At 38.3% G+C, this 117,380-nt stretch overlaps 2 protein-coding genes across 3 annotated transcripts in view; both read right to left on the reverse strand.

The window, feature by feature from the left end:
• Window positions 1-49,382: 49,382 nt before the first annotated feature.
• Window positions 49,383-108,048, reverse strand: CPE (carboxypeptidase E). The gene is made up of 9 exons (XM_074822877.1): window positions 107,702-108,048; window positions 68,258-68,454; window positions 66,256-66,423; window positions 65,195-65,312; window positions 64,009-64,191; window positions 57,373-57,512; window positions 54,977-55,076; window positions 52,539-52,657; window positions 49,383-52,129 (listed from the first exon to the last, which is right to left on the reverse strand). The coding sequence occupies exons 1-9, from the start codon at window positions 108,000-108,002 to the stop codon at window positions 52,031-52,033; spliced, it is 1,425 nt and encodes a 474-aa protein (XP_074678978.1). The 5' UTR covers window positions 108,003-108,048; the 3' UTR covers window positions 49,383-52,030.
• Window positions 108,049-116,177: 8,129 nt separating this feature from the next.
• Window positions 116,178-117,380, reverse strand: part of MSMO1 (methylsterol monooxygenase 1) — a 9,057-nt gene continuing 7,854 nt past the window's right edge. For both annotated transcript variants that reach the window (XM_074822879.1, XM_074822880.1), the window contains exon 6: window positions 116,178-117,159. In XM_074822879.1, the coding sequence (XP_074678980.1) occupies window positions 116,952-117,159 (208 nt within the window). In that variant the 3' untranslated portion in view covers window positions 116,178-116,951. The remainder of the gene's footprint in view (window positions 117,160-117,380) is intronic.

Consider the following 117,380-nt stretch of genomic DNA (forward strand, 5'->3'; position numbering starts at 1 on the left):
GTAGTCAATCATCTGATTTACAACCCCCACAATCTTGTTAGGGGATTTTGTTGTGGTTTTTGTTTTGTTTTTTGTGTTATCTCCTGCTACACTGTTGCTCTCCCAATCTGCCTACCTAGCTCTTAAGAAAAAATGGTAAAATCTGAGAGCAAACAGCTTCATTTAAAATGTCTTTTCTTTGACTATCCTTCCTGCCAAGAGCATTTAAAAATACAAAACAGAATATCTACAAAAATCTCTTTCTCATTTAAAAAAATACATGGCATGATGTTAGCTGAAAACTGGCCAGAATAAATACTTGATCCTGTGATGGTTATGTTTTCTGTTCATAACATGCAAACTAAATAAAAATCTGAAAATAATCCTTTTGCTGATAACATACAAATAATAAAACTCAGCTCCTATTAAAAAATTACTGTACATTTTGGTGGGAAAAATTTCTGATTCTTAACAAGGAACAATCCAGTTTTCTATTTTTTATATAACTATCTGGTGAGTTTCACTCTGAAAGATATTCTGAAAAGTTAAACTTAAGGAATTTCCATCATCCTCTGGTGAAGACAGCATCATTAACAAAAGCTGTGAGTGAATACTGTTATGCATATTCAGATGGATTCACTATACAGTCAGAAAAAATACAAAAAGAGTAAGAAAAAACCCTGCATGTTTAAAGATTTGCATATGCGCATAAAATCACTTATCAATACTGTTGGTTTTCAGCTAACTTCAGGATGCTGAGTTTGGGGTAAACATCCATTTTGAGAATAAGATGAGAGTGTCACCCCCGTATGAGATCTACAGTATCTCTGACAGCCCCCCAGACTTTTCAATGCAATTCTGTAACTTAGCATCACATTATCAAGGCCTGACTTCAGATGAGATCTCAGAAAGTGTATAATAAGTACAGTATGTATCTCAGCTTTTCATAGGCAAAAGTTTAAAGATGTTATAAACAAGCAAACTCAAACTGTTTATAGCCTGCAGTCTTATGAATTTAATAATTTTTTTAAAACCATTTATTATCATCAGTAGACACAACCTCTTGAGTTTTGACTGCTGTACAGATAGTTTCCTCCTAAATGGGAGAGGTCAGGCTGTCCTCAACTACAACTGCCACAGTTACCCCACAGACTTTTCAACTTCTCATCTGGAGATCAGTCTGCCTTCATTTCTGGTAGACCTTAAAGCAGTGTCACCCTCAGGCCTTATTCTGAGCTATGAAGCACTGTCAGAAATACCATCTTAAGCACTACACCATGACAGCCCTGATTCTTTCCATGACTGCCCATTTATCTCCACTGCTCTACAGTGGTTAACTGTAATTAACTGCAACTCAGACATGCCAACCAAGCAGGTCTGAGATTGCACCATGAACCAGATGAGTAACCTGAAAACAGAATTTATTAAATAATGCCTATTAAATCCTGCTTATGTTTTTTCACCCTGAGGTGTTTCACTACACAACTCTACAAAAAATTGTGTTGGCACTGCTGAAGAGATAGCAAGGCAGTGAGGGTTGTGGATAGTGATGAGGTAACAGATATTGCCCAAGCTAGTATTGCATCTAATGTTTCTGATCAACAAATGATGAGCTCTCTGGAGAAATAAGTGGATAGATAAGTAATGGAAGAATCACAGAATCATCTAGGTTGGAAGGGACCTTGAAGATCATCTAGGTTGGAAGGGACCTTGAAGATCATCTAGTCCAACCATTAAGAGAAGAAGATGAAGTCAAATCTCTGAGGAGGAGGACATAAAGGCAAGGACATTTGCAAAGAAAAAATAGTTGAGGGAAGAAGAAATGAGAAGCATAAGTTTAAATCCTTTCCCCTTTTGTGCCAAAAGCACATCCCTTAGTACATGTGTGTTGTCCTAATACATAAGAAATTATAATAGCATCAATAGATCTACAGAATTAAAGTGAGATGCATGCTTAAGAACCCTCTTGAAAGAAAGTCACAGTTAGCACCTATGTTTAGAAAATGCAACATAATGCTACTCCCCTTTTTCTTCCTAAACTACTTCCTCTGGAAATTACACAGGCATTTTACATTAAATGTGTTTACTTCTTAAAGAATAAATGCTTGAAGCTACTATATAAAAATCACAGTTCCTGCTTTGAGGAGTACTTTTCTTAGAAAAAGCAGCAGACACAAAGCATGCACCCGTTTTTCTGTAATAAAGGTAGATTCCTCCATTAGCCTTTTCTCTGTGCTGTAATGTATTATTAAACACTTAAAGGTATTGCTGATGGAATGTACTACAATAATAGCATAGCTGGAAGAGTTCTACTTCTTTTTCAGGATAATTTATTCCATATTGGGCCAACTGGAAAGCTTTTCAAAGTCTGTCAGCACCATTAGCTCTTTTTTGTTGAGGCAAAAACAAGAGTATTGGATGTATATTGATTTGATGTTATTCTGAGACTGTATAAGAGAGAATTAGATATGTGGGTATATCAGGAAAAAAAAGAACCAATACAGAAAGCTTATCCAGGCTCTGAAAGCAATTTGATCTGAGATTTCTTATCAGGACTTTGATTTCATTCTTTATATTATTTATATATCTGGATGAAAGTCCATTGATGCTTTAAAAAAAAAAAAAACAGAAAACAAATGAATGAGAACCTAATATAATTTATATTTTATTCATCTTTATTTGATATGTGGTCTTTTGTATATTTAGAGGTCTTCGGTTTATATCACAGAGGTAATCAATGTTACAATTTACTTGCAAAGAATATTCTTGAAGGCCTTCTCCAATATAGATTTTGGCTGTGGTTGTCTCATACACGTTATGATCCTAAAGTGTTTAATAACTAATATGTCTAAGTTCAGTTAAGAGGCTGTGGGGCACATGTGTTAATCTCCTGTAGATGTATATATGAAGTATTTTTGACAGTCTATAGATGACCAATTACAAGTCTCAGAGGATGGGGTACTTTGCACTGAAACATACACACTTTATGAAGGAACTATACTGTTGAATAATAATACCTTGAGGAGTTTACTCTTATCCTAAATAATTTTGTGGATCTATTTTATAACATAACCGCACAAGCAGCTGTAACCATAACTGAGACAACAGCAAAGTGAAAGCTCTGTCTGAATGGTTCTGGTAATCAACCAAAGCCTTGCACATCAGTTTTTCCTTGAAAGAGAAGATACTCTCAGCCACTGACAGGAAGATGAGGCCTTCCTTCCAGTCATGGAGTCATCTGCAAGCTAGTCAAATACAGAGCATGAAGACTGGTCTGCAGACATGACGTTTACATGCGAAGGAAGGGGAGGCTCTTTGTAATTTAGTGGGAGGTATATTGAAACTTACCACTGAAAATTTAGAGATAAATAGGAAGGAAAACCTGGACCTGAATGGAATCCCTGGAGGGCTCCAAGAAAGAATTTGGCTATTAAAAAAAAGTACATTTCACAGGGAGTGGGATGCTTCTGTGAAAGACAGAGTGAGAGAGAATCCCAACCCCAAAGAGCGACAAACACATCTAGCAGAGAGCTAAACCGCATGAGACCTCTTTTTGGTTTGATCTGTCACTAAGTAGATTGTAATGGTGGGGTTTCCTTTCACTTCATTAGCTATCTGAATAAAATTTTAAAATTATATTGTTTAGTGTATGAAACGATAACATATTTTTATCTCTATTGTATCTTATAGTGCAGTGGTTCTCAACCTGTGGTCTGTGGACCCCTGGGGGGCCGCAATGTCATCACAGTGCATCCACAGAGGCTTAAAGCAGGGGTGGGGAACATCCAGCCTGGAAAACATTTGGTCTGTCCTGCGGCAAACACTGCGCCTCCTTTTCCCACAGCCCCCTCCCCTCAATGCTCCTCTCATACACAAGCCCCACCACCCCCCCCACTCCACCCTGCCCCGCCTGTCTTGACATGCTAGTATATTCAGTGTTAGTAGAGTTGGCGGGACCCACTTTAACTAGGTGGTTTTTCTCTTAAAGACATTTTCTTAACCCAACAGCCCTCCTTAGGGCCACAACGGGCTGAAGTCTGTTCCTCCAAGTGGTAGCCCTGGACCTGTACACAAAAATATATGGCGACTGAACACAGACAAACAAGGGGGGAGGTGAAAAGAATTGTAAACACTTTTCATCAAATTTTAATGTAAAAATTGGCATCAAATTCAGAATTAGCAGGTTAAAATACCATAAAATGGGCCTTTTGAGCAAGAAGAGTGTTGATGATATTATTTTAAATTCATATGGAATCATTGCAATAAAGATATTATAATAGGAGTGTGTGCATTAACAGGTTAACTTATTTTTCCTCTCCAAATTTGAAGACCCTTCATAAGAAAATTCAAATAAATATTTGATGCAGTCTAGTGCTTTAAATCTTGAATTAAGTCTTGGTGGTCCATGGCCACAAAAGGTATTTAAAGGGGGTCTGTGGTGAAGGAAAGGTTGAGAACCCCTGTTATAGTGGATTATCATAATTTCCAAGCAAGTAGTTACCATCAAGATATTCCTCACCGAGGATGGAGTGAGTCTACAAAGGTAGGTTTCCAAATACCTTGAGATGTTCCCTGCTCCCCAGAATATTCCTTTTCTGCCATCATAGAGGCAGTACAGACCTGTTTGAGACCAGGTTTTTCCAAGACAGGAAATGGAGAAGTTTAACAAGAGAGAGGCATACTTAATTTCCCAAAATCTCAAGGGAGTTTGCAATAGACTAGGTCCTTATTTAGAGAAATAACTCTGATTCATGTGACTATTGATACCGTGTTAGAAAACCCAAGTTATTATAATAAATATTCATCAGTAGTTCTATCACAATTTTATCTTTTAAAAGAAACATCATTGTCATCACATGCTTTTATTTGATCATTAGTGCAGAATCTGGCCTGTATTAGGAAAATAAATTTTCTTACTGGCAGACGAGCTGTCAGGAAATTCTCAGATGTCGTAAATGACATCTTGATTTGTTCGCCTTTAAAGTTAAGCAAGAAGTTCAGAGTAGATGAAAGACAGCATGCTCAGCACTTCACATTAAGAACCTAACATGCAAGAGAAACATTAAAAATTAAGCCTGAAATAGAACATGAATTTCACAAAAGTATTCCTGGTACATTTCTTCCCAAACATCAAGGGTATCAGATTTTGAAAACCAGTCAAAACTAAATGTTTATGATTGTTCTGTTTACTTAAATTTCAGGAGTGCTTACTAAGTATATCCTATAGAGTTGAATTTACTTCTTTACCTGCTTTCTTAAAAGGTCAGTTTTCTTTCTTAAGTCAGATTTTACTTTTCTGTTCGTTTTACAGTAAATGGCCTTGACTGCTGCTATGCAAATCAATAAATAAATTCATACATAGATTTTTAGATGGGTTTCAAAACTGTCAGACAATATTGTGCAGCTTTAGCCAATTTAAGCTTTTTGCTGAAACACACAGAACGGAGCTCTGCATCTTTCATGTCACTTCCATGAGGGCTTTAGAGACTTAAAGACTGCATAAGTGAGAAAGTCAGAGCTGGATAGTAACCACGCAGGGTGAAATATTTCTAACCTGATTGTCCATTAAACCTACATATTCATCTATTTTATATATCTCAGCCCCTCTAGGCATGAGACAGGGTGTGACCCAAAGCCCACTGACCTCAACAGGTACATTTCATTCACTGAAATGGTTTTGGACAAGACTCAGAATGACCACTTATTCACTCTTTTACTGATGTTGTAGATTCAAATGTAGAACACCAAATTAGATTACCAGTTTTGAAAAGATGGTCCTGTAGGACTATAGTTTTCAAATAGGTATTTGTTAAGCACCTATTTTATACTGTAAGCTTACATTTCCATAGTTCACAAGCAAGACCTATGTGAGATTACTACCTATACAATGTCCTACATGAACATGGGAGCTGAAACACAAATATAAGGGTAACTGAGTATGGATTTATTGACATCAAAGGGAGCTGTGACATTGACGTAAACAATTTCACCATGATTCCTACCTTTAATCTAAAGTTAGACCAGAAGCATAACAAAAGAATGAGAGCATATATCATTGGACGCCAAAGGTAAGGAAACAGAAGGACTATTCTTTGGGATAAACTTGCTGGAGAGAATAGTACTGTACCACTACAAATCTACAGCAATTTTTGTTAATTACTAAATTTACAATCTTATTGATGGTTCATATCCATATGTTAAAATATGCATTGATAGTATTATATTTTGGTATCACAGTCTTAAACCCCATGCTCTAATAAACAAGATGTTTTGAAAATATAATCCAGTTCTATTATTCATATAAATTACAGAATGCAAACATGCTGAGTATTTTTTTTATATTGCCTCAGAATTTAAACTACAATCAATCAATGGAATCCATTTTATACATTTAATAATGTGTGATTTGGGTCCCTGCTACTTTGATAGAATTGCACTGGATCAGATATATGTTCTCCCACCATAAAAAAAGAATACTTAGATAAATATGATTATAGAAACTATGGCAACATCAGCCAGTGGCATTGCAAAAACCAAAAACCTGTGAGTACTTCAGTCGTCCAAATGGTTCTTCCCTAAAGCAAGTGGACTTACATATATTTAATAAATTATTTGCTTCATAACACTGCGAATAATAATGTATTCCCATTTATAGAAATAGGCTATTACATGTATGTTACAAAATGCTCCAACTTTTCTACCTAAGCAAAGATGTATTGAAAAAATAAGTGAAACAATGACTTATTAAAATAGTATTGTTAAATTATTAGATAAATCCCTATGAGGAGACAGGTAGAACTAAATACCAGTAAGAAATAGAAAGGAAACTCCCTACGACTGGGAAACTGGATGGATGTCAATATTGGTGCATGAGTTGGCAAGCTGTCTTGAACAACTGAACAAATTTCAGTAGTTCTGGTAGTTCTGTAAACAATTAAACAATTAGCTACACATATCTGAAAAAAATGTATTTTTCAAATTTAAAGATCACATGGATGAGTTGGCTTTCTGACAGCAGATTACTAGCAACCAGCAAAACTAATATCTGATATATGCTTAAATTTCTGGTATATGCTCATGTTTATTCATCCTGTAAACTTTAAAAAAAAAAAAAAATCAAAGCACAAAATAACTTTGTACTTCATGGAGCCATTTTTCTGACCACTTATGAGCAAATGAAGTCATTATGCAAACTCACGATGACATGTTTGGCACAAGAAACTTACTGGGGCAGAAATATTCATTTCATTAGCTTATCACATTGTGCAATTTGTTTTCCAATGCATGCTTCTGCTTATTATTAATAATAAATAAATCAAAAGTTCTGTTTTGTGAAAGTTTCACAGCTGGCCCTTCATAAATCTAAAATGTCAATAGTTATCAAGTATTGCAGATACGCCTTAGTGAGAACATTCCAACTGTTTTGGTCATACTGTAATTTTTGTTTCAGAAATATGGTTTTAATAGGGTTTTACTAGGAAAAACTTTGAGTGGTAATGCTTGAATTTTAAACTCAGACTTCAAATTGCAAAGCGAATGTGGGAAAATAGGTGGAATTTGTGCTGCTAAACACTCCCCATAAAGTTCACACCCTTGAGAATATTTCTAGTACCACAAAAATATTCTCACAAGTGAAATAATGTTTCTTTGTTCCATGTTAATCAAAAGTCTCCAAGAGAGCCGTTTTTATAGATGAAGGGGGGAAAAAAGAAATCTTTGAAAAACATCAGCCAGTCCATAAATCAAAAGACACTGTGGCATTACAGAGAGGAAGAATCACCCTAATTGCTAGCATATTACAGAAAAGGAGATAGAGGTCTTCTATAGGTTGCATGGGCCCATCTTTAAATTTTCTTGTATCTTGTCAAACAAACTTCACATGTGCCTATTTTCAAAACGCGATTCTCAGCTCTTCAGAACACTCTCCATGTCCAAAATCTCAGTGAGCAGCAGGACTGAAATATAAAGCTATCTTTTTGCTCTGGAGTCTTTTCTTCTGATCATAAAATCTTAAAACATAAAGTTGGAAGGGAAATAAAAAGTTCATTCATTAAGATCTCTATCTCCACCAAGCAGGATCAAATGGCATGTCAGCTATTCCTGACAGGTATTTCTCTAACTTCATTGTCAAAGCCCTTAGTAATGAAACCCTTTTGCAAGAATCTATCCCAATACTTATTTAACCTTATGATTAGCCATCACATTGTGCTAAAATCTAACTGAAACCTTTCATGCTGCAGTTAATTCATTGTTTCTTGCTTTATCCATAGCAGACAGCTTTAGAAGAAACATTTTACATATTTGAAGACTTAATCTGCTTCTTTCTTGTCTCCTCTAGATTCAACAAAGGTTTTATTCAGCCCAGTTCTTTCCCAGTTTCATAGGTTCTCATCTTTTTGGCTGCTCACCCGGTGACCGTCTCCAAAAGACCATCCCTCCAGAAAGAGTGGTGCCCCAAGGCTGACATTGCAAACCAGATCCAAGGCTCTTGCATCTCTGAGTGGAAGCAATTGCATACCCTGTCACACCTGCAGCACTCCCCACTGACACATTTTAGTATATATTAGCTGTAAACCAGGCTCATTTGTGATCAGTATCAGCCAAACCGAACTCTTTAGAAAGATGGTGGTCCTGCCCTGTGCCCTGGGGAAGAGATGCAATACCAGGATGGTCCCAATGCTAATGTTTATCTCAAAGTCCAAGGCTTGCTTGAAAGCGCTTGCTGACTCTCCCAGGAGGATGACATCTACAGAGATGATAAGAACACTCTCTAAGCTACTATTCAGGCAGCTGATTAAGAGTTGACAGTGAACCACAGAAAATTATTAAGTATAGCCTTTGAGTCTGAATTCATCTTCTAATGATTCATCTTGCATCTAGACTGTATTTCCTTTGCTTATGAAAATATCCACGGCTCTACTTATGTAACAATATTTAATACCTTTTCTCTACTGATAAGGGGTATCAGCCAGTCCCGGGTGGAAATCAAACGGATTTAATATATTTTTGACAGGCCTGTGTTGACTACAACTTATCTTCTTTCGTTACTCTGCTTTTTAAAAATACTTACAAATTCTTGGCTTGATTTTTAGTTCCAGTATTTTTCCGTGCATTGAAGCAAAGATGACTCATCGATAATAATTCTTTTTCAGTCCCTTTAAAGACAGACACTAACTTTATCATTTTGTGCCCTTCTGGAGTAATATCCAATGTCCCTGATGTCAAAAAAATGTATTCAGTTTTTCTGCTAGGCAAACTGTAAGTACTAACAAACTCTCTGCCTGATCGTGTTAGATCATGCCAATTAACAGGTTAGATCACGTCAAAAAAAAAATTATTTAATTTTTCACTTAAATCAGAATTAGACCTGTGGGCATAATTCTATATATTCTACATAGCTACACATAACATTAATAAATTATTTTAAAATACAGATTAAAAGATAAAACAATAATAGTGGTATTTTAAGAGTTCACAGGTAAGAGGAAAACAATTAGTATTGGAAAAAAGGGATAAGTATGCAGATAGAAGAAGAATAGGAGGGAAAAAAGAGCTAAAACTGACAGGAGAAAGAATCAAAAATAAAACAGAGGGTGTAAACAAGTACTAAATTCTATAAAAATGCATTTAGGCAACAGAAAACAGAAATAGCCTCAGTCACATTATTACAGCAGAAAAAAAACATCAACAAGAGAAGAGAGTAAGTACAACAAATGAAATATTATCAAATCTGGATTTAAAGTGGCTTTTAAAGTGTAACCATATTCAATATTTATTCTTTAGGGTAAAACTACTAAGAAAAATGTTCAGAACTGTATTTAAAATAATTTGAACTTCAAAAGTACTTAATTTTTGTTTTGCAGCTTCAGCTAGTATATTATTTCTCATTTGGGTCACAATAAGATGAATTCCCCAAATTAGCACAGCTTCACCAGAACAGAGAAGAAAAGAAAGAAACAGATTAAAAGATACCAAGGTCACTCTTCCTTATGTTCTTTGGCCACACACTGCTTCTGAATCCCTTACACCAGCAGAACTGGCAGAAATATTCTGCTTAGCTTCTCATTAAGCAAAGCAGTACTATTGGTTTACAAAGCCTTTTTCTACTGGAAAACCAAGCCCTATGTTTGTCCTTAATTTTTTCTTTACTGCAGCCATATTTAAAATATAGGGAATTCTTATCTGGAATGAAGGAAGTGGTCCAATTTACACTTAATATATGATACTCAACTGAAAGTTGACATATGCGTGTATAAATAATTATGCACAGAAAACCCTGACTCATATATTCCAGGCATCAGATGTTGTAGCTTCACCTTATACTCTTTCTGTAGAGAGCTTCCCACAAATTTCTGTGATCCTCATATATCCACAAATCATTACTAAAATATTTAACTTACAACCTGCAATATTTTTCAGTTTGGTGGTTTTTTTCACATCTGCCTGTGTTTCATGGAAATTTCCAGTAGTCCTGAAATAGCGTTTTGTACTAATCATTGTACTTGGCAGATCTTTAATGACATTGCTGTTGGCATTTTGAAGATCATCCAGTGACTTTTGCAGAGTGTCACTATATCCGAGAGAAAACAGGATACAGCATCCCTCTCTGAGGGTGGCACTGGACCATCCTCACTCCCTGATACAGCAACACCAACCAGAGCAGAGTCTTACACCAGATTCTTTTTATGTTAGTTTTACTTTTTCTGATAAATAAACAAGAAAGTACAGAATCCAAAGTGTGTGGAGAGGCAGCTCTTTAAAAGATCAGTTAAGGAAACATAAAACAATAATTGGAAAGTAGAGATTATGAAGATAAACTGAAGTTCTCTTAGATCACATTTGCCAATCTGATAAAACAACATGGTTCCATCCCTGCCACCAACAAATGTGAAAGTATTGTTTGTAGAGTACAATTGGTCTGCTGTGATGAGAAAACTGATCACAAGCTCCCAGTAAGATTAAGAACACAAGTGAGATTTTTTCAAGAAAGTAATAAATAAGGCAATAGGGAGAATATGAAGTTGCTAACACTGAATTTTTGCATCCAGCAGTCCTTTTGGTTGAGCCAAAAAGCTATTTGCAGACAAATAATAAATGCATAAAGCCAAGTAATAAGTGTCATGTCATGATGTTGTTACATTGCTTTTTTGTATGAAACAAAATCCTTTGCAAATTTTAATTACACTTCAGTAATCCTTTATGAAAAATTTATTTTTAAACAAACTTTAGAGAGGGAAGAATAATATCACACAGAATTGAAACAATACAAGGTCACACAGCAAGCCAGAGAAGCGCCTCGTTGCTCAGTCAGTTCCCCTCATCCTCAATTACACAATGATTCCCCCAAGATACCTGAGTGATATGAACAGGAGTATCACAGAGGAGAAAAAATTAAAAGCACACTCTCAGTCCTCAGTTCCATGAGATGGGATGGTTGCTAATTACCACCAAGCTTCTTCACTGGCATTGTGCAGAGGACTTTGGCAATGCTCCTTTTCCAGGTTCTTACATATTCACATTTCCCCTTCGCTATATTCCATCTGTACCAGCTTCACTGTTCAGATTCAATACTGAGGGTTCAACAGGGGTGGGAGGGGGAGGGAATCTTCAGGGCTATCGCTAGCAGCTTTTCAGATGAATATTAACATATTCAGTACTTGGGGAAGTACTTGCAAAACTGAATGTGATGGAGATAACCTAAGAAAGAAACACTGAAATTATTTTAACTGAAAAAAAAAAAAAGTCACATTTGCTAACAGAAGTTCTTTCTCACATTGTCCTACTCATTAAGGCAAATGTATGATTGGATATTCTGAAAGTGCAATAGCTTGCTGATAAAATAGGGGAATTATGACACTGGTCATCGTGGAAGCCGTTTCCATAGCAGCAGTTGCCATGTCACTTGAACACAGAGCACCGGCATGGTTTGGGAAGAGCATGCTGTGTGTTGCATAGTACTTACTGACTTGCTCAAAGTTTGATATCTTATTTTTACATACTTGCGAAAAGAAAGATGCTTTAAGTGGATTAGGAGATGTGCACCAGCCTGCCAGACTAAACCCCAAGTAATTACAGAGAATAGAAAACTGCTGCAGAGTATGTGCTCATTTACATGAATACATGATTCAGTGTATATACAGGGTATCTATACATTGGCTAGTACGGAGGATCTGCCATTGGTGCTATATGGGTTTCAGGGTGCTTATGCTGCACAAGCAATGTAGTCTAACTCGTGCACTCCCAAATACAAACCCAAATGCAGTGAAAGGAGAGGATCACCAGAAGATTCACTTTGAAAAGATATGTTTGATCCAAACAAAAAGGATAATGAAGACACATCATTACCTCCAGTGAGATGGAGATCAAATTGCGTTAAAATCATGTGAAAGCCCCTTTTACTAGTGTATTGGAAATGTGAAGAAATCTCAAAACTCTACAATGGCAACATTTCACAATCAATTTAAAGTAATAGAAACTGTGGTGACTTTGTGCAGTAAGCATACCGAGGCAAGTGTTTGAGGGCTGCCAGATGCACTTTCTACTCCAATTCTCTAATTTCAGATTCTCTTGAGCATTTGGTTGGGAGCCTAAGGGAGACAAATTATTTTGCTGCTACAAACTTTTGATGAAACTTTGTTCCTCTACTCCAAATTAACTAACAGGATACACAGCCTGTGATTACAAATCTTCTTACTGGAATTACTCACACCACAGTTCCTCAAAGCTTATTATCTCCACAGTCTGTGTCAAAGAGTTGGATGAAAATAGAATGACTTTTCTGTATTCCTTTAAACATAATTGTTTGGTTTTTAAGGATCAGTGTAAACTTGGGTGTGTCTGAAAATTTAGTTCTGGAAGAGGAAGATCAAGATAGGAAGATAGAAACAAATTACTCCTGCACACAAATGCTGTGATACAAAATCTGTGTCAGTTCCTTCACCAGAACTATTTCACTGCAGACAGACACTGTACAGCATTAAAAATTATCTAATTACGCTAGTTATGGAAAATCACTAGAAGCTAACCATCGGTTGGAGTAGGTGGAGCCTCCTACATCTGAACTGCATTAAGTAGAATGAGATGAACCTCCACAATCTGCTTTCCAAGTCTAGTCCTTGGGAACTCTCTTCTATCCCCTTTTATAGGAGCTAAAAATTGATGGACCAATTTCCCAGGAGAGATAAGCAGGGAAATAGTTCTCTACTTCTATCAAGTTTTTAACAAATGAATGTCTGTCCCATTTTAAAGAAAAAAAAAAAACACTAATCACCACATTTAGATTAGAAAACATTGTAATGAATGTTTATAGTTTATTAAACTGTTAAAAGGACATAACATGTTATTTATAAAGTGTCAGATTTGTACAAATCCAGAAGTTTGGCAGTCATCACGAGCAATCATTTCCCTTTTCTTCCCATTTCTGGCCCTGACACTCTGAGGTGCTGAATGCTCAGGCATCTTGTGGAAAGCTTGGACAAACTTTCATAGTTAGATCCTTCCAGAATCATTCTGAATGGTAGTTGCGTAATCCTCCTATCCATCCTCCTAAGCTACTGTGAAGCTGCAATGCTGCTCCACAGAGCCTACTTGAACCCAGCAGCAGCACACTAGATTCCTCCTACCATGACTTACAGTGTATCTTTGGGCTTTGCAAATGCCTCCTGCCCATTTCACCCTGCTGATCTGAGAGACTGGAGAACCAGGAACACATCTCCACAACCAGACATCTAGAGTCATCTTCTTCTTCTCTGTACGGTGGGAAGAAACAGTTTACATTGCTCCACTGGATACCTCAATAGCTGCTGAGGTAGGGCTTCAAATCCCTCCCACTGGAGGTAAGGAGAGAGAGGATCTTTAAATGGGCATTAATATATAAATAAATAAATCGACTCACTAATGCGCTGCAGAAAGCCTGCTGCTTTGGTCTCTTTAAAGCCTACTTTTAAATTGAGTGGTGGGAGGGGGGTTCAGGCTTTATTATTCCCTGCCTCAAAAGCACCGGCGTGTGGAAAACAGCTTTCCTGTCAGAAAAGAAGCAAAACTGTGTGGGACAGAGCAGACAATGGAAAAAATATACCATACATAAATATGTGTTATGTTTCCTATAATCCCTAGGAAACTGAAAAAGACAGTATCAAGTCAGATAAGGGACTTCTATTTATGAGGTAGCACCCTTTTATATCAAGGGGCAGGAGTGTCTGCTTTGAGGTGGGGTTGAGGCGGGGAGGCAGAGTCTGTTGTGTAAGGGGAAAAGTATCATCCTGCCTTCTTCAAAACTTACTGAGCTTTTTTATCAACAGACAACTTTCTAAAAACAATGCATCAAGTAGGATCACCATCAGAGAAAGGTAGAAAATAACTCTGACATTAGTATATCCTGCTCAGAAAGTCATTCCTAGATGCGCTAAATTTATTGTGTCATTGGACACTGTGAGGTCTTCTAACTAATCAGTAAAACATTGAGAATGTGAAAAATTGAATATAAGTGGGGCTTGTATTTGCCAGTTTTCATTCCATATGGACAAATGCTTCTGTCTGTAGAAGAGTCAAAAATCTGTAATTATTAACAACTTGTTTGGCTTCATGTTGAGGTTCCTGGGTTGTTTTGGTTTGGTTTTGGGTTTTTTTTTCCATATATCTGACATTTTGAAATAAAATTAAGTCGAAAAGATAAGGAAAGAAAGATCTGAAGCAAAGAGTAGTACTTTGCTTCTTGGGTGCTGATATTTTTATAGCTATAACATATTTACTGATGACCTGACATTTTTGGTGTAAAGCTACATAACTTCAGATTCAATCCGTTTCAGTTGGAGTTTGCAATACGTGTATTAACAAATCCATGGTAGGCAGACAACTACACAGACGTGATTGTGGGAATGGGAGATGAACCCAGACAAATCAGCTACCAAAACACAGGAGATTATCTGGGCTATATGCGATTCTAGTGCAGCTAGTTACAGACCTCTCAAACACTGCCTTCACTGAAGTTATGTTTCGCAGCCTGCTTTGCATTAAAATACATTTATTTATTTATTTATTTATGGAGTTGTAAATGCAACCATTATGGCAACTTGCTATGAAATGATTCTTGGATTTCAGAAGGTAAGGCTGATCATTCGATTAAATGGGTTGAGAAATGAAAGGGTATTATACCAGCTTTACTTGAAAGCAGCAATTAATGATAGTGTAGGTTCTCAGACTGGGTATTTAGATTGAATCTAAAGGGGAAGGAGCTCACAGTACAGTATTAAAATGATTTTTTGATGCTACTTTTGTCAGGATTTTTTTTCTTTTGTATCTTAAAGATTAGACTCACAGTTGGTTTTTTTGTTTTTCTCTTTTTGCAGGGGGGGGCATAGGTTTAAACAATACTGCTTTCTAGGTGAAAAACAGCCCTGTAATATGCTTTAGGCTAAAATATGATTTGCTTTGTATCACTAAGTTATAGCTGCAACAAAGACAGTTTTAAAGGATTGCCCTGAATCTGTGAGATTCTGCCAAAAATCAAAAGACATCTTCGTTGTAATACCCAGTTACTGCTGTGAAGGATCCACAAAACATGCTATGCAGAACTGACATAGATGAAATCTCTCTGAAGAAACATCTATTAGCTCAGCCGATGAGCCCTTCATGTTCCATGAACTTCAAATGGCCTAAATACAGCATTTTCCTTCACTATTTTTGATCTCCAGAGCACTCTCTCTAAGGAGCAGGTTGTGGCAGAGGAGCTAGTTTTTGAAAGAGCCCATTTTTTATCACCTCTCTGATGATTAGCAGTTAGTTTGTTAAAAGATTTGAAAAAAAAAAAAAAAGAAAAAACCAACCAAAAAAACACACACAGAGAAACAACATTTCATTGGAAAAATAATTCCAATGCTGAAAGGCAAATCGCTCATAAATTCAAGTAGAAAATAAATGAGGTCCTGAAAGTAGTTTCCATGGAATCAGTGAAAACTACTGATGTAGAAAATAAAATTCCGTTCCAAAAAGTAAAGTCATTTTTCCAAAGGGGACTGTAGACTTCACTCGTGCCAAAGTGCATCAGGAGGTGATGACCACACCATTCTAGGAAGTCCTGAGTAAGGACACAGTATCAAGTGGTAAGACTGTGGTGAGACAGAAACTTTTAAGATTGTATTGGCTCTTTATTCCCATGAATCACATAAGAGCTGATTTGTTATCAGCAATAACAGCTTTTGTCCCTAAGAGAGGGGGACGATACAGGAAGCATATGCTCCAGTCTATTTATGAGGACATTGCCAGAGACGGGTGTAACATTTTGAACATGGTGACCTGCACCTTTAGAGTATAATTGTATGTGAAGTCATAAACTAGACAGAAAGGACATATAAGAGGGACATAGAAAGGAAATATAATGAAAACTATTAATAAAGTTATAGTTTCCAATCCATTATTTTCTCAGGAAAATAGTAAAACAGCATATTGTAGAGCTCTTGGACTCCACCTTTTAGTTTCTTAATCAGGAACAACTATATGCAGCTCAAATTTCTGTTTTATCTATTGTAATGACAAAAATCTCATCTAGCAGCAGAGTTAATATTTGCTCTAGAGATAGCTACGTATCTTTGGCAATGATTAGGGAACAACTGGGATATAAGAACTGCAGTGCTGGGTTCTGTGTCAACAGGGGCTGCCAGTGCTTACTTTCAGATACCTATGGACTGTTTATCCATTTCTAGTAGCACTCAGAACTAACTTTCGGTGAATTTGTGCCAATTTCTTCATAACTTAGGGAATAAGCTTCATAACATAAGAGAGTAAGCTGAGGTGAGGCAGCTGAAATGCAATAATTTAAGAGTCAACTCACTTTCTCCTCAATCATGTCAGACATACAAAACTATTTTAAGGTAATATTCACTACCATTTTCCTTTGTCTTTGCTCTGATAGTCTCCAGATCTACTTCCTCCCTGGCCCCAAGGGTCACTAGACTTGTGAGTATTCAATGCCTATGACTATAGATTCTCTGGGTTTATTTTCTATATTACCTTTCTATCTATATCTAAACAATATTTTACTAGATTGAGTTTCTAATGACGGATGGGTTTCAACATCCAAACATTAACATTTAGTCCTTGCAGAAAACATTAATTTTTACTTGTCTTGCACATCAGCAGTAAACACTACTTAAAACAGAACAAGAAAAATTTTGGATAGAAAAGTCTTAGAGTCAAATTTATGAAAGAATGAGAAACATTTTAATAAATCTATATATATGTCTGATTTAATTTGTCACAATTAAAGTGCTTGTTAGAGAGACCTGGAATTCTCATTCATTCAATTTTCCATAGGAAATTCTTACCCTACTAAAATTATCTTGACGTACCAGTCAAAAATCCGTGAGCTGTTACACATCAGAGGTGGCTGTGGGTTTTTTCACCAGATTGGATGATCAGCTGGCACTGCTGTCTGATCATATGGACTTCTGCATAGGAAAGCAGTTTTTCTTTGCACAAATACATTAAGCAAGAGTTTCAGACATAAAACCACAAATAGCATTGATGTGGTGTTTAGCAAGGAGGAGTTCTCTGTTAAGACCTTCATTCCAGTTACTTATGGAAGAAACAGATGGAATTCAATTTTTACCCAACTGTTATGAACAATGAATATCTTTTCAGTCAATGCTGAGGGAGTACAAAGATGTAACAAAACATTCTGGAGACCAAAATATAAAATATGATTCAACATACAGAATAAATACATCTCCTCATTTGTTGATTCCACCATGACTTCCTCACAAATAGTAGGCCATCAGCTTGCAAAAATCTAGTTTTAGACATTTGCAGCTATATATGTTCTGGCATAATAATTTCAAGACAATTAAAAGCCCTAATCCAAAGCCACTGAAATCAATCAGCACATCTCCTTTGATGTCAAAGGTTTCATTGGCCCTAAGAAATCTGATCTTCAGGTCTTTGTTTGCCATTCTTGCAGATGGTCTTTGACTTTAACCTCAGTTTTCTTACTTGCCTTTCATTCTATTTTGCCATAGTCATTTTTTCTTCCAAACCTTTCCTCTAATTGAGGATATGAGCTTTTTTGTTTACTTCTAGTGGCTGAAAACCATCCTTTGTAGTAACTGTAATACTTTTCTTTTAGGGGTTATTGTAGCTTCTGGTATTAATGCAGAAATATTTAGTTGCAACACCACTGCATGCTTTCCATATTACCTGTGAGAACCAGTTGCATTAAATGTGGTTTACATTTTCAGTCATTTAAAAGAGAGGAAGGGGGGACACAACACTAAGCTAAAAAATATGTTCACATTCTGTTTTCTCTATGCCGAATCCTTCTCTCTCTGAAGCCACTTGGAGGTTTGCCACTGATTTAAATAGGAGACTGATAGAGCTCTAAATCAAATTTTCTGAGATGTACCCCATTTTTTTTTAAACATCACCCTGATTATTTTCCAACATTTTCTTCTACTATTCAAAAATACAGTATAAATCAGAGAACTTTCTCTTTGTTGTTTGTCACATGTTTTCCTAGAAAATTCATAGTGGGGATTTAAAGGAAGAAGATCAGTGATACATGCAAGATGTGTATACATATTTTTCTTTTGAACTCACATCTAAGGTGGTCTTCAGTGCTCTATGATTTTTCCTATTGTATGTGGAGTGACTCATTTAGACTTTGGCACTGTTCAATATTTTCCTGCTGTTTGGGAAAAAAAAAAAAAAAGTGAGTGTGAAGAGGCCTATGCAGACTGGCTCCATCTGCGCTTCCTCACCGGCTCCCGGGCTGTCAGAAAGTCAAGGACAGCCAACGCTCCACATGTTCCAGCATCACTTGCTCTTAACAGGCCATTGTTTTCCTAAACACTATTATTGTTTCAGGTTGTCACTTAAAGGAGATGTTACATTTACGGTTACTTCAGAAATGCCAGGTCGCTCTGCCCTCAGAAGTGGTGTTTATAACTTTACCTTTTGCAGAGGATGGCTGGCTGACACCACTGCTGGCTGCAGTTAAAGGATAGCTGTAAAAGGCTCCTCTTTTACCTAGTGACTGTTAGTTTTTTTATTTCCCCTTGTGCTCCATGCTAAGCTGTGAGGTTTGCATAGCCACCTCTGTCACTATAAAGACGAATGTTAAGTTCCTTTATAAATTAAAAGACATTTCATAGCTGAGGTTTGGAGGAGCCAGGAGCGGAAATTTCTGTGAAGCTACAGAAAAGCTTCTGTGGGGAGTAGGCAATCAGAGGAAAAAAAATTGTCGAATTCCTGTATAGATCATTAGTTAATTACAGGTCTTAATCATCTGCATATTGCAGAAAACAGCCATGTTGCAAATCAGATCCACTCAGCCAGTTTACAGACCAGCACAAAACTGAGAAGTAAATGTATGGGTAGTTCATAATCATAATCATCTCTAATCTGGTGGCACTGCTGCACATAATGATATTCTGAGAGTGAATCTGATGCATGTGACACAACTTTAATAATACTAGGGAAAACAAAATACAGATGTTCCTAAAGTAAAGGAATTTATAAACAAATGTAACAGAACATTAAAAGTAAGATTAAAAAGAATTTACCATATGCAATAACCTAAAAGAATAATAAATCTGACAACCTAAGCTGAACATTTAAAATGCACGTGTATATTTTCAGAATTGCTGTGCTGTTATGAAGAAAAAAAAATTCTTTCCCAAACTATCCTACATTCATCAACCTCTCTCATTATCCAATGCTCTCACCACACTTGGCTCACAGCTGCCAGACCACAGCACAAGCCAGCAGTTGGAGTCCTTCACCCAAGGACTTTCAGCTGCTGTGGAGGACCCATTATGTCCAATTTAGTTCTTCTGACATTTACATTCATCCTCAGAGGAAAAAAAATACACTAATTCACATGACATGAAATATAATCGAAAACAATGAGATTCAGTTCCTATTCTGGGAGATTCACAGAATACTGAAGTTACGACTTTCTAAACAAGTTTTGGGAATCGTCCATGAACACCCTTATCCAACACTTAGTGGGATCAGGGGGAATTCTTCCACTCATCTGAAAGGATTTCTTTTTAAAATAGGGACAGTCTAGATCAGATTAAATCACTTTCGTGCAAATCTCATGCAGGTCATTATGAACTGCCTTCTACAATTGGTAGATTGTATACAATTGAAGCCTTGATACAATTTCTTTCCCTTTATTTTTATTAAGAAAGTTATTTCTTCTCAGTAGGGTTGTGTAGCCTATTACATGATGCAGATACATGAAACAACTATTAAATAAGGCTAAGAATTGCTTGCTCCCTACCACCGAAGTCTCTGTCACTACCATCTATTAAAAGGGTAACAGAGAATAAGTAGTACCTATGCATCACACTGAGTCAAAAAATCCCCCTTAACACTTAACTTGAATTAACTCATGTCCACAAATTACTAAGAAGTGTGCAGCATACCAGCCTAACCATGCAACTGAGCAATGGAAAACTGTCAGTAAGACAAGTAAAGGCAATGAATCTGAACAAAACTTGTTTCTTAAGTAAACACATAATAAGCTTCTGAAGTTGTACTATTGACTAAAGAATATAAAACTACAGCTGCCAGCCCGGCTAGCTGCTGGGAACACCCATGTAACATCAAGGCTGTATGACAGCAACTGTCTAATCATCACCAAGATGACACCACTTGTCCTTAGAGCAGTTAGAGTCTGCAGCAGACCACTCCATGCTCATTCTGCAAAACAGTCATTTTGCATGAATGCATGAACACGTTCACCAGTGTGTTTTTCCTTAGACCAGGTTTCACAAGCTCAAAAAGAGATGGGTTTATGGTTCTGGAATAGTTAAGGCCCTTCTGTTGAACTCAAATTCAATAAACACAGGAAAACGTGTTGTATAACATAAAGAAGACAGACCACTGGCTTTCCAAAAGGGGGAAGTATTTTGCACTTGCAGCAACTTTCAGGACCCTGTATCACTGGAAATGTAGAAGGCCTGTGCCTGAAAGCTCTCTGTTCTCAGCTGCAGATGTCAAGCTGAGGAGGCGATGCTTTGGTCTATGCAGAAGCTGTCAATTTGCTTTACTGAACTGTCCACTTCCATCTTCCCCCACTTTTACTGCAGCTGAAAGGGTAATCAAGGCATGCATATGTGCCTTGGTTTGTGCATACAAGCCACCTAAGTTGTGCACTCAGTGTCTCTTGCATAGAGTTTCTTTGCATCTCCTGACTGCCATATCTGCTCATTTTTCATCATGTATTTAGATGTTTAGTGTTTTGTGGCAAGAACCATCTGTTTGCTGTGAAGAATAGCTAATGAAATAGGTATCCCATCACTGAGACATCTGGTTGTTACTTCACTACTAATTACAAAGAGGAAATCTTGCTTTTTGTTTTTTAATAGGAAATGTGTTATTGGTTTTCATTGTTTTGTGTTGGTTTTTGTGGGGTTTTGTCTTAAAGATCTCTGAGACAAATAATACACCTTTGCAGAATGGCAATAGAAAAGTCACTGTAAAAGAGGCTTGCTTACCTCCTTCATAAGCACATTTATATTCTCACACCACTGGACATTATGCACACAATATCCAACATGTGACAGGGATCCAGGCTGAAGAACACCAAAAATTAAAATACTTTGTGACCCTTTCCTCTTGCATAAATGTCTTTGTATCATGTCTTGTCATTGAAAGGGTCTGATGAATAATTTTCAGTAATAAAGATGCACTATATTCCTGAGGAACCCAGGGTTTCTTTTCTGAGTAAAGTAACTAGTAGTCTGCAACAGGACAGATACCTGAATAGAAAGTGATTGGAAGACTAGTGGTGAGGGGGGAAATGTGTATTTAATGAAAACGAAATATGTATTCTGGTCCAAATAATGTGTCCCTGCAAATTTACACAGTCTAGATGATGCACTAGAATTAGATTAACACAACATTGCTCATTTCCAAGTGCAAAGGCTGCGTGCAGAAAATGCTTAATGACAATACTATGAGGAAACTTGCTGAAGCAGTAAGACACAGATGGCCAGAATTCAGCACTGAAACACCACAGGAGTCAAGTTGTACAGGGGCTGAGATGAGATTTCCCTGTGCGCTGATCTGCTCTGTAGAGGACAAAGAGTGATTGTGCCTACTCCAGAGAAAAAAGGAAACGTTAGAACAGCTATGTGCAGCAGATTTAAGGATGGAGATGTGCCAGAAAAAGGTTCAAAATTTGTTTCTCTTGCCAATAATGAGCAAGCAGATTGAACATTTTAACATATAGATATCACTCTACATGTAGTTAAAAGAAGAAAGAAAAAAAACCCTTAAAAATCTCTGTATGAAAAGACCCTGGTGACAAGGAACACATCAATAAATTATTTGGTATTGCTGGATTTATACTGTAGATGCTTTGGGCATTCTCTGCAAAATAATAGTATGTCTGTGTCAAGATGCAAAAATTTCTTTTGTTCTCATTTGATATGAACAGGATTTAGGGATTGTTTTAAAATAAAGGATATTGTGAAGGAAGGGTGGGGTTAAGCACGGGGGAAATCAAAAACATCTCATTGGCTTTACTACAAAAAAATTTAGATGACGTTGGGGCAAGTCATTTAGTTTCAGTGGATTGGTTCTTTACTTAATACTGAGATTAGAACAACAGTATTTCCTCCCTTCTGCTTTTGTGAGACTTGGGTATTTCACTGCCTCAAAGATGGTATTTTCAGCAATACTGGCTTCTCCTAGCATAATAGCTCACAAATCTAAGCTGGAGACTTTAGGAATCATAATTCTAACAAGAAGCATGTTTTTAAACCTATCATTTGCTAGTAGATTCATTGGGCAGCAGAAGAAAAATAGCTCAGAGGTGAGCATAAAAATAACACACAGGAACTCATTTTTAACACTTTTATATGAGCACTTATTTCCATAAAGAACTATCTGTGATATCTCTAAATACTACACAGAATGCAGATGTAACGTGTTATCCTCACAACAGGGTGGAATTGCTCAGCTGACATGAGGCACTGCAGGTAATATAAAGCAAAAATGTTTCTGGATTATAGACATTCATACTAAAGATTTAAATAGTCCCCTGAAATCAAAGTTGATGAGCAAGTTTGCCCTGCTATAAATCTTGAATACAAGGTACAATTACCGCCACTTCAGAGCAACAGGTATTGCCCTTTAATGTCATTTTAGGTTATTGGACTCCATTTTTCAACTATGATCAGCAAAATAAGGTCTGAGGCAGGCAAAGGAGAAACAGGGCATTTACTTCGAAATGGAGAAGTAGAGACAACACAAAGTGTTTGAGCAGCACTTTCTAAGTAGTGGTCTGTTACACCTGCCATCAGCACATTTTCAAATGCATTCCTGAACAAGGGAAGATAGTACATAGTCCCGTTATTTACACACAATACGCCAGAAGCACCTTAATAGAGTCATTTTTAAGTGAGTGGCATGCCAGTGTTTGACCTTTTTTGTTTACAACAGAGAGAGAGGAAACTACTTTGGTAGTTACATGTAGACATCTATATCCAAGAGACATTTTAGAAGTTTCAGATGAGACAAACTTTCTGTAGGTTTCTTGTCAGTTTTATCAAGAAGTTATTCAGAAAGCTATGAAATACTTTATGTAAAAAGTGTCCCTCAAAAGCACATAAAACTCACTGCTCTACTACAATCAAGAGACTTCTCTTCCTATCACTAAATTAAAGCCTATATTTGAACACCTATTCTGGGCGCTGCAGATTATTTCATCACAGAAACTTTCATAAGATAAATTCGACAGCCTTACAGAATTAAATTGAAGACAGTCATAATGAAACATGGAATTAAACCTATAATCCATACTTGATTGCATAAATTTAAAACTGTCTTATTCATTATGCTGAGCTTTGCAGTGCTAGACCATAGAATATGCTGGGGACAGTCGGCATTGTAATCAACCATCCAGACACACAATCCCAGATATTGACAATACATATGTGCCTTTATGATCTGTGATTTAGGGCTCATTTAAAGCCCAACAAAGTTCATAATGAGTGTCTTGTGAGTACTGGTATGCACTCAGACAGCTGAAGTCTTTGTCAGCATTAACAAGGTCAAGTGCTTAATAAAGTGACAGAAAAGTAACATTTAAGATTTAAAGATGGATGTATCTACCTACCTAAATTATAAGCCTAAGTAGTTCATGTCTAGTTGTAAACAGAGAAAAGTTCTGAGAAAGCAACAAAATAAGTAAACAGCAAATAAGGTTTTTGTTAATATAAAAATACGTGTCTGGGTTAACAGGTTTGTCCTGTAAAATATTACTCTGATCCAGTGCTTGCTTTCTCACAAACTCAGTGCTGTGCTTGGCTACCGGCAGATCCTCCTGCCCCTAGGAGTCTTCATCTCCTCAGCAAACACAGCTTCAGCAAGCTCCATGTTCAGGATGATATGTGCACTGCCTCTGTTCTTTGCTTTTTATAGTTTTTAAGTCACATAAATACCATAATCTCCCTGTAAGAAAACAGCCTATAAAATCTATATTTAATGTTAGGCACTTTTCACAAAACAAAGAATATATGTGGATGGGCCAGGCAGAGAAGTATATGTAATTAATATACTGTAAAGGTGATGATGACTGGGCACTTTGATTTTCAATACCTCAGCAAAAAAGTACCAGTGTTTCAGATACAGAGAAATAATTGGATTGCAATTATGATAATTAGACAAATGTATACAATCATTGATCCTGAACACATATTAATGCAAAATATGTGCATTTTTGCTATGGTTAATTGTGCAGTGTCCTCACTCCTCAAGCTGGCTCAAGACATTATACTACACTGCAAGTTCTAAGATAGCTAAGAGTTAAATCATAGTTAACACCAAATAATCTCACACTACTCAAAATCCAGGGTTGCCGAAACTGCAACCTTCAAATTATTTTTATGATGTTTACACATGGCTTTTTTAGTTGTGGCAGTCGGCAGCAGAACCGGCTGCTTGCCACAGCTGCTGCAGCCACCAAGTCCCTCCCAGAAATGCCAGAAATTAGGATCTGCGCTAGGATCAGTCCCAGGGCTACCACATCACAGCCATCAGTAGGGGCAGTGAGATCCTGCCAGACAAAGGAGATGCCAGCTGGTAATAGAGATAACAGGTACCCTGGCCTGATGCATGACCTGCAAACCAAAGACAGGCAGACAAAAAAGCCCAGTTACAAGCTCTCTGATACAGAATAGGGAGGCTGGGGCTGCTGGAACTCTGCGGGTCAGCAGCGTTTGGCTGGGACAGCAACAGAGCTTCACAGGGATAGGAAAGTGCTTCCTACATGTATGCAGTCCATGAAACTCTGGGAACTGCCACTCATAATTAAAAATATAGCCAGTAAAAAATTCTTGTTTCCTATTCCCAAGTACTTCCTCAAAAATAATTATAAACAGTTCATAGTGGTGTGACTATGGACAACTGAATTTTAGAAGTAAACTAATCCAAGATTTTTTCTGATCATAGATCACTGCTTCCAGAATCATGCAATCTAATAAAGAAAAGGATATATACCACTGAATGTGGCTATACCACATAATAATAACAGTAAAGACAATACCACTTTCTCCACTATTCATAAAGCCATCCTTTAAGCAGTCCCACCTCTCATCAAGCATCTTGTTTCATAACCCCTTAATCAGAATATTTTTTATTCTACCTTTTTTTGAGATTCTGATTTTTCTACTGAAAACAATAGAGTGATAGTTTAAGTACAAATCAGGCTGGGTTTTTTTTAATCTGTTTTTGAGCTTTCCTCCCTGCTACATAATGTGTATAGATTATTTACAGTCTATAACTTTCAAGTACTCTGACACAGCTTAGAGGCTAAAAATATCTTGAAGGTACAGAATCACAGAATCGTCTAGGTTGGAAAGGACCTTGAAGATCATCTAGTCCAACCGTTAACCTAACACTGACAGTTCCCAACTACACCATATCACTCAGCGCTATGTCAACCCGACTCTTAAACACCTCCAGGGATGGGGACTCCACCACCTCCCTGGGCAGCCCATTCCAACACCTAACAACCCGTTCTGTAAAGAAATGCTTCCTAATATCCAGTCTAAACCTTCCCTGGCACAACTTGAGGCCATTCCCTCTTGTCCTGTCGCTCATTACTTGGTTAAAGAGACTCATCCCCAGCTCTCTGCAACCTCCTTTCAGGTAGTTGTAGAGGGCGATGAGGTCTCCCCTCAGCCTCCTCTTCTCCAGACTGAACAACCCCAGTTCCCTCAGCCGCTCCTTGTACAACATGTGCTCCAGACTCTTCACCAGCTTCATTGCCCTTCTTTGGACACGCTCGAGTAATTCAATGACCTTTTTGTAGTGAGGGGCCCAAAACTGAACACAGTAATCGAGGCGAGGCCTCACCAGTGCCGAGTACAGGGGTAAGATCACTTCCCTGTCCCTGTTGGCCACGCTATTTCTGATACAAGCCAGGATGCCATTGGCCTTCTTGGCCACCTGGGCACACTCCTGGCTCATGTTCAGCCGGCTGTCAATCAACACCCCCAGGTCCCTCTCTGACTGGCAGCTCTCCAGCCACTCCTCCCCAAGCCTGTAGCGCTGCTGGGGGTTGTTGTGGCCCAAGTGCAGCACCCAGCATTTGGCCTTATTGAAGCTCCTACAGTTGACCTTAGCCCATCGCTCCAGCCTGTCCAGGTCTCTCTGCAGAGCCTCCCTACCCTCGAGCAGATCAACACTCCCATCCAACTTGGTGTCATCTGCAAACTTACTGAGGGTACACTTGATCCCCTCGTCTAGATCATCAATAATTCATTCAATAAATCAATAAGTACATTCACTAATACATGGTAAAACCAACAATTTAAGTCCTGCTGCCTGGTGGCTTTGAATAGACTGAGAGAACTCTGGTTTAGCCAGGAAAACTGAAGTCATTCTCCTACTGAAGTAGTGGTAGTATTCAAAATAGATGTCTTGTAGTAAACCCTACCAGTCCTGTCCAGATGTCCTTCAGTCACATTTAAAAGACCATTTAGATAGGGAAGAGAATTGACCAAATTTAAGGACACACAAACAGGCTGAACATACAAAATTAAGAGTGTACGTCTGCCTGACAAGGTTTTCTTCCTTAAGGAAGAATGAGTGACTACTGTCTCACATTCATCTTTCCTAGAAACATCTACACAGGATAACAAAGAGACTTTCTGGATCTTCACAGTCAATCAACAAATAATAGATACACTGCTCCGAGCCATGCTAATTCACGGGAGTTGACATTTGGACATTTATCTAGATAGATGCAGATGGCAGAATGGGAATTCTTTAAACCAGTTCTACTTTTGTTTGAAGTTGTATTAACTTGGTCAATAAAATAGAATAAGATTATTATTAATAAATCACCGTATTCTGTTGGCTGGCTCCTGACAAGCTTGTATTTTTCAGTGTTGCTGTTCTCCAAGTTCCCATCTTTTCATGATTATTTTGCTCCCCTGCAATCTTTCTTACTTTCTTCTGGATACCCTGGGAAATGTCTGGGTTGTGCATGATTAAAGTTAATGGGAGCTTTGCCATCAGCTTCAGTGAACATGGGATCATGCTTTGTGCCAAATTCCATAAACATTCTAGTAAGCCACAACACCTGTTTTCTTTCTCCTCCCATGCCCCATTTCTCTCCACTGCACATTTTTTCTTTGCTCTGACACCTATTAATCCATGCACTCTATCAAATCCATCATATTCATCTTTCTTCACCAGTTATGTTGTCGTAGCTCTATGGCTGGAATTAGTAGGAGAGTGTGAACTCACTTATAAAAGTGCTACATTTCATACTGCCAAAATAATGTCAGTGCATCACAGAACACGAGTCCAAAATGGTATGCAATATCTTTTCATGCATCTTGATCTGATTTTAATTTTACTTCCAGTCCCACTTGGAAAATCACCACCCTATACTTCTATTTCTAAAGTGTTCTTATACCCAAGTGTTAAATCTTTACCATTGTTCAGTTTGTTGAATTCCAGCCTCCTTCTTCTAACAAATGTAATGAACATACTTTATTATTTCTGCCAAAATGTTTCAATATTTAAACTTTAGCAGTTCTTCATTCCTTGTCTAAAACCCTCCTGGAATTTTTGGTTTAAGTCCTCCCAAGTTTAATTAAAGGCATGTCTTCTAAAAACACCTATTGAGACAAGCAGAACAAGTGAAACTTATCTTTGCAAAGCACAGAGCTTCAGCTTTAGATTAATAGTGACTAAGCAGAGTGAAAGCAAAGACAATCATTTGGGAACGATCACTCAGGTCAACAGTCTCAAATACGGATTAATCATGGGGGGGGGGAAGGGAAAAAAAGAAAGCACTTTGGGAACAGTTGGTTCCTTATTGAAGTAAGACCTACTGCTCTGTCTCTTTAGCATATCCTCTCATTTGTTAAGATCTTTCATTAGTTCTGTGAATGTAATCCACTACTTCATCTCTAAAATGCGTGACAGGCCAAGCAGCAGGTGAAGGACATCCTTTATTCAGCTCCTTCTGACTTTGACTTTATTAGAGTGATACATCATTCAGGATTCAAATTAATGTCTATCCCAAGAGACATATTGTATGACTCGATATTTACTCTAAAGTGTTCTTTGAATTTGCTGTCTATAGAAACAAAGTATACTGTCATTATCAGAAAATTTATCTTCCCCTACTGAAGACTGTTCTGTGAAACCCAGGCTTCTACTCCTGGTAGTTTATAAGATGTAATATTTTTCCCCTCCCACATTTTTCTTGGGAAAAATAAAGCCTTGAGCAGCTATAGTACTAAGTAAATAGCAAAATATTGTATGTCCACACAAAATCTAGCTAAACACACAGAGTTCAGAGTACAGCTGCTAAATGTTCATTGTTCACTCACTGCTTTTATAAGTTAAGGCACTGTCTAAGAGAGGGAATGACCTCAAATATTTCATAATAGTACCACTGGAGCTAGTTTTTATTTCTATCACTAATTCCCAAATACAGAATCAAGCATCTTAATCCAATTCAACATCAACACCAGATTGCTGGGGTCCCCGGTAAAATAACCTGAACTGATGTGTCAAAGAAATCACTCTGCAATCTTGTTGCATCCACTGTACCATACTTAATTTTTAATCAGCTGACAAATGACATCTTATCATTATTATTTCTTCTTCTGAAGATGAGGCTCAAGACTAAGAGAAGTAAAGTAGTTCTGAAGCACTTGAATCAGAGCTAACAGTTTAAACAGCAACATCCACACAAACAGAAAACCAGGTAGGTAGATTCTTTTCAATGTTCACCAGGTAGATGTAAGAGCAAAGTACTGAAGCACCACACGCAAATGCAGAAAAGAGAATTTCCTCCTGAGCAGCACAAGTGGACTGGAGACACAAAAAGGATACTAGTGCTACAGCAACCCCCATTACCATTCACTGGCTTCCGGAGCTGCTATTCCTTCCCCATCCTCCAGATCGGGACAGCATTCACTGCAGATGCCCAGATGTGGCTAGATGTGTTATTCTGTGTTGGTTTTATTTTCTTATCTTAACTTCTATTAGCAATTCCTCTTTTCAGCCCTCTGTTAGGCACCTGATTTTTTTCAGTAATCAATATGCTTAAAATTAAGTACTAGTTTAAGCTCTTGGGAAATTTAAAAGTATGTTGGGTAGTATTCAAGTTATTTTACAGGCACGGAGATTGGGAAACATGTTTTTACTGTGATATTTTATCCAAATAAATCCTTTACAGTTAAAGATTATACTTTTAGATATTTTTCCCCCCTATTTCTAAGTTGGAAAAAAAAAAAAAAAACACAAAAAAACCCCCCACAGTACTCCAAATGTTAACTTCCTTGCAATTTTAAAAAATATTTTTCTTTTACAATTGATTGCAAGATTCAGTTTTAGATGTTACTAAACCATGGAGAAAAAGATGTTCTTCAGGGTAAGTTTTATTCTGTGTCACCATGCTGTAAAATAGTACTTCTTGATCTATTTCTCATCTAAGTTTCTTTCTATTTTGAAGGTTTGTTCTGTACAGCGATCAACATCAGTATAATTCATATTCTGTCAACTTCTTAATCCACATTCCCACACACATGCTATAACCCTGTGAGTTTATGGCAGTGCAATTTACTTCAGCATCAAATGAACAGTACAAAACCCCCTTGCACATCAATGGAATCACCCATTGTGGATTGGTTTTGTGTAGACAGGGAGTAAATCACCTGATAATCTAATGAGGATGGATTGTGTAAATAGTTCCACAAAGAGCAAATGTGCATAGATAGGGCAATAAATTGGAATGATTGATGGGACAAGCACCATGGTAAGATCAAAGACATGAGGCTGCAGCAAGCTTTTTAATCACCAGACCTTGTGCTGCCATTTAACCACTTCCCGTAAATGCTCTCTCAGCACTCTGGATTGGAGATTTTCCACATTTTTCTGTCTTACACATTCAAGTTCAGCAGGATACAGCTTCCAGCAGCATCAGAAAACAGGTGAAGTGCAAACAAGATCACTATGAAGATGTGTCTGCTTGAGTTAGGCAGCTCTGCATGCTGTTACACAAGGGCTTTGCCACCCTGGCTTCCCCCTGAGCTTCTCTGCTGCTCATGGTCTTGTCTTTCACAGGAAGAATTATTACCTAAAAATGTGACTGCCCTTTTGGGGGACCAGGGAAACATGTGCTGACACCTCCCCATCCCCAACCCTTCAAAGTTGTACCATGCTTTATTTCACAAACCACCATGGCAATTTTGCTAGTAGAGCTCAGCACATGGAAGGAGTACAGGATACTGCCTGTCTCCCCTCATTATCTTATCATTACTGTGCTTACAGTGCCTGCCACTAATCTTGAGTTTGTTGGTTTGTTTTAAGTGTCCAACTTCCTCTGCATTGAAAAGATGCTCATTCTCCATTTGCTCTTCTCAGTTACTGCCTCTTCCACCCCAAAACCCACTATCTCTGTTATTCCCTTCCCAAATTTCTCCAAACCTTTAACCTTCCCACATTAATACTCCATTGCCAACTTAATTCCAATTTTTCTTTTCTGTATCTTCTCGAGTTTGCAATATCACTGACTTACCACCCACCAGAAACTTCCTCCTAAACCTGAGCTCCCTTCCCAGGTCCTCTCCATTACCTCATCTTCCCCAAACCTTTGTTTCATTCAATAGCAGTCAGCTGCTTCAGCAACTGCCTCTTTCTCATCCATCTAATTATTGCAATGAATCTGTAGAAGATGCCAAAAGAGAGTGCTGAAATGCAATGAGAAATAAGTTTGAAGTACTCGTTGCTCTTCCTCCACCAGATAGAAAGGAGGACAGTTTAATTACCTGGAGCTTTGCAAATGCTCAAGTTATCAAGTTATCTCTTCTGATTCTAAAACTTTTCATAATCCTGAAGATGTTTCAGCTACAAGCAGTCACAAAGTGCAGCTTCTTAGAGAGAAGAGAGAGGGGGGGAAAAAAAAAAAAGAAAAAAATGTTCATTTCACCTACTTCATACATATTAAATCACAATTTTATCAACATTTAATATTTTATTGTTGAGATTTACCATCTCTAATCCTTCATCTTTGCATTTCGATTTCCTTCCACTGAAAGAATTAACAAGCATGCTGACTGTGCCTCTTCAGAAAAAGGCCATCTTACCTTTACGTACCGCATAAATATAACCTTTGTTTAGGGGGAGGGAGAGGGAATTCAGCAAACAACATAGGCAGGACACATTTTTAAATAACTTAATTTTTAAAAAAGAGTCAGTGTTTTAAAGATACCAAAATATTAAAGAAACTTTATACTGAAAAAAAGAGCGCCACATATTCATATACTGAAGAAAAAGGGACATATTTATTTTCATTGTGGGTTTTGGGGGTGGTACTGGTTGGGGGGGGGATTGTTTTGTTCTGTTTTTTTCCTCTCCTCTCCAGTGTTTAGGGCACAAAGAATAAAGATTCTCAATGAGATTTTTTAAGATAAACCTGAATGCCTAATTCACTTTGAGAACATAACCATTACCATCAGCTCAGCAAGTTTTTTCAAAAAATCATTTTAGAAAAATGTTTTGAAAAACCCCATACTTCTTCACAGCCCACATGGTATCCTCAGGCACATTTAACAGCAGTCTGACATCCAGATACCATAGCTCTTAATGAGCTCATTCACAAGGCAGGCTCCCTGAGTAAACTGAGATGTCAAGGCCAACGCAAATGCTTGAAGAAATAATTGCTCAACAAAGGGTTGCAGAATTTTCTCCAAAATATGCAAGTCAAATTACTGGAAATGTAGAGGCAAAAATCATTACTACTTAGATTTTTCAGATTTGACTTTTTTTCAAAGTAATAGTCATGTCACTTTTCCTCTGGGATTTTCAGTCAGTTGCTGTGTCTTCTAAACTTAAGACCTTTGCAGATCACCGTAAGCACTATAGGCATTTCTTAGTAAATTGGCCAAGATTTGCTTTTAACTCCATGGTTAATCTATTTCACCCTGGAAAACAGAAAGTCAGATAGCAAAGCTGTCCAGTCTGAACATTGTAGCTAGCCAGATGCAAAAGATTTGCAGTGGGAATTATTTGTACAACTGGTTTCCTTTTTGGAAATAGAATCCCATAATTAAAGAAAAATCCTTATGGGGAAGGCTTTGAACTTAAAGGAAGGGAACCACATAACCAACCAACCCAAAGACTTGATAGACCAGTATAAATCCAACCTAAACAGAAAACAAATACATGCTACTGCAATCATCACCACAGTTTGACTATATGTCTAACTTACAACAAACCAAAGAAAGAGAAAAATTCACATCAGATTTGTTATGTTTCACGTAACAAACTGTAAATAGCAACAAAATAAAAACAAAAATTTGGGTGGAAATTGCAAAGCAGTAATGGGCTGAGATTCTGTAACTGCCACAGGTACTGAGCTGACGCTTCACTCAAAACAGCTATTTTAGCATTTCAGTCATCCATAACTTATTAGATACTTCTTAATTTTGATTTATGTTGGAGAATTTGTGATCAAAGAGGAACATGTGCAAGTTTTCATTTTTTATCTCAATAAGTCAGTCAGTCTGGAATCAAATCAGTTTACCAGTAAAGCAAATTTTAATTTTTTATTTTCCTCTTGCTTGAGAAAGCCACTCTGCAGAATTTGCTAATAAGAACTGTGAAAATTAAATAAAAGACTTCTGTGTTGCGGCTAAACCAATTACACTGACCTTTCACTCCTTACCTAGTATACATTCTTCATATATTAAAATAAAAAAAAATATGGACTGGCACCTGCTTTTTTCCAACACCTGAAACTGTGCAGTACCTTATAAAGAATGGAAATTACCTGGTATATAATATATAATACTATATATAATATAATATAGACAGAAGTAATAAGACTATAGCCCAAAAATTATAAAGTGAAACAATAGGTCTACCTTGTTTTTCTAAGCTCAAGTGAAGACCGTTCCTCACTTGTGTAAAAAAGTTAATTGTGTAAAATTAATCTCTTCAATATATTAATCTCTTGCTCTATATACAGGTGTGAAGACATCTTTCAACCAAGGCTGCTAACCTTATACCTCAAAGGAATCTCTCACTCAGAAACCAAAAGGACAAACATCTTTCTGTCAAAGTGTCAAATCAAAACATAAATCAAACAACAGATGTTAAAATACATTTTCTAACCAGCTGTCATTAAAGTACAGATATTTTTAATATATATTTAATAGGCTTTAAAAAAATCATATTTTTAACTTGCTGACAATATGACATAATAAAATGTCTTTATAAATGCAAGATGCCCCATGGTATGTGTGGCATTAGGAATGGAGGAATTTATCCTGTGACCCCCTCAGCAATCAAAAGCACCAAAACAATTTCATGGAGGATTTTCAACCGACTTTTATCTAAGGCCTTACTACCGGGTTAGGGAAGGCATTTTCCATAAATTAATGCCTTAATTCAGTTTTCACTTTTGCTTTCTGTTTCACTTTAAAAAGAAAACCCTGAGGCTAGCAATACTGCACGACAATGCAAACCCATGCCGGTTTGCAATAGAGGGCTGTGTTCAAAGGTAGCCCCACTGTTGACCTCAACTGCAAGAGCAAGTCCTTGCTAGAAAAGAGGCTAAGGAAGGAAGCGTAGTGCAGGAGCTTTCATCACATTAGAAGGCAAGAAGGAAGAGGTACAGGCAGGATAAATACATGATACCAATTAGTCATTGAAATGCAATGCTAAGCATTCCTATAGTTTTAATGTGTATGCTTATGTTCAGATACTCTGCTGAGAAAACAAATAATTAATTGATTTTATGACAGGGTCAAAATATGGGTATAAAGAAGCAGTAATATCAAACCAAGCCATGACAAGAGAAAACAAATCTACATATTTCTGTTAATTCCCTGTAAGTCAATGTATAAGTTCCTGTTCCCTGTGAGTATGCTTTATACAGAAGTGAGGCAGAAGGAAGGAACAGGTAGCTAAAAAAAGCAGATGGGTGAACAGGACAGAAATAATAAACAGAAAGAGAGAGAGAGAGAGAGAGACTGCTCTAGTGGGGGAAATACTAGAAGAATGAATTGGGTGATAGAAAATGAAGAACTGAGAAACAAAGTTGAGCAGCTATATGGGATGTAGAAAGATATTTAACAGGGTGGATTCTTGAGGGACATGTGGGATTACTAGTGCCTTGGGTTACAGCAGATCTTCATACCTAGACACCAGAAATACTGAAGAACATCATCTGGAGTGTCCTACTAATGCTTCATTGGCTAAAACCAAAAATGAGAATTCCACTAACTAAGGAGCATTTCATTCCGATTACACAATAAAGCAAGCTGCAAAGGGGATGAATTGAATCAAAACTTAGATTAAATGTTCAACATGGTAAAACTGCAATATTAACTTTTTGGCTTATAATTCAAAAGCTGCAACACAGAAATTTTCCTGTATGATTGTTGATGGCAGCAGCACTACAGAAGAATTAATTAGAACTTCTGCTATGAGCTCAGGACAGCAGATCTCCCTGAAATTTAATTTAAATAGTATGTGAAACAAATAAATAGTAATTAAAAAAAGACCCCAAACAATAGAGGAAAAAACTTCTCAGTGTATTACACAACCTTACTGAACATTCAGATGCATTTTTGTACTGGTTATATTTGAATAAGGCAGTCACCTAAATACATGAAAATGTAGAGTACAGTACAGTGTATGTTAAATCAAATATTATCACAGGTTTATCTACGCCTGGGCTAAATCCAGAAAGCCACAGCAAAGCCTGAGAAAGAGGTGGACCTGAAACATACACGCAACAGAGCTTCCTTGTGTCCCAGAAACATTACTGAGCTATTACACAGGCCTTTGCTCATCGGAAAAAGAGGAAGTGAAAGGGGAACATCTGCAATGTCTGAAGTGTTCTAAAGGGAATATACAGGAAGGATGTTTCAAAGCTATTTGAGCTAATGTCAGATAGGGATAGGAGATGCAAAGCCTAATGAAGGACGTTAAACTACATTCTAACAGATTTTGCCTTATGAAATAATTATTAAGCCATGTGACAAATATATACACAGTTATGAAAACTATTAAACAAATGGGAACAAGCAAGAATCAAACTCAGTGGACCTCTACTGATCTAAACTGGTCCTGTGTTCTTCCCTTGTGTTAGAATATTTGCTCACAACAAAACACTTAAGGTAAAGCTATTGCTTTGAAAGACCTGGTAGTACCTACCTGAAAGCACTTTTTGTTGAATTCAGTGGTAATGTCTTTATGCAGGTATTACATTGCCATCTAGTGTATGCAGTATATATTGTAAACCCCAGGAAACAGACTTGCAGAATTACATCACATAAAGCAGCAGCATTTTCCCTTTAGCTGGCTTTCCTCAATGCATTTTATCTTGCAAAAAGACAGATTTCCTCCAGGCTACTCAATCCCAAGAAACGTACGACTGGTTTTACCAGGTTTTACCTGGTTTACCAAGAAATTCAGTACCATAAAGCACTACTCTAGAAGCAGCCACTCTGCTGAAGCCCAGTCTGTTGCATTTAGCAGGCACATCCACTGAAAGTTTTAGGAATTTCAACTGTTCTTATGCATCAAAAGATGCATAAGATTCAATGGTCCTCCCCTGGATGGAACATGAGCCCTCACCCCTGACAGCAACACAGCCACCCCACTCTGGAGTGACACTGGGTTGAGGAGATGGGGAATGATCCCAGTCTTTCTCATGCCACTTTCTATAACTAATCAAACTGTTATCAAGAAAAGGACAGCGGCTAAGCTGCACCAACAAGTCCCTGGATAATAAGGAGGCACAGTCCACGTTGCACCAGCAGAAGACCAAGCCACTGCCCCAGGCGGCCATCCGGGAGTCTCCCAGTCCCGTTCCAAGAAGGCAGGCTTGGAAAACTGTGGTTTCCCCACCCTGTGTGGACTGTTAGCAGTTATGCATCCCACCCTTGAGTACTACCCTTCCTGGTATTACTTGGTATAAGTCCCTGAATTCACTAGCTGTGAACAGTGCTAGAGGCACAGCAGGCCCAAGGTAAGAACAGGGGACTTTGGACAAAGTGGAGCTTGGCCATTTTGAAGTCTTGCAACACTAAGTGCTGAGCAATACCTCACCATGCATTTAAAGACACAGGCCTCACTCTAGTTTAAGAATTTGAGGCTTTTAAACCAAGACCTCTGAAGCACAGATTTATCCTATCTTTATGGTAAGTTTTATCTTTTCTGGAAGATCTCTTTCAAAACACAAACAGGCCCAGAGCCAACAGGAAAAGGTTAACTTATAGTGAAGACTATAAAGGAACAAGTAAATGGCACTGTATTCGAGAGTCCCTGGCCACCAGGAAGGCCACCCTAGCACTGGGCACTCCCACCTTCCTGCCCAGCCCTTCCCTGGGCTCCAAGCTGCTGCAGTGAATTCTGAGTGAAAAAGGAAAAAATGGTTTCACACTCACCCCATTCTCCAGTTCACCTGAGAGAGAAACAGGCTCTCCACTGGAAAGAAAGAACAGGAAAGAATCCTTACTATGATCAGAAAGGGAATTCGTGTCTTGAAAACATGCCTCTGCTTTCAAAATCCAGCTTCCCTGTTATAGAACTGAAGAAGCTCTTTTTAAGCCCCAACATCAGTTACAAATACCATGTTTTATGAGAACTGGCTACAGCTGTTCTTTTCAGTGGCTCACCCTTTTAACAATTTATCAAGGGCGTAATGTGATGCATAACCAGCAGGTTTTACCCTCCTTTTGCTAGATGTTGGGGTTTAAATTACTGATTCTCCTTGTTAACACATTTACTTACTTTACTGGACTTATCATATGATATATTGCACAGGGTGTTAATAATAAATGTATTTAATAGCCTGTAGCCTTTTGTTTAGCCACCACATTACACACTTGTATTTGTCATTACTACAGTTAATATTCAAAATACATCCTTTATCAAATTCAGTCTTGGTTTGTTATTAACCTCCATATATTACTTACATTGTGCTTCAGAACGCAAACACGCATGTAGTCCATAAACAGCTGAGCTAGGGGAGAAGGCTAGCTAGCACCCTAATTAATTTCAGTCTAAAAGAGTCAACTTAGCAAAAAACAACTGTTTAAACTAACCAATGTCATGTTAAATGAAACATTACACTGACTCTGTCAGCAGATCAGAGAGGCCAGTCCCTTCCAGCAGGGAGGGAGGTGAAGGACAATTAGGGCTGGTAACTTCTCTCATTAGCACAGCTGTTGGGCATTATGCCAAGAGAAAATGTAGCAAGTGTAAATAGAGTTCCATGGTGGTTATAAATCTTTTTTTTTCTAAATATATTGAACACTAATTCAGCAAGATACTGATACCTGTACCTACCACCAATCATGTAAATATTCCCATTCCCTTTAGTAGGACAGCAACTCAGGTACAAAAGTGAAGCAAGTACTTAAGTAGCTTGCTGAATTAAGTCTTCAATGTAATAATTGGCAGATACAAAACTAGTACACCTCTTCCATCCCACCTCATTCTATCACTATCCTTCAACATCTTCCAGCCTTAAATTCACAACTTTTTGTAGACAGATACAGCATCATCTAAGTTAGTTCAGGCATATCTGTAGCCTTTTGGCATGTGGTCAGAAAAAGCTGCTATTGCTGTAGCTAGGGCTTGGTACTTTCCCCATTTGCTAAAATAGAAGCACTTACAAACGATTACCTGATTGCTAGCTTACCACATGATTAGTTAATAGAATAAATGGATGTTTTCTTCAGAGAGTGAGATATCAAAAGAAGGTAACTCTTTCAATAACAAGTGGTAGTATCCACCTTATTTTTGTAAAAGAATAATGAATTTTTGTTAACTAAAGAAAAGACTGTTCCAAACAGAAGAGATTATATATAACTGGATCCTTTTCTAATAGTTTTTAATGGGTTGGAGTTTTTTAATCCAAAGTGGAAATAGCAAGATGTTTAAATTAAAATTCAGAGGAGCAAGAACGCCTCTGGTTAGATGCCTAATAACATCGAGATTTCAACAGCATCCTACTAATGAGCCTCAATTTGTTTGCTAACTCCAGGAAAGTTGTTCAGCATTTAAGTTAGCAGCCAGACATTCATGTGAACTCTACTAGTATGGGAAAGATGTTATTCTAAGGAAGTAGAGGATGGTCAAGAAACTTCTGAAGGCTACTAGAATTCCTAAGCTAGAGCAGAAGATGAGGCTTGTACTAAGAGCACTTCTGTGTGCCAGTTTGATGTCAAGCATCAGTAGACGGCTGATGTCAAACAAGACATTTCTCAAGCTGGTCCACTACAACTTTACAAGAAAGCGCTGATCACACACAATTTTTCACAGTAAAAGTGTATGGAAAAACATTATTTCTAGCCATTCAGCTACAGAACTGTTTCCCAAAGGCCATAGCTTGCTACTGAGCATTCACCACGGTGAAAGGAAAAAGTTACCACTGAATTTAGCTGTGAAGGATGTATGTCCTTACCTGGAAGAAGAGACTTTTACGTTCTTGTCCTAAAAACTGACATATTCCATTTAAGCTTCTGCAGTGTTTTTTGCATGGTTATTATAATATTTCTTCATTAATAAGGAAGCAGTTCATAAAATATTGGAGGCAAAATTATAATATAGAGGGGAAAATCTTAGTGGAATTTCCTATGGCAGTGTGAGGTCTTTATTCACAAACGGGGCAGCCATCTCCAATTTAATAACCAGATGTGTCCAGAACGCAGTGCTTCCAAATATTTCAGGTATGTGAGGTTTCAGAACATGACCCATTATGCCAAAAATGCACACAGGAGAGGAAACAGGTAATTGGGAGGGAAATGCGCAGTAGTAGCACATGCCAAACTGCCCTTGCTCAACATGTGAAAGCTGGGAAAGAGGATCTTTGTGGTGGAAAGAAAAGGGACACAAGGTCATTTTCTGCTCCCAAGGATGGCATTTGTAATCCAGAGTAATTCCACTGAAGTCAATGGTTTTAAATATAGTGTGGAAAATAGACTCTGGCTGTTATCCCTTTTTAAAAACAATGGGAGGTGGAGAGTCAGTTCAACACATCTTTACTAAGTCTCTCCTCCTCTCTAGGGACACCTAGGATAAGGGCCAAACAGGTACCTAAATATCTAGATTTGCTGGCTCACAAGAAGTGCTGGATTAAGGGGTGATACAGAGGATGGTCACCTCATCAGCCAAAATTTCTTTGTCCCATCATTCTGACAGAGGATGCTACCCACCAGAAGGAGTGGTTTGAGTCAAAATGCATTCCCCACTTCACAGAATTTCAAGGTGGAAGCATAATAATGTAGTCTTGGCAGTAATAGGTAGCATAGATGTTCAGATCCTGTTTTAAGTTTTTGCCATCAAGTAATAATTAAAGGGTATTTAGGGCATTTACATAGTTCTTAATTTTATGCTTAGATTTTCCACATACTTAGAATACAAGGGTTTTTTACGGGTTTTTTTTAGCTTTTCAAAGCAATCTTTCCAAATATTAAAGACTTTGGGGAAAAAAAATCTGTAACAGGAAACATTTGCACAACTTGATTTTTATCTTTTGATTATTTTGATCTGCAATTTTCTAAAGGGAAAACATTCTTTGGAAATGTATGACATGGGATTTTTTTTTTTTTCCCCAGTTTAGGCTTCTGAATGCATTCCAGACACAACAAAAGAAAAAAAAAAGAAAGTTTATATTCAATTATCTATTGATTCCTCAGATGAATAACCATATTGTAGCTTTCCTGTCCCAGGATTTTTTTGTCCCAGATTGCTGTTTTGTTCTTTCTAGGTAGAAATCTAGACAGAATATTTGAATAGCTAAAGAAAGAAAACTACAGATTTTACTCTACATGGTCATAGCTGAGTCCTCTCTGTTTATATCTTATTCTGATTCTGCAAGCAGAAAATAATTGAGATGATACACTCCTTGAACTTACAACACAGATGAGAGTTGCAAGATAGTATGGAAAGGCCTGTCATCTCCACACAGCTAGTTCTGTTGTCTCTTCATGTCCCCTCTCTGTAACCTCATTGTAAAAAAAATCACTGTGGGCATATCAAATACGGAGAGGTAGAAAAGACATTGTTGGTATAAGCAAAATGAATATGAGCTATTGCCTCAAAATTATTCCAGCAAGTTACTGCTTGGCTGCAGACAGCACAGATTCACAGCTGGTACATATTGGTACAGCTCTGCTAGCTTCCCTACAGCAATGTCAGTGACAGCTGCTGTGGACCTTCAGCCTAACCTCAGCATCCTAAAGTTTCAATGCATAGTCAAGTTTCCCAACATAGTATCTAGAAGAAATATCTGGAAAGCATTAAAGGAAAATATATGCTGAGATAGACAGAATCTCAGTAATCATAATTGTCACTGACATTAGAGGAACTATTGCTAAGGAGTATTAGTTATTTAGCTGATAACAGGGAAGTGCAGAAGTAAATCAAACAGAATCTACTTTTTAAACTTCTCCTTCCACCCAATAATCTACACGGGTGTGAAAATCCATAGTTCAATTGTGTGATGCCCTGGAGAAGAACCAGTTTAAAATTAAAAGTGTGTTGCAACTTTGTTATTTTCCTTCATTGTGTACATCCCCATAAACACACAGTTTTCAAGTTCTCAGCTTCGGCTGTAGTCAAGATAGAGTTTCACTGGGTGTGGTCCTGGATGTTTGTGATTTTAGCAGCTTGCCTACAGTTAATGAAGTTTATCTTGATATTTCCTCTCATTACTAAGCATGGTTTTGATTCTAAAATAAGACTATCCAGGTCCTAATCCAAGACCATCAAACAATAAAGCAGCAGCTCAAACTATTTTGACAAACATGTTTTTCAAGTATTGAAACTGATGTGATAGGGATTAAGAGTAGGTCAAACAAAGGCATTTCATGGGCCATCCTCTCTTGGAGGAAAAATATGCCTTTGCAAGGCAGAATGAGAAACCGAATATGAATAAAACCATGAGATAGTCCTGAAGTCTGAGTCACCTACAGCTGACCATAATATGCTAAGAAAAGTGCTGGGCCTTGCTTCCCCCACTAGTTTAGAGAAAGAAAAGGCTGTTAATTTATTATTGCCCAACAAATACAGAGGTCTGAGATAACCCATGATGTTGCTGGTTTATGAAAGACTAGGCAAAGAAAACACTTAAAGTGAAGCACTGAAATTCAGGGAAGGTTAAATTTATGTGTGTATTTAAATATATGTAGATGTATATAGATATATAGAGATGTATGTATATGTATGTGTATATGTATGTGTATGTGTATATAAATAAAACATTCATAATCTTTGTTTCCTTTTTGTGAGTGCTTTTGCACAGTTTGCACAATATCCACCTAAGTATCATTTGTCTAAAAGAAAGTGCAAGATGTCATTGAGTAGTTTGCCTTAATATAAGAGACTTAACAGTATGAGAAACTAAGAGTAAAAGCAAGCAGAAAAAGAAATGAACTGCAGTATATGATTGCACCTTTCTAGCCCCATCTTCAAGGAGAAGAATTCCTGAGTGAAGATCTGGCAGGACATGAAGGTAGGTCCTGCTTGACAAACCTGATCTCCTCCTACAACAGGGCCACCTGCTTATTGGATGAGGGCAAGGCTGTGGATGTTGTCTACCTTGACTTTAGTAAGGCCTTTGACACCGTTTCCCACAGCATTCTCCTGGCGAAATTGGCTGCTCGTAGCTTGGATGGGCACACGCTTTGCTGGGTAAAAAACTGGCTGGATGGCCGGGCCCAAAGAGTTGTGGTGAACGGAGTTAAATCCAGTTGGCAGCCGGTCAATCCAGTTGGCAGTGGTGTCCCCCAGGGCTCGGTTTTGGGGCCACTCCTGTTTAACATCTTTATTGATGATCTAGACGAGGGGATCGAATGCACCCTCAGTAAGTTTGCAGATGACACCAAGTTGGGTGGGAGTGTTGATCTGCTCGAGGGTAGGGAGGCTCTACGGAGAGACCTGGACAGGCTGGAGCAATGGGCTAAGGCCAACTGTAGGAGCTCCAATAAGGCCAAATGCCGGGTTCTGCACTTCGGCCACAACAACCCCCAGCAGTGCTACAGGCTTGGGGAGGAGTGGCTGGAGAGCTGCCAGTCAGAGAGGGACCTGGGGGTGTTGATTGACAGCCGGCTGAACAGGAGCCAGCAGTGTGCCCAGGTGGCCAAGAAGGCCAATGGCATCCTGGCTTGTATCAGAAATAGCGTGGCCAGCAGGGACAGAGAAGTGATCTTACCCCTGTACTCGGCACTGGTGAGGCCGCACCTCGATTACTGTGTTCAGTTTTGGGCCCCTCACTACAAAAAGGACATTGAATTACTCGAACGTGTCCAAAGAAGGGCAACGAAGCTGGTGAAGAGTCTGGACCACATGTCGTATGAGGAGCAGCTGAGGGAAGTGGGGTTGTTTAGTCTGGAGAAGAGGAGGCTGAGGGGAGACCTCATCGCCCTCTACAACTGCCTGAAAGGAGGTTGCAGAGAGCTGGGGATGAGTCTCTTTAACCAAGTAATAAGCGACAGGACAAGAGGGAATGGCCTCAAGTTGCACCAGGGAAGGTTTAGACTGGGTATTAGGAAGCATTTCTTTACAGAACGGGTTGTGAGGTGTTGGAATGGGCTGCCCAGGGAGGTGGTGGAGTCCCCATCCCTGGAGGTGTTTAAGAGTCGGGTTGACATAGCGCTTAGGGATATGGTGTAGATGGGAACTGTCAATGTTAGGTTAATGGTTGGACTAGATGATCTTCAAGGTCTTTTCCAACCTAGACGATTCTGTGATTCTGTGAAGTATAAAGACTACTCATTGCCTTCAACGATTTCTATCCAAAGGCCCAGAATAACATGGTTATTCATTAGAAATTATAAAGCAGTGCATGTTCTGTAACTCTATGGCCTTCTATTACCAGCAGCAGCTTAGTTTCACCCTTTTAGATAGTAAATTTCATCATACTGCAATCTCTTTCACATTTACTGACCTGGAAACCAGCACCTTCTGCAGTGCACAGGCCATATCAGGATTTTAGCATGCATCTCGGGGATGTTGGAATGAAAAAAAGGAGGTTGTGGAGAAAGAACAATTGCAAACTGCTGAAGAAGGGGAGAAAAATGTATGGCTTTGACATCCCGTCCCTCCCCATGGAATTTGAGAGGAATGGAGACTTGCAATACAAATAATTTTCTTGGATATTAAGGGAGCTGAAGCTGCTGACATTATAAATGTCAAGCCAGTCTTTAATTAGTAAATTCTAGGAATAGTGTAATTCCAAGAAAACTGAGAAACATCTAAGACTGAGGGAGGAGAGAAAGACCTTTTAAGCATTTTGATTGATCTTAAAATCAAACAGATTCCTACAACATTTCAGCAGGTTCTGTTATATTTAAAAATTCAGCTCAGAATCAAAGCTAAAAAAATCTCACTTGGCTTCATTCAGAGCACAGATAGTAGAGTGAACCAACCCAGAAGCAAACATGGAAAATCAATACCCAGATATTTTTAATGGCATACAGATAATGTCCACAGAATCCAAGCCTGAATTCTCAGAATCCTGTAATTAATGCATAAAAAAATGCTCCAAGACCGATGAAGCAGAAGCTCAAAGGGATGTGTGATTGTCTAAAGCCTCAGAAAACAATTAAATCAGATGGGACAATCAACTGAAAGGGCATACCCATGAAGAATAAAGGATTGGTTCAGCCAAGGAACACAAACAGCATTTAAACAGTCTTTCAAAAGGACAACAGGCTTATTTTAAAAAATTAATGTAATGAAAATTCTACCATACAGCTACATGAACTATTGCAAAGGTGAATCAACCTCACTAAGAAAATACTGAACATTAGTTCTGCTTCTGAATTTGCCTAGTTTCAGTTGCCGACTATTTGATCTTGTTCTGTCTTTCTTTGTTGGACTGTGAGTTCAATTATGTAGCTACATTAATAAAAACTATGAAACCAGTAAAAATACTTTTAAGTGTAAGCATTATACCATAAAATATCAAGTCTGAATTGACATTTTTATAAATTAAAGATTCAAGTGGAAGCAGAATAGTATATTCTTCAAAATTTTGCTGTCTACCTTTAAATAACCCTGTTTTATTTTTCAGCCTACAGTTTTCAAAGGCCCCTAAGGCATCTAAGAAGTTTTATCATAAGTGAATTGTTTTGGTACACAAATATTCACTGCAATCTTTTTACAGTCTTTTAAATTTGTATTTATTGTATTTTTATTTTGGATTTCATGTTTTCTATTTTTATCTTGGCTTTTAATTTTCTTAAATTTAAAATGAGGTTTTTGAGATCAATTAATTTTGAAACAGTCTGTGAACACATCACTGTGTTTAATTGCTTTGCTGAAGCAAAATTCCACCTGGTAAAACTTTCATTCTTCTGTGACACTTGTTCAAGTGTATTATATGTAATTATTATTTTTTCATTTGGACTTTGTTTTCCTGGCAACTGTTTATCTGGGAATTCTTAACATAATGTGCCAGCAACTTATGTAAACCCACAACCACTAGTACTGAATATTTTTCATGTTAATTTGAATTTATCTTGGCATCTTGTAATACCATCCAGTGCATTGGCATCAAATATTGAATGACTTAACTTAGAGTGTCCTCCAAATTTTGTTTCTTTTCAGCGGAAATCCCCTGCAAGCTATGTCTAACTTTTGAGACGTTACAAAAATGATCAGAAGATTTTGCAGATGTTTAACATCTTGCATATTACCACATATGTTAACTGACATCTGATGTTAAGGCCTGTCAGACATATGTGGAACTAGAGAGTTGAAGACAAAATCTATATTTATTTGGAAAAGCATGTATCATATCCTGGTACAACAAAGCTCAGAACCCGTTTCTTTTCATTTAGTCTTTCAGTTTCCTGAGCAAGGCACAAGAAAGCATTCCCTTCAGAAGTTTTTTTTGCAAAAGCCCTACTAAAACAGCTAATAAATAGGATTTTTAGGTCAAAATGCAGTAGAAGATTCAGGTCTACAGACTTCAGCACAGTGCATGAAGGGCATCTGGAGCATCGGACATGATGCAGGGCAGCCTGCACGCCAAGACAGCAGCCACCGTTGTTGTTTTGATGTAGTCACTGGCTACATTAGAACTGTACGCTATAAATTTTTAAATATTTCTGTAAGCAGTAACTGGACCCCAGGCTTCCCTGGCCTCTTTGGTAAGGTGGCTGCCTGGTCCACCCCACTGAGAGGCACCTTCTTTGCCCTTTGGGGTCACCTAGCCCCATGACACAAGGGTCTGCCTCGGATTCACTTGTCTAACATAGGCATATAATTTAGACGTGATTCACAAAACCAGGAGTCTGCATTGCCTTTATGGCAAACAGAATAGGTGCCTCCAAGGATTTCTGAGCCATTAAATGCCTAAAATAGCCTAGAGAGGTGATGTACATTCTTGTCCTACTTCGTTGCTCCCACACACATTTATGTATGTATGCACACAGTGAATACAACAGATAAACTTTGCAGCATCTAAGTCTTTTCTTTGCAGTAAGATCTTTCTGGACTCTAAGTTTTTTTACACTAAACATCTGCAAAAACTGCCTCCCAACAGTTTTTATTGCATCTGTTAAAACCTGGTAACACCAGGACTAGAATGAATGCCCCTCATTTACCACACAGCAATAATAAATGTTATGCAGCACCTGCTCCCAAAGGTGCTTCTGTATTTTATTCAAAACTCCTTTAAATTAAAAGGATTCCAGCCCCCATAGGAATCACAAAGCAGATATGCTGATATATGTGTATACAGGAATAAATATCACTATCACGATAAACCTTCAAATAAATTACCTGAATCTGAAGTGGAAAGAAGGCAGTATTAGGTTTACTGTTATTCCTTCTCAGATTGAGCTTCTAAGACCATGTCTCAGAAACCGTGTCTCAGACCATGTCTAACCTACGAGATGCAGGAGCACTTCCCAGCCTTCAAGCCTTAATGTATGCCTGCCACGCTTTGATGGGGAGTCAGATGCATAGGACAGATCCTTCCTCCTATACCACCAGGGAGGTGTAGCAGCTGTCTTCTACCTCCATTGGAAGAAATCTAAGCACGCAGGCCAAAAGCAAGATACTGGTGGGGTCCCCATTCTGGAGACCTGAAGATTCAGGACACCAGGCTATTCCAGGGGACCCGCCTCACAGTGCAAGTGCAAACTTAGGATCTTTAGACACAAGAAAGCCCTGTAATCCACTCCCTGATGGGTCTTGGCACAAGTGATCCTTGAGCTGCTCAGGCTGGGCTAGTTTTTGACACACCCAGAGAGAGAACTGGAAGCAGCCAAGCAAAGCCACATGAGTGGATATTTAGTGAGCTGAAGGGAGGGAAGTCAAACTGTAATTTTGTACTGCTCTTGGCAGCCAAGTCCCCTCTTGAATCTTGTCCATAGTTTCTGAAATGTGTTTAATTTACCTTTTGTGCAAGAGGTGGTGGAATGAGGAGGAGGGATGTTAGTTCTGCACCCTTGGACACCAGCACATGCACCACAGTAGAGGAGCAGAACAGATGCTCCTCCGAGTCCATGAACTTGATTCTCACATTACTGGATGACATTGCAACACTGTGAACCCCTCTATTGCTGCCATGCTGCAGTCCTGTAAGAAGTTCATCTAGCTCTATATATTATGGCCCTGACAACATCCTCAGTGGGTGAATGTAACAAAAATGGCACCCTAATTTACCCTCCTATCTTCCACTGAGCAGCAGTTCAGAGGCTTAGTGAGCTGTATGTGACCACTGGTCCAGCTAATATCCATTATTTCTACCTTAGGTCTTGCAATGACTCTTAACAAGTTCCACAACCTATTCTGCACTTTGTGAAAGTGGACTTCATTTCTTGTTTATTATTTTGCACCTTTCTCCTGGAAAAGATGAAGAACAATTACTGCTAATGCAAAATAAGCAGCCTTGGCACCAGATAGTCCTGACCACTCAGATTCCAGGCTTGAGGGTCTGATAAAAACCTTAGCGAAACCAACAGGAATCTTTCCAGAGTAGCTTTACCTAAAGTCTGAAGGTACAGACACACTGCGCTCCTAGAATCCCATAGGCACATAATCCTATTCAGCGCTTTACTAAGGAATGATTAGCAAAAGGTCTACGAAATCTACTTATTTCACAATACTAAACTGCTTCCAGTGCATTCCCAGATGTAAAATTCCCCCTACATTCCCAATGCAGGAGCCAAACTCTTCAGCTTCTCTCTTTGACAATTTCCACTGTGCACAGAGGGACACATGATTACAAAAATCTGTGGTGGCTTAACTGAATATGAAAGTAGAACAAAGATAAAATAACATGAAGTATTAACCACTAATTCAGGGAAAATCTAGCACTGCGATAAATGGTGCCTACTCATGAATGTGTTTAAGTCATTGCTAAAATATAATGCCTGGGGCACAGAGAGGCAAAATAAGGAGGGCTGAAAAAAGATCAACACTGCAAGGCCATTTAACTCAATTAATATACTCCCATTATCACAGTTAGCAAAAGTAAACAGCAGTTATTTCTAAATATCTCATTTTTTATACTGCCTATTCCAATACTTGCTATACTGCTCAAAAACTTAGCCCCTGGAGGCATAGGATTACATCAACTTCTCAGTTGTCATTTTCTTCTCCCCCTAAAGCAGGCTTTAAAATTGAAAACTTGAAGCAAGCTCACTCAAAACCCTCACAAGCCAGGAGACAAACAAACCCACTGGGTTTTTTTATGCCATGACTTTCAGAAAATCTCCCGAGTATTTTTGTTTTCTGGATTTAATTATAGGAGTCAGAAATGCTGGAACTGAGGCTGTGTCAATGACCGACCTTATGAGTCAAATTAACAAGCAGTAAATTATTCACAACAGATGTACATAAACAGAAACATACAGGGGAAATAAAATACCTGCAAGAAGACCATCAGAATGAGCTCTTTGCAAGACTCAGGAAGGCAGAAAGCAAGCACTGCAGTGATGTTTCTGGATCCTGCGTTTCCAGTGCTAACTACAACTAGGAAACAAGGCACTCCTCCAGTGGAGCAGGTTTACTGAGAAGCTCTAAACAGCTACTCTAACTTGCAGGAAGGCAGTCATTAATCTGCTGCTATTCTACAGCCTCTGCTGAGTCAAATTAAGCTCAGATATGGGAGAGAATCAGGTTCATGGGAACCGTGCCTTGTAACTTTAAATTCCAGCTCCTCTAAACCTACCTGTCATTCTTCTCTGAATCCTCTCCCTTTCATTGGCTAGTTATTAAGTGTTCCTAACACACCTCTTAGATTTTCTAAAAAACCTCAGAGAAATAAACTTGGTAGCAATTCTTTCTTACGTACCATCTCAGTTTTATTTTACACATTAATGTATGTTATTATCAGCTCAGGAATAGCCAGGACTACATGTGAATTAACATATATCGACATGAACACCACAACCTAGGAAAAAGGAAACGTAATTCAGATGCAGTGATTTTGTTTGACTTACTTTGTTATTATAATCCTGACCACTGTAGTTATAAGGAATGCATAGTACCACAGGTTTGCAAGCACACTGTGGTTTCTAATCCTAAGGACTGATATGGAAAAAGAACAGGTTTGTAAATACTGTGGGACAGACACACAAAAATGTATGCCCTGTCCCACTGACCCTGCACAGATGCGGAGTATCTCATTCTTATTCATGACTTTACTTGAACACCTGCATGGGGAAAGGGCTCAGAAAGATGTATACTCCAAAAGGAAAATGTTCTGTCACAAAGTTAAGGGGCTATGGATGACTCTCAATGGGATGTTGGCACTAATCCCAGTCTCGTTTCTCTGTTCAAACAGCAAATTAATTGGCACACGCACTTCACTGAGGATGTTTATGGCACACTTTGCAGACATGCACAGCCAAAGAGGTCAAGTTTTGAACCTGTAAATTACTCACACATTTTACATTTTAAATAAACCTGTAGATTTATTGTACAATAGTACAGCATGTGCCTTTTTAACCAAAAGCTCAGCATCACACAACACTTTAATCTTCCATTTAAACATACACAGTCCTACAACACAGCTCAGTTCAGCTAGGAAAGCTACATAATGAATTAATTTATTGAGAGTCCTGGCTACACTGTTCTTAAGGAGGTTTACCTACAGCAAGAACAGTGGCAGTGGTTCTGGTGTTGTAACATTTAATTACTTTAACCTGTTCTCAGCACAGTAATAGCAAGCAGTCATCTAGAGCAAAACGAAGAGCTCATTTAAGGGACACCACATTTAATTGCAAATGCATGAAACAGTAGACCAGAGGATCTCACAGACGTAATACAAGTATGGATTAGAAATCTGTTACGAGATCACTTTGATGTAATGTCTGCACTAACTATGCCACACAATCCACCACACAGGAAGACTGGATGCATGACAGGCATCACACCATGTACTAATATCATTTGGATTGAAATTGTTAGGTTTGGAAGGGGCAGAGCAGTGTGTTCTATACAAATACACACTTGCCTTATTACAGAAACACTCCTGTAGCCATTTGCCCACATGCCAGCAGTCTCTTGTTATAATTCATTTTTATAATGTTTGCTTCTATTTCACCTGGTTCAGTTGAAAACAGTACCAATACTTCCAGACACAGAGTGTATTTTGTGCTATGTGTCTTAGCTGTTCAAATTGTCATGAACACCTGATCTGGTGTGTAACTGGGCATCCTTTATGCATACTCTTGTGCACAGCTAGCCACAAGTTGCTATCAAAACATGTTCAGATATGATTTCTTGTTTGATACAGGGGTTCCTCATCACAATGGAGATTCGAAGTTCATCACTGCATAATGACTTACAGCAAGTGAAGTTCCCCTGAAGTTTGGAACTAAATATCTACTACTCCAATGAGCTACAGGTTACATAGCAAAGCCTTGATCAGAGAGAGAAAGCTTATGCCTTTTTATTGCTGTTCCATTTATCAATGTGTCAAACCTTAAGCCTGTTACTTTAAAGGATCAAGAGCTATTTTTACTAAAGAATTTCAGATTCCCAGAAAACACTATTTTTGGTAGATTTTTAAATACCCGAAGGAGGTAAATTTGGATCCTACACTTGAACATGTGATTTTTCATTTACAGTGGGAGTATGGTTAAGTCATGGTGGGTTGGTTCTGAATGGTACTGAACTCCTATAGCATCAACTAAAATAATATGTTAATCAAAACACAGACAGAGATAATAAAGAAACAGAGGAAGGAAATCTATATCAAACATCTGATCTTGAATTAAAATAGACCATCAATAGTGTGTAAGCCTTCAAACAGATGAGATGCTTAGCTGCTATCAAGTAAGCATACCAGCAGTGGTTTCAGAAGAATTATACCAAACTTGCACCCACTATGGTTCATGCGTATTCTCTGACTCTTCAAATTTCACTCATCTTAGACAAAATACTAAAGCAAGTTAATTCAAGTATACTAAAAAAAAACACGAGAAGGAACTTTTTAAATCAAAGGTGCTTTTTCTATCATCCTCAAGTATTTTGGGAAAATTTCACCACACTGAAAAAAATTTCACTTGTCTATCTTGCTTCTAGTTTTAGATAAGACTAACCAGTAGAAGAAACAAAGTTGGAAACAAAACCATTCTTGGCTTGTGAGACTAAATGCATGTCCTCAGTAGACTTCCAGTTTATTGTCTAAACCGTAATGTTTTGGTAGCTTTCAGTGAACATATGAACTTCTGACTGATTATCTAGACACTGCTGACACATGTAGATTGTTGGAAAGGCAGTTTTAAGACAGACATCATCTAAACTGATTTTTTTTTTTCTTGCTGTAAAGCAAACACAAGCAACATATTAACAAGATGCACAAGCCCTTCTTTGCCCATTCAGAACTTTTAATTTGGTTAATAAGTAATATGAAATAATTAAAACCTGATCTTGAAATATCATTAACAGTTTAAGGAATAAAGCTCTGCTATTTCCTGAATTCACTCCATGGCATCTTTAATAAAAGAGCTTACACAGATTCCTTCTGCTTACTAAAATGAAGTCAGCTTATGCTTCTTACATGTTAAATAGCCCAAACACCAGAGACATACTAAATGTTATACTGAATTTTAATCCTTGTAAAATATTATTACACCACACACTGTTATTATAAATCTTTTCAATAACATCCATTATAGAACTCAGTAAAGAGCTCTGTCTACTACTATGCACTGTCAAGTATTTCTGGCAGTATTGGGAATTGACTACAGCATATTTCTGTTTTAAAACCAAGAGTTAACCTACATATTCTGAACTTGCAAATAATACACAACAGATTGTACTTCCATATAGGCTGCAGAGACATTCACTCATTTTTTTCTGATTTGTATATAAGAGTAAATTTTCTATAACAATATGAAAGAAAATTAATAACTTATCTAGCTAGGAGGCTAGTAGTTATTTGTAATCATATTAATCAAAAGATGACTGAAAAATTCAAAGTTAATTGTTGTGAAGTGCACAAAACCTAGAATATAGGGACTTTCCACAGTACATTATACTAAGTCAACATATAATAGATTAAACGCTGTAAAGTCAAAATTTTCATTTAAAAATTTAGTGTTTCTGACATCATCTTCCACCATTCCATCAACTCTTCTTTCTCCTCTTCTTTTCTTTCAGATAATGACTCCAGTTCAAAATCAACCTGAGTAAGAGAAACAATCAAAAACATCAGTAAGACTTGTAGAAAGAGATGAAAACCTCAACATCTCTTTTTATGTCATGCTATTTAAAGATATTCTGTAATCTTCTATCTGATTGGCTATTCACACATCAACCAATAAAAAAAGTTTAAGTATCTCAATGTTACCCTTCCCTGTGTCTTTTCATTTTAAATAAGACTAGCAGGAGATGAAGTGAGTTTACAATGAGATTACTCTCAGAGGCTTGTGCAGCAAGTACTAGAAGAGTAGATTTCCAGACTGTCTTCTAAATTAGCATATTCTGAAATATTCTGAAAAATCACCTCCTGCTTGCATATATATCATGAAGGAAAAAAAGCCTTCCTTTTTATATATAATAGACAATAAACCAACACACATGTGAGTACATACCACAACTGCAGGGCTAAAGGGCACAGCCACTTTTTTAGTTATTGCTAGATAGCCTGGTGCTGAGGCTGTAAGTTTGTAATTTCCAGGCACAAGCAATCTCCAGTAATCACCATCCTTGGCTGTAGAGAAGAAGAAAAAAATCCAAATAAATATCTATAAAACTAATTACACAGCTAAGGAGAAGAGACCATATATCTTGTCAGAGTCTTTCATATTCCTGTCAGCTTTCCTTTTGCCTGTCTGAAAGGACTCTTCTGTAAGGGCTGCATATATATATCATTACAGATTTTCTTCTTTTCCGGTAACCAAAATACAGATTTAAACTGTGAAGTTGTGCTGTAGCCTGCATGAAAGATTTTATATGCTAAGGCTGAAGGCTCTCCAAGCACACTGAAGAGAAGGACAATATGGGACATTATTTTACGTTAGAAGCACCCCCCAACCAATGTATAGCTTCTGTTAAGTGTCTGAGTTTGTTTGCAATGCAATGTTAATTTGTCATGTCCCTCAGTATTCTGAAAATCCAAATGTAAATACATCTTACTCTCATCAAATTTAAATAAATAGGACCATGTTTCTCAATTTATCTTGCAGAGAAAGCTATAAATCATCATTTCCTAAACATGTTTCACCCCTGAAGCATTATTATCTACATGTTTCAGTATCCAGGCAATGTCTAGGGCTTTTTTCTTCTGTTTAGCTAAACAAAGAAATGAAAGTTTGATCCACTCAGGTCAAACAAAGGCTCCTACTGCACTGAGTGTTACTGCAGATCATCTTTTTCAGTCACAGAATAAAAACACATCATCCTCTTCTCTAAGAATGACCCTCTCCCATCTTCACAAAGACTCAGATCCTCCCTGCATCAGCAGTGGGCAATTATCTAATTTGTCACAGATTAATACTCTGAATTTCTCTATCTCCAGAAAACACTGCAAAGCTGTTCTAAAGGTCAGTTAGCAGTGCCATTTAAGGACTTGGCCATGCTCTTACTGCCAGTTCCTTAAATGTTTTTTCAGCACATCTGCATCTACACAGTGCACAGAGGGAAATATTACTTAAATGTCTGCAATTCGCACAGTCAAAAAATGTCAGTAGTCAGTCCAGTTGTTCCAAGACTTTTCATAAAACAGAAAGGAAAAAAATACTGCTGCCGAGCTATGATAACGATCTATTCTAATTCCTGGCACTGGAACAAAGCTGAATTTTAACTCACAAAGGAGCAAAGAAAAAAAAAGCCAAAGAATATTTATCGTTCTTTTTGAATGTGCTAAAATTCAAGTACTTGTTTTCCTCACTGTTTTGACAATACAGGACTTCCAGGCTTATAAACACACAATGATGTGAGAGGATTCATGATTAGATGCTTTTTTGTACTGTAGAAGCATGAGCTGTAGGACCGTATGCATCACTCTCTCATAACTCAAAATACATCTTTGCACAGCTTATTCCCTTATTATCCCGGAAAATTTATTTTCAGCCTCTATACTTTTTGCCTTCTTATACACAGTGAAGGTTGGTGGCTAATGTCATCACAGACTGTTCTCCTGCTTGGCAGAAATGCTGGCCTCTTTGCAGGGGATGTGAGAACAAACACAAATCAAAGCCAACTGAAGGGTCTACCAGTCCTGTTTCATAGTACTCTGCATTTCTGTAACATATCATTGGGAAAATGACCATAGCATAAGCTCATGCATAAAGCAATGACATTTTTTTATTGTTTTTCTAATTAGCATCTTGTGCATATTTAAAAAATTGTCATTCAGAATAAGAAAGCACACATCTACAGGGAAGACTGCAAGTCAGGACTGTGAGAGCTACTTTTGAATTCATTCCTAAAATAGAGCACAACACCACTGAAGAGGTGACACACAATTTTCTACAAACACCAACATGATACTTTCCTCTTTTAGAATGACCCTTCTAAAAATAAGTCACATAACTGTAAACAGCAGAGAGAATTTACTTTGCAGGGGGTAGTTATGTAAACTGAAAATCTGGCAAGAATTTACATACCAAAACATGTGATTGCATTGTAAGTAATATAACAATTTTGGACTACCACTTAGCCTTCAAACTCAAAATGGCACTGCTGACAAGGACTTTAAATACTGGCAGAGCTGTGAAACGCTACTTGTACCACAAATCAGAAGACAAACTAAGCACGAATAACCAAGAGCCACCAGAACCAATTCACGCCAGAGATCCATGAAGTCCCAACAACTAGTCTCCAGCTACTTTGAGAGCAAAATACAAGAGAAAGATTCATGAAATCCCACAGAAAACAAGCTTCTTGAGGCACAACGTGCTTTCTTGGCTTCAAAATTTTGCTCCCTTAACGCTTCAGCTAATAAGATCTGACATGGCTCCAGGTTGCCAAGCAGATGGAGAAGCAGTATATTCCAGCACTTCTTGTTTTGCCAAGGTACAACACTCACCTGATGTAATGTCATGGCTTATCCCCTCCACAGAAATTGTAGCATTTGCTATTGGATTGCCCTGAAGATCTTTAACAAACCCCTTCACTCCTCGATGAATCTAAAACAAATAAATAAAGTCAGCAACATATGGGAAAACACTGGAAAATTCTTAAGATGGCATTTTCATCAGTGAAGTATCTATTGATATATCTAATGATGCATGTTTTGGATCCCACAGTCTACATGCCAACAGCTATCAAGGATAAACGTCATAATGGAACAAACAGTGAAGAGGAAAAATAATTCAGCTGGTAGTTATACTAATTTCTCGGTGCAATGCATGCATTTCTCTGAAATATGCAGCAAATCATAATATATGTGAACACTGACTTGAAAGTCTTTGTTGTCACTGGGGATTAATGAATGTGCTGAAAAGCTTTGAAAGATAGCCTAAAAAAACCTTTTTTTTTTTTTTTAAAGTTTCATCAATGTAAGAATTTAGGGCTAATAGTGGACATAGCTGCTTAAAAGCGAAACATTAACAAGGTTAAATGCAGGCACTTGGACTTTGATGGGCAATCGCTGTGTGAGATGTTTGACCTGGGACCACACAGAGCCACAACACTCCCCACATGGCCTGTGAGAGAAAGGCGATGGTGGGTCATGTCCCACCATCCTTCTTGCCTCTTAGGCAACATGCTCTAGACAACAGCACCAGAAGTACCTAATCTGTCTGTTCCTGGCATATACGAAATTAAAGCACTGATTTGACCGCAATGTGTGGAGAGACCAGTCCTGCTGGTATTTCTTAAGCATGGTCTGAAAGCAGACTGAGCTCCTCAGAGGCAAGAGACTGAGGAGATGCATCTTATTGGGAGCCTGGAAATTAAGCAGGGAAGTACTGTGGAGTTCAGGCTTCTCTCTGATTCTGTGATATTTGAAAAGACCTGTGGATCACAAATTTTATTTTGGGATTTTGATATTCCCCTTTATGAACCTATATGGTGTATTCAGCTGCTATAATTTAGTTCACCAAATTCCTCTAATTTACGTTGTGGGAGAAGCCTGACACAGATTGGCTTAGTAAAGCAGAAAGTACGTATTTGCACTGTCCTTAGCAATCACGGGGGAGCTGAAGCATAGAGCTGAGCTTCTTATCCTGTAAGAGGATAAAAACCAATGCCAGATAGAACCATCTGAACTTCAAGGATAAAGCCAGCAACTCCACAGGAGCAAAGGAAGTTGGCAAAATAATCTCTCACACATTAGTAATTTTGAAAATGCAGTGACATCATACTTTTCCATGAGTCAGAGAAAATTAACCCATGTGCAAAGGTGCTGAGCAACCTGAGATGGATCCCATAATAAATGGGTAAAAACCCACAGGGCAAGTGCAGCTTTTTCCTCGGTCCACATACAACTTACTAATAGAATGGTGTAACTCAAACATTTCAAATATTCAAATATTTCAGAGTTCTGGTTAACTGAAGCATTTCTGCACAAACAGGTTCTTAAAGAAATTGACCAGCTCTGCTAACAAAGTATGTTTCTGATTTCACAATCCCAGCTGTGCAGCCATTAATGAGATCAGATATATTTGTGATCTTTAACAATATCCAGGTTTCAGATATTCAATACTCCCACACTGCTTGGAACCATCATTTCAGTGCAGCCTGTTACATGAAAAAAAACCAAAAAACCCAAAAAACCCTCCACCAAAACTCAACAACAAAAAAAAAACCCAAAGACGCACATAGATCTATTTCAGGAGTCTTAACTTCTAATAACCCCTTAGCACAAGATTATCTAAACCCATGACTACACTTTACACTTCTAACCAGATTTTGTATAATTTTTAATGGAATCATCACACTGACAGCTCTATGCTGACTATCAGCAGCTCATGCTATCGGAGAGCAGAAGAGTATCTACAAAACCAGGATTAGAGATGTCCCCCAATGTTACACTGAACTGCCAGGCGGCTAGTCTAATCCAGCTGCCAAGGCTCCCTCTACATCCAGAGTGAATCACCCCACATCTGTATGCACACTTTCGTATCTGTAGAGGGCAATCCACCTCTGCTAGTATACACACATCAGTGCTGGGGAAATGAATTATACACTATGGTTATGTGCATTTTCTTTGCATTGAGGAAGCTGAAACAAATCATTTAAATTAAATATCTGCAACAGCTTCAGTAAGGTGAGATGAATTCCATATCGTAACATCTTCTTTCTTTTTCCTTATTCCACATATTTAGAAAGATCACACAGGATTTACCACCTTAGAGACATATAAGAATTATGGAGCACCAATTGGACTAATATGAAATTTTGAGTTAGATGTTCACACAGCACAAATTTTAGAAGATTTATGTACAATAACTAGAGTTTTGCCATCCTCTTTTTTGTTACCTGTTCAATGTAATTGATAAGGGAGTTCTTGTTGTCCTCCCAGTAGCCCTTCAGAGTTTCTTCAGGCGGGAATTTTTCACAGCTAAGCTCCACTGTGATTTCAAAGCAGTTGCTGCTGAGGTAATTGAAATCCTGCATTCCTGCAGTGCCAGAAAAGAGAGTTAGTGATGCATTTTGCGTTGTTCTGAAGTAAATAAAGGGGGACACATGGGATGCTGGGACTATTAAGAAAAGAATAGTAATAAATACAGTTGATGCAGCTGAGTTCTAAATTCAGAAGCTTTAAATCAGAGAAACCAACAAGACAATCAATTCCCAAAAACATTTTCCTCCTGAGGAAAGTTTAGAAAAGACTTGAGACCTGGTCTGTATACTTCTACCTGACACTGCACCTGGCCTGTACACTCCTACCTCACACATGTTTTTGGATAGCTAACATATAAATTACTTTTTTTCTCTTCAGGAACAGAAAATTACTTCCAAATATGGCTAAGCTATTTCCCTATGAAAGTAAAAGATTATGACTTTGTAAGCCAAGAAGAATGATAACTAATTATAAAGCAAATGAAACTTGACAGAAGTGATCTGGAAAAAAAGGTTTTACATGAGAAGAGTCTGTTTGCTATTCTTTGTCAAGCTTTTCTGCATAGATTCCAAATACTTTCCACAAAAAATTACAAAAGCAAACTTCCTAAAAACTTTATTTATATGGAAATTTTTCCATGGATAGGGGTATTTCCCACCCATTTAATGCCTCTGCAGAATCAATACTGGATAGTCTTCGACATAAAAGAGAAACATCATTATTAATGCAACTTTAATCATAGGACTTTAAAAATATTAGTAGCATCATCACTAGAAATAAAACTTAATGGGAAAGATGCACTCTCTTACATTTCTGAGCCCCTCCTCTTACTACATGGAAATATTGGCTATTTTCTTGAACCAGTCAACCAATAACCAAAGCGGTTTCCAGTTTTGTAACTGGATCAGCCAGCTGGAGAGGGACTGTGGCTGTCCCCGGGAGGGTTATAAATATAAATACATTCTTTGTAGAAGCTGATGTAGAATTAGCTCTTGCCTTTCCAGCTAGCAGAGTCAGTGGATTCTCAAATGGAGGACTGAAAAGAAAAAGGTTACCAATCATTTTGAGCATCCCCATGGAGGTCGCTGAGGGATTTAAAAAACTGCTTCAAACACAGCTAATTCATTCAGCCCTATGTTCCCCCATGCAAGCTACATACAAGACTTAACACAGTCTCTTTACTGAAGCACCAGTGTTGTGCACCGGTCCAGAAATGTCCAGAGAGCTGATGTCACATCCAAAGAGCAGAGAACAGATTGAGTCAGGTGGGATTTTGCCAACATATTAGGGTGAAGCTATTTTCTGCCAACCAGGCAACAAGACTTCGAACTACTGATAGGCACAGGGACTTTTCAGATTCCTAAAAGAACATTTTTATTTCTCAGTCTTTTTTAGATGTCTGAAAAGTGAGGACACAGAAGGCAAAGGTGCTCCTGGGAGGCACAGCTTTGATGTCCCACCAGGCAGAATGCAAGATAGACCATTCAGCATTACACAGCGAGAGAGCAGTGGAGTCATGAATAAAATTTTGACACCAGGCATCTGTTCAAGACACTAGATAATGTCGTTTTTCTTGATTTTTGCCTTTCTTCCAAAGAAAGAAAGAATAAATGAAGAGGAGAGCTGGGAGCCGAAGGGCGTGATGTAATTTTACTGTGGTGCCAACAACTCTTGACCATTACTGCTCCAATTCTCTGGAAGTTTCTCCCTCCCCCTCGCCTCCCCCTCGCCTCCCAAAGCAAGGTGATACACAGGGATGCCCTAGTTTCTCAAGGACAGAATAAAGAAGCAACATATTTTCCAGTTTTGTGCACAATGGCCATATCCTATAGTTTGTTTCCCAGCTCCTGGCCTGGGACAGAGCTTATATGTGTTGCTCCTGTAAAAATTCAGTTTGCATCACTGAGCTGCAGGTAATGATCTGAATCTCTAGGATGGAGAATGGGGTGAAGATACCTAGATCTAAACTGTGGCCTACTACATCTGTAATCTGGAAAGCATCAGGCTGACTACAAACAATTTGCGCTCTTTACCTGCCTGTTCAACATGGTGATTAGGTGCAATATCCAAGAAATCAACACATTTCAAAAGATTTATTCAACATTGTGGCAACTTTGCTGTCACTGGTCAAGCTCTCTAACTGCCCTATTCCTTCTTGTTATGCACATGGCATACATCACACGCATGCACACCACCACACTCCCAAAGCCTCTTGTTTTAACACAGGATAGCACAAAACTAAATTTCCTATACTTTAACAGGGACCACCCTCTGAAGATCAGAAGGGCTTAGCAGACCTCAGATATAACTGAGATTCATGCCCTTCACTGCTGACCACAAGTAAGACTCTGAAACTGAGCAACACAAACCTTCCTCTGTTGCACTGCTCTACTGTCCTGAAGAACTAAGTGTCTCTACGTTAGTACTCACATAAATAAGATTAGAATATGGGACAAAATTAATTTCTTCAGCTTTTAAAAGAAGGAACTCCAACCTTCACGAAGTGGAGTTTAGGGTACGTCCCTGGCATCCAGGCATCAGAATCACTTAGACTTTGAGCTGCAAGCTACAGTACTAAGCTAGTTCAGCTTCTACACATACAAAGGCAGTAACTTTTAGCAGGACAGGATGAACTTGAGCCTTGTGTATAATAGGGAGAACACGTGCCACCCACATGTCGTATAAAATCCTTAAAAAAATTACGTAACATTGCTTCCAAAACTGGTAACATGAAAGGTAAATCAAGTTAGGAACAAATTGAGTGCCAAGAGTGATTTGAGAGTATCTGAAAATAAAACAACACTTAAACAATAGCCTAATAGTATAGCAATGTAAGCTGCTTTGAAATGCTATTTTTGTAATGACACGACTCTGATTAGACTCAGGTGACTCTGTAATGACAGAACAAGCAGAATAGGCATGTGGCTAGCTAGTATTCATTGCTATCTGCTCTTCTCATTTATATTTCCAAACAGATATTCCACACAAAAGGTACATTAAAAACAATCAATGTTAAAAAATTAGGTACTCAACAGCTAAGGAAATGCCAAAATTAAAGCTGTTTGTGCAAATTTAATTTGGATCTCTTGTGCATAAATGAAATCATTAATTACACACTGATAGGGAGAAGATCAGTGTTAAAAATAGCATGGATTTTATGTACATGCTTGTTTTTCCCCACGGTCTGGTGGCTAAAAGGGCTTTTACTGAACACAGAAGAACAACCTCCTTGCCTTTGCTTATTGCTCTCTGAAAAACCTACAAGGATCAACTAATTACAGATGACCACTAATACAAAGCAAGTGTAACAGGCATCATGGTCTCAGATTTAGCACAAAGACACTGTTGGGGGAGCTATTTTCTCTGTGCCCCCCACTCCACAGAAGAAAGTAACTACTAAGCAGATAATGGTGAGAAAAACCTCACAGCTAAGTGTAATAAGACCCAGAAGCAAGTGTCAGATATTCCTGTACATCATCTGCTCTCTCCACCTCAAAAACTGAATGGAGAATTGCCACTTCACCTGAGGTTGATGAGGAAATCCTGAGGTTTGACAAGAGGGAAGGACAGAACATAAATTCAACAGAGCGTTCATCCTTACTTCCAGTTTGAGACAAGGGCTGCTGCCAGACTTTTCTGCCACGTTTCTGTTCAACCTTCCTAATGAAAGAGCCCAGGTATTCAGAAAAACATATGCAAACACAGCAACACAGAAAGCAAGCCACCCATATATTACCCCTCCATGAACCAATGAAGACTGCTGCTGGCCCACCATGTAGTGTTGTCTTTTACAGAAGGTAGAAGTTCCTTTGGGTGAGTGATACGAGCAAAGAAATTGATGCTGCACAACTGGGGGCACCATAATAAGCTATACAGAGCAACAGCAACTTTAGTAATTATTGGAAAGAAAAATCAGCCTTTCCTAGGTCAGAGTTTTTGGTCTGATGAGGTAGTGTCCAAGGCAGCATCTAGGACAGAGCACAGCCTCTGTCACTTAGCTCAGCTGTCCTCTACTCTCTCCTTTTTCCTCCCCTCACCACTGCTCTGCTAAAGCTATGCACTCCTTTCTACACCAAACATAGCTCCAGTACCTGCTCTCACCTATTTTCTAAGTCTATTCTCAGTCACGTTGCTCCACTTCTCCCTTCTCTATAAAGCTGTGGCAAGCCCTCCTTTATTTTGTTTCCGTTCAACCCAGGGAGATCAGGCAGGGACGTGAGCCTAACCTGTAGACACCCAGAGAGGACACTGAACTACCCTCACACCCTCTTGCAGGACCCAGAACAGTCCACAGCAACCCAGAGGTTCAAAGGCAGAAAAGCACCACCTTAGCTCCAAACCAGAGCAGATGCCATGCAGACAAGGTCTTTGGAGAGTTTCTCTTGATAAATTCTGAAGGATATACAATGAAATACTTTTCCTAAAGCAATACAAATGGCTTTTCAATATCTTACACCACTGCTAACTTTGAGTCCGTTATCATACGGATAGTAAAATGTCACTGATACCACAGATAACTTACATGCCACATTTCGGTTTCCAGACAGAGCTTTTCAGACTAAAGCTTCCAAGAAAATTTTCACTTGAACTAAGCAATGTTTAGGTTTTTTCCTTAGCACTAGACATGGAAACAACAAAACTGTTTCTGCTGAATTATTTTTGGTTTTTTAAGTCAGCCTGTGGCAAACATTACCATGGAGGTTTCGTTCAAAAGTCACAGCTTGCCAGCTGATTTCTACACTTGGAAAAAAAAAAAAACAGATTCATGCTGTACAGTCCAAAGGATATAGTCGCCTCTCTATTTTTTATTACTTCTACCATATTAGGATCATAGATCCTGGTTAGAACTAGGATTCCTGTCTACTAACTTCTGTACAAATACATGAGAAAAAGAAAGGGTTCACTTGGGGAATTTGCAGTCTAACTTAAAATAAGATCCAAAAGGAGGAAATAATTCAAACTTTCCAACAAGTTTTTCCAATGGAAAAATATGCCTTTGGCATGTGCAGTTTAGTCAGAATCAAAGCATGTCATCAAAACAATGGAAAGATTGTTTTTTATAGCATTTTCTTAAGGAAAAAGAAGCTGAAGTTAAATATGTCCATATTTTTATGGTTAATATTTAATATTTCATTAAGATAATTTTTGGACTGAAACAAAATTTAACTATTAAATCTCTCAGTATTTTGTTTATATTCAGTTTTTTTTCAAATTATGCAAACTCTGTTTTGTCAAGGGTGTTTTAATGGTTTTAAAAGTTTGAAGTCTGTGGAAAGCTTCACACAAAGGGAAATTTTTGCTTTTCAGTTATCTTCAGAAATGTCAACATTTTCCCTTACACCAAGTCCCTGGTACCTGTAGTACCACAGCAGAGGAAACTTGCTGCTCCTGTAAACATTGGGAATAACCACTCTAAGTTTAAGCAGGTGATTGCTGGCTGTGTGAGCACTACCAGTCATTCTGTTTCTAATTTCTTCACACAAGCTTAATTATTTTCCTCTTCTATTACTCCCTTTACTGTAACAGCAGCAGAATGCAGCTACCACCTAAGCTGTACTAACACGTTGAGAGATTCCTACTTATTCCAGGTAAAAATTTAAAATTCATTCAGGGACTGTAATTGAATACTAAAAAGAAAGCAAACAACAGAACTGGTATGTGTTCAAAGTTTTCTGGTACAAATCAACAAAGCCAATGCACAAGCAAATCACTCCAACTCAAGCTGAGTTTCTGGCTCACAAATCCCCAGCTCAGTTTTCACTTTGAAGTTTTGTCCGAGTTTAGCAGACACAGAAGACTCAAAAATTTAGATGTCCCAATACCTTTTTGCCTCAGTTTACAAAGAAAATGACGTATCAAAATTCTTAGTAAAAGAAATGAAATCTCTCATTTTAGACTACTCTTCTAGGCTTCTCCTGGAAAATTAGTGTTGAAGTGGCCATAGTAGCTCTGCTGTTGCTCTTAACACAGAAGGCTCTACCAAAGTCTAGGGCAACACTACTTGGGCAGGACTCAGGCACTAATTAAGTCACAAAGTACGGATATGCAAGTATCTTTGTGGCTGGATTTTGTTCCCATGGAAATCAAAGGCCAAACTCCCATTGTCAATAACATAGCAAAATCAGGCCTCTCCACTTCTTTCAGGGTTGGATGCTTTCATTATTGAGGTTAAAATGAACAGTCAGTAGCCTGCACTCTCTCATCAGGGTTGCTAGGGGATATTTTACTCATTTTTTTAATTAAAAAAACCTCTTAAGCTCTCATAATAGCATAGAAATCACTCACCCACTGTAGAACTAGTAAATTTGCAAACCTTGAGTGGAGAAACACTGTATAAAAAGCAGTGAAGGAGAAATATTTTATTAGGCATCATGATGAGCGTTATGGGATTGTGTAGATGTACTGTGGTGAGTGATCTTTCTCTGATTTAGCCTTAACTGAACCAAAAGTTCTGAATAACCTCGTGGTATTCCAGTCTGTAATTAAACCAGTGAAAACTCAAGCTTACAACAACCATCAGTGACACTGAACCCACACACAGTGGGACTCACCTCCCGGGACACTGTACCATGCGCCACCATTAGTTGTTCCATCCACAAAGCTGCTGTCATCATCATTTTTACGACATGGTGGTCTGTTTGGATCAGACATAGCGGGATTAAAAGAAGAATAACTGCGAGCCAGGCTTTGAAAGATAGCATCATCGGGGCAGGAGCTGTATTCGTGAGCACTGCCTAGGGAGGAAAAAAAAGTCCAGGAACAAGGGTTATTAAAAGTGCAGTCATACCGACTGGGCTCACAACCTAGATTACCAGTACTGCACAGCAGGACCATGCCTGGAAATTCTCTCTACATGGGTAAGGGTCCTACAGCACCACAAACTAATATAGCATTATCTTAATAACATTAACATTTCCCCAATACTTCATCAACTGCCTGTACCAACTTGCCCCATTATTAAGGTGACTATTCATATCAGTCCTAATATTTATGAAAATATTAATTTCAAAGCACACCGCAAAATCTAAGCTATTCTAGGCTTTAGATATTTTCTTAGAAGAACACACAGTACATAGAAAAAGGTGTCTCTCTAGAGTTTTACAGTCTGATATTAAAAGGATTTGCAGTTAAACTGTGAGAAAGTATATTGAAGGAAGATAATCACAAACAATACGATCATCTCATGACCATTTCAGTCATGTGCACATCCCCTAGTGGCAGAAAAAACAAACTGATATTGCTGTGTGCTAAATTATAACATCTATGCCACAATGTGATCCTTTTTATATGGGACCAATACTGAGAAAGTGGAAACAATGACAGTTGTTTTTATTAGCACACTACCACCTCCAGAAATCCATTTTTTAAAGGTGCAAGTAGAGAAACATTAGATCATACAGGCAGCCTAGACACATCTCTCTTGTTTCACTTAACAGGGCACAAACAGCCCCAGCTAATTTAACTGCTAAATTGCCTTGATTAAAATATCTGAGGGACCATGATTCCCTCAGGTATTACATCATTTTTATGATGTAACTCTACTGAAACAAGCTATCTATCTTCAAAACTAGAAAACATGGCCATACAGTGACTAGCTTTATATGTGATTAATATGCTAAAATAAGTCACTACAAAGCCATGACATGATGTTTACATAGTGGATCTTCAGTAGCACTGAAATAATTATAGAATATAATTTATATCTCCTACTATTTCATGTTAAATTCTATTACATACCACTCCGAGTCTCATCATAAGGATAGTTTGCAACGAGGTCTCCTCCATGAAGATTGGCAGAGAGCACAAAGGGAATATCCATAATCCAGTGAATGACACCTTTCGTTTCAGGAGCAAGCTACAACAAATAGCATTACCAGCAGTTAAAAATTGATAATTCAATGGAGAAACTTATTCAATTATATATAGGGGGGTTAATTATTATCACATATATTGTACAAGACATTTAAACAAACAGCAATTTTATATTGGCTTCAGAGAGAACTGAATCAGTCCTTTACATCAGAGCCAGTCTAAGTAGATTAATGTAGATCTAAAATGGGTGTAAATTAGTTCAGAATGAGATGAAAAATAAAGCAATCTTCTACTTCTTCCCAACATAGCTAAAAAAAAGCCTACCAAATCTAAAACCACGGAAAATAAACTAATTCAAAATAAATGTTGGCAGGATGCAGTCTATTCTCTGCACAGAAAGTAAAAGTACTTAATTTAATAATTTGAATTTGAAGACAGAATATGGATGGCTATTAAGGCCACAACCCTACAGGACTGCAGTCACAACACTATATTTTCTAGAACCTCCTCTGGGGGTAAACACAAGCAGATAAAAATCCCTCCAGATGTACACCTGTATATTTAAGGCTTCAGCTTAACAAAAATGCATGTGTTATATGTAAGACTAGCTATCTAGCTAGCAATGTAATTAAGTACAAGAAACAGGTGAATTTCTGGCAATAGTAAAAATGCAGAATATCTGCAAGAATAGCTTCAAACCAAGGGAGAAGGCTATGCAATCTCTGGCCTTAAAAATAAAACACGCTTTAAACGAGGAATTGTCTAAGGATTAAGCAATGTGGATCAAAAGGGTTTACTACAGCAAGCCATCTTGGGAAGAAATTCAGGAAGCACCAGACAGATAAATTTAACAAAATTAATAAAATATTTAGAAGAATGTGAATTGTAAAGACCATGCACAGAGCTCGTAGAGGTTGCTACTTGTCTGTTTGAGTAAAAGGAAAGAGATGGGCATGTAAGTGACCCAATACTCAGTTCCTACTTACCTTAGGATTCTGGTCCACGGCTTTTTTCATGTTTTTCAGCAGATGGTTGTTTGGGCCACCTTCTTTCTCATTAACATAGACTATTCTATCAAGATCAGGGAAATTTCGGTTTAGATCTATCCCTTGGGCGTTACTTCGACCAACAAACCAGTCTTTAAGTTCACCGGGCTGAATGAGGAAAGGGAACAGAACAAGGGAGATGAGTAGATTCAGGAGATTACATGTCAAGCTTTATATGGGTATATTTAGCCATGTAAAGTCAAATCATGGGTTTACTTCTCATGTTCTCAACAGTAAGAAGGGGTCATGTGGGAGTAAAGAATCCTGAAGCACCAAGAGCTGAGTCACCCCTCTTTCTTCCTAGAGCCCTGGGGGAACAAAACCAACCTCTGTTTCACTCAGCATCTCGGAGGAGAGGATCATTCTCATAGTGGCAGATCTGGACTAAGGATGGGCAAAATTACCAGCAGCATCAGATTTTTCAGTGCCTGCTTAGTCTTCCCCTGAGAACTGGCTTTTCCCTCTTGTCTCATGCCCATGAGTGTGAATTACAGACCTCATTTTAGTGAGCCCAGAGCAGCTGTAAATTTATCATCCAACCACAAGGAACGTTAGTGCTCATTTCAAAGTTCCTCTAAATAGCTCCAAGGTAAAGAAGGACTTTAATCTTTATTTACCTGAGATTTTTCTTTTTATGGTGTCTGTCAGCTTTGTTCACTGAAACGGTACCACTAAATAAAGAAGCAATGAGAAATTTTGCAAAATCTGTTCTTTAAGCTGATTCTCTCAAATAGGTTTTGGGTGCATTAAGGAAATGCCTTCAGAGCACATAGTTTTCCCCAGCTTGTCTCTATAAGCTTTCAGTACTCTTTAAAGTAGGTTTAGTTTTATTACTGGTTTTAATCTTGGGGTATATTGAATCTGTCACACACTGTGTGAAGATCAAAATACTTCTAAATCAGAATAACAGTGGCACTAAAGCAAATTGTATTTTAAATCATATGTAACCTGTAAGGCAACCATGTAGAAGCAAGTGTACTTTGATTAAGGAGCAAAAGTTCCAAATAATATTACAGAATCTCTACAGAGAGAGATTTCAAAGTAAAATACTGCACCAATTTGAGGACAGCTGCTTCATTGCCACGAGAGGGAGACATATGACCAAATATGATTTAAAAGAAGTCTGGAGGGTTTTTTAAATACTTCATGAGAATCAGTTTAATAAATATCTTAATAAGGTTTGACTTATTTAATCATAAATAAATAGCCACACAAAAAGGTTCAACAATTCCATATTGATTTAAAAAATAAATACACCTTGTAAAACAAGAAAATTCTTATTTTTGTTTAGAACATAATACACACCAGAAGCTATATCTAACAGGGTCCTATTTTGCCTCTATTTGTTAATTATGCATTAACACATTACATGTTTCTTTATTGAGTCTTCATCCTAAAATACATGTTAAATTTGCTTGACTAATAGCTTCATTAAAGTACTTCATGCCTGAAATTTAGAATCAAAGTTATTCATATTAACAAGACGGTTCACAAAGTTTGCTTGTTTTGGGATCATGCTCTGATGAATGTGAAAAAATCATATAAGTCCATTTACATGAGAATATTCTTAAAGGAAACATCAATTTTCCTTTTTCTACTACTTTTGAAACATCATGTATTACTAGAAATTACTTGTTTAGGAAGCAGTTTGGTCAATGAACTTAGATGCAAGAATATGCATGGAACTTAAACATCATTATATTTTAAAATACAGTAAACTCACAAGAGATACAGCTATTTGTTGAAAACTTAAGCATAAAATCCTCCTTGTTAAACAGAACAAGCCTACTGAACTATTAGGAAATACTTCAGTTATGCTGTTCCATTCAACAATCACCACCAAGAGTTCACGTATCTGTAAAACTGCTAGTCCGAGTCTCATTATGATCCTAAGGCAGATACAGATATTGATAACTATTCTTATACACATAGCCTTACAAACCTGGGATGCTGCCTTCTCAAAGCCATCTGGGTTCAAAGATGGCATGATATGGATACGTGTGCTATGGATCAAGTTGATAATAGTTTCATTTCCTTTCTGGTATTCATTACACAAGTACTGAGCCAAGAAGATGAGCAACTCCCTTCCAACAGCTTCATTCCCATGCATATTCCCAACATATTTAAATTCTGGTTCTCCTGGGAAAAAAAAAAAAAAAAAGGACATGTTTTAGAACAACATATAAAAATCACCTATGGACTGGATCACACAGCACACCTGAGATGTGAGTATCACTATTACAATGGGTGACAGTATCCCCAGGAAGCTACAAGCCTCCTTCAGAAAAGCAGATTCAGATTTTTTTCTAAACTCTGGCTAAACAAATAGTAATTTATATTCAGCTGTTTGCCAAAGGCAGAGAAAGAATACCAGAGGACAACAAAGTATGCAAAAATAAATGCTAAGGACTGCCATTAACATTACTACTGTTGAGATCTAATGCAACTGATGCCTCAGTACTACAAAGAGTATCTTGATTAGGTTTTTAAATATATAAACTGACACTAACAGAGCTTCTTATCTTTAATGTTCTCTCCAAGATTAGGTTAAGGTTATCACACTATACATGCATTAAACTGCAATTCTTTTATTAAAGCACTGCCAGTGAACAGCTGTTGATCCTAGTGATCTGAAAAATCTTATTTAGTAGATGGTTTGGATATTCAGCTAAACTTTATGAAGCAAGTGTAACAACCCAACTTACAAAATGAATTATTCCCACTTAACATTCCAATAAACTGTGTAGTATTAAATATATATTAAAATAAATATTAATATATATTAATGTGACTATATTAATGAATATATGTATGGGATGTTTAAGCATATATTTAATGTTGACTTAATATATATTGCATAGTCATACACAATATTCAATATGTAATATATATTCAATATGATTCTATATAGAGAGAATATATATAAATAAGCCATCCAGTATTCCCAGTTTTTCATTAGTCTCATTCTCATGACCATGGACATAAAAAACACACAAGATATGTCTTACAGAGCTGTGAAGGACTTACATTTTAAAAGACCACATTTTGGTCCCTAATTCCAGAGAGGTTTTAGTATACAAGCAAATACCTATGACATTAAAAGGTTTGTCCTGAAATTAAAATGAAGAATATGCTGTTTTCTGGGTTCAGACTCCTTTTTCCTTATCTTTCTTAAATGCAGTTCTTCTGTTGTAACAGCTTTAATCAAACATTCTGCTGTTTATATGCTCTGAATAGTCTTTGAACACACTCTGCAAAAGCCTTTAGCACTATCACAGGCACAAATTCAAGCCAAGAGTGTTACACAAATGAGACCTAAATAATTGCTAATCAAGCACACGGCCGCATCTACTTACAACTCTTCAGTCAGTGCTTGTTAACTTTAATCCAGTGGTAAGATGCTAGCAGACACAATGCTACTAATACCGTGACTTCTCTCCTTCCAGCTAAAATGGTTTTGTACATACGGATTTGTGTCCAAAATTTTTTTGTCAGATAGGTTAAAAAGTTTTCTAGTTTCAGTGAAATGGCTTCATTTTATCTGATTGACACAATGACATTATTGTTACCAAAAACCTCCATTTCCTCTTTTGACACTAGCTCCTATTTACTGTTTCTTCCTATCTGTTAATACCAGGGAATGCAAGAGGACTAATCATCAAGAGTAATCAGACTAGGCAATCAACCCAATCCCATTAAAACGGATGGATGCTATTTAATAAAATACGCAGCACATACATGCATAATTAGAAAACTCATGCATATGTATATTGCATGTTACTTATGGGAAAAGTGCTTCACAAGCTAACAGGCAAATCTGTTACTGTGGTAAATATGAACACAGTTGCATTTTGCATTTGTGATTTTCCCTAGGACATCACTAAGGAAGCCTGAAGGAGAAATAATTTCTCCTGATTCCCAGCCCTGTGTATTAATCACCTACCTTTCTCTCCCACTTGAATTTTACAGATCTGGTTCAAATGAAGAATAGAAACATATGTTTCCCATAGGGTACTGCTTGGCCCCCTCCCCAAAGAATCGTTAACAGTTTTTGGAAGGGTTCATGAAAACAGTCACAGAGTCTATAGTGAACCAAGAGTACAGCCTCATCTACAGCATATCTTCAGTGGTAATGACCCATCTCAAATGAGCACTAAAGAAGTTAAAAGGAGTTCAGGAAAAGGTAAAGAGAGTAATTGGAAATATGGAAAGTCTTTCCTATGAAGTGATTCAAGAGATCAGCCCCATTTTTCTTAGGAAGAATAATAAGGAACAGTTAAATATACCGACCATTATGGCATGGAGGAATTGATCTGGAAAGCAACACTTCCCTACACCACAAGAGACAGCCATTTCCAGTGAAAGGGAACAACGACTATTTTTGGACTGATAAAGGAAAATAACATTACTTACAACACAAGTGTGAAATTAGTATTCAAAAAATCCTCTTGGCAGTGAGGTGTCAGCAGAACTTCAAGTTTTGCTAGCAAACAAAGAATTAAAAAACTGATCTAAAAGTGAATGCAAAAGAATGGAAAGGGAAAGAAAACAGAGAGCTTAATAACAGCCCCACTTCAAAACTTTGTGTTCGTATTTTAGCTCCACTGGGCATTTTCTTACACCTTTCCCTGAAGCAAAGAAATCAATCTCCTATAGATAGATCCTCTGGCTGCAGAGAAGGGGCTGCGCAGTCTGCATGTGTGGGAACTGTTCTCTGCCACCCCCAGCCCTGTGCATTTTCTTACTTCTGGGCACAGCAATCAAAAAAATACTGGGTTTCTGCTTAGTATCAGAAGATATTAAATTTCAGACTGTATCCGAAAATTTTAGGAAAACTCTTCATCATTTCAACAGTGTAATAATTTACATCTAAAAGAACAATGGAAAATATGGATCTTTCTCATATCTAAACTTGGCAGCTGCTTCAAGGGAAACAAACTCTATTTTTACTGTTTATTTCAGCTGAAACAAATAAATGCTACAAGCTGGCTGGGGGGGGGGGGGGGGGGGGGAATTAGGAGTTCGCTCATTAGTTGCCTGTGCCCATCATGGGCAAAGTCAGGGAATCCATTCTGGAAAAAGGGACAATGCTGCTAAAATCATTAGATATCATCACAGTGCCCAAAAAGCTCAGGGAGCTTCCACAGGCTACTATCTGCTGATACAACTTTGCAGTTAATAAAGCCCTTAATTTGCATTTGCATTTCTGCCTTTCTTGTTAGAGTAAAAACTGCAACTCAGGGTGTACCTTCCGGAAACCTTTTTTCTGAGTCTAGATTCTCTCTTAATCATCTTTTTCTCTAGAACAATGAAGTCCAAGCTGGGGGGCAGACTGCTAGCTGAGGCTGACAGAAGAACGCCCATCACTCTGTTGGCTGAGTTAAGCAAGCCGAGCTGCCGGAGTTTTAGTGAATGACACTGCGCTGAAGCCCGCATCCCAGGCCCACTACAGCTCCCAGAGGAACCAGCTCCTTCTCCTCCACTGCATGGGCTAACACAGATACCTCAAACCTGAGGATGCCAGCCATCTGCGCCTTAAGCCTTAACACTTTGTGGGTTCCCTGGTCTATTCATTGAATATGTCCTGCCACACCATTTCTATGAGCTTCAGCTCCTCTGGAAAACAGCTCACCTCATGGGGAAAACAGCCTTCAGTCACCTGTTGCTAGCATGCTACTTAGCTAGAGAGGAAGAGCTGCTCTTCCCATTAATCCTTCACGAGCCATTTAATGCAGATTTTAATCACCCTTCATAGGAGATTCCGTAATTGTAATTGCCTCACTGAATTATTTTTTTTTTATGAAAAGACTCTGTAAATGTCAATTTGATGAAGAACTTTTAAACTGTTTCTTCAAACCAGTAGAAACACTTCTGTTCCACTGCAGAACTGGAGGTAGCTTTAAGGGAGAAGAAGCTTGAAGAATATAATTGGCTTTTCTCATTTATTTGACCCACACAAAAAAGTAAAATTATTTTAATGGATTCCCATGGTCCAAGATACGATAAACACAAAGGAGTATTTCTGTTGGTTGAATATTTAAAATTCTTATTTAATGAATTTTATTAAATTTCTGATACTGTATTTTGACAAATTATAATCTCTCATTCGCAATAACAAAAGCATGTTTTGTGTAACAATGCAAGTATGACATTTATAAATGCTTACACGTAATTTCAGCTCAGATACCGAGGTTTGTGATAACGAATGAATGAGTGGATACCAACACCTTTTGGGGCAAGTCACAAGAAATTAAATGCAGCAATCAAGTTTATAAATATCTTATTATGATATTATCATATATTATAATATCATATGATATTATGATATGATATCTTATTATGATCTTATCACATCATTATGGCTTTTAGAAAGTTTTTACATCCCTCTTAGATTGACTACATGGTACATTACAACCTCATAAACGATTGAGGAAAATGTATTTTAAAATATCGTGCCTTTCTGGTGCCTGACAAACATTTTGAAATGTCACCATTTGCTTCTGCAGTTACTGTCAGCTACGGTCTTCTGCAGTTTCCTAGGAACAGCATGTACATCATTAAAATTAGACAGGTCATCCAATTAAGTATGACTAACCACTGTCATTTTCAGGTCAGACTGTATTTGTACAGTAAAGACAGTAATTTTCTAAAATGTAGGGACAAAAAGTTTAGCACCTACTAATTATATATACTATGAGTCAAGGTAATGTCATGCCACTAGTCATGATCTAATGTCAAGCAGTTAACCTTAAAATGTACAGTATTTCACCCATGGAAGTGCAAGCCATATGGCAGAAAAAAAATTAACTACTGGAAAGTTTAAGTGCTTAATGAATTGTTTTGCAAATCAGCCTCAAATACCCTTAAAAAACAGAGTCTTTCTTCTGCTTTCCTGTATTTCTTATGGAAAGCCAGCAACGTTCCTGAAATAACAGACTTAGTGTTTTTGATTACTTACAGTTGCTTGTCATTTTTAATATGGCAACCAGTAAACTTTTATTGTAGATAAATGGCATGGAAAATCTCAGAACCCCTGCTGGCAAGAAATTCATTCATTAAATGTGATTGAAGACTTTCTTATGCTCCACATTTTTGTTAGTAGCTTAAAGAGAAAAATTTTCTGGAGATCAACTACATGGAAAACCAAAGCTTATAAAATGGGTTTCTCCTTTGAATATGAAAAAAGAGAGGGAAAGAAGAAAATAAATGAGGTCGTGAGATAGGGAAGTGAAAGAATTAGAAAACTTAGATTTCTAACACCCTGTAAACTAAATGTCTGCAGCCTGCCTCAACAGTATTTCAATACAAATGTTGACCTCCACAACTTGTGCAAAACCAGCATTGAAAGATAGAACTGTAATGCAGTATTAGTTTCTAAATCATTGTATAGGCCTTATATAATTTTAGGGCAACATTTGCTAAGATGTAGCATTGGTCTAACCTTGTGGAAAGAGAAACTACTGGAAGTTTCACAGGTGGCTTACATGAAAGCAGAAACAGGTCAACACCGAAGGCCTTTGAAAAATGCAGTCTTTCACTTTCATGACATTAACTGCTAGAAAATACACTGAGAAGAAAACAAGAGGAAAAGAAAATCAAGGATCTATTGGCAGCATCCTGCTTTAAAAAAATGCAGGCATTTTTTAACATCTATGATTCAAGAGTGGTTTCAAGCTCCTTCTGGAAATTTTCATAATTATTTGAACACTACTGCTTAAAATTAAAGTTAACAACAAAGTCTGTACAGCACATTAAACTCGGAGTGCAAGCTCACTAAGAACAGCTATGTTTCTGCTGGCCTTGACACGTACAAATTCAGATGTGATCTCCATTCTACTGAGTACAAAGTCTGTCAAATCAGCTTCAAAATAGGATCTTATATGTCCCTGCACTGGAAATTAAATTCTCCAGACAGATTACCTCATGCTCAAGACAGTTATTTCCACTAAAAATGTTCTGCATGACTCGATGCTTTCTTCAGGTTTGCAACAGCCCACTCTCACCCCTGCAGCTACAGGACTTGGCACTGCCTCCCACGACAAGTGGGCAAAGCATCTGCTCAGCTCCTGCAGTGCCCACCTACAGCTCTCTGCTGGCACATCCCTATGCTGATCTTTCCACAACACCCTGTGCTTACGCTGAAGTAATACACAGTATTTCAAGTAAAGCCCACTTGCTTTATCAGATAGTAGAACATTTTTTGCCTACTAGATTTGTGTTACTGCGCAAACTGATGCTGCTATCCAACAGAACTGATGATTCTTTAAATCATAACAAATCATTTTTAAAGCAAAACGAGTTTACTTATTTCATCAAAACCTTTAACTTAATAAGAAACACTGAAATGTGATATGCACAAAACCCTCATTTTGTGTAAATGTATTAAAAAGCCCTCTCTGATGTTCAAAGTAGATTTAAAAAATTACCAGAATTTCAGAAATAACAAATAACCATCTATATATACAACTGGATTAACTAGATTAGTTGTACAATCAATTGCATTTTTCATGCTCTAGGCAAACTGAATAGGACTTTGCATTTACAAAATTCATTACAGCATTACAGCAGCAAGTATCATTAGCTCAGCATTGAAGATGAGGTTCCTAAGAAACCAAACATGAAATGAACTGTCCTGAACCACCATCACCAGTCTATGGCAGAGTACAACACAGATACAGTTTTTTAACCTCTCAGTTTTTGCTCACACTGATAGGAAAAATCTGGACCAAAACAAATCCTGGGGTTCTTTGTGAAGGACACTGGAAGTACAGAGATATCATAAGTAACTCTCTCTATGTCTGCTGTGATGCTGGTGGTGGGATATAACAGATTCAATTCATCTTTTCCACTGTGCTCAGTAAGAGAGGGAGCTTTTCCATTTATAACTATGTGTGACCAAGTGAATTTTCATTTCAAAGGTACTCACTGTATCCCTAAAGATTTGGTTGGCACATAGAGCAAAGATTTTTTTTTTTTTTTTTTTTTAATCCATCGATTCCTCATTGAAATAGACCTCTGGTGAAGAGAAAGTTGATACATAATTTAGATGTGTATTTATGATGTTTCCTCATCAAGTTCACTTAACAACTTTTCTCTCTTCAGCAAACTCTAGAATCAGCTTTTTCACTTCAGCTACGAAAGTACTTGTCAGCCATCAGAGCACTTCAAATGGACTGAGCTTCTCTATCTCACTCCTTTTGAATGTAACAAATATACAGAAATTTCAAAGCTAAACTAGTTCAAACACCTGCTGCCAGAAGGAGACATATTTGGGCTCTGCTTTTATTTCTTCTCTTCATGAAATGAGGATGAGGAAAAATCGGAAATAACCCATTTATATCCGGATTCCAGACTCTAAAGGTAAAGAGGTAGGCAGAAATGCTGGACAAATAAGGTGAAGAAACAAAAGTAAGCTCTCCCTTTTTACTGGAAACAAACAAACAAAAAGTCAATGAAAATATACAAATAATTCATTTCCAGTAAGTTATACAGGCCCAATTCAACATCGCCATTGGCTTCCCTCTGCCAAATGGGTGGCCAAAAGCATGGAAGCACAGACAGCAATTTCCAGGCTGGAAACAACCAGTGCTGTGATTTCCCCAGCAGCGCCCAGAGCAGAAAGCAAATCTGAAGAGGGCTGAGGGAGTAAAGTCAAGCCAGGGTTCCTCCTCTGTAGCACTGTGCCCCAGTACTTGCTGCAAGGCCATGTTTCAGGAGGAAAGCAAGCTGGGGCAGCTTTCAGGGCTGTGCTACCTTCAGTCCCGCGCTGCACCAGCGTGTACAAGGGAAGCGCACTCACAGAGTTCATCTTCACCTAGAAAAACTCTGCATTTTTCTCTCCACAGAGGAGCGATATTTCTGACTGAAAAGGATTAAAATTCCCTTCATGAACACATTCTGGGTCCTTGAGAAATATATTTTCTGTGCCTAAGGATCTAGGAATAACTAGTAGTAAGCCACCAGACTTCCTCCCTTGATTTCCAGGAGTCTTTTTGAGGCATCGTAATGGCACCTGTTATTCTACTGTGGCTACATGTACTGGATGCTCTTTCGTTACTGGTAACTGGAACATTATTTTATTCCACTGCTGTTTTGTCACAACCTGACTGTGAGAAAAAACCTGTGGGCTGCAGATCTATGATTCAGACAGATGATGCTGAAGTGTATTGGCCATTGCTAACAGTTGGAGAGGGATAAAATCTCCCCGTAAATGTACATCTGTAACAAGCCCCTCATGTGGAAAGCATAAGAGTTTCTTTTGCACTGGCACATTTATTTAGCTTCCCTTGCTTATATGAGCCCTAATATTTATTGTTCTTAACTTCTGTGAGTATTGCCATGGAGTTTACAAAAAGAGTTATAAAGTGCCCTTTTAAAATAAATTACAGTAAGAAAGACATAGGCAAACTGCAAAGCTAATTATGCTGTTACCTTGCTCCTTTGTGGAAAAAAACATATAAAAGATTGACTTGTGATGACTAACAAAGGACACCATTTACGTCAGAACATAAACAACATGATTTATGTCACTATCCTCAGAAACCAACAAATAACCAAGTAGCTTCTTTTATTCCTAATACTATTTTAGCATCACCCTTTTGGTATAAATAATTTTTAAAAACATAATTCCATCATTTTAGAAGTTAGGGGGGGTTTTTTGACAGAAAAATTGCAGCTGCATCGTAGGCTTAAAAACTTGGTAAACTGTGTGAAACCCTGATGAAAAAGTGGCTCACTGAGATCTGTTCTCCTGCTGCACTTCACTTCCAGCCTGATTTTAGCAGCTAATACTCTCTCAAGTTTCTGTATTTGAGGTATGAATGCTATGTGATAACCACCAGTAAATCTTGATTGTACTCGTTCTTGAGATAGCAATGGTTAAATCAAATCAGTATGAAGCAGAAGACAATAAAGGTTAAGTGTATAGAGCGTGGTCAAGATCGGTAGTGAAACACTACATCTCCAAACATTGCAACACTGGGCTTCAGAATTTTTCAATGGTATGTAAAATTTTATTTAAAATTGGTATTGTACCTTAATTATTTATTTATAGCCAGTTAGGTAGAAATGCAGACATGAATGCTTAGTGGGGATCTATCACTTCACACTCACATATGTTTGAAATATAAATACCCTTTAGAAAATGCCCCCCATATCATCTTAAACATTTAAAAAAATGGAAAAAGGTGATGATTCCTAGCAAGACAGTATAAGGAGAGGAAGCTAAACTGGTGCAGAGGCTAATAAAATCAACTTTAGTGCATTACAGGAAGAAGTGAATCATATAACAGCTTGTTGACTCAAGAATAATGATGGAGATGACTGAACCAGGCAAATCCTTTGTCTCAATAGCAGATGGGATTGGATCCAGAAGGCTTTCAAGAGATGTTTTGCCTTCAGATGAGGGAGCACCAGACAAAAAAATCCCATATGGATACTGACCCCGACACTGCAAGCACAGCTGTATAGCTGCAAGACACAGAACAGCCTTCGAAAGATAGAAACAAATGTTTAACAAAAAACCTGTAACGGCTTTTAGGTCTGCTCAGGGGCACACATCCTAGTGTCCTAAAAACAGACAGATTTTTTTCCTTATATAGGGAACAAATATAAAAGCTTGGTATCTCGGCTTTCGTCAGAGCTTACACTGGGTTTTCCCTCTAAAGAGTAATAAGATAGTTCTGTGTTAAGAGAAAGGAGAGAGGGGTACCTGTTGCCCATATGGTCTACAGTCAAGGAAAACAGAAATCACAATCCTGTCCTTGAACAGCACCTATAAAGTGCAGAAAGTGAACCAGCAGCAGAGCAACTAGATATTTTATAATGAGGTCTATGTATGGCAATATAGCTTTGTGAATTTGATATAAAATGAACCTGCCTAGGGTTTATTCTAAGAACAAGAAGAAAGGTTAGTTCAAAGCAACAAGGCATGTTCCTCACAAAAGGGCAAATAATAGCAATTTCCTACAATTATATCCACTATGCCTCCAACATGCCAAGCAGGATCAGAAACCAAGTAGCTCTTCCTAGTACTGTGTAATTATTGTTTCCTCTGAGCAATACAAAAAGCTACAGCAAATCCATCTTTTGTGGTCCCTTTCATCTCATTTGAAACTTTCTCTCTCTTCTGTGTTACTAGCAGTACATCAGACAAGCTCTTTCCTGTCGGTGCAGGAGGAAACATCATGTTAGTGAAAATGTGCATGTTATCCAAGGGCAAATCCCTTCACTAAGTAAGAGTCCAAAGGGCTTTTGTTACTTGTATCAGTGGTATCTGGCATCAGTCTGAGTGTATTCACCACAATTCCTGTGTAATCATCTAAATTTTTTAGTAGGCATAATAAAACACTAGGAGCTGAAATATTGTGCCATACTTCTGTAATTCACACCAATATTAAAGCAGTGAAACTGAGAGGAAAACTGTGCCATACCTTCCAGATCTACTGCATTTTATTTTAATTTTATGCAAGTGTAGAAGGCTGGTGAGGTATAATGAAGAGGTATGATAAAAGCTGGCACATTTTAAAAGCTGGTTTCATGCACTTTGTACCTTTCTTTATTAACATATATACTGAGATTGTTGAAATTACTTTTCTCATATGTACTGTCATTCTCCATGGCTAGAGATGCCATGAAGTAGCTAACTAGCCATCCCACAGAGGAAAGCATAATACAGCCAAAAGGCATCTCCTGAGAAGCTCTACAGCAGTATTTTCACTTTGAGGTTTCAGGTATTTGAGGCTTTTTGGAAATAATTATTCCAATTGAATAGGAAGAAAAAGTGGTAAGTGATCCAATATGCATTTGACAAACTCTAAATTCAAGGACAGTAATTCAACAAACAACAGAGGAACAGTACCGAGTAGTGTGGATGTAAAATCTTTTCTGACTGTATACAAGCACTTCTCTACTATTGTGTGTGTATGTGCACATGTACATCTTACAGACACACATTGAACGTCCCTCATTGAGAGGCACCAGGGAGGTCATCCACAGGTCACAAAAATATTTTTCATGTTTCTGTTCGCTAACATCTTCTTAGATCTAAAGCACACTTCTAATTTTAACCAAAGAAACTGCATTTGCAGATATTCAAAATCATATGAAAAGACAGATTTGGCACAGTTCACAAACAAAATCAAAACCACATGACTCTCTTGAAGAAAGAAACTGAACCCTCTAGGAAGCAACCCAGTATTCCCTGTCTTTATTAACCCTCTTACACCTTGTGATTCAGTAGTTCATTCTTATTTAATCAAACAATCTGCAAGAAAAGTCTTTTTTAGCAAATTATTATATTTTTGCATTAAAAGACAAACTTAAAGCTGCTTGGATTGTTTCATAAAATACTAGCTATCCAGTCTTTGCCATATTTTCTACTTCTTTTTTATGTGCACTTAACTTTCTCTTTAATCTTGGGTTTAAGTTTTATGATCACAGTGTGATGACTGCCAAAAGCATGTTTCAGTATATATTTTCCAGCAGTCTGCTGAGCCATAAAGAAAAAAAAAAAAAAAACAGTTACAAAGTGTAAGTAAAAAATTGTGTTCAGATTATAGGAACACAGAAATGGGAGGGCAAAGGACTGAAGATTACCACTTTGCCCATTAAAGACTGCACCTAATGAAAGGCAGTAAATTTGGGAAAGAGCATCCAGCACATAAAACTCACCAAGACATGCTACTAACCCAGCAGGGAGGCACAATGCTTTTCTCCCCAAGACATCCTGGTGATATTTGACCTAATATGGCTCTTTACCCATAAAGACTTCCATATTTATACAATAAAGACATTTTCCTTTTTAACTTTGCCAGTAGCAAAAACTGCCATTGAAATTACATTGAGAGCTCAGTTTTATCATCTTTTCCCTATATTTAGGACTTGAACCAGTGAAGCACATTAAACATATACTTACCTTCAGCATATTAGCATCAGAGGGTTTAGTCTGGAACGTCAAGTCAAGCACATGCTCAGGAGTTTGCCAGAATAAGGCACTATGGTCTTATGCAAAAGCAACAACTTTGAGAAGAGATATTCCACTGGCTCCTGTAAATTCTGGACCAAGTTTTTATTTCTGAAAAATTGCTTTCTGGATGCAATTTTTCCATATTTGTTTTCTGTCCAGATTTAACTACTACTTTTTTTTTTTTTAAGCAAAAGCTTTTCACCTATTTATAAATTATATGGGGGTAAAAAAATATAGGCCCTATTAAGGCAACATTTTTTTGCAAAGATATTTTTTTTGCATTTGTGTAACCCAGAATACAAATTAGTTTTTCATGTTAAAATTCTCCAGGTGGCTTGTTTCATTGAGGCCTTCTCTTCACACCAGGTATGAATCAACAGATTTCTACAAGTTAGAAAACTCCATCTTGCAGTGGGCAATATGAAATTTAGAATCATGATACTATTTGAAAAGCTACTAGAAAAGGTGCATATAAAGTATCAGTGCTAGGCACACAGTTGTAGTTGGGCATTAAGGCTTAACTGCCTGTTGTGCAGACTCCTATCTGGTAACCAACTGTAGAAAAGCATACTGAGGTTAGTACAACATTAAGCATTTTTTCTCTTATTTTGCTTAAAAATGGAGACAAAAAGGAAAATTACATCTATACGATACTATTGCTCTGCTAAGACAACTACTGCAAACTCTTCAGTGTTAGAAAATGACACTTTTTTACAGAGGGAAAACAAAGCAGCCCTTAGCAATAAGGCTATGCTGGGAACAAACATGTGCTAGGCTCTCAGGGTAATCTTTATTTCCCCCACTGTAACCCCATGAAAGCGACAAACTCAAAACCGAGGTTTACTCATAAAATATTTCATGTTGGGAACAACACTATTATCACATCTCACACTATTCAGAAGGTCCCATTAGATCCAAATAATCAACTCAAAGTGTCAAAGGAAGCAGGATATGAGGGCAAACCTAAGTCTTTTATAGCAAGAAGAAAAAAAAAAAAAAAACCACACCCAAAAACCCAAGAGATAACTTCAGGAACCATAAGAGTTTCCTGACTAGGAACAGCTCCCAGACTTCCATTGAGATGTTGTTCTGTCACGACTGCATAACTTAGAAAGACCAAGCTAAAACATAACACTGTGTAACATAGGAAACCAGAATTTATCAGGCTTTCTGAGCTACGTATTACACACACCTCTTAGGAGCAGCTCATGCTTTGGATTACAGCTCTTTCCAACCAGACAAAACTAGTCTGACCGTGATGTTTTTTCCCAGAAAGACTCCTATTTTAGATTGCTTGTCAATGGTGAGTGGCTTGAATTGTGAGTTGAATGATGAGTTGTGTATAGAAATATGAAAAAATCTATATAGTTTACTGTATTGATTACTAAACAACAGGCTTTTTTAAAAAAAAAAAAATCAGTTGGGGCCAACAGCCCTCTTTCCCAACATGTATGCAAGCACTACTACAAGGGATAGTTGCAGTGCAGAAAGCCACATGGGGATCTTAACCATGGGTTACCCAAAGCTGCCATTCCAGCAGCGCGAGATTCTCCATACAAGTATTAATACTATTATCACGAATCCTTAACAGTCTACATGACAGGACAGACACCACTGTGCTGTCACTGAACAAAGATTGTACCTGCTCTCACAGTATTTGCTATCTAAGCAAAAGAAGAAAAGAGAATAGAAGCATATGGCAAGAACATGGCAGGCAATGATCTTACCATAGATCTCAACCCCTCTTCCTCCCTTACTTTTAAGAACTGCTGTGACAAAAGTAAATAGTATGGGGAGATCTGAAGAAAGGCATCAAATCATGGCCTCTGACACTGTTGTGGGGAAGCTGTTTCCTACCACAGATGTCACCACAGGAGCAAGTGCAAGGAAGGTGATTTGAAAATTTGCTCAGTGGACAACAGAAATGATCATTAATGGCTCAGAAGTACAAACTAATATTTTAATGTTTACTAATTGTTTGGCAGTTAATGTCTCAACAGCAACAAAATTGAGTACCATTCCTAAATGATGCTCCAAGGCTTTGGACTCAAAGAAACCTCCAAAATAGGCAGAATAAGCAACATTTAGCTCAAGTAGACAACTGAATATGAGCACATTTTTTCTTAAGGAACAGTTCATTTTCCTATGTAATGAAAAAAACGAAGAAACTGACAGGTTTGTGTAAGAATTCAAGACTGTACAAAATGAAAATCAGTTCACTGCACAATTAGTATAAAAGCAAGTGAATATTGGCAGAGGACAAAATACATAGCACTCCTCACTACACTGCAATTGTTCCCAAGTATAATGTTTCCAACAAAAATTTAAGGGTGTTACAACATTTTTGACAGACTGGGCAGCTGTACTGCAGAGCTCGCTCTTCATGGATTTTGACTACAGAAATACCCTAACAGATGTCATTTTGGTACCACATCGATGCGCATGAGAGAAAGCAGGAAGACATGTGATGTTCAGCTGCTATTTGCTTATCACTGGGCTTTATAGCTATATGTTTCTATTTAAATGAAGGAAAGAAATGTGCTATCTTGCGGTTTTATTTCAGCATTGCTGAATCGGGATTACACCCACACAAATCCACCTACAAAGGAAACAAAAATAAAACAAACCAAATCAAGATGAAAAGAAACAAAAAGAAAACTAAAACAAAAGAAAACACAAGTTTTGTGAAAAGCAATGTCACACCTGCTGAACATAATATTTTTTCAGCTAGAGGAGAGACTGTGTTTTCATTACGCCCTTTATGTGTACTTTAATTTAAATCCCATGAATATTCTAAATCTCAACATACAAGAGTGAAAGACAACTTTTTATTTTTTTTAACCAGCTAAGTGAAGAAGCCAGACAAGCTGGTAAGGTCTACGTGGATATTGTGTATTCTCCTTCTATCAGAAGATTTTGCTATAAAGTATCCTTCAAGGTTTATGTATTTATTTTTAAATAACTAACTCCTGACACCCTTTGTAGACTATTCCCTGGTCTGACGAGCCTTCCAGGAAATTTTTCTTTACCACTTTGACCACTATAACAATTCCTTGCACTGAGCTACTTGATACTCATGTCAGTTGATGTAGGTTTCTCACTGCCATTCAGTTTCACTTATCCTTTAATTTATCATCTGCAAAAACATCTTCCAGTTCTATGCAAGCATCCTGTCTTGGAGCAAAAAGGGGGACACGAGAGCATGAAAGCAATGCCTGCACTGCCTTTCCCTGCTGAGCTCCAGATCTGAACCAAGGTTTCAGGATGAGGCTGTTTGAGCCAGGAATGGCCACACCGCTCAAAGGGGCACCACTCAAGTGTGACACTACAGACAGCCTGAATTAGCTGTCATGCCCCAGGAGTCTCAGAAAGGTGATGGTCACACAGGTGAAATTCTGGAACTTGACAACACAGCACCATCAGCAGAAAAAAGTGGACTTGCTGTTCACAGCCTCCCACTGTGGCTTATATGGATTGAAACTATTCACATGCAGAGTTTTTAGGCCTCTTCCCTCAACTCCATCTCTCTTATGAAGTGGAAATCCTAGCTAGAACAAGACAGACTCTTTTTTCCTACAAGTGAATGACTTAAGAGACTGCAAGCATCCTGGAGAGCCAATACCCAAGCACCTGTTAAAGGAAAAAGTACATGCCACAACAATTTTATTTTCAAACTGAATCTGCCTGTTAAATTAATCAGTAAGAGAGTAAATGCTGATATTCAAATTTATTATGAGAGCTCAGAGTCACTTCTTTCATAATATGGCAATTAGAGTCTGTCATGCTTACTGTTTGAGTCTGCAAACTCAGAAAGTATTTCTGGCTTTTTTGAAGGGCTGGAAACATCAGTTAATATAAAAATTTAACATTCTACAGAATATGGAAATGTTTCAGTACATCTGAGATCTGACAAAACAGCGTGAAACTAGGTTACTTCAAATTCTGTGCCAAATTGTCTATGAATTAAAGAAGGATCATGGCCTGAAGTAATCAGACTCCAGTTCAACACCACACTTAAACCTGTTTCTGACAGTGAGCAGAAAAGTAGCCTGAACTAAGTTTAGAGAAGAGCTGGCATAGAAATCACCATATTGGTTCACAATAGTGATTTGTTTATTTATTTTAACTTCAGTACACACTTCTTTAATAAAAAGAAGGCCCAGATGTTTGAAAGTGCAAAACCTCCACATTTCAAATGTATAAGTCCATATGTAATAAGGATGTGGGTAAGACCAGGATAAATAATATTTCACATTTTTAATGGTTTTTTTTCATTACATGTGGTGTTGTATTATTTCACACAGAAAGAGGAATTTGCTCTTTGGAAGTTTGCCATGCTGGACTTTTTGTTATGGTTATTTTGGTGGTTTTATTCTTTCAGTTTTGTGGTATGGGATTGCTCTATCACTCAGAGATCTGACTGCAACTAGTTATCAGTTATAAAGGAGTAACAGACGTAAAGATGATGGACACAGCTGAGTATGGGTGGCAGTAAACCACAGAAGTAGCACACTACTGATCTAATGAGCAACCAAGTAACACAGGTGTGCCTTCCATAAATAATTCACTCTGAAGATACAGTTTGCAGTGACACTGTACATTTCAGAGCACTAAAGAGGCAAGACAGATTCCCCTCAGAGCACATTTTCTATGTTAGATGCATTTTTCTGTCAAATATAGGAAATCTAGATTTTACTTTGGCATCAATATTCTATGCCTGAGGATACCGGATACTGAACCTGCACAAATTCCTAATGCTATTTTTTTCTTACACAGACTCTGTAGGTAATTTCACAGAATTATTCTAGAAGCAGAATACTTAGTAGGAGACCAAGCTAAACTCCACTTCTTCTAAGAGGGCCTGTTCAGTGCAAGTTGCTACACTGTCATACTAGCAACAGGCATTTAAGGATCCTGACAACTTTGTCCCCCTGCTATGCAGGTGTATATAGGTATGGGATTTGGGATCTATTCTACTCTCTGTTACCTGGTGCACTTCAATTGCCTTCAAGAGGAATTGCACTATGCCTTGATTTTTTAGAGTAATGAACACTGACATACAGCAGAGAAAAGACAGAATTTATTCATATATGCCCTATAGTATATATGGGTATCTTCCAGAAAAGCAAAGATTTAGATACTAGGAAGAGAATCTATGACTTGTTATCACCATGCCTAATGTACTATGCCTAATTAGCCCTCAAATCTCTCCACTAGATCTATACATTGCAGAAATTATCCACAAAGTAATGAAGCAAGTGTTGGACAGTTCAGCAAGCCAAAAGCATTCTATCAAGGTTTACATAGTAGCTATAAATCCTACTTTACATTGCAGTGCACACAAACTTTATTTCACATCATAATGGGATTGAAGCAGGTATAGAACAATATGCTTTTTCTCCTTTAAAAATTGTAAGGTTATGGTATTATAACCTTATTCATATATATATGGTGTTGCATTAAGACAAAGTATGTTTCTTCCAATAACTTTCAAGCACTCATCTTCCTTCAGAAACACTTGTGGGTTTTTAATTTATCTTACCCTTTTACAGAATGCTAGAAATAGAAGAGAAAGAGAGGCATATTTAAACTCCTAACTTGGAGGAGAAGCAAAGAACACACTTTTAAAAAATTAAAATTAAGAAAATATTTAATACATACTAAGATTTTCCTCTGGAAATCACTTTGGAAATACAAATGCTGCTATGTTGCTGTAGCACTTACATGTCCTTCATTTTGAGGAATGGGAGACCAGGATTTCCTGAGGTTAAAATACAATTCAGAAGATAGTGACACTGGACTTCTTCCACCAAGTCAAAATATTTCAGAAGTTAATGTGGACTTCAGGGAGAGTTAAGCTAAGCTGCCATAAGAGGCCAATTAATAAAGGCAATTATAGAGAAGAATACAAGACCAGGATAAGTTACCCAAGGCAGACAATAAGATGAAATAAGAAATAACAACGTATCATGTCAGCCTCTGAAAGGCATGAGTTCAATTCTGCTGCAAGGCTTGTCAGCAAACAAAGGGAGTAGTCTCACAGCATCCCAGCAGCTGGAAAACAGCACTTTGATTCACTTACCCAGAAGGCTATTCCATGATTCAAGCTGATGTTTCTGAGAACAGCAAATAAATACTCTGAAGGGGGAGGGAGAAGGAAGTTACACTGCATGAGACCCAAAAAGAGACAGGACAACAGGCAGAAGGTGCAAACCCAGCAGCCTGCACTCAAACAGTGCTCCCTTCTGGAGCCAGAGAAATAGAGGTTCCAGGTACTGAGCAATCCGGACACGTGGACCTCAAACAAGTGGTTCCTTAGCCCTGCATGTTCCTGGAGATGGGACAGCAGCTGGTTCAGTCCAAGTGCTGTACTCAGACTCGGCGACAGGCAGCATCGGGCCACAAAGTTAATGTTTCCATGACCTCATTACAACATAGTGACCACAGCACCAGTTTTCCATCATCATTCACACTGTGAGACCACACCACCTGGAACATCCTGCTGTTTTCACACCATCTAAAACTACAAAGAATTGTTATGCTGGTAATCAGAAGACTAAAAAAAAGGGGGAAAAAGAAAGTCTTCATTGGTGTCTCATGCCACAGACCTAACAAGACCAACAGGCACTGACCTAAGAACAAATGGGGAGAGAACACTTCTGGAAATTTGCTCATATTTGTTTTCATAAATTAATTTCCTGATTTGAATATTACTAGATGTTTTTCCTGTCTTTTTTTACATGACTATTTTCTTATTTCATGTTTTTACCTTTTCCTCATAAACCATCTTCTCACTACCACTAAGTTTACCCAGTTTATTACTTTCTCTCTGATGAAGTATTCCACACTGAAAAGTAGTTTCCATATGTGACCTCACCACTGCTTAATCCTAATTCTTACCCTTTGCTTTCTGTCCATCCACCTTGAAAAATATTCCATTTGGCACAGTAATTAGCATCTGTTCATTGGAGACCTGTTGGATACCCAAGACAGCAGCTTCTAAGTCTCCCAGGTGACTGCCAAACTAATATATTTGCATTTATTCTCTTCATGGCCTTGGAAAGTGATAGAGTAAAACTAGTGCTTAGCCTCCCAGAGGACCATAATGTTGGGGTTTTTTTCAAGTGCTAGGAACTGATGGAACATCGCATGCATTGGGACAATGATGGGACATGCATTGTCCCAGTTTATGTGTCAAGAGGTGAAATTAATCTAGCTGCTACCTCTACAGGCTTAGTGCTTTAAAATTACACACTGCTCTTTGTGAATCATGTTTAACCTTCCTCTGTTATATTTTTACATTATATTCAACATCACAGTATTACCCCTGAAAAAAATCTTCCTACCAATCTCTACTTCCACTTAAGTAGCTGTGTAGTGTGTAACTGTTTGTACAAAAGCCATCTAATTTTTCCACTGTTGTGTTGACTTTACTACCCAGGAACAATGCATCCATCTTTGTTATAAGTAGAATAAAATTGAATTAAGGAAAAAGTATCCTTAAGAGTGATATTTTGGTTCACAATATGTACCAAAAATATGTTTCAATTACAGATCACTCTCAAAAGTCAAATTAATAAAAAATCATACATACTGTGATTTCATTTTTACTAAAATTATGAAGAGTTTTGCCCAGCTCCTCTTCTGATCATTCTAAAAATGATAATGTTTAGTAATTGACTAAAAACACTTCTTAATTCATTGTTTGCATTCCACTCATCAGTGAAATGTAATTCCATAGAGTGTATCTACAAACACTGATTATGATTCCTGGTTCCTGAGGAAATCCCACAGAGACACAGGTTTGAAACCACAGTCATGACATTATGACAACTTTATGAGTTGACATGTCAAATGTAGTTCAGCACTTACATGGGAAAAATCAAAAGGTCAGGGATTTCTTTCCAGAGTTCTGATTGAAAAAAATAACATAATAACAATGTAAAGAAGGAAGGAACAGGGAAAAAAATTTAAAATTCTAGTTAAGTTTCATACTAACCTCCAAAATTTTCCTTGAAGAAAGAAAACATGAACTAAATCATAATAAGTATAATTATATTCAATTTGATTACTTTAATAAAATATATTTATTTTAATTATTAGGAACATGTGAAAAAACCCATTTTAAGTTGAATAATATAGTGGCATCAACAAGACAATGGGAACATACAACACCATCTTTGTGATATCACCTAGGGACATTATTTCACACAAAAATATCACGGAAAACCTAATAACAATAATGTCATCAGCACTGACAAAGCAAGACATTTCAACAAAGAAGATTTCTTTCCTTGCCTATTTTCACAGAATACCTGGATATTACAATATGTCCAATCTCACTGGGAATGAATGCCTCACACTGCCAAAGATCATCTCTTTCTGAGGGTGTCAACATAATAAATTCATATCTGTCCTCATTAAAAATGCTGTGACACTTCCTTAATGAATGGGTTGTTTATCCTGATCCTCTCTGCAGATTCGAATTTCAACAACCATACTGCATGAGGAAATCTTGTAAATGGAGGTGTGACAGCAGCATGGACAAATTTAATCTACCTAAATGGGTGACAACAGTGATGAAGATGCAGGTTTAAGCACAGGCTAGCAATACGAATAAGCACCCCAAAATCCCTGTCAGCTCAAAACACCCTCAGGGAAACCTCTATTAACATATTTTCATCAACATCATTGGATTCAGCCACTGGACTAAAAGTATAAGCATACTTTCTGGTACAACTGTACTTTTAGTTAATTGGTAGACACCCTATAAAGGGATGGGTTATTCTCTCTTCTGAATAAATTTGTCCTCCACACATATATATTATCCATATATCAATAATTAAAAATAATGAAGTTGTCCTTGAATGTCTTCTTAACTCTTTAGCAATTTTAGAGTCTGAGTCTTGGTAAATAGGCTTGCCATGATTCGCCAGAGTAAACAAAACTGAACAATTCTCACAACATGGACAGATCTCTTTAACTGGCATCAAAACACTTCCTTCTCTTTTGATATAGCCTACAGAAAATCCTTCCTAGAACAGTGGGCACTCAGTAAACATTTTCTGCTACTGCATTGTAATTGTTCACATAGCAACACACTAACACTCTTGGGAGAATTTTGTTTCTTTTTATCTAAAGAGTTTTCACAGACTAACATTAGGTAGGTTCTTTTATTTCTTTTCTCTATTTGTAGAGAAATAAATAAAGCAGTTATTCAAGATAGACTATATGCCTCTAACCTATCTGCTCTTACCCCTTCAATACATGAGAAAGTTTTAGAAAGTTACCTTTGATATTTTTGTTCCCATTCTCTAAGACCACTTCCTTTTTGAAGTTATTTATGTTTTTCCCTTTGAAATTACTGAATTGCAAACAAAGCAAGCTCTTGACTTAAACACAGTTTAAGCTTAGTGGATCTTAAAGGCTTTTGAGCCCAATGTGAACATTTGAAATTCAGTTTTCTGGGGGTATCTTTCATTCTGCCACCTACCAATGGTGTTCTGGTTTGCCTTGATCCTCTGGTGAGACAGGACCACTGTGTCTGTAGTGTTAGAGATACTGGCCTCACTCTTGCAAATCAAGCAGGCTGATCTGAGAAACCTCCCCTGAGTACATTGTAACTTTTCAGAGTTGCCACAAAGTTCAAAAGATCTTTTTCTACAACTTATAATAATGCTTGAAGTTTTGAAAGATGGGTCAACATATGCCAGGAAATCACCTGCAAAAAGACTTAATAAACAACTGGAGAATTCTGATGCACCATGCAAGAATGGCAAACTGAGACTTGAATTTCAACTGTACTTTCATGCTTCAAACTCTGATTCATAGTTGGGTAATTTTACATGTTTATTAATTTTTATTCAAACTATATTAGAAAAAAAATCTCTTTCTTCAAGGTGAAACCTTGCCACTGGAGAATTATGACCACTCCAGGAAAGATCACTCCACAGTCTTGACCAATCCAGAAAATCAAGAAATACAAATAAAAGACACAAGACTTGTGATTTTTCATATTTCAAAGTCAAAAATATTTTCTTTTAAAAACCCACAAGACTGTCATGATTTTTATATGGATAATATTATTTCTCTTTTCCTCTTCTGGTAATTTTTCACACAGCAAAATTGAAAGGGATAAAAAAATACATTTTTGTTTTGTAAGGCTTTAAAAATAAAAAAAAAAAAAGCTGTGGAAAGAGTTTCTTGTTTGCTTTGGGTTTTTTTGTTTTTTTTAATTCCCCCAAGAGTTTAGTAAAAAAGACTGGGTTTTGAAGTAATTTAAAATTATAATTGCTACTAAGGATAGCCAAGCAAACAGGAAAGAAAATCAATCAGAATATCAATTTTGCACACACTGAAGACCATGAAAGCCTTGCTAATAACATCAGGAAAGGCAGAACGTGTAGAAATTAGCTATGTAACTGACTAGAAACAAGAGAAGGGCATGGGCTTCATGTATTGTAGCTGTTGTTAAACCTCTGACTGTGCACACTATTAACAATATAAAACAACTTACAACACAAGATCAGGCACAATTGTGTGTTAATTTGTATCTGTATATTATCTTCAGATGATCCGAATTTGCTTATTGAACGGAAGAATTAACAAAATCTCAAAACCACTGGTTGTCTCTTGGCCTGCTCTTCCCGTAATAACTCAGAAGTCCCCATGAGACTTCCCTGCCATGGTCAATAAGTGCCATCAGTGATATTTTAATAATGTTAAAAAAGAACATTTGCCATGCTGCTTCTCAAATTTTCATATCATCACTTTATGAAAAGGTAATTGCAGCATGAATATGAAGGCCTGAAAAGTTTACCTAGAATGTAGTTTTTACTGTGGAATCCTACCTAAAATAAGGACTAGCATAAGTTTTTTTCCAGTCTTTTAAATTTACTTTCCCCTCTTGAGTATTCAAGGAGCTTTAAAGATCAGCTCAGCAATTACCCCACTGATTGGTGAACCTTCACTTCCACATTGATAAGCTTCTGCTACAGCTCCCAAGAAACAGATCTTCTATGCAGCCAATGGTTGAGAGTTTTCAATTTTCCCTTCTACAAGGAAGATTTTTGATATAAAATGTACACATATACATTAATACACACATGCAATCACATATGATTTAAACATATTACACATTATTTGATATCATTAGTAATGTCTTACGAAGGCACATATAGCCCACCCTCTCGTCTCACTTCCACAGTGCTCAACAGTGTAGGTAATACATTAAACTCTGGATCCCTTGCTGTCACTGGCAAAGCTTCAGTGGACTTCATTGTGTGCAGAACTGAAACCCATACAGACTTTCATGCTATTTCATTTTGACTGCTTTCCTGGAAGACACATTCATCACTGTAAACCAGTTAATGGGAAAGCTGGAAGAAATAACTCTTGACATACACTTCTTGAAATGCACATAGTGCGCTTCTGATAAACTGTTTCAAAAATTAAACGTGTATTACCCAATTTGACAAGTAAACATAAATAAAAATTACGCTTCATTAATTTCAATGTATTTTGAAACAACAGAGAGTTACACAAGGGCAACTAAAGGCAAAGTAACAGAAAAGCAGGATGACTGTCTTGAAATCAACCTATCCCTCACCTAAAGCAGAGGGAAGAGGGAAGATCCACACTCCTGTTGACTCTGCACATGAAAATCTCAATAACTAAATCAGCATTTTCCTGTAAAAATATTAATTATCACAATGTTTTGCTTGCTTGCTTCCATTCCTATATGCTAGGTAAGACCCTGTACGCTTACTGCCCCTTGCACTCCCATGCTCTTATGCTCGGAGATTTCTATTCAGGCACTAACTGCAATGACAGATCCCAGTTTATTACAGTTTGCAGTCTCATCATCAGCTGAACCCCTGATGTCATTATTTGTCTATTCCTTTTATGTATATAAACATAAATGGGATTTCTATCTCCGTTCAAAGCTTTGAAAGGGACATTTAATGACAGGGCTATAAATGGCAGAGGAGGATCCCTGCCTGTGGTTTCTCTCTGGCATTTTTAATGTACATTTCTTTTTACAGCCACAGCTGCTTCAATTTTCCTGACATTCTGCTGGAGATCCTCCTACAGAAAGGGCAAGTTCTTCTCTAAACCACAATGTTATAAACAGATTGCTGACTAACATCTCATGTTCTTGTTGTAAATTACAGCTACAGCATCCTTCTAGACAGTACAATCTTGATACACCCTATAATGCAGCCTTAAGGCTGGAGAAAACTGAAAGTCTACAGAATCTGTAGCAAAACCACATTTTCTTTAGTCTTTTCCGCTTCCTCTATTTCACCTTTGCTGTATTTTGAGAAGTAGCTTTTAAAAGACAACTGCAGTGATTAAAAAACAAACAAACAAACAAAAAAAAACCCACAAAAACAAACAATTGAGGAATAGAAGGATAGGAATAGTGAAAAGAAAGAAGGAGGATGAAAGGAAAGAGAAAAATGTTTTAAATTAATCCTTATATCAAAAAAATACATGCCATTCACATCTTTCTAGGGTGCAATGAGTTTAAATTACAACTGGGACCTCATAAGGGTTTCCACCTACATTTGTTATACCAGCAATAGGCTAAGGTCTATCTAACTCAATGTCCATACAATTACTTTTAATAGAAATAATCTGGAAAGTGCTCCTAGATGACAGGCACCAGCAATAAGCAAATTGTAAACTGTTCACTCTGGATGATCACCTGTCCTTTGCAAAATACAGCCCTCTTTCTAACTGTTTAAGAGCATGATGCTCAAGGTTCTGCCTCACCACCAGTCTGTTTTATGCTGGGAAAAACACATGAGATCTGTGATATATATTTAAAGCCATTTAAAGTAAATTTTGCTACCAAGTGAATAAGGAACTCATAGAGATACCAGGCTCTGTACTAGCCAGTTCTTACACAGGGGATGAATAAGAGTAGACGACAATGCCACCAGTCATTAGAGAGGATCCTAAAGAACCCTTAAGCAGGACCTGTAACAGGAGATTCCACCTCCTCCGGCTGTGTCAAATCTTTTTTTTGGTTTAGATTATCCTAAGCCTTTCAGTTCCTAGGAAAGAGAAAATGAAAAACGGATTGGACTGCACTAACCAATATCTCTAGTTTCTGTGGTGTTTGGGCAACACAGACATCAAAAGATTCTCTCTCACAGATTCCCATGAGCTGTGCAAGCACTGCTGCTCCAGGGTCCCAGAGGGTGAACTGAGGTTCAGGCAGAACAAACGCCCTTCTCTAAAGTTGCAGAGGAAGTCAGAGGTATAGATGGGCACTAAATCTTTGTCAAGTCTTAGAGTAATACCTAAGCACTCCAGAGTGACTTTATATAGAGATTTCACTCGGGTTATAGGAATAGCATTGGAATGCTATCCAAAGGTGCAATTTACCTGGAACAAAGTTTAGGAAGCACAAATCTAATAGCAGCTCTGTTTACATTTAAACAGAGCATTTCTGGAGCCTTTTATTGATTCTTTGTACAGGAGACATTTCACCTTCTGACGATTCAGCTATTTCTAACTACGGGTTTCTGAAATTGCCCCCATAATATGGAATTATATTAATTAATCCACTGAATATAGAAAATTTATTGTTAAAATAGATCTGTTGGATCTACAGAGTTATTGTAATGGTATTGTCATTAGTAATTGGCATTAGTAATTTATGGTTCGTTGTTTCAAAAGCACATTTCCATATCATTAGTCTTCAGGGCTACCAATAAAATAAACCACAAAATATATGATAAATCTATCTATGTTCATTCCACTTCACATTAACAATAAATTTAAAGAACTGTTGGACACTCCAGACAAGAAAGCCTAGTTGCAACTATTTCAATTTCAGAGACTCCAAGTCACCAGGCTTTGCAACTCAGTATAATGTTGTATAGTTCAAGCACTATTCCAGATGCTACTGTTTCTCAATTCTATCATCTTTCCTCACACTGAAATAATCTGTCAATAGTTTAATCAGCTGCAGTAGGCTCATTTAAGTGCTATGGAAATGCAGCAAGAATAGAAGCAGCATTCCATCCTTGGAAATGAACGGAAAGGAGAAAGAAAAGTACATTTCCAGACTATAAATACTGGTATGTCAAATTTCAGTATCTGGAGAACTGAAACAAACCAAATACTGTGAAGGAATCTGGCCAAAATCAGTGGCTTCAGAAATTAAGTACAAATAATTTTCAAGAAACTATAACTTCTGATTATAAAACTGGAAAGCAGTTAGCCTACATTGCTAAGGGCATCCAGGAGGCCCCTTGTGCCAAACGGTAGAGGTGGCTTACACCCTCGTTCCTCAGGGCTAGTCCCATCTGATCATACCCATGGTTGGACAAGGCTACAATGGGTCTCACAGAGTGTCTTTAAGAAGTAATTACTTGTGGGTTTATCTAGTTCAAAGCGCCTGCAATCATGTGAAGGCTGTGTCACAGCCTCTCAGGCTGATTTTAATAGTACAACACTGTGAAAGTGTGTGGCATACCCTGGGTGTGTCGTGAGAGTAGGTAGATGTATGTGATGCTCTGAGACATGACAAGGTAACACGAGAAGACTGCTCAGGGACAACAGCAGCAAGCAGTCCTGTCCATATCACTGTGGGGTGGGTCTTGGGGTGGATTGATCCCCAAAACTGCGCCCAAACTTTGTCTCAGAGAGAACTGGATGACTGGCTTCAAAAAAAAACCCAGGGAGAAAACTGACTTGCAAACAAGGAGCTGAGGGTTGGGAGTGGGCTGGGGAGATAAATTATTTGGCTTTCTTCATGTGCCCTATATTCATTCTGACAGAGTTAAAACAGGACTAAGCTGTAAAAACATTAAGCATCAAATGTAATCATTCTAAAGCTATTTAAGGGAGCTAGGACATCCACAGCTATATATTTTTTGGGTCTTGCATTTGAAGTGAAAGTATACAAAGAATTTATTTTGGCATCAAAGTCAGAGCTCCAGAATAAAAGCTTAAAACCTAAAGGTTTGTGAAACAGATCCCAAGTCCTTGTTTCATTTTATTATTGTACTACATACCACATCATCAATATCCAATGAATATCACATCAATATCTGTAGACAAGTGTTACACAGCTGCAGAAGATCATTATGAATGCTTTCCATCAGTAACTTCAGAACACCGGTAACTTGAGAATCTAAAAATGCTCTATTCCTATGCTTTCACAGTGTTTATTACCAAGATTTAACTTCAAATTCAGTTCGGTTTTAAGTCTGTCCAGGAGAACAAAGCCTCCAGCTAGTTTTCACTCCAGCCACTTTTCCTATGATGCTCAGCCCACAGACAGACCTCTACACTGGACCTCATAAGCTCAGACAGGAACATTTTCTGGCTATTATTTGGTCACTTTGTAACTACCCATTTCTGTCTGTGGAAAAACTCTTGAGAATAATTAAGTATCATGATAATAATTATCAAAAAAAAATAGTGAAAATTTACAAGCATCTGAGGAATGACAGCACTGTCATATAAGCTCCTTTGGAAGATAACTCCCACTTGAGAATGGTATTAAGGAAAGCAGATGAAGACTCACAGCTATAAATAGATCAAAGATAAGGTTTATGTTAGTCTCTACAAACTGTTTTTCTTATCACATACTTTGCTACAAAATATGTTTTCAATGGTATAGTCAAACTTAAAGAAAATATTTCTTCTTGAAAGCATAGACTCTGAAGTAACATAGAGCGGCTCTGTTTGGTTAGACCTTATCTTGTTCATTAACTCTATGGCATACTTTGCCGTAATACACAATATGATGAGCAACATGATCTCATGCTTGTTCAAGGTGGTGGAGCTGTAGCTCCCAAGCAGCTTCATAGTGTACAGTGAAAAGGCTTATTTTTGAAAAGAAGAATGTAGCTGTCTGCACATACACACCTGAAGAAACATGCAAAAGTGCATGTTTGTGCAGTGAATACTTTAAATGTGTGCTGAGCATAAAACAAACTTCTGAAATTCCCCATGTCGCTTCCCAAAGCCCCACTTCATCTCTGTATGTGCTGTGACTTTTCATAATATTTTTAGTGCATGGGGCAGCTTTGCAAAGACTTCTTAACTTTCATAACTTGTCTTACAAGCATAAATCAAACCATGTTGGCCAACTCTTTCCATAACAAGAACTGCACCTTTAAATACCACTAATGCCAGATGGTCTCAGCATATAAAGCAGCATGAGACAACATATTAATGCTACTCAAACAAGCAACTTGTGCTAGCAACAGACCAATGAAATCAGTCTCAGGCTGCTAATCCGCTCTGTCTCCATGGCAACATCTATTTCAGACAATTCTTCAATTTTCAAGTCAGATGAGCTTGTTGGCCCTTAAACTTCTCTATTCAGAGGGTCTTCTGTTGTCAGGTACTTTTTCACTTTGTATTGGCTACTGTTATAATACAGAATTTATTTTTACCAGCTGCTCCATGAAGTATCAAGGAACAGATGCTCCTCTGTTTCTGTTTATTTATAGACTTTTCCACTAAAGATTTGTACTATAAGACTTCCATTAAAGGTCTGTACTATTTATTTCCACTATGGATTTGTTCCCGTAACTGTAACACAGGGAAACCTTACAAATATAGATGTCTGTGTTGTGACTCTACCTACCAGCACTGGAAGAAAAGGAAGAATTGGTACCTTCTTCATACTCCTCTGCTATCAAGGCAGATACTTAAAAAAAAAAAAAAAGAGTGTATCTACCTAACAGGTAAACAGGGAGAGAAACTCTTGACGACTCCTCACCATCTCTCAGTTAGCATAGCTGAGTCAGCACAAATACTGGGGCTATTTGCTCAGAGGGAAAAATCTGACAGGAAGCCGGTAGGAACCGCATCTTAAAGATAGATCAAATGCTGAACGACGTGCTATCTATCAAGTACCTACATACGGGGTACATGGCATAGCCACATGCTAACCTGCATCACAGAAGATGAGAACCTAGGCACACAGATGAGAACCTGAAGCATAGCAAGAGAATGTTCTTATCCAGACAGATGAAGAATACACAGCAGAGCCAAGAAAGAAGCCAGACATCCTTTATCACAAAACCACTTTTCCTCCCTGTGAAACAACTTCCTACAATGACAATGCTTAAAGTTTAAACACGCGACAGCCCAGGTCCCAACCCCACATCTTTATTCTTCTCTCCATCTCACTATGTACTGATGTCACCAAAAAGAATGAAGACATTTCATTCAGAAAGGCATAAACAGTGATCACTCATTCCTTAAATGCAGGCTATTACAGAATCAAAGTCACATTTAGCCTTCTTTCTTAAGGGCATGCACACAAATTGGCTTGAACATTAGTATTTATAAACCTCCTGATTATAATGAAGTTTCAGATGTACAGCTCCCACTGACTTCAGTTTGATTTGTGGATGCTCAGCAGCTGGATGGGAGGAGAAATTAAAGCACTGTCTAGTCTATATGAGGTGAAGATCTGACATGGAGAGTCAGCTTACCATAGTCATAAAGCCCCTTTGAAGTAATGATTTTTCACACGTGTAAAAAGTGTGTATTTAGCTCTTAGACTCACACCAATTTTGCTTATAGTTCTAGAACTGTGGTTTTGTACAATAAGCCAAGACGCAGAGCCAGCCAAGACTACAAAACATTCAATTTAGCATAAGAAAAAAGGTTAATTTTGAATCATAATTGTGCAAGGAATATGCCTTTCATAATACTGAGGGACAGTAATGTGTGAAGGACAGTCACACTGTGGGCTCCCTTTACTTTTGAGGGACACAAAAAGACATCCAAATGACGTCTTGCAGCTACAAATCTCAGGGGAAAAACATGCAGTGACCCACACACATTGTTATCTAGTTACGTCTAATGTGATGGTATCGGAAAAACAACTACACAAAAAGTTTTGATCTTTGAAATGACTCGCTGTCCTTCCACTTTCTTTGTATCTTTCAACTATTATTAGTTGTATTTCTCATAGCAAAGTACTGCATGATTTCTCTTTTGTTTGGAGAACTAATATGGCAAAGGTCCAGGTCATACTTTCTAGATACCAAAAAAATCTACCAGATCATTAGACTGGTATACCAGCAAGCATGTCTTTGCCAAGAAAACAGCTCATTAAACCTTGGCTAGTCAGACGTCCCACCTGATCAAACAATTTTTTCCACTCGGCTTTAAGGCAGATCCATACCTAAGGATAAGTATTCAAAATGGCATACGATGGCTGTTCTCACTGTAGGCAGACTCTACAGCCAGAGCAGTATCTTTCTTTGGTCATAAATCAGACAGCTCACGCTCCACAGTCATGAAAAGCTCCATACAAAGAACGACTATCTCAGCTTGCCCCATGGGACTTAATTTGCGAGCAAACAAGGATGTCAGGTTTTGCTCATAATTCTGTATTGAACAACTAGCAGGAAGCAGCTACTATCTTACAGTTATAAATGTCTCACTTCAAAAAAAGAATTAATTAAAAACAAACATTTACTGCCTTCAAACAAGGGTTTATGATTCAAGATTCTCTCTTACCTGGCCATTGTAGCTACACACACACATTTCTAACGCATGCCTTTGTATTGACCCAAACCCCAGAGCCCTCTGACAATCACTCTGTTACCTGCTGCTGTCACAGGAAGATGTGGCCAGTGCTGATTCAGCTAGAACTGCAGGAAACCTCCAATCCAAAGGGAAGGGCACTATGGACCAAGACCGCACTTTTAGTCTAGAGTCCTCATCCCCAACAGTGCCCCTGAAAGGAGTAAGCAAGGCGACTGCTTCAGCGTCACAGGGCAGATAGCACATCACCAGCACATACAGTCATTTCTTCATAACATGGCAGAACTCCGATTCCAAAATCCCAAATCCCAGCAAGTCAAGCTGTTTTTTCCAGCGCTGTTGCTCTGCAGAGCTCCAGTACAGCACCAGCTTTCAACCTTATACATGAGATAAAGCGTGCAGATCTGGTAGCCAAAAGAACTCAGATTCATGTCACATGGCAAATCAAACCTGCCCACTCTGCTACCATTTTACTGATAAGGATGTCTTCATTTAGCCTCAGCATATCAGAAAGTAAGCTTCAAACATAACATCCCAGTCCCACTGAATTCACTGAACCCTGGCTTTTGATGTGCAACTTACTCCAAAATGAAGTATATAGGCTTTATTCCACTGCTCATAACTCTACCCATCATTTTAATTAACTGACCCAGAAGCCTTAAAGTACACACTGCAGTTTTCACTCTTCCTTGAATCCACAAAATGTTGAAGGGAATTCAGCTACAAACCTTCCTTCCAGTTCAATTCCCAACTCAATGGAAAAAAAAAAAAAAAAAAAAAAAAAAAGCAAGAGTCCGTGGTAATACATGCGTGAGACTTCTGTTTAAAAAGAAAATGTAGACCAAAAAAAGATGACATATGACTTTTTTTTTCAGGAGGAACATGAAATAAAATAGGTATGAAGACTTAACAATATAAATTAATCTGCTGAGAAAAGACCAGATAAGGTTCATAAATAGTATGTTTCACAAAGCAAGCATATAAAGCACAACAAGGTACTTTAGATGATGACACACAAAGGCTTGTTATTCATCAGGTCTTAACCATAAGCTCTTGCACACGTTCCTAAGTTAGAAGCCTGCCCAGTGTTGGATAGACATTTTCAGAGGGCACTGCAGCCCAATGAAGAGTTTACCTGCTAAACAGCAAAGCGAGGTTATAGCATAAATATGCATGCACAGCACGTAGGCTTCTAAATTACGTACCACCTTTGAAAACAAAAATTAGGTGGAATGAACATAGAACTAATTCTAAATTAGTCTTAATTCTAGATTGTTGTCTGAGCATAGTAGCAACTCCATTGTTACAACCAAAAACTTGTGTTTATTCTGAAATAGGAAGAACTGTCTTGCCGTTTTCACCCTTGTGTAATTTAAAGGCTTGAGATATTGATCATTACATTATAGAAAAATAAACAGCTTCTCCTAAATAAAATAAATTAAAAATTAATGTAATAATGAGGTCACTTTTTGGTAAGTCACACAATTACAGCTTACTGCCTTTAACAAAATGTCTCACAAAATCTTAGGAAATCCCTGCACTTTATAGCCTTCTCACTAATTCTCTGGAGCTTGCATTAATGTCACCATAATAAAACATCCCTTTAATTCAAGCCAACAACAAAACAGGCTCACCTCCTGTTTTCACTGGGAACTGTTAAGGCATTCTGCAGAAGTGGGAGGTGATGACAACTCTTCTCTTTAAAAGAAATTAAAGTAATCGACTCTTTCAAAAGGAGTGGGATTGTCAAAACCAGCCTGGGTCAGCTCAACAAACTCTGAATGCTCTGCATACTCGAGCTAATTCTAAGCCTGAAAAATAAAACAACTGCCTTCTGTGGAGTCATGTTTATTCTTAATGATTACAGCCCTTTTTACTACAGCTTGTTTGCCCTTTGTGTTATTCCAGCAAAGAGAAATTTCTGAGAGGTGGTAGCTGTGTTTTCACAGGTAGCACTCAGCCTCTCTTAAAAATGATCTAACAAAAAGGGAAGTCTTTAAATACTTCTGCCAGTGAAGCAATTTGGAGTAAGGACATTGTATCTCTAGGAAACACTGCAGAGACTGCCTAGCACAGCTGCCTCACCACACTTATGTGAATTTCCATTGACTTCAATGGGATCGTGAATGGCATTAACAATTAGCTGCGAATGTGACCTATAAAGGTGCCTACCTCTCCTTGATTTTCACCAGTTTTGTAAGCACGTTTTTCTCTTGGTGTTCTACACCTCTATTTTTAGCTGAACATTAAAACTGAAATAGGATGAAATAATATTAAGGAAATATTATTTATTTAAGAAAGAAAATATTAAGGAAGAAAAATCTATTCTCAAAAAACTGAGTGTTACGAAGTACATTCTAAAAATACAAAGTTATTCAAGGTTCTTAAAAATAAAACAGATACTTTTAAAAAACTCACTCTGCATGTACAGACAGCCATCTTATTGCCAGCAAATCTTACAGCCCTCCCAAGACCTGTGCAACCTACACAGTCTGTGAAGGACACTGGACATCCCACTCTGAATGCAGGCAGCACTAAAATCGTGCTGCCAGAGACTACCCCAGGCCAAATCCTAGCTAGGAGACTCCAGGGGGACTACCCTAAACGGCACTACAGCCCGTAAGGGATTTCACTGGAAAGTTAATTACAGACTCTTAGTCTTCTGCAGAATGAGTGAGGTACAACCAGCCCCAGATTTGCACTCCCAGAAGGCGAGTCGGTAGTGTAGCCCCTGCAGTGTTTGATGGGGAAGCCAGAACGTCCTCACAAGCTCTGAAAGAAAATCTGTTCCCTGATGCACAAAGGAAAGAAAAAATCCAAATGCAGAAGGCTACGTGAATAACAGGTTCAACCATGTTTTATTCTGCATTTTATTTTAAACATCCCTGTAGAGACACCAGCAGCTGCCCTGCTCGTGCTCTCGGTTTGGCACTGCAGGTGCTCCTGTTACTCTGCTGCCTGAAGAGCATCTCACCTTTAAAGAGGATTACAAATGTAAGCCATGAGAGAAGGAGAGAAGCTGAACCACAGCCGACAGAAAAATGTGACACCATAACCTGGTCAGCACGGCAACTCCTGTACTCCTGATACAAAGTGTTTTGCTTATTTTCACTCATTTACAGCCCCTACCCTTATGCAATGCAGCTGGATGAATATGACTTCGGTGCACTCTCATTTACCAGCAATCAGCCCTGTATCCTTCAACACCTCCCTTCGGAAAGGGAAAGGTAGATGACTGGCCACTGATAAAAAACGGTGTTTGCTTAAACCTCAAGCATGCAAAAATTAGGTTTGCTCTCTAATATCTAGATTTAATAACAAGCTCTTGCCATAGACAATTTGTATAAATGCTTTGCACAACTTGGAAACACTAACAAGGCCCATCAAAGAGCTCACAAGATTTTTACTTGCAAATTCCGAACGTAAGGAAAAGAAGCTTTAGAAAATCAAGTGCAACGAATTGTAAGTGATAATATTAGAACAGCTGCATCTGATGACATCACCATAACCAAGAGACAAGCTGCACGCTTTCTGACATCACCACTGCTAAAACACCCTGCCGCCAACCCAAGGGCTGCACTCGCCCGCCCAAAGCGGGGCAGCCCCCAGGACCCACAGGTGGTATCAAGTGGTCTCCCCGCTTCTGGGCTACCACGCTAAGGTGGCACAGCACCACGCTGGGCTGAAATCACGGCAGTCTCCTACATGGTTGTTTCTTCTTGCTGCTGTCGTTTCTCTTTGAAAAAGAGCAGCACTTGCTCACAGTTCTCTGTAATGACTGCACGGTCATTTAAATTACAATAATTTAAAAAATATTAAAAAATGAGTTTTGTGCAACAATGAAATACAAACATTACCAGCAACAATTTTTTTCCCTGTGAATTTGTTGGCTTTACTTTTCACAGTTTCTTACCACAGAAAGTATTAGGTCACCATGGCTGGTGCCACAGCTGAATGGGTGAGCACTTCAACGACAGAAAAAAACCCTAGGTATGGTTTCTGTATTAGTGGCCAGATCTTGGATTTCCCCATTCATTAATATAGAGTCGAGTCATGATTTTCTCTTTCAGTCACCCTTTAATTATGTTTTTGCAGGAAGAAACAGCTCCAGCACTGCAGGGCTGGAGTGTGAAATTGAGAGCCTAACACTGGGCGACTTTGCGGGGGCCAGTCAGGAGCTGCAATTTGGGAAATCAAGCAGCTTATTTAGGCTCAGTGCCAGCACTGACCCACCCAACCCATTTCCTCACCATGCCAAGGGGGGTCTTTGATAAAGTGACAGGTACAAGGATTAATGTAGCCAAACTGCACCTCATAAAATCAACTGAAGTCACACCCACAGGGTCCTGCAAATGCTCCAAGTCACAACTGTGCTGCTCACCTCATGCACAGTGTGCTTCTGCCTCACTGTCACACAATGTTTTGATGTTGTTCAAAACTGAAAAGTCCGAAGTACATCATTTTCTGGAAAATCAGATGTCTCGCTCAACTACAAACAAACCTTTTCCTTCTATTTAGGTATTTTTAAAGATGCTTGTGGGGAGAAGGATGAACAAGAAAATCATTAACACTGAAAAAAACTTCTAAATGAAATGCTGCTTTGAAAAAACATGAAATATTTTGTTTCCAAAATGCCGTTATTCTGATATTTTCAGGATTTCTGTTTCCTTTTCTCTAGCATGAACAATTTGATGAAAATGTCATTTGCAGACCATTTTGTTGTCACAAAATCTGTATTTTCATCCACCCTCTCTCCCCTCCATGCAAAGTAATTTTCAGAGCCTGTATCTGTAACACATGTAACTAGTCAATTAATAAGCCTTACTTTGAAGATATCTTCACAAAACTAAACACTGAAAAATAACCACTATAAGAATCTTAGTAATTTATTAAAAAAGATTAGGAGTTGAGAGAAGTTTTTATCTGCAATTTTTTCATGTAAACAGAAGAAACCGACCTAGGAATCTTGAAAGCGTCAGAATGTTTCATTTTCACATTCAAAGTGAAGAGGTAATAGAGGGGATTGATCTTGCACCACCAAAATCCATGGTACAAATGAGTCAGAAGTGGCAGCATGCCTAAACGAGTGGCTGAACATTAACGGTGGAGGAATGGCTTTTGGCATTAATCAATTCTAAATATATTTCATTGCTATCAAAGAATAGAAACTTATGCTCAAAATGAGCTTAGTTATGGTTGTTAAAAAAGCCTCAAGAGATCAGGATCCATTGGGTGTTTGTTCAACAGAACATCAGATATCCAAAGCAAGAGCCTCTCTCAGGAGTAGTCAGTATTCTCTTGCATCTGAGTTAAGGCAAAAAATTGTTTAGTTTGTCCCAGAAATAATCTGTGCTTTACTATCAACCGTCCTCCGTTTTCCTTTGGTGCACCATCAACTTCCCACAGTCTCTTCCTCCTCGCTTTATCCCACCTTGCCATTCACCATCTTCTGTCAACTTTGCCAATTTTTGGCAAGCATGGGGACAAAATTGTATTTTGATCACTTCCAGTCTAGGTTCATACAACCCCTTCTAGAGCTAACCACTGATATAGTCTTATTCAAGTCTTCCTTTGCCTTAACCATCTAAATCCCACCAACTCAAAGTGAGGTTATCTACATGGAACAGCTGCTTCAATATAAAACTGTTTATTAAAGTTCAAACATCTTCATCTCCTGGTTTTGCTTCTCCTTATTCAAGGGCTTCTTTTCCACCAGCAGTTAAAGGCTCTGATCTCCCATAAGGGTACAGTATCAGCCTAAAGAAACTGCTGCCACAAAAAAACAAAATCGCAAAACACTAGACCAAACTCTGTTTGGCATTAACCACGAGGGAAGCACAGGCAGCATGGTGTTCAAGTTTGCGGAGAAGGCAGCACATTCTCCAAGAATTTAATGTAGGATCAGAAACTTCAGGCAGTCTCACGCTTCTGGCATTTAGCATGTCCCTGGGAAGAGCTCAGTGAAGGCTCAGTTCGCGTCTTCCAAATGTCTAATCTGGGTTTCCAAGATTTGCCAAGACACTTTGTATGCTTATGCAAGAAACTAGACTGACTCATATGGAGTCTTTCTGGTTTCCAATGCAGGATCAGGACTTTAAAAAAAAAAAAATCCTCATAATGTATATTTACCCCAGAAAAAGATGAGGCCTTAACGATTTGTTCCAGTTGCTTCGTTCACTAAGAATTTGTTCCAGTTGCTTTGGAAGCCTAAAGTACATTTCTAAAATTTTCCTACTTCTCTCATGCGTTTTTTTCAAATACTGCACATATATTACAAACTCATTTCCAAAAATAGCTGATATTCTAAAATTAAAGTTGATTTATATGCTTGCATGCGATCAAAAGCATTTACACAGCGCTGCACGGCCATGTAATATGCGTGATTATGCAATGTATGCATGCATGTGCAGTATTTGATTTACTCAGTACAAAGACTCTTTGCTCAGTACAAAGAGTCTTTATTGATGCTCTGCTGACACTTTCCTGATTTATTTTGTCATCAACTTGCTCACTAAGTGAACAGAAACATTTTGTTGTTTTCGCAGCAGCTCACTAGATAATTCAGGTATCATCCCTGCATACTCACCAGGCTTCTAGAAGCATGAGCTCTCTACAGATGGTAAACCTATGAGCCACAGCGTATATTTCATTATACTTATATATATTTAAAAATAAACCTAGTGACACTTAGGATATCTTGTAGGAACAGATTATGTTCAGAAATAACAACTTCTTAGCCTGTTGTGAAAAAAGAAAAAATAACTACATGTATGTGTGTGTCTGTGAAATTCTATATCATTTTTTAATAACAGATGATGATAAATCAGGTCCTGATCCTGCAAACTTCAATCACTCAAAACATCCTTGTTCCTGTTGTTGCCCTGGGAATCAAGCATGGATGCTCAGAGTGAGCAAGGATTCCCCCTCAGGTACAAGCTGCAGAATCAGCCTTGCATTTCCTGCCAAGGCTGGTACAAGGCTCTACTTCTTTTACTGCACAGCTTAAAAAAGCTCACATAGAAAAATAAACAGTACTACCTTTTACTATCCAGTAGAAGAAAGGGCACTTTATTAAGAAGAAAACACCTTAATGCAATCGTTAGCATCGTATGTAGGTGCTTAGGCTCTGTAACAAAGCAGCAGGGGTGTTATCAATGCCTTTACAATTATTTCAAAGGAGCACAACCATAACTAGGCATGTGGTCTGGCTCACTGCTCTTCCTAAGAAGATCCTGAGTTTCTCTCATGTGCCGCTGCAGATAGCGAAAACTGCAGCAGTTCTCTGCTTTTTGAGAAATGCTCACAGTACCTTGCACAACGAAACTGAGGATTGAAATAAAACAACGAATTTGCTCTGGTTCAAACCCTGGTGAATCCTCTGCAAAACGCAGCATTTTCAGCATCCACCACTAAAGATTGCCAGGACTCATCACATTCCCTGACATGTGATTTTGGACATTACAACATGTGGCATTTTCAGCTATAGGGGTCCCTTTGTGAGGGATAGAGCACATTCTAGGAAATGCTTGACATTCACTGTAGCTTATATGTGGATGCAAACCATAGAAAATTTTCTGCATTTTGTTATCGCTCATTGGTACACAGTTGGATTCTCTTTTGCTCAGGCTCAATGACAAACCCTCTCTCACGTCACTGACACCAGCAGGAGAAGCAGTGTGTCTCTAGGAAGAGCCATGGCCCCACCTCAGATGCACAGAGTGCTCTTTTTGTCCCTGTTTCTGTTGGCTTGACAGAAGTGCCAAATAAATGAGCTGTAGCAACTGTCCCCTGACTGTAGCGCAAAGTCACAATAATAATTGCCTATCACTCTAGAGAGCAAATTACATGGTGGCAGTAGATTAATTCTTAGCTTCAGGATCACCCCCCGTATCAAGATGGCAACATACCACAAAGAAATTTTTCAAATTTCGCTGCAATTCCTACATTTTTCACTTCAAGACAATGCTTAGCTACCCTGACTACCTCTTCTCTCTTCCTTACGTCTGATATCCTACAATGTATAAGTTTTATCAGTAGCCCTAACACAGTCGGTAAAAATGTAAGTCCCTTGAGGATGCAAAGCGAGGTTATATTCAGGTCATAAAGCAGGACATTAAGCACCAATTGTATAGAGCAAATCCCCAGAGACCAACAGAAGCTACTTCTCCACCTAAAAAGCACAGAGTTCCAACCTGTTCTGTAACCTGCCAAGGGAAGGGTGAAGACGTGACTGCAGGTGGCTTATAGCTGGGCCTCAGGTCCTGAGCAGCTTTCAAGACTAAGCCTCTTCACGCAGAGACATAAGCGATACTATCAGTTCTGAAACTGGAAGCGATGAAAAACGCACCCTCGTAGGCGTCGAACAAATGCACGGCGTCAATCACATCCCCTTTTATAAAAAAATGCCTCAAACCCCAGGTACACATAACCACATACCCGAGACATCTGTGCAAAGCCCGCAGCGCGCCGCGGCGAGGCGGGGCCGCAGGCAGCCTGGCCGTGTCACGCAGCTCGCAGGGACACGGCGGCGCCTCACGCGTCCCCGGCAGTTCGGTGGTGCCGGGGAGCGAGGGGCCAAGGCCTCGCCCTCCCGCCCCGCCGCACCGGGGGTTTGCCTGCAGAGCGCGCCCATACCGGCGGCTGCCGCATCCTCTGAGATTCTGTGGGGAATTCAGCGCGTTTCTCTCTCTCGAAGGTGCTAAACCCCGCGGCAGCGGCACGAAGGCGCTCTGCGCTCAGCGCGGGCGACCACTGACACCCGGAACGGGGATATTTTAGGGACCGCGTCTGACCGCTGCCGCCGGACCCCGGGCCCACGGCAGCAGCCCCGCTACGCTCCGCCGCTACCTGCCGCGAGCTGCGGGCATCCCCTCCGCCCCTTACCGGGCTCATGCTCGCCGGGGCGGTCAGAGACCTCGATGACCAGGAGCTCCCGGCCCTCGGCGCTGCGCCCCACCGTGTAGATCCTGCTGATGGCGGGGCACTGCAGCCACACGGCCACCAGCGCCTCCCGCAGCTCGGCGTAGCGGTGGTACTCGAAGGAGATGCCCTCCTCGGCGCTCAGCCGCCGCCGCCGGCTGGAGCCCCCCGCCGCCGCCGCCGCCCCCCCCGCCGCCGGCTCCGCCGCCCGGCAGGCAGCCAGCAGCCCGCAGAGCGCCAGCAGAACCCGCACCCGCGCCGCCATCCCGCACTCCTGCCCGCGGCCGAGCAGCTGCCGCCGGCCCCGGCGGGAGGGACGGAGGGAGGGAGCGGGGGGCGGGCGGAGGCGGTGGCGAGGGGAGGGGAAGGGAGGGGAGGGGAGGGGAAGGACCGGCCCCTCCGCCCGTCTCCGCGGGCCGCGGCGGGGGGGAGCAAGAGCTCCTCGCGGAGGGCGGCGGTGGGTGCGCGGCCCCGCCGTGCCGGAGCCGCAAGAGGCGGGCGAAAGTCACTAAAGCTGGTGTCATCAATCAGATAAAAAAAAAAAAAAATCATTGGAAGGATCCATTGCTGCTTGATTTTATTCGGTGACATCCTTTTACCCTGCACGGCATTCCTGCAGTCCCGCCGAGTTAACCCACTGCCAAAAACCTGGATGAACAGAGTGCGCCATGCAAGATTCAAATAGTACTATTGCAGAATAAGACAAATGTATGTGATTGACCTCACAGGGAAAACTATATAAACAACCATCTAAAAGGTTCCCTTGCTTATCATCTATAAAGTAGCTTTGCGGCATCACAGAAAGCAAAGGATCACGCAAGATTTACTTTCCGATGCTGAGAATGCTTACTTAACGAGCACATCCCATTATGTTTAAAGGGAATGCCCTTGCGAGGAACCATTCACTGGATGCTAATAAATCACAGTCTCTTCTAGACCACAGATACGACAGGACTTCTGAAGCCCTCTGTTTTTTCAACCTGTTTTATAGGCATAAGTGTTTAGACTATGTCAAAACAGCCTGTAAAGGACAACTGATACAAGCAAAAGGCTAAATGCTAAAGAGCAACTTCTGTATCAGGGTGGTTTATTTTTATTATTATTTTTAAAGGACACAAAGCTTCACTGGAAAATTTTGAGAGGTTCAAAAGTTTGAAAAGTTTGAAAATCACACATCCAATTCATCCTTCTACAAACAGAATCTTGCCCCCAATAATTTAATACATGTTTTACCCTGATCTTCTAATCTAAAAGGGTGAGCCTGTATAACATCCCCTTCCATCACCAACTTACACCGAATCAATTTTCAGGAAGATTTGTTAAGCTTTTGTGATCCTATGGATATTTTCCCAAATTATGGTTTGCCTAGTTCCAACCAAGAAGATAATGGAAATAATGTCTTCTAGAACATCTTCATTGACGCTAGGTGATATACCAGCTCAGAAACTCATCCAGCAGCTGAAACTCAGACCTGAAAATGCAACTACTATATATATAAATACTTATAGATCTATTTCTCTATATTCACCTATACTTGTTATCTTTCAGTGTCCTGATTGTCAGTCCTGGATTAGTTGATGCATTTCTTCATAGCAAGAACCAAAGGTCAGCTCACCCAGTCCTCACCATCTTTCAAAGCCAAGTGGGTTCAGAAGCTTCTCTGCCCAGTTTAATTCCAGAGTTACAAGAACGCAACCATGTGCAAAGGCACCTTCAGAGCACTTCTTGGAGCCTTCAACTCTCCATTCTTATTGCTAGAAAACTTTGGGAGATGCCTATCATATCATGTCACATTTGCTCTGGGGTCATGACAATGCAAATGCAAATTTGCTTGAAGCATTTTGCAAGACTTGGATGTACAGAAACTCCCTGATAAGTTTTTTCTCTGAGCAAGATCACTCTTCAGATTTAGGAACACAGAAGTGCCATCCCTCTGACTTCTTTCCTCCCTAACAGCATGAATTGTATTACGAATTTTTGACTTCACACCGCTTTAGAATTGTGTGCAATATGTGCAATGCTCTCAGAGCTCCAAAATGAACTGCAAATAAAGGTAACTGACCTAGCATTCAAAAGATTCACATTCTTTATCAGTTTTGTTGGCTACATTCATCACAGGCTAAATATTCCTTGTTTTCTTCATCACTTTCCCTTGCGCCATATACACAAAGTAAACAAATCCGCTGATGCTGTGATTTTAGACTTACAGTATCATTTTCTGGGAGAACTTTCTGATCAGTCAAAAAAACCTTTGTGCAGTGTAGCAACTCTCATTGTCTTCCCTTCAAATTTATTTGCCCAAAATACAATGTCACTAAAGGATACAAGTAGGCTTAGAAATTATCTTTCTTTTCATCTCTTCGAGCAGTGAATTATTATCCCACTACACAAAATTAGTCTCACAACTAGATCTGAATGGATTTACATTAATTTCCATACTTATTAACCCGCCACCCCTAAAGAAATTAAGAGAATGAGTAACTATAAAAACACATGCACATACACATCCTGTGTAAAACAGGGCATTTTAGATACTATCAGATATTTCATTTTGAGTTCACACTTACTAATTTATTTCTGATAAGGGATTAAGAAACAATGATTAGATTCTCAGAGAGTTTAGGAGCATTCGCAGAACCGAACAGGAGGAATAAATTGATTACTTCCTTTGTATCCGATCCCTCCTCCTATTTTCCGTAGTTCAGAGATGACAGCTATCATCACAGACAAAGGCCCAACGTCCTTGTAATATGGAAAAAGGCTTTGAATTGCCTTAGTCTCAGAGGTATATCCTAACCCCAAGGGTGTTCCCAGCCTGTATGCATGACCAGGCTCCCAGGTATGGCCTTGTAAGATAATAATACTAATTAGAGCAGGGAGTAGAGCTCAAGCGCTCCCTATCCAGAAAACTTCCTGATCAGCAGATTTCAAATCTGGTTTACCTCTCTCTTATGCCTGTATATGACACCGAATAGTAGATTATATTTCGCTAACAGGTGCGGCGAATAATCTGGTAATGGTGAAAACTTCATTGACATTTCAAAAAATACTTATTTATAGACATAAATACATATAATAGTCATATATATTTACATATCACTCCATTCTTTTGGCCAAAACAATTTGCTGAATGTGATTCAAATTTTCAGATATTTTTGACTTGCCTGAATCTGTCTTTTTCAGCAAATCATGATTCACCAGCAAGTATGTAAATCTATCTTCAAAAAAACCCCAAAAAACCTTATACGCACAGAGTTCTGCTTACAAGACTTGAGTAATTCTGCACTTTTTTTTTTTATTTGTTTGGCAAGACAAGCAGCTGAGGCAACTATTTTCTTTTATAACCCAGAATGAGAACCCTAAAGTTATGTCCGTTAAAAACATTAGAATTACATTAGGAACAACAGAAATCCTAAAAACACTCTATGATGGAGATCAGATATTTACATTATTAATAACAAAGTGCTGTTAATAATTACACCATGGAAATATTCAGTAAACTTCTCCGGTTTGTATTTGGAAAGAAGTGAGAGGGTACACTACACTGCATGAGGAAGACAGTGTTTTCTAACATGCCCATAAAGAAGTAAAATGCTGAACATAATCTGTAGGGGAGAAGCATGTTCAGATCAGCAAGACCAAATCACTATCATAGAACGGTTTGGGTTGACAGGGACCTTAAAGGTCATCTAGTTCCAACCCCCCTGCCATGGGCAGGGACACCTTCCACTAGACCAGGTTGCTCAAAGCCCCATCCACCCTGGCCTTGAACACTGCCAGGGAGGGGGCAGCCCCCACATCTCTGAGCAACCTGTTCCAGTGTCTCACCATCCTCACAGTGAAGAATTTCTTCCTTATATCTAATCTAAATCTACCCTCTCAGTTTAAAACTGTTACCCCTCGTCCTATCCCTACACTCCCTGGTAAAGAGTCCCTCCCCATCTTCCCTGTAGGCCCCCTTCAAGTACTGGAAGGCCGCTATAAAGGTCTCCCTGGAGCCTTCTCTTCTCCAGGCTTAACAACCCCAACTCTCTCAGCCTGTCCTCACAGGGGAGGTGCTCCAGCCCCCTGATGATCTTTGTGGTCTCTTCTGGACCTGCTCCAGCAGGTCTATGTCCTTCTTATACTAGTTGATTTTTAAGCTCCCCTCTGAGAAGGGCTATCTTTGGCCTGCTAAAATCCAGTTATATCGCATTTTCAAGCCTTAGAAAAATTCTGAGAGGCTAATTAGGGTATTAGCACAATGATTCAGAAAAAAACAGCTATAGACCATATATGTCTTAAGACCAAGTAAAAGCTGGAAAGGGTTTCAATCAATAAATTAATGATAGGAATAGAATAGCTCAGAACAATTTTAAAAAGAGAACAGTTGATCTCAGTGTTGACAAATTACCAGGCAAGTAGGTAGGCATAACTTGTGAGTTTTAAGAAGCTTTTACAAACTTATCTGAATGCTGATTATATGCACACACTATACCTGGTAGCTCTGGTCACTTGAAGCTGTCTTTAAGATAGAAGCTTCTATTACCAACCTCCAAAATGTCTTGCACAACTCAGTTGCTCTATTTCTTGGATGCTTGCAAAACTGGGTTGAGGTATGGAAAGTTGAAGTTTTTTCAGTACCTTGAGAACAGGCCTAACATAAGGCAGGTCAAAGGAAATATAAACAAAAAAAGAATTAATTTTTAAAAATCCAAATACAGACGAGGCAGTTATGCAGGAGGTTACAGAAATGGAAAGAAAAAACCTCACCTTCCAGTTACATATTGCAAGACTGAATCATTTATTGTCTCCACCTGTTCAATGACTCATCCATGTTACTGAAACTCTACCCTATCAGGTATTTAAGAGCTTACTGTGCTCTTGCTGGGGCGGTGAACATCCTATACGTGTAACAATTCTGCATAGAGCCTCTTTATAGACTGCAATTTAATTTTCATACAAGAAGTACCTGACATTCACACTTACACACTGCATACCTACACAAAAGGCCATGGCTTATTGCTACCCCTTGTTTCAGTTTGCAGGAGTAATCACTGCTCCTGGGGTGATACTGGGTCCTGGACACTGAACTGCAATGCTGTTGCTGAGTGATGGCATGGCTATAGCGCCGAACACTCTCACACTGAGGAACAACCATGCCGGATCATTGTGAAAGTTCGCAAAAGTATCCGATGGGGTTTTTTTAAAAGTGGTGAGTCATTATCTAACAGGAACTTTCTTCTGCTCTTCCACAGGGAGTGGTATTTCAAGTCTGGGGGTTAATTTATTGGGTGATTACATAAATGTGAATCAAAACTGATTAAAATTTGCAGATGACAAAGAATGGTGAATAATAAGGATATAGCAGCTCTGGAATGTGATTTAGATTACTTGGTAAATCAAACACATTTAAATATGTCAGAGCAGCAAATTGCAAATTACACTTAAGAGCGAGAAATACAAAACGCTTGTAACAGTCTGGCAAACAGTATTGCTAGAAGCATCGAGAGATCACAGTAGATGGGTAACCTGACTGTATTTTCCAGCACAATGCTGCAGAACAGCTAATTCTATCTTTGAATGTTTAGACAAAAGGACAATGGTTAAGAGGAAGGATGTGATTATACCACCAAGGTGGTATTAGAGAGAATGATCTGGACATGCAGTTCTGCTATCTACAACTGAAACAAGACATCAGAAATTCAGAGACAAGCCACAGAAGTGATTTCAGAAATAGAGGAAATGCCTTACTGCGGAGGACATGATATAATCCATTTGGTTGGTGAAAAATACAAGCAAAAAGCTGTATTTATTACCTTCAACGGATAGAAAATTACACCAAGAACCAATGGCAGAAAGTTGCCTTCTCCCTGGACCTGCCAGTTACAGGTTTCAATAGCTGAGATTTACCCAAAGGCTGCAGCTGACACAGAGAAAGACAGCAGCAATGGAATGGAGATTTGGAGGCACTGAACCAGACACTGTAGTCATCAATAACTATCTGTAGCCATAAGGAAGGTTTCAATATAATTTTTCAATAAAAATTAAAGATCTAGAAACATATCACACTTCTCTTTAAAATTATCTTAAACCACTCAGCAGTCATTTATTATAAACTCAGTGAGGAAAATAAATGAAGTCATATAATCTACAAATATAATATCAATCATTATTAGTATTTTCTGGCAAGCTGTGCTGTAGTATAATATAAACCTCCTTATTTAGTATTTCACATCAGCAGCCAAAAGCAGCTGACTATTATGCAATCCTAATCTTAGCAATTTATTACACTTTCCAAGTTTCCACATTTTTTGGACAGAGAACCCAAGAAATTAATTCATCGCTTTCATAGGGCTTAATTATTGTCATATCCTAAGGGACAGTACAAGCTGCTATTTCCCAAGATGAGCCTTACTTAAACTAAACTGGACTTTCAGGAAAAAACTAAGTTGTGGAAATATTGCTACCCCACTTATTCCCTTATCTTACCACTTTGAAGCGTTAAATCTGCCTCCTTGCTAAAGAGGATAAAGGACAACAGATTATGTAAGGTTTTGTTGTGCCTTGTGAAGAGCCAAAAACTGTTACTCGTATGTTGCTCTCATTTTCTTCTATTGCACAAAACCCTCTTAGTTTTCAGAACTATACATACTCTATAATCTCTCTCACTAAATACAGGAAAAAAAAAAACAGTGAAGTCTTATTTAATAATGGCCTAAAACCTCAAAAATGCCTAACAGTTCTTGATATGCATAAAAGATACATAGTAACGAGGTAGGTCATTTACTAGCCAGCATCACGTTCAGTAATAAATACAAGGTTCCGCACTTGAAAAGGTGATGGGGTGGTGGTAAAATGCAGGTCTATCCGAGTCCTGCAGCAAAACAAGCCTGTGGCTTCCAAATGCAAGATCCTGTGTTAAGAAAAGTTCAGTGGGCACATTTTTTCAGTGAAAAATAAATGTATAAAGCACAGCTTGCATAATTCTCTTAGGATGTTAGAGGATCAAAAGCCGTGATGTGATCACATTGTACACTAAGGATGTACATAAAATAACCCAAAAAAATGAAATAGCAAAGGGTGTCAGAAAAATACAGATTAAAGTCACGAACAAAGAACAAAAAAACCTCCATGCATACCACCTACAAAGATGGCACAAGCAATGTGTTAAAATTACATTTATTTTAAAAACCTCTTAAAGAATGGAATATACATTATAACTTTGTAAGTCATCCTATCAAGCTTTTAGTGCTCTGATTAAGCTCTCCAATGGCTGAGGAGACACCACGCTTTTACAAATACCTTTACTGGAGTATTTAAGCAATTAGCTCACAGTTGTACACAATTTTGCGACTCTGTGTGTATAGGCACAAGCCAGTGGGCTGAGAACCAGTGAATAGAATCAAGTACGCAGGGAAAATCTGAAGCACAAAGCTCCTTGTATTTTTAGGCTAGGCGTTCAGTAAAATAAAGTATAGCTGCAGCTGCAGGATGAGAGTGGGAGTTGACAAAGCCAAGCAGATAATGGCCATCTTTGAAATCTGATTAAAGAGGTTGCTTCCACCATGGAGAGTTCAGGCTGGCAGTGCATATGGATTCAGGAAGTCTTTAAGTACCAGTCCCTGCTAAAAAATGAACAATACAGAAATTTCAGCTTCCATTCACCTGTCACAGCCAAGTATTTTCACTTCCTTTTAGAGGGAAGGGGAAGAACACCTAATTTCAACAGGGATACGGGTAGAGAAGTAAAAGCTTCTATAAAACACATGCAGAAGAGGAATCTGAACCACTCCCCCATCTCAAGTAATATTTGAATCACTCTGAATGTCATTAACGCCTTGGTTTTTTGTTAGAAGCCTGATCTCATCTGCACTTTCACAGGAGTGCCTGTTTTGAGTATTACACCAGACTGTATGTGAAGCAGCATGAAAATTCAGGTGGTCTTGACTCAAGAAAAATGCTGTAAGCATCTCTAAAGGACTTACCTGGTAGATGAAGTGGTATTTGAAGTCTGAAGAGCAGCTGACAGTAAAATACAAAGTGTAAAAACTTTGTAAGGGTTTAAGCCCTTCTTAAATACTTCCACTGTTACTTCCTGTGCAACAGACAAGTATTTAGAGTAGATTCAACAATATTAGATTACTGCTTCTATTACTAGTACAACTCAAGTAATAGATTTTGAGATTCTAGTTTGTGAAAGCTGAAGCTTAACTTGAGAATACACTTGGCCCAAAAGTTGTCCCTACCCTGAGTAGCTATGCATCCAAGTCCTTCAAAACACAAACCAGCGGAAGTTATAAGATGTTCTCCATTTCCATTTCTTACTGCTGTCTCTAAGTAGTTTAACAGATGGAACTATTGTAGACCACACTAACAGAACTAATGCTTCTTCATTAAAGAGATGAATAGAGTAAGACAGTTTTGTATAAAAAAACATATGAAAGGTATAATACACGCATCAAACCAAACCACATTTATTTCATCAGTCACAAGTGCAAATATAGCAACAAGTCAGTTCAGCAAATTACAACACATAGAGAAGAATGTAATGTAAATGCTAAGTACACTGACAGACCAACATCAAAAGAGCAGCAAAAAACAGTTTCTTCAAATAAAAACTTCTATTCTTTTTACCTGTAATCTAAAATGACATAATAAATCTAGATCAGGAATGTCTCTGCTAACTCATGTTTAGCCAGGTATTCTGTTATTAACAGTTTGCGTTATCCAGTGTGCAAAAGGCCTGTCCAAGCTTCTTATTAACAGATGTTTTGGTTTTAAGCGACTTTTACCCAATATTTAAATAGTACAGTGCTGATACTAGTTAATATCTTCTGCTATTTGATAGTACAAATTTAAGAATATATATTTAAAAAAACTAAGTCCAATTTCAGTGTACATGTACAATTCTGTCTGAATCCAAAGTGGGCAACATTAAAGACAAAATTGATTTTTTTTTTTTTTGGAAAAAAAAGAAAAAAAAAGGATAGACACAAGTCATCTCAGGTTTTTTTGCATCATCTTTAAATCTGTAGTTAAAATATATGCGGTACTTAAGTATAAAATAGAAAGCATTCCCATTAGGAAGATACTGCAGTGTAATTAGCCTTTTTTCCCTACCACTTAGTAGCCAAGGAACAAGATTTATGCTTAACACCCAATCACTATTTTGCTTTACAGAAAAGCAAAAGTTGACTACCAGTATTAGCATCAGAATTTTTACACTGGAAATTTAGTTAGACTTCTTCTTCATTATGAGTTGTTGCTTCTTCTCTTTTTCTTTATAGGCAATGAATTGAGAGTCTGTACCAAAGATTCTGTCCCACCACGTGAAGGTTGAAGCATAATTGCCGATAAAGTTCATGTGATGGAAATCATGAAAGCGGGCCCCAGCATAGAAAGGCACCAAATGAAGAGGGTTCAGCGGAACATCATAGCCACTACAAGGGAGAAAAAAAATCAACTATAGTAAGGATTTTTCCCAGACATAAACCACAAAATATAGAGACTAACATTATTTTTATAAAATGATTTTTTGGTATGGTAAGGCTCTGAGGTAATCACTTGTAATACTGGCTTAATAGGAAAACAAGATTCCTCCTATCCTAGCCAAATGCCCCTGTAAACTATCCCACAATGGCTTTGGCACTTTCCGACCTTT

The sequence above is a fragment of the Strix aluco genome, chromosome 4 (assembly GCF_031877795.1).
Source record: "Strix aluco isolate bStrAlu1 chromosome 4, bStrAlu1.hap1, whole genome shotgun sequence".
NCBI classification, from domain to species: Eukaryota; Metazoa; Chordata; class Aves; order Strigiformes; family Strigidae; genus Strix; species Strix aluco.

Excerpts from the sequence above, each read along its gene's own strand:
- CPE (XM_074822877.1), bottom strand. The coding sequence starts at position 108,002 with ATGGCGGCGCGGGTGCGGGTTCTGCTGGCGCTCTGCGGGCTGCTGGCT. Across the intron at positions 66,424-68,257 it reads TTGAGAAGGCAGCATCCCAG|CCCGGTGAACTTAAAGACTG; the intron begins GTTTGTAAGGCT and ends TTCCTCATTCAG. Across the intron at positions 55,077-57,372 it reads TTATCAATTACATTGAACAG|ATTCATCGAGGAGTGAAGGG; the intron begins GTAACAAAAAAG and ends TATTTGTTTTAG.